Consider the following 122,133-nt stretch of genomic DNA (forward strand, 5'->3'; position numbering starts at 1 on the left):
AGTTTTTATGCTAACTTTGTTAAAGGTTGAGGCGTCTTGTGTGATTTGTGTTTTTGTCGCTTGGGCTTTTACTGAAATGCCTTAGTAAATACAGAGCTAATCCAGTGCTAATTGCTTTCTTTTAACCATCCCATGTATTCAGAGCATTTAGGATTTTGGTTTACTTTCTGATCTCATGTTGCTTTTGAGCAGAATGAGTAGTTGGATTACCTTGAAAATAATTTTCCATTTCTTTTTTGTTTTTCTTTTGAAGAAATTGAAATCACTTTTCTGAATCAGGTAAATCGCAGGCATAAATTGCAGGAATTGAAGCGCAGGCGAACAAATAGGAAGTGTAGGAAGGAGAAGAGGAGGAGGAGGAGTCACCATCATTTAGATGATGATTCTTCTGATGATTCTGCTGATCTGCGGCATAAAAGGAGGACTAAGAAGGTATATTCACACTCTGATTCCGACATCAGTGCTTCAGATGATTCGCGAGTGGTAGGGGCAAGAAGCGATTTGAGAAGAAGAGCAGAAAACATCGGTATTTTTATTTCTTTGTCTGTGCATGCTTTTTTATTTTGTATGTGTGAGTGGTGTGAGTGTGTGTGTGTGCATGGTGTGTGGGGGGGAGTGTGTGTGTGTGAGTGTGTGTGCGCGTGTGGGGTGTGTGTGGGTGGGTGTGTGTGTGTGTGGGTGTGTGTGTGTGTGTGTGTGTGCGTGTGGGGTGTGTGTGTGTGTGTGCGCGTGTGTGTGGTGTGTGTGTGTGGTGTGTGGGTGTGTGTGTGTGTGTGCGTGTGGGGTGTGTGTGTGTGTGTGCGTGTGGGGTGTGTGTGTGTGTGTGTGGGCATGTGTGGTGTGTGTGTGTGTGTGTGTGTGTATGTGTGTGTGTCACGGTAGAACATGTCTTACTTTCATTTTGAACATAGAAGAAATGAGGTGTTGCTTTTAGCTTCTGCGACAATGAATGCCGTCTGCGTCTTGTTACATTTGTCATTGTCCTTCAATTTTTAAGTCTTCATTTCTATCTTCACAACCCTTTTTCTCGTGGATGCCACCATAGTTTCGCAAAAATTTATGCTCATTAAGGGTATTGTCTGTCTTTGTGGTATATTTATGTCCTTTGTAACATTTTTATGAGCTTCCATAGATGTGTATTCTCATTTTTGTTTATCTGATATAAAAGAGTATTTATTGAAACGAAAAGCAATCACAGGACAGGAGAGAGTGCATTGTCCCTTTTCTTTTTTCCTTTCATTATATCTCGTTAGCAAGAGTGGTGTTAGATTGATTTACTTTACTAGATGGGTTATAGTGAGAGAAAATGAGTAGAGGATTGATAAAATCTGATAAATGCCTTGGGTGGTTATGATTTGCTAACCAATTCTTGTATTGGTTGCCAACGACCACTACAAAATGTTGTAGTTTTGAACCCTGGCTTTGGTGTGTTTAGCCTTTTTGATTTCCTTCCTGCTAATAGCGGTCTCAATAATTTTCACCCTTGAATCACATGGTAGTTTCTGTAGCATCACCTTGATTTTTGGGTACTCGCATGGAAGAGGGAGAATGGTCCATTTGCTCAGGAATAATTAATCAGTTATATATGTTGTAGCTGATGCTTGACTCATGCTTGTGCTTACATGAGGCTTACTGTTTATCAGGTAAAGAACTAATCATTCACCTGGCCAAGTTTCTGTTATTTTTCTGCATTCAGGTACTTGTGGGCAGTTTTATACATATTTGAGTGATAACAATTTCCTATTAATGTGGTTTTGGTATTGCACAAACCAAGATATTAGGTCTATAAGTTGTTGAATATGTGGTGTTGTTTGATAAATGCCACAGCTGTTCCTGTGGGTCTTCTTTAGAAAGTGAATGATTTTATTACTGGAAGGAGACACTAATTTTAAGTTTTTGGAAGAGAGGTAAGTTTCATGACGTAAATCAAATCCATTACAAGTTTTTATGCTAAATTTGTTAAAGGTTGAGGCGTCTTATGTGATTTATGTTTTTGTCGCTTGGGCTTTTGCTGAATGCCTTAGTAATACAAAGCTAATCCAGTGCTAATTGCTTTCTTTTAACCATCCCATGTATTCAGAGCATTTAGGATTTTGGTTTACTTTCTAATCTCATGTTGCTTTTGAGCAGAATGGGTTGTTGGATTACCTTGAAAATACTTTTCCATTTCTTTTTTATTTTTCTTTTGAAGAAATTGAAAGCACTTTTCTGAATCAGGTAAATCGCAGGCATAAATTGCAGGAATTGAAGCGCAGGCGAAGAAATAGGAAGTGTAGGAAGGAGAAGAGGAGGAGGAGGAGTCACCATCATTTAGATGATGATTCTTCTGATGATTCTGCTGATCTGCGGCATAAAAGGAGGAGCAAGAAGGCATATTCACACTCTGATTCCGACGTAAGTGTTTCAGATGATTCGCGAGTGGTAGGGGCAAGAAGCGATTTGAGAAGAAGAGCAGGAAACATCGGTATTTTTATTTCTTTGTCTATGCGTGCTTTTCTATTTTTTGTGTGTGTGTGGTGTGAGAGTGTGTGTGTGTGTGAGTGCGTGTGTGTGCATGGTGTGTGGGGGGGGGAGTGTGTGTGTGTGTGTGAGTGTGTGTGTGTGCGCGTGTGGGGTGTGTGTGTGTGCGTGTGGGGTGTGTGTGTGTGCGTGTAGGGTGTGTGTGTGTGCGTGTAGGGTGTGTGTGTGTGCATGTGGGGTGTGTGTGTGTGTGGTGTGTGGGTGTGTGTGTGTGTGTGTGCGCGTGGGGTGTGTGTGTGTGTGTGTGTGCGTGTGGGGTATGTGTGTGTGTGTGTGTGTGTGTGTCACGGTAGAACATGTTTTACTTGCATTTTGAACATAGAAGAAATGAGATGTTGCTTTTATTTTCTGCGACAATGAATGTCATTTGCGTCTTGCTACATTTGTCATTTTTCTTCAATTTTTAAGTCTTCATTTCTATCTTCACAACCCTTTTTCTCGTGGATGTCACCATAGTTTCGCAAAATTTTATGCTCATTAAGGGTATTGTCTGTCTTTGTGGTATATTTGTCCTTTGTAACATTTTTATGAGCTTGCATAGATGTGTATTCTCTTTTTTTTTACCTGATATAAAAGAGTATTTATTGAAACGAAAAGCAATCACAGGACAGGAGAGAGTGCATTGTCCCTCTTCTTTTTTCATTTCAATATATCTCGTTAGCAAGAGTGGTCTTGGATTGATTTACTTTACTAGATGGGTTATAGTGAGAGAAAATGAGTAGTGGATTGATAAAATCTGATAAATGCCTTGGGTGGTTATGATTTGCTAACCAATTCTTGTATTGGTTGCCAGCGACCACTACAAAATGTTGTAGTTTTGAACCCTGGCTTTGGTGTGTTTAGCCTTTTTGATTTCCTTCCTGCTAATAGTGGTCTCAATAATTTTCACCCTTAAATCAAATGGTAGGTTCTGTAGCATCACCTTGATTTTTGGGTACTCGAATGGAAGAGGGAGAATGGTCCATTTGCTCAGGAATAATTAACCAGTTATATATGTTGTAGCTGATGCTTGACTCATGCTTGTGCTTATATGAGTCTTACTGTTTATCAGGTAAAGAACTAATCATTCACCTAGCCAAGTTTCTGTTATTTTTCTGCCTTCAGGTACTTGTGGACAGTTTCATACATATTTGAGTGGTAACAATTTCCTAGTAATGTGGTTTTGTTATTGCCCAAACCAAGATATTAGGCCTATAAGTTGTTGAATATGTGGTGTTGCTTGATAAATGCCACAACTGTTCCTGTGGGTCTTCTTTAGAAAGGGAATGATTTTATTACTGGAAGGAGACACTAGTTTTAAGTTTTTGGAAGAGAGGTAAGTTTAATGAAGTAAATAAAATCCATTACAAGTTTTTATGCTAACTTTGTTAAAGGTTGAGGCGTTTTGTGTGATTTATGTTTTTGTCGCTTGGGCTTTTGCTGAAATGCCTTAGTAATACAAAGCTAATCCAGTGCTAATTGCTTTCTTTTAACCATCCCATGTATTCAGAGCATTTAGGATTTTGGTTTACTTTCTGATCTCATGTTGCTTTTGAGCAGTATGGGTAGTTGGATTACCTTGAAAATACTATTTCATTTCTTTTTTGTTTTTCTTTTGAAGGAATTGAAATCATTTTTCTGAATTAGGTAAATCGCAGGCATAAATTGCAGGAATTGAAGCGCAGGCGAAGAAATAGGAAGTGTAGGAAGGAGAAGAGGAGGAGGAGGAGTCACCATCATTTAGATGATGATTCTTCTGATGATTCTGCTGATCTGCGGCATAAAAGGAGTGGCAAGAAGGCATATTCACACTCTGATTCCGACGTCAGTGCTTCAGATGATTCACGAGTGGTAGGCGCAAGAAGCGATTTGAGAATAAGAGCAGGAAACATCGGTATTTTTATTTCTTTGTCTATGCGTGCTTTTCTATTTTTTGTGTGTGTGTGGTGTGAGTGTGTGTGTGTGCGTGTGTGTGCATGGTGTGTGGGGGGGAGTGTGTTTGTGTGAGTGTGTGTGCGTGTGGGGTGTGTGTCTGCGCGTGTGGGATGTGTGTGTGTGTGGGTGTGTGTGTGTGGTGTGTGGGTGTGTGTGCGTGTGTGTGTGTGTGTGTGTGCGTGTGGGGTGTGTGTGTGTGTGTGGGTGGGTGTGTGTGTGTGTGCGTGTGGGGTGTGTGTGTGTGTGTGTGTGTGTGTGTGTGCGTGTGGGGTGTGTGTGTGTGTGTGTATGTGTGTGTGTGGGTGGGTGTGTGTGTGTGTGCGTGTGGGGTGTGTGTGTGTGTGTGTGTGTCTGTGTGGGTGGGTGTGTGTGTGTGTGTGTGTGTGTGTGTGCATGTGGGGTGTGTGTGTGTGGTGTGTGGGTGTGTGTGCGTGTGTGTGTGTGTGTGTGTGCGTGTGGGGTGTGTGTGCGTGTGGGGTGTGTGTGTGTGTGTGTGTGTGTGTGTGTGTGTGGGTTGTGTGGGTGTGTGTGTGTGGTGTGAGTGTGTGTGTGTGCGTGGTGTGTGGGGGGGAGTGTGTGTGTGTGAGTGTGTGTGCGTGTGGGGTGTATGTGTGCGCATGTGGGATGTGTGTGTGTGTGTGTGTGTGCGTGTGGGGTGTATGTGTGCGCATGTGGGATGTGTGTGTGTGTGTGTGTGTGTGTGTGTGGGTGTGTTTATGTGGTGTGTGGGTGTGTGTGTGTGCGTGTGGGGTGTGTGTGTGTGGGGGTGTGTGTGTGTGGTGTGTGGGTGTGTGTGTGTGTGTGTGTGTGTGTGCGTGTGGGGTGTGTGTGTGTGTGTATGTGTGTGTGTGTGTGGACTGTGTGTGTGTGTGTGGGCATGTGGGGTGTGTGTGTGTGTGTCACGGTAGAACATGTTTTACTTCCATTTTGAACATAGAAGAAAATGAGGTGTTGCTTTTATCTTCTGCGACAATTAATGTCGTCTGCGTCTTGTTACATTTGTCATTTTTCTTCAATTTTTAAGTCTTCATTTCTATCTTCACAACTCTTTTTCTCATGGATGTTACCATAGTTTCGCAAAATTTTATGCTCATTAAGGGTATTGTCTGTCTTTGTGGTATATTTATGTCCTTTGTAACATTTTTATGAGCTTCCATAGATGTGTATTCTCATTTTTGTTTACCTGATATAAAAGAGTATTTATAGAAACGAAAAGCAATGACAGGACAGGAGAGAGTGCATTGTCCCTTTTCTTTTTTCCTTTCAATATATCTCGTTAGCAAGAGTGGTCTTGGATTGATTTACTTTACTATATGGGTTATAGTGAGAGAAAATGAGTAGAGAATTGATAAAATCTGATAGATGTCTTGGGTGGTTATGATTTGCTAACCAATTCTTGTATTGGTTGCCAGACTACAAAATATTGTAGTTTTGAACCCTGGCTTTGGTGTGTTTAGCCTTTTTTATTTTCTTCCAGCTAATAGCGGTCTCAATAATTTTCACCCTTGAATCACATGGTAGTTTCTGTAGCATCACCTTGATTTTTGGGTACTCGAATGGAAGAGGGAGAATGGTCCATTTGCTCAGGAATAATTAATCAGTTATATATGTTGTAGCTGATGCTTGACTCATGCTTGTGCTTACATGAGGCTTACTGTTTATCAGGTAAAGAACTAATCATTCACCTGGCCAAGTTTCTGTTATTTTTCTGCCTTCAGGTACTTATGGCCAGTTTCATACACATTTGAGTGGTAACAATTTCCTAATAATGTGGTTTTGGTATTGCAAAAACCAAGATATTAGGCCTATAAGTTGTTGAATATGTGGTGTTGCTTGATATATGCCACAGCTGTTCCTGTGGGTCTTCTTTAGAAAGTGAATGATTTTATTACTGGAAGGAGACACTAGATTTATGTTTATGGAAGAGAGGTAAGTTTCATGAAGTAAATAAAATCCATTACAAGTTTTTATGCTAACTTTGTTAAAGGTTGAGGCGTCTTGTGTGATTTATGTTTTTGTCGCTTGGGCGTTTGCTGAAATGCCTTAGTAATACAAAGCTAATCCAGTGCTAATTGCTTTTTTTTAACCATCCCATGTATTCAGAGCATTTAGGATTTTGGTTTAGTTTTTGATCTCATGTTGCTTTTGAGCAGTATGGGTAGTTGGATTACCTTGAAAATACTATTTCATTTCTTTTTTGTTTTTCTTTTGAAAGAATTGAAAGCACTTTTCTGAATCAAGTAAATCGCAGGCATAAATTGCAGGAATTGAAGCGCAGGCGAAGAAATAGAAAGTGTAGGAAGGAGAATAGGAGGAGGAGGAGTCACCATCATTTAGATGATGATTCTTCTGATGATTCTGCTGATCTGTGGCATAAAAGGAGGGGCAAGAAGGCATATTCACACTCTGATTCCGACGTCAGTGCTTCAGATGATTCGCGAGTGGTAGGCGCAAGAAGCGATTTGAGAACAAGAGCAGGAAACATCGGTATTTTTATTTCTTTGTCTGTGCGTGCTTTTTTATTTTGTGTGTGTGTGTGGTGTGAGTGTGTGTGTGTGTGTGCGTGTGTGTGCATGGTGTGTGGGGGGGAGTGTGTGTGTGTGAGTGTGTGTGCGTATGGGGTGTGTGTGTGCGCGTGTGGGGTGTGTGTGTGTGGGTGTGTGTGTGTGTGTGTGCGTGTGGGGTGTGTGTGTGTGTGTGTGTGTGTGTGGTGTGTGGGTGTGTGTGTGTGTGTGCGTGTGGGGTGTGTGTGTGTCTGTGTGTGTGTGTGCGTGTGGGGTGTGTGTGTGTGTGTGTGGGCATGTGTGGTGTGTGTGTGTGTGTGTGTGTGTGTCTCGGTAGAACATATCTTACTTTCATTTTGAACATAGAAGAAATGAGGTGTTGCTTTTAGCTTCTGCGACAATGAATGCTGTCTGCGTCTTGTTACATTTGTCATTGTCCTTCAATTTTTAAGTCTTCATTTCTATGTTCACAACCCTTTTTCTCGTGGATGCCACCATACTTTCACAAAAATTTATGCTCATTATGGGTATTGTCTGTCTTTGTGGTATATTTATGTCCTTTGTAACATTTTTATGAGCTTCCATAGATGTGTATTCTCATTTTTGTTTACCTGATATAAAAGATTATTTATTGAAACGAAAAGCAATCACAGGACATGAGAGAGTGCATTGTCCCTTTTCTTTTTTCCTTTCATTATATCTCGTTAGCAAGAGTGGTGTTAGATTGATTTACTTTACTAGATGGGTTATAGTGAGAGAAAATGAGTAGAGGATTGATAAAATCTGATAAATGCCTTGGGTGGTTATCATTTGCTAACCAATTCTTGTATTGGTTGCCAACGACCACTACAAAATGTTGTAGTTTTGAACCCTGGCTTTGGTGTGTTTAGTCTTTTTGATTTCCTTCCTGCTAATAGCGGTCTCAATAATTTTCACCCTTGAATCACATGGTAGTTTCTGTAGCATCACCTTGATTTTTGGGTACTCGCATGGAAGAGGGAGAATGGTCCATTTGCTCAGCAATAATTAATCAGTTATATATGTTGTAGCTGATGCTTGACTCATGCTTGTGCTTACATGAGGCTTACTGTTTATCAGGTAAAGAACTAATCATTCACCTAGCCAAGTTTCTGTTATTTTTCTGCCTTCAGGTACTTGTGGGCAGTTTCATACATATTTGAGTGGTAACAATTTCCTAGTAATGTGGTTTTGTTATTGCACAAACCAAGATATTAGGCCTATAAGTTGTTGAATATGTGGTGTTGCTTGATAAATGCCACAGCTGTTCCTGTGGGTCTTCTTTAGAAAGTGAATGATTTTATTACTGGAAGGAGACACTAGTTTTAAGTTTTTGGAAGAGAGGTAAGTTTCATGAAGTAAATCAAATCCATTACAAGTTTTTATGCTAAATTTGTTAAAGGTTGAGGCATCTTGTGTGATTTATGTTTTTGTCGCTTGGGCTTTTGCTGAAATGCCTTAGTAATACAAAGCTAATCCAGTGCTAATTGCTTTTCTTTTAACCATCCCATGTATTTAGAGCATTTAGGATTTTGGTTTACTTTCTGATCTCATGTTGCTTTTGAGCAGTATGGGTAGTTGGATTACCTTGAAAATACTATTTCATTTCTTTTTTGTTTTTCTTTTGAAGGAATTGAAAGCATTTTTCTGAATCAGGTAAATCGCAGGCATAAATTGCAGGAATTGAAGCGCATGCGAAGAAATAGGAAGTGTAGGAAGGAGAAGAGGAGGAGGAGGAGTCACCATCATTTAGATGATGATTCTTCTGATGATTCTGCTGATCTGCGGCATAAAAGGAGGAGCAAGAAGGCATATTCACACTCTGATTCCGACGTAAGTGTTTCAGATGATTCGCGAGTGGTAGGGGCAAGAAGCGATTTGAGAAGAAGAGCAGGAAACATCGGTATTTTTATTTCTTTGTCTATGCGTGCTTTTCTATTTTTTGTGTGTGTGTGGTGTGAGAGTGTGTGTGTGCATGGTGTGTGGGGGGGGAGTGTGTGTGTGCGTGTGGGGTGTGTGTGTGTGTGGGTGTGTGTCTGCGTGTGGGGGGTGTGTGTGTGCGTGTGGGGTGTGTGTGTGTGTGCGTGTGGGGTGTGTGTGTGCGTGTGTGGTGTGTGTGTGTGGGTGGGTGTGTGTGTGTGCGCGCGTGTAGTGTGTGTGTGTGTGTGTGTGTGTGTGTGTGTGTGCGTGTGGGGTGTGTGTGTGGGCATGTGGGGTGTGTGTGTGTGTGTGTGTGCGTGTGGGGTGTGTGTTTGGGGTGTGTGTGTGTGTGGGGGGGGGCATGTGGGGTGTGTGTATATGTGTGTCACGGTAGAACATGTTTTACTTGCATTTTGAACATAGAAGAAATTAGGTGTTGCTTTTATCTTCTGCGACAATGAATGTCGTTTGCGTCTTGTTACATTTGTCGTTTTTCTTCAATTTTTAAGTCTTCATTTCTATCTTCACAACCCTTTTTCTCGTGGATGTCACCATAGTTTCGCAAAATTTTATGCTCATTAAGGGTATTGTCTGTCTTTGTGGTATATTTATGTCCTTTGTAACATTTTTATGAGCTTGCATAGATGTGTATTCTCTTTTTTTTTACCTGATATAAAAGAGTATTTATTGAAACGAAAAGCAATCACAGGACAGGAGAGAGTGCATTGCCACTCTATGTGCAGTTTTATACATATTTGAGTGGTAACAGTTTCCTAGTAACGTGGTTTTGGTATTGCAGAAACTAGGATATTAGGCCTATAAGTTGTTGAATATGTGGTGTTGCTTGATAAATGGCACAGCTGTTCCTGTGGCTCTTCTTTAGAAAGAGAATGATTCATTTACTGGAAGGAGACACTACCTTTAACTTTTTGGAAGAGAGGTAAGTTTCATGAAGTAAATCAAAATTCGTTACAAGTTTTTATACTAACTTTGTTAAAGGTTGAGGCGTCTTGTGTGATTTATGTTTCTTGTCGCTTGGCCTTTTGCTGAAATGCCTTAGTAAATACAAAGCTAACCTAGTGCTAATTGCTTTTTGTTAACCATCCCATTTATTTATAGCATTTTGGATTTTGGTTTACTTTCTGATCTCATGTTGCTTTTGAGCAGTATGGGTAGTTGGATTACTTTGAATATACTTTTCTATTTCTTTATTGTTTTTCTTTTTAAGGAATTGAAGACACTTTTGTGAATCAGGTAAATTGCAGGAATTGAAGTGTAGGCGAAGAAAGAGGAAAATAAAATTTCTTTAATATTTTTTATTTGTTGAAAAAATTATTTTTCATTGTTTGTGGTTAAAATTTATTAAAATATTTTCAGAATAAATAATAATTAAATTTAGAAAATAATAAAATATTGCTATAATTTATCTCAAATACAAATAATTATAAATTACAAACTATTTTATTTTTTATATTAAATTATAATTTAAAATTTAAATTTTTATTGTATAAAAACAAAATTTAAAATAGTTTTAGTTATTCATCATAAAAATGACGCATTTCATTTTTGGGGAAAAAAAAAGAAATAAATGATAGAAGTCTTATTCTTATCCTTGCCTTCACAACATTTCATTTATTAATCTTCTTGTGAGGGGTAGGAAGTGAGGAAGAGATCAGGCGACATGGCTTACAACCTTGAATCCCTTGTCCAAATCCTAGAGCAGTTCCTCCACCCTGAACATCACCAGCCTCTTTGGGTTCTTGACTCTGACAAGAAACCACAAATGAAAACCCTCTTACAAAAGGTCTATTTCTTTAAAGATCTTTTCGAAAATTCTTCTTCAGCAGTAAGTGGTTATAGAAGACGAGGTTTGGAGAGTCGAATCAGGGATATAGCATATAAGGCAGAAGATGTTCTTGAATCTCACCTTGTGGATCAACTTCTTTCATGTGGGGAAGGTGAGAGCTTCATTTTCTCACCTCCAGATCTTGAGAAACTAATTGAGGACTTTGACTCTGCAAACAAAGATATGATGTCGAGCTTGGAAGAAAGTGAGATGCAGCTCAAGTATCGACTCACGGGGGGAGGATCTAAACTTGAGGTCATTCCAATTGTGGGCATGGGAGGTATTGGTAAGACTACTTTGGCCCGAAATCTTTATAAAGATCGACTTGTTAGTGTGCACTTTGATGTTCGAGCATGGGCTACAATATCACAAGACTATGATGTGGGAAAGATTCTACTAGGCCTCCTTCGCCTTGTTATTAGACGACCCACATATGAAATGCTTCAAATGGGAAATGAGGAATTAGGTGAACATCTGCGTACAACTTTGATGGGTCGGAGGTATCTGATTATTTTAGATGATATTTGGAATACCCATTCTTGGAATGATATAACAAAGTTCTTTCCGGATAATAACAATGGAAGTCGGATCATTATCACCACCAGGAATTCGAGCTTGGCTAATTTCATTGCCTTCCGGAGTCCACATCACAACATGTATCTTCTAAAAGATGATGAAAGCTGGAATCTTATTCATCAAAAGGTATTTGCACCTGGAGAGATTTGCTCTCCTGGATTGGAGTCAATCGGGAGAAAAATTGCACACAACTGTAGAGGCCTTCCTCTTGCAATTTCTTTGATTGGTGGACTTCTATCTCATGCAAAGAGAAGGCAAGTTTTCTGGGAGCAAGTTGCAGAGGATTTAAGTTCGATAGGAGCTGATGTGGGCGAAGAAATCCTCGATATATTATCTTTGAGTTACAATTATTTACCTTATCATCTTAAACCATGTCTCCTTTATATGGGTGCTTTCCCAGAAGATTCTGAGATCCATGCCTCTAGACTCATCAAATTGTGGGTGGCAGAGGGATTTTTGAAACCAATTTCAGGGAGAAGATTGGAGGAGGCTGCCGAGATTTACCTAAAGGCTCTCATTGACAGAAATCTTATTTTTGTCCGACAACAAAGTCCTCAAGGGAATGTCAAGAGCTGCGGCATACATGATCTCTTGAGGGACATGTGTGTGAAGATAGCTTATAAAGAGAACTTTCTATCCATGAAGCAATGGAATATCCTAGGAGCCGTAAGCTGGCGTCGTGTGTGTTTTCACAGCATCCAAGATTTTGATAAAACGTTGAATCAAATGCCGCTTGCACGTTCTTTTCTGTTCACCAGTGCTGGAAGGCGGGAGATATCATCTCCTAGGATTTCTGCAACCGAAGTGCTGAGGGTATTGAGAATAAAGCTCCTTGGGTTCCCGCGATTGCTGAGGGTATTGGACATATTGGAAGTAAAGTTCCGTCGGTTCCCAAAGGAAATACTACGACTGATCAACTTAAGATACCTTGCTCTATCCACTTCTAAACTGCCTTCTTCAATATCTCGACTCTGGAATTTGCAAATCTTAATTGTTGAAGTAATCGCATCATCATGTGTGCGACTTGAAGTGACGCCTGAAACATTAGGCATGGCACAATTAAGACACATCAAGTTGAAGGGATTTTATGTCTGGTATGATGATAAGTACAGGGAAGATTTTGTTGTCCAAGATCAGCTTCAAAGTCTGTCTACCATAGCAATCTCTCAACTTACTGATAGGATCCTTCGGACAATCCCAAACCTGGAGAAATTAGGAATCTTTTGTGATGAAAAAGTTGATCATGTGAGAGATCTGTCCCGTCTTCATAAACTCCACTCACTCAAATGTACATCCGTTTATGACGGTCGCACTCACTTTTCTAATCTCATTTTCCCGGATTCCCTCAAAAAATTGACTCTGCGTGATTGTGGAATTCGGGATCCGGACATGAATAGAATTGGTAAACTGCCCAATCTTGAAATTCTCAAACTACAAGGATGTCAATTCGTAAGCCGAAAGTGGGAGCCAGATGAAGGGGAGTTCCACCGACTACGGTTTTTGCTAATGGAAAACTTGAATCTGGTGAACTGGGTAGCCGATGAGTCCCATTTCCGAAGACTTCAGCACCTGTTTATTCAACATTGCTCAGATCTCGAGGCAATCCCTCTTGTCATCCGAGACATTCCAACTCTCCAAGTAATCGAGGTGCACAACTGCAGGCCCTCTGTAATGAATTCAGCAAGAATGATACAGGAAGAACAGCTTGAGAATGATGGCCTTTAGTTCATTTCCGCACCACTTGGTTACAGAAATATTAATCATGCATGTGATTGAAATATACCCGTTTATTATTGGATTTGTTTTTAGAGGTAATTTAAAATATTTTAGGTGTAAATTTAATATTGGGATTCAAAAAATCAAAATCACTTTTTATTGTCAAATCGCATCAATTTTATACATATTTTGAATGGACTCATTCGGTTCAATAAGTGGAGGGTAAATACAATTTTTTATCTAATAGGGACGTATTTGTAACTATGTCAAATTTGAGGGGTGTTGATGTAGTTTACCCTAATATAAATACAGTGATGATTACAATACATTTAATTAATTTGATACCTTATAATTATAGATATACATAGATGTGTCAATTAATAATTTAAAGTGTTATTTCAATAAAAGAATAGACAAATTGATTGTTCTTTAATGTGAACATGACCTAAATTAGGGTTTAAATTGGATGGATCAACTACTGATTATTAATCCACCTCTATAGTTTTGAATGGACCCATTCAGATCCAAAAAAATAGACTTATATCATACATATTATGTAAAGACTTTAAAGTCAATGATAATATATGCAAAATGCCAAAACTTGATTGGGTAGGTTGAGATTTGTACGATATGTGTTATTTAAAGACTTTTAAGTCAATCATAAAATAAACTAAAATAATATATATATGAACCTATGGATGTTACATTCCGTGATTTACCTCAAATTATAACAAAAAAACAATTACTTTTAATAAAAATATAAGATAATTTTGTTTTTATATAACTAACGAAACAACTTAAATATTAATTATTTATATTTGAGATAAATTCTAAAATCTTTTTATTAGTTTTTTAAATTAAATTATTATTTGGTCTAATAATGGTCTAATAAACTTTGGCTGCAAACTATAAGAAATCAAATTTATTTTTTTTAATGTATATTAGAGAAATTTTATTTTAGTATATAATAACATAACTTTAAAATTATTATTATTATTATTTTAGATATTTCTAGAATCTTTGTATTATTTTTTGAAATTGAATTGTTATTTGATCTAAAAATATTTAAATATTTTAGTATTGTAAAAAACAATAAAAATAAAGTTTTCTTTTCAAAAGAAAAGTATTAGATAAATATTATTTTTATATAAATTATAAGATAAATATTAAATTATAGTTATTTATTTTTTGAGATAAGTTCTAGCATCTTTTTATTATTTTTTAAAAAATTATTTTACTTTATATTAAAATAAAATTTCTTTAATATTTTTTATTTGTCAAAAAAATTATTTTTCATTGTTTGTGGTTAAAATTTATTAAAATATTTTCAGATAAAAAATATTTTAATTTATAAAATAATAAAATATTGCTATAATTTATCTCAAATACAAATAATTATAAATTACAAACTATTTTATTATTTATATTAAATTAAATTTAGGTAAAAATTGATTAAAATATTTTCAGATTATAATTTAAAATTTAAATTATTATTATATAAAAATAAAATTTAAAATAGTTTTTAGTTATTCATCATAAAAATGATGTATTTCATTTTTGGGAAAAAAAATAAATAAATAAATGATAGAAGTCTTTATATTTATCCTTGCCTTCACAACAGTTGATATATTAATCTTCTTGTGAGGAGTAGGAAGTGAGGAAGAGAAATCAGGCGACATGGCTTACAACCTTGAATCCCTTGTCCAAATCTTAGAGCAGTTCCTGCCCCCTGATCATCACCAGCCTCTTTGGGTTCTTGACTCTGACAAGAAACCACAAATGAAAACCCTCTTACAAAAGGTCTATTTCTTTAAAGATCTTTTCGAAAATTCTTCTTCAGCAGTAAGTGGTTATAGAAGAGGAGGTTTGGAGAGTCGAATCAGGGATATAGCATATAAGGCAGAAGATGTTGTTGAATCTCACCTCGTGGATCAACTTCTTTCATGTGGGGAAGGTGAGAGCTTCATTTTCTCACCTCCAGATCTTGAGAAACTAATTGAGGACTTTGACTCTGCAAACAAAGATATGATGTCGAGCTTGGAAGAAAGTGAGATGCAGCTCAAGTATCGACTCACGGGGGGGGAATCTAAACTTGAGGTCATTCCAATTGTGGGCATGGGAGGTATTGGTAAGACTACTTTGGCCCGAAATCTTTATAAAGATCGACTTGTTAGTGTGCACTTTGATGTTCGTGCATGGGCTACAATATCACAAGACTATGATGTGGGAAAGATTCTACAAGGCCTCCTTCGCCTTGCTAGTAGACGACCCACATATGGAATGCTTCAAATGGGAAATGAGGAATTAGGTGAAGATCTGTTTACATCTTTGTTTGGTCGGAGATATCTGATTATTTTAGATGATATTTGGAATACCCATTCTTGGGATGATATAAAAATGTTCTTTCCGGATAATAACAATGGAAGTCGGATCATTGTCACCACCAGGAATTCGAGCTTGGCTAAGTTCATTGCCTTCCGGAGTCCACATCACAACATGCATCTTCTAAAAGATGATGAAAGCTGGAATCTTATGCATCAAAAGGTATTTGCACCTGGAGAGATTTGCTCTCCTGAATTGGAGTCAATCGGGAGAAAAATTGCACACAACTGTAGAGGCCTTCCTCTTGCAATTTCTTTGATTGGTGGACTTCTATTTCATGCAAAAAGAACGCAAGATTTCTGGGAGCAAGTTGCAGAGGATTTAAGTTCAATAGGAGCTGATGTGGGTGAAGAAATCCTCGGTATATTATCTTTGATTTACAATTATTTACCTTATCATCTTAAACCATGTCTCCTTTATATGGGTGCTTTCCCTGAAGATTCGGAGATCCATGCCTCTAGATTGATCAAATTGTGGGTGGCAGCGGGATTTTTGAAACCAATTTCAGGGAAAAGATTGGAGGAGGCTGCCGAGATGTACCTAAAGGCTCTCGTTGACAGAAATCTTATTTTTATCCGACAAAAAAGTCCTCAAGGGAATGTCAAGAGCTGCGGCATACATGATCTCTTGAGGGACCTGTGTTTTAGGAAAGCTTATGAAGAGAACTTTCTATTCCTCAAGAAACGGTATATCTCAGGAGCCGTACGTTGGCGTCGTGTCTCTGCTCATAGCATTCAAGATATTGATCGACCCTTGGATCAAATGCAGCTAACCCGTTCTTTTCTATCCGTCGGTAATGAAAGTTGGGAGATATTATCCCCTTTGATTTCTGCATTTAGATTGTTGAGGGTACTGGATATATTGAGCATAAAACTTGATCAGTTTCCAAGGAAAATACTACAACTGGTCAACTTAAGGTACCTTGCTCTATCCACTTCTAAATTACCTTCCTCAATATCTAGACTGTGTAATTTGCAATTCTTAATTTTTCAAGCAATCTGGTTCTCGTCTAACCCGCATGTAGTGACGCCTGAAATATTAGACATGCCACAACTAAGACACATCAAGTTCAAGGGAATTTATGTCTGGTATGATGATAAGTATAGGGAACATTTTGTTGTCCAAGATCAGCTTCAAAGTCTATCTACCATACTAGCCTCTGGACTTAATGATAGGGTGCTTCAAACAATTCCAAACTTGGGGAAATTAGGAATCTTTTGCGATGAAGAACTTGATCGTGTAATAGATCTATCCCTTCTTCATAATCTCCACACACTCAATTGTACATCCTCCAAGTATCTCACAGACAACCTCTTGTCCAATCTCATTTTTCCGTATTCCCTTAAAGAGTTGACTCTGGATGGTTGTGGAATTTGTTTTGGGGATAGGACTAGAATCGGTTACCTGCCCAATCTTCAAATTCTCAAATTAAGAGATTGTAAATTCGAACTGGAATTGTGGGTGGTAAGTGAAGCGGAGTTCTGCCAACTAAAGTGTTTGATAATGGAAAAGTTGAATCTGGAATACTGGGCAGCCAATAATATCTGTTTCCCAAGACTTGAACACCTGGTTATTCGACATTGCTCGCACCTCGATCGAATCCCTCATGGCATCGGAGGCATTCCAACACTCAAACTAATTGAGGTGTATGAATGCAATCCTTCTCTGGTGGATTCAGCAAGAATGATACAGAAAGAACAGGAGAGCTATGGCAATGATGGCCTTGAAGTTCGTTTCCGCACCACTCGGTTACAGTAATATTAATCATGCATATGTTCCTCTCCATCTCTTCATTTTTTTTTTTTTGTGTTTTGTTTTGTGTTTTATAGAAGATAGAGAAAAATAAAGATTAATAAATATGTGTTATAGATTTAAAATATTTGAATTTATTTTTAGAAATAATTTAAAATATTTTAAAATAAGTAGTGTAGATTTGAAATTGGAATTATAAATCACTGTTTATTGTCAAATTATGTCTTTTATATATATATTTTGATTGGACCCATTTTTTTGAGGGTAAATGCAATTTAAAATCTAATAGGGATGTATTTATAATTATATCAAATTTTATGGGGTATTGATGTAATTTACCCTAATATAAATACAGTGATAATTACAATACATTTAATTAATTTGATATCTTATAATTGTAGATATACATAGATGTGTCGATTAATAATTTAAACTATAATTTCAATAAAAGAATAGACAAATTGAACTTCTTGATTATTCTATTTAATGTGAACGTGACCTAAATTAGGGTTTAAATTGGATATGTTGGATCGATCAACTAGTGATTTACTAATCCACCTCTATAGTTTAGAATGGATCCACTCAATTCCAAAAAAACAGACTTATATCATACATATTATTTAAAGACTTTTAAGTCAATGATAGTATATGCAAAATGCCAAAACTTGGGTAGGTTGAGACATGTATCATATGTATTATTTAAAGAATTTTAAGTCAATGATAAAATTAATTAAAATGATAATGTATATATAATAGATGTCGATTCATCAAAAATATTTTCCTACTATAAATTTGTGAAAGCAATGAGTAGGGTCGAATCCCCAAAAATTGGGTTCAAATAATTTCTTTTAAAAAGTAGAAGTGGAAAGAGGATTGATTAAAATTCTAGATCTAAAATTAAAGAGACAAAAATAATTTTTCAAAGAGGAGTAAATATGAGAGAAATATTCCAGTTAAAGACATGATCATGCTTAATTACACGGCCGATCATAGATGCAAGGATGACAATCATTCATGATAGATAAGTTGGTTATGATTATTGGTATGACCTAACAACCTTACATTTCCTTACCTTATCGATAGTCAAAGAACATCCTTTGACTAAATTCCTAATCAACAAACAAATTTGGGAACATTCTCAAAATAATTTTGAAACTATTTTTTATTTTAATTTTTTAATATTCAAATTTAAAAGAAGAAAGAAGGGTAAGAAAGGTGTATTGTTTTATAATATTCAAATTTAAAAATTAATTTTGTCATCATATATAGTTATTATTATTTGCAAGTGGTGTGTAATGATTGACAGGCTGTTGACCAAGTAAATATTGAGCTACATATTAATGTGTGTGGGTTTATATATATATATATATATATATAGTTCTTGAGCATACAAATTCTGACTGTTGCACACTAATTTTCTTCTTGTGAGGAGAGAAATCAGACTACATGGCTTACAACCTTGAATCCCTCGTGAAAATCCTAGAGCAGATCCTGCACCATGATCATTCCCAAAGTTGGATTCTTGATCCTAACAAGAGACCACAAATCGCATCCCTCTTACAAAAGGTCTGTTTCTTGAAAGACTTGGTCGAGAATTCTTCTTCAGCAGTCACTAGTTGTCGGAAACAAAGATTAGAGAGTCGAATTAGAGATGCTGCACAGGGTGCAGAAGATATTCTTGAATCCAAGCTCACGGAGCTATTTCTTTCAATTCGGGAAGGTGAGAGCTTCATTTTCTCGCCTCCGGATTTGGAGAAAGTAATTGAAGAAGTTGATACTATAAAGAAAGAGATGATGACAATGATGGACGGCAATCACAAGGCAGATACTTCATCAGCAGCTCTCTCATCATCAAGGCAGGATCCAAATCCAAACAACATCATTGTGGGAGTTGCTCAAGACTTGATTCAATTGAAGGATCGGCTCTTTGGGCAACCATCCAAAGCTCTCCAGGTCATCGCCATTGTTGGCATGGGAGGCATTGGTAAGACTGCTTTGGCGCGGAATCTTTATGATGATCCATCTGTTATTTCCCACTTTGATGCTTGTGCATGGGCTACAATTTCACAAGACTATAGCATGGAAAAACTACAAGAAATTCTTCTAGGCCTCCTCGATTGTTTGATTGGAAAACCAGAAGATGAAATGCTTGAAGAGACAAATGATGAATTAGCTTTGCGTTTGCATCAAGCATTGATAGGTCGAAGATATCTTATCATTTTAGATGATATGTGGGACGTTAAGCTGTGGGATGATATAAGAAGGTTCTTTCCGGATCAAAGCAATGGAAGCCGGATCATTGTCACCACTAGGGAATTGGGTGTGGCTGATTACACCGGCACAGAGAGCTTGCATCACCAAATGAATCTTCTTAAAGATGATGAAAGCTGGAATCTCCTTCGTCAAAAGGTGTTTGCATCAGAAGAAACTTGTCCCCCTGAATTGGAAAAGGTTGGGAAAAAAATTGCAAAAGACTGCAGAGGACTTCCTCTGGCAATCCATGTGATTGGTGGAATTCTATCTCAGGCAAAGACAAGCCAAGATTTCTGGGATCAAGTTTCAGATAATGTAAGCTCAACTGTAGCTGACAAGGGTGAACAATTCTCCAATATATTATCTTTGAGTTACAATTATTTGCCAGACCATCTTAGGCCATGTTTTCTCTACATGGGCGCTTTTCCAGAAGATTATGAGATTCGTACCTCCAGACTCATCAAATTATGGGCGGCAGAGGGATTTGTGAGACCAATTCCAAATAAAAGCTTGGAAGAGGCTGCGAAGATGCACCTAAAGGCTCTCGTTGACAGAAATCTTCTTTTTGTCCGCCGGCAAGAGACTAAAGAGAATGTGAAAAGCTACAGCATACATGATCTCTTGAGGGATCTATGTGTGAGGAAAGCTCATCAAGAGAAGTTTCTTGTCGTTCATGGATGGACACCTGGTAATCTCCCAATAAACACATCATATTTGTGTCGTGTGTGCACTCATGGGCCTTTTAGCAGTGACGATGCTTATATATCAACGGAACAAATTAGGCTTGCCCGTTCATGGCTCGATTTTGGTCCTGTAAATTGGAAGATACTGTCTGAATCGAGATTGCTGCGGGTATTGGATATATTATGGATAAGCCTCCTTGAATTCCCCGAAGAAATACTACAACTAATCAACTTAAGGTACCTTGCTTTTTCCTCTGCCAAAGGCTTACCTTCTTCAATATCCAGACTGTTGAATCTACAAACCTTAATTGCTCAAAGAAGTACAAACTCGCGTTGGCCACGTGATATCGCGCCTGGAATATTATACATGACACAACTAAGACACATCAAGTTCAAGCGAACTCATGTCCGGTTCTTAGACAAAGATAACTTGGCCAGCTTTGTTCTCCAAGACAAACTCCAAACGCTGTCTACCATAGCACTCTCTGAAATCAATCATTGGTTCCTTGACAAGATCCCAAACTTACAGAAACTGGGAGTTATTTGTGACGAAATACAAGATACTGAAAAAGATCTATCCCGTCTTCATAAACTCCACACACTCAAACTTAGCAGCACCAGATTTCAGTTCACCTTCAATGTAATTTTTCCGCCTTACCTCAAAAAGTTGACTCTGAAACGTTGTACAGTTCTGGATCATCATTTGAATGCAATTGGGAAGTTGCTCAATCTCGAAATTCTTAAACTACAAGAATGTAAGTTCAAAAGCTTAAGGTGGGAGCCAAATGAAGGGGAGTTTTGCCAGCTACAATTTTTGCGTATGGACCTTGTGGATCTGGTAAACTGGGTAGTCGATGACACCAATTTCCCAAGACTTGATCACCTGGTTATCCGAGGATGCCGTCATCTTGAGGAAATCCCTCTTGCTATAGGAGATATTCCAACACTCAAAGTAATCGAGGTGGACAATTCCAGCCCTTCTGTACTGGCTTCTGCAAGAGAAATACAGCAGGCACAACTCGACAGTGGCAATGATCTTGAAGTTCGTTTAGGCACTTCCATGGAGATATAATCATGTGTTCCATCTTGTGGTTTTCTTTTTTTAATTTCTAGAATAAAAATTATATTGAATTTAAGAAAAAAAAAAACCAAATCAAATTTGGTTAAATTAAATCAATTACAGAATATATATACCTTTTATGTGTTTTGGTTGATATGCCTTTTAATTGTTGTGCAAGCTACAGCATATGTACAAAGTTGCTTCTTGTGAGAGAGATAGCTGGTGAGGAAGAGAAATCAGGCCATATGGCTTACAACTTTGAATCCCTTGTCCAAATCCTAGAGCACATTATAAACCCTGATCATGACCAACCCCTCTGGGTTCTTGATCCTACAAGAAACCACAAATTAAAACCCTCTTACAAAAGGTCTATTTCTTTATACATCTTTTCAAAAAAAGAATTTACAGTAATTACAGGTACTTATAGAAGACGAGGTTTGTGATAGGGGTATTATCCCAGTTGGACCTTTGATCGGAAGTACCCTTTAGTTAAAGAAAAATATCAAAAATGTTCATAGAATCCACATACTTCTAACGAGTCGGGTCGTGTCCTAACCAACCCGAATCTAGGACCCGAAACCTAAGCCGTTGATCTTCCAACAAATACCTTACCTAAAATAAATGCCACGTGGCCCTGTCCTGTACGGACATTTAAACCTATAAACCTCAACCTTAGTAACAACTTGCGACCAAAGTGAGCATCCTAAAATTGATCAAATTTTGCAACAAATTGTCCATAGGTTTTCCACATAACTCTCTTTTTCTTTTATGTTAATTTCAATATACTTACACGATATTGCTATATGTGTTAGACTTATCTTTCTCTAACAATACATTTTGGCCGAAATAAAATATGAAAAATCAAATCCGACAACTTATGACGAAATATATTAAGACCTGAACCTAATAAGCAAGTGCAGAAAATAAGACCAAATATACGAAAAAAGGTAAAAAGATAGATGACTAAATATATAATTACTAAAGACCAAAACAAGATATATCATATCTCACCAAAAATACCATTTTCCTTTATCTTATTTATTTCATCCATCAAAGCAAACAAAGGCTGTAAATTCTGTCCGACGAAAGTTTGAGTTTTTCACAAAGATATCAAATGATAAAGGATTCTATTACTACTTTCTTTTTTTAACTAAAGCCGATTTTACCTTTGCCTTTTTGGAAAATCAAGCACACTCCTAAATTGACACGCAGGGTTGTGGGACATCAATTGTTGTAATAGGGCAATTCTTGCGATCGATCGGTCAGTAATCATTCTGCCCATCGTCTCCCTCATTTTTCGTTTACTTTAAATTTACTGTCACTATTCTCTGATCATTCTGTTCTCTTGGTTCTTGTTGAAGTGGGGAAAAAGATTAAGGAGAAAGAATTTAAGAAAATAATTTTCCAATACTTTGCGTAACATTTTTCAACTCCCAATCTGTTCTTAAGATGTTTTTGCACTTGAATTAGTTGTAAAGTATCAGCCGGGACGATTTTGATTAAAGTTTAGAGCCCATTGTTATCAATTTGAGGCATTTTTTTTTCTGGGACCCTCAGTTTGATCATATATTAACGGTATTGGATTCTTGTTTTTCTTTTTCTTTGGCCCTATTAAATTTTAAACTTCGGCCCAGTTTGAATTTGTATCATGGACAGAATTGTCTCAGAGGCATCTGATTCTCTCTGCTCTGGCTGATTTTAATGTTTAATAGGGAACTGTTTGTCGCAATGAATTTGTGATATTTGAAGAAAAAGATTTTCTGGCCTGTTGAATTTTTTCGATGGAGAGCAGTGAAGGAGGAGCTGATCAGGCTTCTGGCTGGATGCAAGTAAAAAAGGTTTTTCTCACAAACCCTTTTGTTAGAGAGGTCAAAGAATGTATTGTTTGTGTTTTCCTGGACTAGAATTTTAACTTCGGTTGGCTCTTTGTTGTATTTTTGTATATGATGATCAGAATCTTTTTGTGGGCTGATGCTTTTTAATTTATGTTTCTTTGTACAAGGAGTTGAATATTTAATCTTGAGTTTGTTTGACTGCTTTATCACACGGAGAGGCTGGAGTGGATGATGACTGACGACTATTGTAGAATACATCTGAACTGGAGTTTCATTTGACATGTTAGAAAAATTTAGTGGAATGAATTAATTTCTTTCATTATATGTTGATGAATTTCACATTTTGCAATTCAGCCCAGCTCATAGTTTTAAGAGTCTCCACTTGTGTATTTGTTTGATATAGTGAGTATCATGAAACCAACGCATGTAACGTTCCAATCATGGTGATTATTCTGTGGACGACTTCATCAAAGTTGTGTGGCTTGCATAATCACAGTTTGTCTCTAGTACCAAACTCTCTCCATTTTGATAGTACTTTTTGCCATTTCCCATGGCTTTGCCCCTTTTATTTCTTCTGATGAGCATATGCGGATTTCACACTCGATTTTTCTAGCTAATGAGACAAAATGTGAAGCTTTCTCTTATCTACAATTTTTTCAGTTTCACTTACTTTGCTAGAGTCATTTCATGATCTTCTTTCTCAGAAGCACAGAAGCAATTCAAAATTCTCGCTACATGGTTGGGTTGAAGGGCTCTCTGGGAAACAGAGTGCCAGCAACACAAAAAACCGACTTTCATTGAGTCAAAAACTGGAGAATAAAATAAATGAAACCCGATCTTTAAATTCAAGTAAAGATCGTGCTATTCATGATGTCAGTAATGCTGCAAACTCTCTTTCTATCTCTACTGAGGATGGGTCAGTTGGTCATTACCTTGATAAATGTGTTGTTAGTCAAAATAGTGGAGACCTAGATTCATCTCATTCAGCAGCAATAGATACCAGAGATCCTAGAGACAAATTGGTTGTCAATCAGGAAAATTTCAAAGATGATGTCCTTCCAAAAATCAAGTGGGGTGACTTGGATGAGGGTACACTCATACATTATGGTAAAGCTTCTGGAGGTGGATTGAAGTTTGGGGGAATTAAAAATCACAGGCAGGTTTTTGCTGAGGCTGGGAGTTGTGAAGATCTTTCATGTGATGTTCTACTTGATCCTAAGGAGAACAAATTTGTTGGAGCAGCAGTTGATGAAGATAAGGTTCTTGCAAAACCTCATTCTATTTCTCCGAGGACGATATCTATCGAAGAAACCACTAAAGACGTGAATGAAGTGTCTTCAGAAGATGTTAAAGAGCAAATTACTTGCGAAAAAAGAGCTAGTCACAGTGCTACTATTTCAGGTTCTGACGTTGAGCATGACCAACTCAAGCAGGAAAATGACAACGTCTACAACCCATCTGGGGAAAATATTGCATGCGTAGCCAATGAAGAGGTGCCAATTACTAAATCAGCTAATCATTTAATTGAATATCGTTCCGATGTTTCTGTAGTGCCTCTTTCTGATGCCACTTCAAGCATGAGGACAAGTATCCTGTGTTCTGATGCAGTACTACGAGAGAACAGCGAAGCTGGAACCAGTGGAGAATCGCTGTTGGTAGCTTCAACAGAAGAGTTAGGTGATCAAAAACCTAAAGCAAATTCTGATGATTTACTGGAAGGCCGAGACACAGATGCTCTTGATTCAGATGCCACAGGTGAAAGCAAAGAAAGATTTAGAGAACGCCTTTGGTGCTTTCTGTTTGAAAACCTTAATAGGGCTGTCGATGAACTTTATCTTCTCTGTGAACTTGAATGTGATCTTGAGCAAATGAAAGAGGCTAGTCTTGTACTTGAGGAAGCTGCATCAGACTTTAGGGAACTGAAGTCTAGAGTTGAAAAGTTTGAGAAATTGAAAAGGTCCACATCTCATGGAGCTGATGGGACTCCATTGATAATGCAGCCTGATCATCGCAGACCGCATGCCCTCTCATGGGAGGTCAGCAATCGTGCCCTTCAGATGCAAATACACTACCATTTTGGTTTCAGTATGTAGATATTTAGACATTCTTTCTCCTTGATGATCAATGCTTTTACTTTATACTGGTATTAGTAATAATTAAATAACCAAGGATTGTTAAATAAGTAATAAATTACTGTCAGGATTGTAAGTAAAATTTGTATCTTCTTTTCTCTTGCAATGGTAAGTCACTAAGTCTGTAGTACTGTCATTTGATCATTGGGCTGAGACGTTTTTATTTTTCTTACTTATTTATAGTGAAGTGTACACATAATGTATTAACTTCTGAAATTGAGTTTTCTGTTGGTTAAACATGAACTATGATCCTTAAAGAAGTGTTTAAAAGAGATGATCATGGGAAGAGATGGAGAGTTGTTTGTGCAGTTTCAAGGACTTGTCTGAAATAAATTTCATTCATTAGCTGATAGTGGACAGAAATTTGACATCTAGTTTTACATATTGTTTACTTAAGTTCTTACTGTTTTACTCTGAGGGCAGGTCCGTCGAATGACAACTTCACCACGCAGGGCAGAGATCTTGTCTTCATCTCTTGAAGCTTTTAGGAAAATACAACAAGAGAGAATTAGTGAACGTGCCAACATTGCTGAGAATCTGCAGTCTGACAGCCATAGTTCCCATTTTGGAACAAGGGATAGTTTGAACTTGGAGAAGTCTGCTCAGAGAAGTGATAGAGTGGGAGATTCTAAAGAATTAAAAGAGAAGGGAAGGAAGCAGACTGAAGTCTTAGATTTGTCTCAGGGCTCAACTAAAGAAAAGAGAAATGTTGACTTAGGTAAATCAGGTTCTATGGCATCTAGGTTGCCTCAGAAGGAGGGTTCTGATATCCGTGTCTATGGAAAGAGCAGCAGGGAACTGCATGGATCTGCTTCTGACACAGAGAAGCTGCTTCATAAGAAAAACAAAATCTTAGCAGAACACACTGTTGAGAGAAATCTCAAATCAGCTGATCTCTTGAGAAGACATAATCCTTTCCCTGAAAAAGAAAGAGAAAGGAAAATTGGAAACTCAGGGAAGTCCATGGATGCTTGGAAGGAGAAGAGGAACTGGGAGGACATACTTGCATCTCCACGTCGTGTATCTTCCCGTTTCTCTTATTCACCAGGCATGAGCAGGAAAAGTGCTGAGCGAGTACGTGTTTTACATGATAAACTTATGTCTCCTGAGAAGAAGAAGAAATCAGCTCTCGATCTTAAAAAGGAAGCAGAAGAAAAACATGCCCGCGCCACAAGAATTAGAACTCAACTTGAAAATGAGAGACTTCAAAAGCTTCAACGGACATCAGAGAAACTGAACCGTGTAAATGAATGGCAAACTGTTCGCAGCAATAAGTTGCGAGAGTCAATGTTTGCTCGTCATCAGCGTAGTGAATCTAGGCATGAAGCTTACATAGCTGAAGTTGTGAGAAGAGCTGGTGATGAGAGCAGTAAAGTTAATGAGGTACGGTTCATCACCTCATTGAATGAAGAGAACAAAAAGCATATATTGCGGAAAAAACTCCAGGATTCTGAACTAAGGAGAGCAGAGAAACTTCAAGTAATAAAGATTAAACAGAAAGAGGACATGGCTAGGGAAGAAGCTGTTTTGGAACGTAAAAGACTTATTGAAGCCGAGAAGTTGCAGCGCCTTGCAGAGACTCAACGAAGAAAGGAAGAAGCTCAAGTGAGAAGGGAAGAAGAACGCAAAGCATCAAGTGCTGCACGCGAAGCCAAAGCTATGGAACAGATGCGAAGGAAAGAGATTCGAGCCAAAGCTCGGCAGGAGGAAGCAGAACTCTTGGCTCAAAAATTAGCTGAAAGACTCAGCGAAAGCGAACAGAGGCGGAAATTTTATCTAGAACAAATACGGGAAAGAGCGTCAATGGATTTTAGGGATCAATCTTCACCTTTATTGCGACGCTTAGCGGTTCAAGGTAGATCAACTCCATACAGTAATGGAGATGACAATCTCACAAATGATGGTGGCTGCACGGCAGGCTCTGGTATTTTAACCAGTGAGGCATTGCAACACTCACTAAAGCGAAGGATCAAAAGAATCCGGCAAAAACTTATGTCACTGAAACATGAATTTCCTGAGCCTTCCGTAGGACTCGAAAATTCTAGTCTCGGGTATAGGACTGCTGTTGGAACTGCAAGGGGAAAAATTGCTAGGTGGATTCAGGATTTGCAAAAACTTCGCCAAGCAAGAAAAGATGGTGCTGCTAATTTTGGACTTATAACTGCTGAAATGATCAAAGTATTCCACCTTCATTCTAAGCTTTTGATAGACTATATGTTCATGTTACTTGATATCAGTAATTTGTGTTTCAGCTGTCTCTTTGGAGTTAATTAATCATTGCATTTGACTTAAGTTTTCTTTTCTTCTTTTCTTCTTTTTTTCTTCCATTTAGTTCTTGGAGGGAAGAGATGCTGAGTTGCTGGCCTCTCGTCAAGCTGGTCTGCTAGATTTTATTGCTTCCACCCTGCCAGCTTCTCACACATCAAAACCTGAAGCGTGCCAGGTTACCATATACCTTTTAAGGCTTCTGAGAGTAGTGCTAGCAACGCCAACAAACAAATGCTATTTCCTTGTACAGAATCTCTTGCCACCAATCATCCCCTTGTTAGCGGCATCACTTGAAAATTATATTAAGATGGCAGCTTCATTAAATATCCCTGGCCCTACCAGTGTTGTCTCAAGTAAAACCTCAACTGGAAATTTAGAGTTAATTTCTGAAATATTGGATGGTTTTCTCTGGACTGTGGCAGCAATTATTGGTCATTTGAGCTGTAATGAGTACCAACTTCAGATGCTGGATGGTTTGATAGAGCTTGTTATTGCATACCAAATTATTCACCGGCTACGAGATCTTTTTGCACTTTATGATCGACCACAGGTGGAAGGATCCCCATTTCCTTCATCTATTCTCCTAGGTATCAATTTATTGACCGTTCTGACTTCCAAATTCAGATTTTCATCCTCAATAGACTGGGATTTGTCTGCTGTTGATGTATTGCAAGGAACTAAACTTGGACAGAAAAAGCTTTCTGGGCCTGCAGATTTAAGATTCACTTCATGTGAATCTAGTGTAGGTGGCAGACCGATTTTGCCAACGAATGGCAGCTTATCGACAGATTTGCCAGATGTACCAGAGGGTAGGGCGCTAGATGAGACTTCGATTATTCAAGGAACAACTAGCCCAATGGTCATTCCTGATAACTGTAATGATGTTGAGTGTATTGCTTCAAAGATCCAGACTGTGGATGAGTCTTTAAAAGCTCCAACAGAAGATAAACACCAGTGTGCTTCTGTTCAGAAGGATAAAAATAACACTATAAGCAATAGCGCAGAACAAAGTGATGGGAATTGCTCCAACTTAAAGCAGCCGGCGACATTTCTTCTTTCAGCAATGTCTGAGACTGGTTTAGTCTGTCTTCCTTCCATGTTAACTGCTGTCCTCTTGCAGGCCAATAACCGGTTGTCTGCTGAACAGGTTATGTATACATCCACTTTTGCACGCATCTCATAGTTTGCTGGTTATTGTCTGCGCTGCACTAACTGTGTGCCTTTTTTTTTTTCATTCCTTGTTCTTTGTTGACTTGTTAGTAACTTTACTTGAAACAGTTCCTTGGGTGTCAGACATGGAACCTCACAATAATTTTCAGTCCAGTTTACTGCATGTTCCAGTTGTATGTTGCAGATCACAGTCCATTTTCTTGTTCTGGAGAACATTATTGTCTAAATTTTTGGATACTTCATCTCACTTTTCTTTATGAAGTTCATCACATAAATAGAAGATTTGGTTTAGTCTTTCACGTGCCCTCCGTTAACTGTATCCTTTTTCTTCTTTTTAAGTGAGCATGTGGATGCAGGTATTGAGGCCAGTAAATATTGCAATAGGGTAATTTAAAAAATGTAGTTTCTTGTTCATATTGTATCCACTTGGATGACTTACCTCAGTTAGGAGATACTTGGCATTCCCAGTTATCTTTTATCAATCATATAAATGTTCAGGATATTATTTGATTTCACTGTTTACAATCCATCCAACAATTTTCCAGTTTGAGTATTTTACGATTAATGTTATTAACTTGGTCCAGCAGCTCAAATGTTTTTAGATCCATAGCTCTCTATTTTTGTAGTAGTACGTGATGGATGAGCAAGATTTACTGGTGCCCTGGTGTCCTTTCTGCAATCTTACTTCTTACTTCATTCAATGAGTTGACTAGGATTTTGGTATTGATGTAAAGCTTTCTGTTCATTCTGTTTTAGATATAAGATTATGGTTTCACTCAAACACACTCAAGAAGAAGCATGTGAGTGTGTTTGTAAGCACTGGTGAATGTATGACATGTCATTTTTTGGTCTTTTTCAACCAAGAAAAGGAAGGCTTTTTAGTATGAGTTTATATTGTTAGCTCTATCTCATCTGGTATTGACTCTATTTCTTGTTGCATTTCTGACCCAGTTTTTCCAGAAAAATGAAAAAGTTTCTAAACCGGATATAAAATTGGGCATAGCCAAGTAAAAATCCAACTTATTATATTAAGAGACATCATATTTGAACTTCAATTTAGGTATCATAGGCAAGGTCAATAGTTTTGACTTTTGAGTTAGAACATCAAATTCTATCCTCAATTGTACGTATTGTATTTATTCAGAATTTCTCATGTGGGCTATTAAAATTTGTGACTGGGGCTGTGTTGAGAGCTTTTAAGAATTTTAATGTGTGTCCACCAGTAGGCACTAAATACTTTTTGTTGAACCATATATTTCAGTCCTCGTATGTCCTTCCATCTAATTTCGAGGAAGTGGCGACTGGAGTTTTGAAGGTGTTGAACAATCTGGCTCTAATAGACGTAATTTTCATCCAGAAAATGCTGGTAAATCCAACTCCTGCAGGGGGCTTTTAGTTAGTGACTACTGGCTTGCCTCTCCTTCACAAGTTGAGACATTTTCCCTTTATTTTCCTTGTTTCCTTTTTATCCAAAACCGATTTTTTTTTCCTCCTAAATTAATTGCAGGCCCGGCCAGACCTCAAAATGGAGTTCTTTCACTTGATGAGTTTCATCCTTTCTCATTGCACAAGCAATTGGGTAGTAGCCACTGATAAGGTAATATCACACTCGTCTTTGTCAATATCAAGTAGCATATAAAGTGGGCACGCTTGCCAGATGTGCACATGAACTGAATCTGTCTTAGCAATTCAGGAGCTGACAGTAATTTCTTTAATGACATGACAGGCTTATGCCACGCATAAAATGAATAATTAGAAAACCTACTAATTTACTTCTGATACCGTATATGGAGAAGATGACCTTTGATCTATCAATTTCTGTATCTCCTTACTGACGATAGTTTTCATTAGGTATATCATCTTGTCTGTCTTTAGTTTCTTATTTTCTTTCTTTCCTCTCTTGTTTTGGTCTAACAAGTCTATTCATGTGAACAAATCCTCAACTCCTATGGTTAGATAAAGTTTCTATGCCCTTATGCAATTGTTATTAGTTGGAACATTGGCATTGCAGCATCTCCAATGCTATTAAATGCCATATCCGCTGTGGGATTCGTTGTCACTAGAAGCATTTGTGTAATATTAAAATGGTGATGATCATGGTTCAAAGTATCAGGACTGGTCGCGGCTGATTCAAGAGCATCTGCTTGTATTCACCTGAGTATATATGTATCATTGATAATATTGGATGATATCATTAAAACCATGATAATCAGTTATATAAGCATATTATCAGTGATTAATATTCTATAACATCATATTATCATGAACTCTATATGCATTAATCAAACTACATTTTTTCCTCTTAGAGATCTTGTAATGTGATTTACTTGGTGTTATTGCATGTACAATGAATATTTTCTTATTTCTATTAATAAACTACCTTTTGTTACATACTCATTTTTTAGAATAATATTTTATTCGATTTTATTTCAAAATTCTTGACATACATTAATGGGTAATAATTTTTGTTATTTGTATTTTATTTTATAACTTGACAATTTCTTAAAAAAAATTAGCATTTGATGATGTATTTATTTCATATCACCTCACAATATCCGGATACACCATATTCTATGTGGAACAACACTTATGATATTAACGATGAGACCCATTACTTTGAACTGGGATAGTAATTGGATATGAATTTTCATTTTCCTCTTTCCTTTGGCATCCTATTGCTACCTTATTCGAAGTTTTTTCTTTTCCCTATGTCATACACCAAGATCATTCAGTTATCTGCTAATACAGTATTAATGGTAGTTTTATCATTTGCTTATTGTATTGTCCTAAGTTATAGGAAGAGATACGCATACGTCTGGGCGTTTGATATACCAAAAAAGCCCATACTTTTATGCACACTGCTACATTATCCGGCTGTCAGTAACCAGTTGAGACAAAGTTCTTTTCCAGATTAGGATTCTTGATCTTTCTAACTTTAGTGGAATTATATTTACTGGTCATTGCCTTTAGTTTAGACCAAATGACATACATAAATGTCCTTCCACGAAAGTTCCTCAAAAGCGGCCTCAGATGTTTTAATGATGTTACATATTCTGTCTCTTGCTTGATTTTCTTAACAGAACTTTTTGAATTTTCTTCATTTCTTAGATTGGTATGCTCCTGCTGGAATCTTTGTCACTTCTTGGTTATTTCGCGTTGTTCCACCCAGAGAATCAAGCCGTCCTTCGCTGGGGAAAGAGCCCTACTATCCTGCACAAGGTCAGTAGATTTTGGGCGCATCTCTTACAAATGCGGATTTTCATTTACAGAATCAGTCTAACTAGGGCCGGTGGAACAGGTCTGCGATTTGCCTTTTGTGTTCTTCAGTGATCCAGAATTGATGCCCGTTTTGGCGGGCACACTAGTTGCTGCCTCTTACGGGTGTGAACAGAACAAGGCTGTCATTCAGCAAGAACTAAGCATGGACATGCTTCTTCCGTCCCTTAGGTTGTGCAAAAGCAGTATGCCTGCAATTCACTCCAATTTGGTTCAGAATGTTCTTCCAGCTGAGGATTCTACTGAACAGAATCAGATGGGTCCTGAAAGAAAAGTTCAGGCCGATGTTTCTCAGAAATATAATCGGAACTATCCAAAAAACACTCGTGTCCTCCCACAGAGATGCGGGGTTCCAGCTAGTAACATCAGACCTACCAAGGCAAGAAACCAGAGAGACAACAAATTTATGAAGCTTAATGAAGAAATGCATTTGGGCCCTGCTCAATCTGCTTCTGAAACATCGACATTGATGCTGCACTGTAGGTTTCCTGTAAGCTTCATAGATAAAGCCGAACAGTTTTTCACAGCAGAGATTAACACCAGCAATGGTGAATTGGTCTGATTTGAACGCAGTCTTCTAGTACACAAAGAGTCACACAATTTTCTTTAGTTTAGAAAGAAAGGTTCTGTTTCCTTGATAGAAGAATGGAGAAATCCATCACTCAACATTTAGATGCATGAATTACGAACAAATACATCACTCTTTAAATCAAAATATCAAATACCAACTGAAATAAGCATACTGGCATTTGCATTAGTAGAACTTCAGGGCAAGATTTACTTGGTTCGATCTTTAAGGCTGCATTTTGATTAAAACATTGGACCAAGTTTGTCTTGCCATTGGTGATAAGTAGTCGTGTATAATATATTCTTGTGGCATCTCTGTAAACTATACTTGGATCCCATTGTACAGTATTCATGATTCATTCTAAAGAAATCGGGTAACTAGTTCTTTTTAGTGTTTGTGGAAGCAATGCTTGTGTTTTGTCAAGCCCACAAACAGAAGCATTTACGTGGTATTAGAGCAAATTATCATGTCAGAGAAATTGTGACGTACTGATTATCGGTGCACTGATATCAAATAGCATGAATATAAAGGTGGTGACGAAGAATTAAGAGGATCTCCGGGCTCTCCATTTCTAACTTCTGACGAGTTCCAATACAATTAACACTGCACAGGTTGTGCAGAATTAGAGTGGTTTATCCACATTTCCATAATATAGAGATCTATGAAGGCATTTCTTTTTCGTCTTTCCACTTTCATCAACTTTCAGCGCTTTATAGAGGTTGTGCAGAATAACTCGAGCTTCCACTATTTTTCACTCCCTCTTTCACCTTTCAAGGATTCTCGTGCTTTGTTTCTACTATACACGTAGATTCTGCAAAATTACTGGTGCTTCCCAGTTGGCATCTTTTTCTGCAGTGAACAGGTCCTGGGCCCTCACCACTACCAGAGCAGATATTTTCTGAAGAAGATTTCTTGAGCAGTTCTTGCTCTTCATTTTGCTCCTTAGTTGTATTAACATCAACACCAGAATATGCGCTTCCCGGGATCTCAATTAGTAGATCATCGTCCAGATCATTACTTGGGAACTTTGAGTCACAACCCTGAAAGCAAAGAACGAATAAAATATGACTAGAATAAGTAACACTGGTCTTTTATATCAGGTATAATGCTCACATTCACCTTAACCTAAAAAGTAAGTGACTGATGAATCTTGATGAGCGTAATATAGCATACTGAAAGAACATTACGAATTTTCACTTCAATTTTACTTCACATGAACCTCAATCTAATTCTGATTTTGATCATGAAATCAGAAAATCTAGAGAATACTTCCTAGAGTTTATCAAGAAGAGGGCAACATCCATTACATGATGAACTGACAAATCTTTTACCAAGCCCAATGGTACATTATAGTCCATTTCCGTTCAATAGAAAGTCCCTCTAAACATTGGAATTTGGCATCCCAGCAAATCAATGAACTAAAAAAAGTGTGTTACCCAAACCGATGCCAAATCAAATTTACATGTGTATGTGTATGCATATACGTTATTTGCAATGGGGAGTTCAAACTTCGAATGGCAAAAATGTTTCTTTACTATCTCATCCAGTTGATGATCAATCAATGACTAGGAGTTTTTTAATTTCTCCATAGGAGCACCTATTTGAGTAGGAATACTATAGCACCTGAACCAAATCGGTTTCTGCAGACTGCTTGACGACATTTATGAGGCTGGTCAGTGTGTCTTTGAGTTGCTTCTTAGCCTTGTTCCTAGCAATACGCCGTTCTGCATTTTGTGCAGTGGTAACATCAGCATGACAAGCAACACAGAGGGTCCTCATGTTCTCTAACTTGCATTCACCTGGAGAAATCAAACAGAGAATTCATCAGAACTTGCCATTCTTTTACTTGCACTAATCTTTCGAAATTAAGACAACCATAACCACCGGTAAACATGACTGATCTAAAATTCAGATCGCTCAGCAACAGCAGTAGATTACAAAACGCCACCTTGGGAGCATTTTTGAGCATGTGGGGGGTGGTGGGGGGAGGCACATGGCTCTTTAGAGCTATTTATAATAGAAATAAATGAGTAAAATCAACCTGTAAGACATCAGAGGATTAATGAGAGAGCAAATTCAAAAACAATAAATCTAAACAATACAATTGTGACATACCTCCCCCCTTATAAACAGGTATGATGTGATCAGCATGCCAAGCATTGCCTTCTGCAGGGTCATGAACAAGCTTCTCCAGTCTGCAAAATGGCAAACAAACAGATTGAATGGAAACCTATAGAAGAGTACTACTTTGAAAATGATGACTGCATTTATTAGCCTCAGTTCTCTGTCCCCAAGAACCATAATCTCAAGAAGGCAAAGAAATGGATTGTAAACTTATGGACGCACTAGCACCGCAAAGAGTTTCACGAGGACCCTTTACTAGTTCAATAGTGTACTATCTAGCCTCTTCACCCTATTTTCCATGTCAATTACACTGACACATTGGAACAATCAATCTCAAATTTCAATTAGAAGACATTATGTGTAGCCAAAAAACAAAGAAGTTTATGCCCAGGAAGAATACAAGCAGTACATGGAGTTAGAATCATTTCCTATAACAGGGACAATGCATGAAATAACCAGCAAACCTCCAACTCCAGCATTCTAACACCTGTGATAAACCCCAGGCCAAGAAACCATCATCCCTGTTACATTAAAGGCCTACTCCCACAAGAACATTATGGTACCAGTTTTATCAATGCATCAAAGCGATAATAGAAAATAAAAGAAGGCACTATAGGCGAGACAACCTCAAATATTCTTGTAACAAAATTGTGGAACCCCACAACACATTGATAAAATAACCAGAGAAAAACCTCCCAAAATGCATTTCAACTACGAATTCAACTTGAGTTGAGTCAGCTTGCGAGCTTCAGAGCGGCTCAAGTTGAACTTAAGCTCGAGCTCCTACTCTTTGATAAGTTGAACTTGATGCAACAGTCCACGATTCCAAGTGCAACACTGCTGCTGGAGAGTAACTTTTGTTACTTAACCAGAGCTAGGAGGTTTGAAAACATTTCCCCAAATTAAATTTCTAGAATGTATAGAGTGTAACAAGTATTTAAAAGCCAGGTAGAGAAGTTTCATATGAGCTGCCTTATAGATATCTTTTAGTATGTGACATGCTCCAAGGACTCCAGAAGCCCACTTACAGTTGGAGGATATTTGTGATTATCACCATTCATTTGGGTAGTGTTGCATTTGTAGGCACCAAGGTATATAGAAGCAAGTTTGAGTTAATAAACTCTTATTAAGGCATTCCCTTGCTTTCTTTACTCTAACGGTCTAACCTTTAATCACTTTCAACACTCACACACAAACACTTCAAGCAAGGCTGACTTAGCTAGCCGGGATGGATTGTTGAAGGAGCTGAAGCTGCCCAGTAACTATTTTAAGTTCAAATCCGTGGCAAGTGTCGAAGCAAGATCCTGCTCCTGTCAGAGGGTGAGAAACGTGTGTGAGTGCCTGAGGTAGGGCCATCCAAAAGGGGCCCACAGCGTATGAGAGTCTGCATGAATTGGGGAGATGGCAACGTGGGAAATATATGAGGCTTCCATCGTACATCGGGTCAGAGAAGAGTATAAAACCTTTTCTGATAAGTAAAACACAAAAAAGAGATTGCACGGATAAGGAGGTGGCAAGGTTATTGATTAAGATGTTGTAAAGTAGTGGGGGGCTACCATGGGGTATTGCAATGACAGCAAATCCTGCTTTATGGGATGATTGTGGAGGAAACTCGTCAAACTCTTGGGATCAGAGTTCCGCTTCATGACAAGCTTGTGAAGGAACCACCAGTATTGAATTTGTGAAGACGAGGCTGTGTTGAACCTTGTTGATGTATAATCATGGACAGAGGTACTAAAATGGTGTAGATTATTTACAATAGTCACATGACTATATAAAGTAGCAGGATGCTAAGAAGGAAACTGCACAAGTGGTTTATACGGAGGAAGAGTTTCATAAACACTTAATAAGACAAATTCTGCAAAAGAACTTTAAGATCTGACTAAAATAATTTAAATGTCATAGAAAGTAAGGTGAACGTACAGTTTATCTCGTTTCGCAATATTTGGAGCCACTTTCATAATATATGCTCGCCGCATCTCAACTGATAGAGGTCTCAAACGATTTACAAGTTGATGGCAGTCTAATTGGCAATTAGTGCAAAGGCCACGTTCAACTTGGAAAAGCCCCTGCAAGCCTCTCACAGTTAATTCTAGTATGTCTCTGGTAACAAAAACACATGACTTGAATCATATAGGTAACATGGAAGCAATAACAAGTAATCCAGGTCAAAACCTCACGAAGATATCTATTGCTAGTCCGTGAGCGATATTCTTCAAAGCAATCCAAACTACAGAAAAGATCCTCAAAGAATTGCGGCACCTTAGCGTTGTTTCCCCTGCAATCAAAATTAATGCATAACTCATTCCTTGCTTCGCTAGAAAAGGAGTTAGTTGTCTAGACCTACTTGCAAGGAGTCTGGCATAGCTTGCATAATGGGTCATCCATGTCAGACCATCCTTGAAGGTAAAGTTTCTCTTTCCGACCATGACCACCATAGAGAGTGACTTTCCTCCATGCAGCATTGGATGGTAATGGATGGCTTATTTCAGCTGTAGGTGTTTTACGCCTTCGACTTCCACCACCTCTCAGTAGTCCCTTAGAAAAGAAGCAGAATTGTCAGTCAATAAGCTTCTAGCAGCAATTTATGAACAAATGATTTAACTTAAGAAGACAGACAACAAAATGCAGCAGTAACGCTTATTAATACCCAAGACAAAATACACATACCCCATCATCATGGTTAAGACTTTCGTTCAAATAGCACAGTTCACAAGATAGTGGAAGTTGCAACGGTTTGTTGGTCAATTTCCTCTTCTCAATAGGCCTCAACTTCTTCCACTCATTGATGAATGCCATAAGAGCTTCCCTATATAGTGGATTATCTGCAATAGATTTAGTACACGTTTTATCAGTTCCCTCTGCAAGTGCACGACACTCAACATCCTCTTGCCGGAGATTCTCAAAAAGTGGTCTTGGTCTTGAATCTGTTCCAGGGGTGCAGGAATACAGGTGGATCCTTCCAGTATGTTGGCTCACCTGAGTACAACTAGAACTTCAGCAATAAAATCCATATTTCTAGAATACTAAAGCATATAAAAGTGAATGTGTTGGGTCATTTACATCTTGACGTTTACCATTCCTTATACGCAAGGAATATAGAAGAAATAAGTCTGGCTATTGCATCATTTATAATATTTTAAGTGACACCATTTTTAAAGATCTATATCGAAGGGGGCCATAGCTGGAGCTTATGAGTGAATTTATTGGCTCAGAAACACATGCACCACAAGATGATAATGAGCTAAGAAGCCAAAGAACCAAAAAAGAGTAACTTGAGCAACAGAAAAGTTGATACCAAGAAGAAGCTGAAATTTATTAAGAATACATCTCTAGAAGGTGAAACATTTGCAAATGAATGCAGAAGCTGGAACCATGGATCAATATAGCCTAGTATCATCATATAGATAAGTTCCTATCAAGTACCTCTTGCTAGCTAGACTAAAATTCTTTCAATAGTTAATGATTTCAAACAACTAAAATACAGAATAAAAATCACCTCAATCAGCACGTAGCACAATTAAGAAGTAGCATCTTTTAAGCCTGTATTCAAGAATGACAAGTCTAAAAGTCTAACTAACTTCTACCATGCGGATCTAGCAAGGAGGGGTAGCTGATATGTTTACATCATTAGCCAAGAAAATTTTGAGAAGATTAGTATTATCCATGAACAATGATGTAACAATTGTAAACCTAATAAAACAAAACTCAGTCTACCTCAAACCGGAGAGTGGACAGGATAGAGCTCTTAACTCCATATTCAACATTATTGGCGCTTCCATCTCCATTTACAGTTGTTTTACTTTCATTTCTTTGCCCACCCTTATTGGCTTCAACATGTGTCTCAGAAGACACCCTTAGAAGCCGCGAACCATGATTTATGCAAGAATTCTGGATTGTGATTACTTTCTTGCTCTTCTCACTTGCAGTCCTGGTGGTTTCTAGATAAGATACACCTTCAACCTGAGTAGCATTGAGCACCCAATACCCGCACATAGAATGTGTCCAAAAAAAAAAACAATAACTCTAAAGTTAGATCTTAAGCAAAAAAAAAAAATCAAGGTCAGAAAGTATTGAACAGAAAATCAAATAAGGTAGTTAAGATGACTACATGAGTTTTAAATTTAGCAAAGGAGAGAGCCTTATTACACAGTAGCCATGCATCACGCATGCTTATAATAATGCCACCCTTACAGAGCAGTCACATAATAAGTCAGATAAAAGCTTAACTTCTCATTTTCTACATCCTAGAAATTACTTTAAAATGATACCTTTATTTCCTGTATAGCATCATGCTTCCCATTTACAGTAGAAGAAACACGAAGTAAACTCCTATTCAGCTGCTGCCACTGTAACTCATCTGAAGTATCCTGATAGTTAGAAAGAGGAGAAAGAACAAAAAATGTAAATGGTGCACAAGGAAATTCTATAGAAAATGCTCAAGCAAGATAACTATCATCTATTTTATGTCAGAAACAGGCACCTTTGCGCAGAATATATATATATTCACTGGTCTCTTTTGCCCATGCCTATGAGCTCGATCTTCAGCCTTCAAATGTTTCAAGGATACAAGCATTAAATGTAAATACAAATATTATTAATCTATTAGCAGAAAAGTTCAAGCAACATTAAAATCTTGTCATACTGCAAAATTAAGACATGGTATGGCCATGCCCCCCCCCCCATATCTGAGACTATAATGGTGTGAAGGCACCAACAATAACTCTAAATAGATCAATTTTGAGATTATAAAAGAGAATAAGATATCGCTAATCTTTACGAATGAAAGGAAAATAAAGTTCGCAGTATGTAGAATTCTGAATAAAATTAAGACACTAATTTGTTAATAATCAACCATAAAAAAATCTGAATTTATCATAAACATATTGCAAGTCTGAGAGTTCAGTTTAAAAGTCAGAAAACAACTAACCTGAGTCTATCAGACTCTCTCAGACCTAAAATTTTGCACTAACAAATCCTTTGTGCTATATCACTGCATGCACCATCAGGGCTTTCATGAAAGTTCTTACAAAAAGACAATTCCTAGCTGACAACTTAATACATGCACATAGCTGCCTCAATCAAAACAAAGGTGAAAAAAGAAAATGAACAGCTACACTTGTGGTAAAAGCCTGCAACTACCTGAACAGACAGCAGGTGGAACTTTATCCACCAAAAAATTGAAAATCTTGCTGCTACAACTCCATGTTACAATATAAGCCGATGATTGATCTTAATCAAGATGTATATATTTGTTTCATCAGAATAAAACCTATTTCTAATAAACTGAGCAACCAAAAGAATGGATATTTCATAGCATCAAGGAGTTTGAAACCCCTCTTTTAAATATATTCCTTTCACATCCAAAAAAAGAGGAAAAAGAAAGAAGTGAAAAAGAAAACTATCCCAACTTAAAGAACCCCTCTCTAAGAAATTATAAAGGGGAAAAAATAAATTGAAGCATGATGAAATATTAACTTAATTAGGTTAGTACAATGATCATCAAACTTCAACATAGAGAAAACACAAAATACTAAACAAACGCACCTGTTGAATATCACCCGGTCTCATAGGTAACTCCAGGAACACAACATTGTCCGCTGATGTTAGATTAAGCCCAGCGCCTCCAGCACGAATGCCAATTAATGCAATTTTAACCTGAGAAAAGCAATAAGGTATGAATAAGTGAGGCAGGAAAAGAATTTTTATTCTTGTCTCCTGGACTCTAAAATAAAAACTAAAACAACCAGGTCAAGAATAGTAAGTATAATGGCATTAGGACTCAGAAGAAGCCAAAATAATAGAAGCGAAAATTCCTGAAGCATCCATTTTTATTATTAGGCAGCCACTTCAGAAAGCAAATGCCCAGAAGCCCAAATAAGGGTCCGGAACTGAATAATAAACACCATGAACGAGCAAAACATAAATAGACCAGGAATGATTAAGGAAGAACACAACCTTACCTCTTTTGATGATTGGAAAATTTGGATGGCTGATTGCCTATCAATACCCGTTATGGTACAGTCAATGCGGACAAACTGTATTCCTTTCTCACATAGAAATGCCTGTGTCATAGCATAACTATAGTCAGTACAAATAAGTGCCTACTAATAGCAGAAGATATATGTCAGCATATGTAGTGCAATGCCAGTGGAATTCAAGGAAAGTACAAGCATAGATATCTCTACCACAGGCCAATTATGTTAAGTGTTCCCATCACTATTGCATCTTTGAGAGGATGACATTTTTAACCACTTAAGGTGCAATAGTGCATAAGCTACGCATACAGCATGTCATCATGTTAATAGGATGAAGATGCTACAGTATTAAACAAAGAAATTTTCAGACAAAGTAGGCACAGAAATTGTTCATATGTTAGAACCACCAATAGCACAAACACAGTGATTATTTCCTTAGAAGGTGCCAAGTCATTTCATGAGAGAGAGCACAGCATACAAGTTTGACCCTTAGCCAATGTCATAATTTGTCAAAGCTGATAAAAGATCCATAAAACTAATTGCCTCTTCAGTTTGCAAGTAAAACATTGATATGTATCTTTACAACCATACTTAAAAATATATATATATTGTAGATGTACATATTTGACTATAAATGATTTCAAACATGAAACAGTACTAGGCATCTCATTATGAACTTCCTACAACTAAAACAGAGATTATCCCACACTTTAATCCAGTGCCTTTGTACTAAAATTTTGACCACTCACAGTTCCGAATCCTTACCTATGTCCAACAATTTCTCGTTATTGCAAGCAACATAAGTTGCTCAAATAGGCAGTCAGTTTGCTAATAGTTTCAACAATAAACAAACTGTTGCAATGGATGACACCATAAGGCTCTAGTTTCAAAAAAACTAGCCTTCATTTTCTTTTTCTAGATAAGTTGGTAGGAGAACAAGAAGAAAGTGAAAAATTTCCTTTTCATCTACCAGTGGACTGCATGTCAAGCAGGTCAGAGAAAAACTTAAAGCAAGACAAACAAGACAAAGCAAAAGAGGAGATTCATATATTGCTTCTCTCTTTGGCATAAATGTTATGAATTCCATGAAACAAATATTAGGAAGATTTTCCAACCACAAAAAGCATTCTCACCTGCACTCCATCAAGCACCTTATGATGATAAGCAAATACAATCATTTTGTGGGAACCAGAACTGTCTTCCCTGGTTTCCTCTCCATCCACCTCCGCCATGATGGGATGTATAGAGAGCCACTCAAAGAATCCAGGTAGCTTTGCTATACCAAGTGCTGATAGTTTCTTTGACAATTTCGTATTCATGTCACTTTCTGCATGATGCAAAAAAATATATTTATCATGAAAATATGTAAAAATGCTGCAACTCATACAAGTAAAAAACTCTCTAAACACACTTCAATGTTCTAAAAGCTTCAAACATGTATCTTTTCTGTTTCATTTCTATCTATTATATAACATGTGCATATGCATCAGTTTTATTGTGCATAAGGAAACTACAAAGCTTCAGCAAACCAGGCAATGGTATTATCTGATAAATTCCACCAGTTGCAAAGCTGCCCAAACTCAACCTCATCATGTTTCTATATCACTTTAAGTGATCAAGATCCGTAATGAAGATTCTAGAGAATCAGCATTCTTTTGAAAAAGATTATATACATAGATAAACTGCCTCAGGGAGTGACACTTTAAAAAATGAATAGCAATATCAGACTAAGGTACCAAAGACAGTCACAGAAGAATGATTTGCAGAGGAACATGATTTCACCATAATATCGCAGATGCTAATACTGCTAGGTTTCAAAATAAAAAGCTCGAAAAGAGGAAGTCTTACATGGTTCAGTGTAAATAATTGATTTTACCCGCAAAATGCCCAGTCACTAGTTATGTGGGCATTCCAAGTTGCAACACAATTGACCAAAAGTATGTTAATGATCAACAATAAGACAAAAAGTAATTAGGCAGCTGAGATGGAAAAAATCCAAAATAGCCTGTTCACAACCAATCAACCCTATAACAATAATAACAAAGGCTACCATCACAGGAATCTTCACATTTTTAATTAACCATTCTAACATTCAGAGAACAAAGATATTATTAAACAATTTAGGAACTGACACAGAAAAAACCCATTATCAGCTACCTAGATCAGTCAAAGCATCTTACACATTTACTTAACCCATAGTTCCATGACCGAGCACCAGAATACTGCTGGATGCTTCTCTATGAAGCTATCATTATCTTGGTCTGAAACTTTCTCAAAACATACCCAGAATTAACAAGCAATATAAAAACTCAAATAAGAATGATGAGTAAAGCTACAGCAACAGAAAACTCAAGCTAAATTGAGCAATAACTTTGCATTTCACAATTGTCAACCTTACAGTCAGTGAAGCGTCAAAAAAGAACCATCAAAGAATGACATTCAATTACAAAGAAGATCAGCATCATTCGAGAAGATTCTGTGACAGAATAAACAGCAAGAGGAATAATACTGCAGACGATGGGTTGTATATTGCAGGCTGGAGCTAATAAACAAAATATTGATGCATCACTAACAGGTATTTACTGCATTAACAGCAAGTTCTCAGTAAACATGGGGTATGAAATTAAAGGGAACCAAAAGTACCTTGGTCTTCCTCAGAAATGTGGACAGATGCATCTTCAGTATCACTGTCTTCAGAAGCATCAACATTTTGCAGCCCCAGAGTTACCATTGCAAAATTAATATCTGATCTCCTCAAAACTAACTTTATTATTTGCCGACGTTTGGGTGGTAATTGCAACAAAACATGCTCCTTTAGGCGTCTTACCTGTACCATAGTTGAAAAGAATCCAATATTAGCCAAAGAAATTCCAAATCAGAAAAGACAAGAGAAGAAAAATCAAAACTTCAACAAACAAATTATGTCTTAATATTAAAATATCCACAGCATAGAATAAGATGGACAAGTAAAAATCATCTATTTCAGCAACATGTACTCTGATTTTAAAAGATCTCAACCACTTAGGTCCTCGATCAAATGACACAGGAAGGCTTTTAGAGAGCACAGCAGTAACTGCTATAGTGGTACAGCTACAGGAGAAGTGTATATTTTGATACTACATTTCGAAAAACATTGAAAATGATGCCCAGTTTGTCAACGAAAATCATGAATCTGTTCCAACGACCAGCATTATTAGACTTCAGAAAAATCACACTTCTATTCGATAGTCAATTAAAGGCCACGATTTGGTTTGTAGAGGGCACTACAAGAATTGGCAATTGATATGGTGCATATACCTAAGAATATATAAGCAACTAACTGTCATAAGAGTCCAAGAGTTATTGTTCATGACATCAGATTTGGGACAACCATCACCACAAATCTAGAGTAATGTTCCCGTCAACCAGGTCTATTAACATAACAAAACTTGATGTTTTGAATACATCGAAAGAGAAGCACTCATAATATAAAGAGAAATACAAAGGCCTCACCATAATACTTTGCTTCAGTAAAATATTTAATTCCTCCAGACGTATCCCCCTCGAGAAATCCTACAAAGAAGATATGATAGTGAATTTTTTTAAAAAAACAACAAATCGTAGCTGATACAAAAAGGGAAATTTTGTTAATGAATATCAGTAAATGAGAAATGCAGGAAGCTGACAAATGTGGTTAGACCCAGGGAGCAGGGCGTAAAAGAAAAGAAACTTGTACAACAAAAATTAGTAAGATCACATTAATTAGATTTTTATACCATAGATTATAAGTGCCAGGCACAAGCCAGATGAAAACGTTCACACTTTTCAGCACTTTCAGAGAGACATAGTACTCAAAGAACGAACCCAAATTTACCTGAAAAACTTTTCCTTGACAACCCCTGACAAATTTGACAGAGCAGTAAGTTTTTGCAAATTCATACTTGGTCTGCCCAAGCAAACCCGGCCTGCATCAATTAAAACAAATTACCAATAAAACAGAAAGGTCAATAACAACTCAAAGCTATGAAAAATCCAAACTACTTACCATAACATGTTTACCTGATGAAAAATGTCATAAGGTCTATTGTCACCTAGCAAAATATGCAACCCAATATTAGCATTCTTTTAAATTTAAATATGAGCCACATAGAATTCATACAATGAAAAGAGATTAATATACATTTAATAGGCAAAATCTCACTTTTGGTTCCATTAGATAGGTCATTATCATTTTTGGTTCCGAGCTTTACGGGCTCAACTCTTTTGGTCCCAAAACCCTAAATTTTTAACAGTTTCGGACCTGTTCTGTTAACTTTTTACAAAAACGGCACCTAATTAGACATGTGCCGGTAGTCAACGGTCAGGGTGCAGAAAAAAATGCCCTTCAGCTGTTCATGCATCTTCTTGGTGGGAAAAAATGACGCCAACTCTCCTTCTAGCCTATTTATACATGTAAAAAACCCACGACATTATTCTCCCTATTGACAACAAAATATTACACAACACTTTCATCTTTTTTCATCACTATAGCCTATTTATATTTGTAAAAAACCCACAATATCTTTTTTCATCACAAAAAAAAAACACTTCACTCCCTTTTACTAAGTAAAGTGGTAGTAGTTTTTGGCAAATTTTCAAGATGTAATGTGGATTATGATCTTCAGTTCCACTTTCTGTTTGACTACTTCTTGTTCTTGTTCTATGTATTTTCAACAGGATTTTGGTTGTTTAAATCTACAGGACTTATTCTTACACATTTAAAGACAACATAAGCTACATTTACTTGCAAAAAAGGCATATCCATTAGTCATTTATACATAATTGACCATTACTAAAAGGTCATCTAGTAATATATAAAAACATAATATAGTACATAGTTCCGAATTGTTCAAACTACCAACATACATAACAACAGCACAAAAACCCGATCATTACAAAAACCAAAATTTGATTTCTTCAATGCAATTTTCGAATTTCTTCATCTTGCAAATTCAATCGGCATAACAAACCAGAAATTATTACAGTAGCTCTTGCGCATATTGGTGGATCAAACCACATCAAAAGTCCACATCACCTCTACCTCTCCTCGAAGAACAACTATAAAACCTTCTACTTGGATTGTCACTTGTCCACGAGGTTTTAAATGAGCAGCCTTGTGACAATAGCATTCAATATTTGAAGCATTTTTAGAAGTTTGTGACATCTTTTGGCTACAGTGATGAAAAAGATGAAAATGTTGTGTAATATTTTGTTGTGAATAGGGGGAAGAATGTTGTGGGTTCTTTTACATGTATAAATAGGCTAGAAGGAGAGTTGGCGCCATTTTTTCCCTCCAAGAAGCTACATAATTGGCTAAAAGGCATTTTTTTCGCACCCTGACCATTGATTAACGGCACATGTCTAATCATGTGCCGTTTCCGTTAAAAGTTAATGGAACATGACCAAAGCTGTTAAAAATTTAAGGTTTGGAGACCAAAAATGTTTAGCCCATAAAGCTCAGAACCAAAAATGATAATGGCCCTATCTAGTGGGACCAAAAATGAGATTTTGCCATATTTAATATAAGCTATTAAAAGGTAAGATGATTTCAGCACCTTGACAAAGAGGGAGTTCCTGACAGTAGAATCAGATGCTTGACCTTTGCAGCCACATCAAGTACAACTTTTAGCTGTAGAAAGTGAACTTTAACTGTGGTGAGTAACTATGGAAATGAAGTTTGCATGTTTATATAAATGTACAAAATCGTCTCTACATCTAAAAGGTTCTCAGGCATTAAGAAAGCAAAAACACAACAAAAATTAAATAGCTCAAGAAGTTGCATGAACCAAGAAGCAGTAAAGTCATATCACATCCATGTTGCAAAGAAAGTGAAGAGAAATAGTGAAATTTGTGCTCAGCGTAATAGCATAGAGTGCATGATCTTAACAGTGAAGAGTGAAGCAAAGAGAAAGCATTGATAAATTTCTCTCCCCCGAGTTTAAATTTGAAATAACCAAAGGGTATTTAATGAAGAAGCCTGCTCTAGGAAGCAACTATTTGAATAGAAAGGTCAGGACTATAGTCTTGCCTATGTTCTTGATTATTTTGCTTCAACCAAACAATTTAAATTTTCACCGTATGTCTTAATCAAGGCACCATTTAATCTACAAACTAAAAGCATATGTCAAGTTTTTATCGTCACATTATATTGACCAACTTACGTATGTATGTGTATCAGAGCATGCATGAATTCATTTATGCCCTGTTTTCAGATGAGTGATTAAATACATTAACTTGAAATTCTTTAGCTGGTTATAAACCCAACCAGGTTCAATGTGTCAATCTGGGATCAGTCAGAATATTATTGGCAAGTCTGGTACCTCATCTTTTTCTGAAGATTTTTTGTTACAGTGTAGATGATGTGATTCATCTATTATCAAGGTGACCCATTCTTGCTCCAACATGCTACTCTGCAAACGACGAAGCATAGTGTACGATACCACTACAACTTTTGGACGCTTATCGAGACGTACAGGATTGTCCTGATGACCAAAAACTGCAAAGACGAAAAGGAAGCAGCACACCTTAAACAAACAATGGGCATGCGGCAGACAGCAATATCATATAATGATGTTTCAAAGGCTACCAGTCGATGTACGCTGGCATGCACCATTTGGTTCAAATATAGAAAACTTTCAGCATTACAAGTATAATATTACATATAAATTCATCTGAAGTTGCACCTAAACCACACTTGAATATGGTATATAGTAGTGTACTATATATCTATATATCTATATATATAGATACATTAGGAATGCGAAGTCCCGAAGTGCCACCTATCTCATGTCCGGTTCCCGCAATTGAATCAAAAGAAGCAGGGGAAAAAAAGGAAATGCATAGATATGTCATTCTTGAATAATGAATCAAGAGAAATTCGGATAGAGATAAAAAATGAATCTGCATTGCATAAGTCGTAATGAAATTTGCTCATGCAAGAGACAGAAAGGTCATGTCATAAACAAAAAAAGAGTCCAAACAAAGAGAGAGAGAAATAGAACGAGTGTGATTGCACTTTCCACGATACCATGCCCAATTTAAAGGCAACAAAAGGACTTAAAATGTGAAGAAATCTCAGAAAGATACCTAGGTGAATATCAGAAGGCAAACAGAAAGGAAACCAGCGCTCCAATTCTTCTGCCCATGAATGTCGTAAAATAGCTGGGCAGACAACAAGTATGGAACCTTCCTTCGTGAAACAGCCTGCAATTGCAATAGCCTATTACAAAACCAAGAGTCTGAATTAGTAAAATAATAATCTTTTGGCTGAGAGAAGTTACAACAAATGCATACATAAACAGGAAGTCAATGTCAATTTAGTAACCAACTAACTGTCTAAAGGAAAAATAGAATAGGAGATACCCAGATACAAATATCAGGCAGCAATAGAGATAATTATCATTCTTGACATTGACTGCCTAGCGCCTTCACAGTCCATCATGCAAGTGATCAGACTTAGAACACTCATTTACATATATAATCACTAGTTATACATAATTAAAGAAGACATCAGAAAATGGAAATGACTTTTATCTGTCCAGGAGACTGCCACTTCAATAAATGCAACAAAAGGTTAATATCTAGAATTTAAAGAGAAGCAGAAACAAAGATGGAAAAGAAATTCATGTTTGCAGAGTGATGCATAGGCAGCTTACAGATTATACCACCAAATTAAAGAGGCAAGAACTTTTGTTTAGAGATGCAAAATCTTTAGTACTATGTTTAGACCTAACATTTGGTCAAAGATAGCACAAAATTAAACACTTTTATCCACTTGGTTTCAAAGGGAAGGTGCAATTATGATTCTACATCTACGAGACGCATTTACTAGATGAATTTCATTTTTCTCATTATACTCCCTAAGTTTAAGTTTTCAATTGAAGCTTATTGTCCAAAAGAAAAGGATGACATATTTGGTTTCCAACAATTTTTCTTTATCTTTTCAGCTTATTTCAGTATATCCTGGATCAGATTAGATGTGAGAGAATTCCAGAAACCAGGGCAAGCAGAAAATAAATACAAACAAAATTGGATCAGCAAACAACTTGTCTGAGGCCTTTTTTAAGCACACCCCATACTGCTGCTTTGTGCACACCCCATACTGCTGCTTTGTGCACACCCCATACTGCCTTTTAAACATCAACAGATTTCATTCTCCAACCAAAAATTACATAGAAATTGACAGACCTTGGGCAATACAATGTTCTTCATCTAATAATGTTACAAAATCATTTTTTTTGAAGGGCTATAGCATCTATTTTCACATCAAATAAAGTGGGCAGCAGCACCAAACAAACAATTTATAGTAAGGTGTTTCACCAAACTAAGAAAAACTTTGCAACCCTTATGAATTTTCTCAAAAATTCAGTGGATACAATTTTCACAGTAAAAGAGGCCAAAGATGCAGTTCCAAGAACTTTTGTTTAGGTGCACCACTCCAAATCATGCTTTTGACAACTCTAATTTTCTGTCATATTTTTCTTGTATGACTTCATCTTGATTATGATCAGAGCTCATTGAGAATCAAGAAAAAGAACTGCGCCAGAAGCAGGTCCTTTCAGAGGATATTCACATTCTATTAAATTTAGACTTCCATACTTACTTGGAGGGTCTTTCCAAGTCCCATTTCATCTGCAATGAGGCACCGACCACCCCTCCTCAGTCCAAAACGTACACCATCAAGTTGAAAAGGCAGCAGAGCATTTACCAAAGTTTTCGGGAGCTCAGAAATTAACTCATCTACTTTCTCATCAGGTAGGTGCTCAGGCCTGCAAGGTATCCATTTTCCAGCAACGAATGAATGTGAAAGCCTCTCAATGACATTAAAGGTTCCCCAAGGTATCTCTTCACATTCAATGTCTCTACAATTCTTTAAAGACCTCAGGACTGAGTGATAGTCATAGAGTCTGTAAACGCATGCCTTTCCACCACCAGTATTCTGGGTGTAGTGTGACAAAACAACCTGACCAGGATCCAAGAATTTAAAAGATATTGATAAACCAGCTAAAAGATGACACAAGGTGAATGTTGTTTCACACATTGAACACTACTACGATTTACAAACAAAGGGCCAAATATTGATTAACCAAACTACTTACCTAGAAATTATAGTATAACTGGGAAAAGAATTGTCTGTTTTTCCTTCCAATTGAAAATGAAAGAAATCCCACAATGACTTTCAAAGAAGAGGAGCTTTTATAACCCAAAAAGAAGCATAAGGAAAATGATATAACTATAAATCTAATCTGTCCGTCCTTAATTACGTATACTTAAAACAAAAGGAAGAATAAATGACAAACTATGCCTAGGCTAAATTGGCCCGGCATGGAACTAGGCAAAGAAAATACAAAGAATCCCTGCAAAATTTGTTATAATTCTTCACAGAATTAAAGAGCATCCAGTTCTGTTTCATATTCTGTCTGCATTTCAGTATCCCGTCCTGCAGTGCAGCAACTTTACCTTTATTTCCTGAAACCATTTTATTCTCACTCATATTATCGACCATGTTTGGACACCTAGAAATATTCTTATGTAGTTTTCTAAAGCCTCACCGTGGTTACACCAGTATGTATAACCCAGTCTCTTATTTTTCTACGTTCTACAAAATCTTGGAAAGAAGCTAGAAACAATTCCATAAGCTTGAATCAGTTCTTGAAGAAACCAGGAACCCCTATCATATACCATCTATTTCAACATTCCATTTTCCTGAAGTCCCAAAAAAAAGGCGCCCCCGCCTTCACCGCCCAGATAACCCAAGAGCTGTTACAAATACAGCAATCACTTACATTGGCCAGACAATCTCTGAGTTTATGGAAGCAAATATCTTCACCAGGATACACAAAACCATCAACTGCAGCAGGAGTAACGGAAAACGAATCGGGCGAGCATATTTCCAGCCGCGCACGGAACCTCTCGGGCTTTTGGTTCGGCCCAGCTGAATCGACAATAAAGGGCCTTTTGGGAACAGGGATTTTGGAGGCGGCCTGGGGAGAAAGTTTCCGGCATCTGAAGAGTTTCCATGACTGGTTTCTCTGATGAGCGGTTTCTTTGTGGACTGACAGGATTGCCTTGCGCTTGGCTAGGGCTGCCGCCCTGTTTGCTGCGGCCCTTCTTCTTTGCTCCTCCGTGATTTCTTCTTCTTCGTTTTCCATTTCTGCTGAAAACTTCACTGTGTTTTTGAAATATGGGGAAGAGCGCCGAGGCCGAGGGAAACAATAGTCAAGACTCAAGTCATCAAATACATCGTTGGATATGCACGTCAAAGTCACGTGAGTAGGAGTTCCCTTGCCCCAAATAACAATTTAGGAGAAATTAGGGATTGAATTTGCTCGAATCCCACCCACCATCAATTTCTTCTTTTTCTTTTCAATCATAATTACATATTTTTTAATATTAAATAAATTGATAAATATATCATTCATTTAGTAAACTCATATAAAATATTTTTTTATTATAATAAAATTTATATTAAATAAAATAAATAAATACTCACACATCGGATCGAGATTCGAATCCAAAATCTTGAATTTATTATGCCAAATAACTTCTTTTATAATTTAATTAAAAAAATTATATTTTAAAAATAGACAAAATACCTTCTTTTACTTGTCCTTTTATGTTAAAATAGAGTTAATTTTTTCTATGAAATGATCGTCGATTAGATTTTAGGTTATTTATAATTACTTATTTTTATATTATAAATAAAGTTTGAATAATATATTTATTTATTTCAAAAATTTATAGATATATATATAGGCCACTAACTTAGTTCACCTGTCTCTTAAACACCTAAGAACACACACATCTAAACCTTTCTGCACCCGCCGTCTGTCGCACAAACAGTTGAGAGATCGCCGGAGCGGCAGTGGTACCTGTGACTTTCTCGCTCTTGTTCCTCTCTCCTCTTCATAGGTATCCTTTGTGCTTTCAAGTTAACTTTTGAATGTTTTATTGGGTTAATCCTTGAAAGCAAAATAATGGGTTGTTCACGCATGTTGAATTATGGGTGGGTTCATCGCATGTCAGCTTTTCAGTCATGTGTTGTTATAGTTTTGTGAATATTGTGCGTCGTGACTTTGGTTTAACTAGTTAATTTGAATGGTGAAAATTTGATAGCTGATATATGGACGAGAAAAGGGGATTGTTCTTGCTAATAAATCGTGTGAAACTGAACAATATCGTGTTAGAGAGTTTTGCATGATTGGGTATTTGATTGTACATGTTTATATCTTAGAGAGTTTTGGATGAGATGGATATGTATTATGTTTATAGTTTGGACCTGCTGCTCTCCTAGAAACTTTGTGGAAAAGTTGACCTCTGCTGTTGAGTTATGCTTGAGGATGGTTGGAGTTATAAGCTATAACTATGGATGTTAAATGGTATGGTGTATTCTTTGTTTTTTGGAGTGGTTCTCATTTTAGGGCTGTCTTGTAGTGTTTGTACGAGTGAGTGAAGGAAATGGTTGGTGTGCGCATGTGTTAATTGGAGGTTTGTGAGCAACCACGCCAAGTGTTTTTTAATTGTTATAAGGCCAAATCTAATGTAGAACCCTCCTTACTTTTATCTTTGAGAATCATTAACTTCTGAGATTATTCTAATGGCGTTTTAGGATTATTCTTTTTGAGGTCTTAGGACTCCTCCTAAGAATTCACCACCTTCTTGGACCTTGGTGTAGACCAAAATTGCTCCCCAAACAACTCTGGTATGTTGATGATTAAGGTGCCAAATTTTGTGGAGGGTAGAGTTTTACACATTTAGGTGACTAGTTAGAACAAACTGGCTGTTAGTAAGACTATTTGAGAGAACTCTTTATTTAAATATGAAACCTCATTTTCAGGTGCAATTGTATAACATTATATTTCATGTGTAGCGCTGTAGTAAAAGTTTAACTATGAATGGGAACTAGGTATTTTTGACTTATGAAATGAGATCATTTGCTTTTTACCTAAGATGCTTTGACTGAATTTTGGGATCGTGTCTTAATGTGAGTTTATGTATGACCTATTATGAGTTTATATTGTTCTTCACTTGTCCATGAAGATGTAAAACTAAAGTTATTTATATAATGACCTATCCATTTGAGATATTGATATAAGGCAATCAATGCATTTGAACGTGTGCGTTCCTTGTGCGATGCGAGTTTTTGCAGTCCTATGTGATGGAAACGGGATTGGGATTTATAGTTGGTTTTTCGTATTCGAATCTGATTCGGATTGTGGGAGATGCTAATGAATTTTTGTCTTGATGTTGTACTGGATTTTCTGAACAAGTTAGCGTGCTCTAAATTTTGTGTCCTTTCGGCGCTACATGTGAGGAGGCCAGAGGTGACAATTTCCATGAATACGAAAATATAAATTAGGCCAGCCCATGTATATGATCGAAAGGCTAATCCTTAAAATCCAGAATTCTCACCAAATGCAATTGTCTCTCACAAAGTTGATCTTTTCACTGAAACAGTAAACAGGATTCAGAGTCAGCAGCTCAGAAAGAGTTAGAGAAATGGAAAATGGAGGCTATGAAGTACCTGAAAATGCCAATGAACGTGTGTGAACTTCAATTTTCAGAGTTTTTATGTTGTTGAGCACTTGAGCTCTAAAATGTCGTTCTCTTACTTAATATTTTCTGGTGATTTTCAGATTGCCCAGGACCTCAGTCTGAATCAGCTGGAAAATCTGATGCTTGTGAAGGATGTCCTAATCAGCAGATTTGTGCTACTGCTCCCAAAGGACCCGATCCAGGTCCATTTTCCCACTATTTTTTGGGTCATGCATATAATGATAGTCATAAAGTTGGGGCTTCAAGTTTATACCTTTTTGTATAGGCTGCAAATGCCTTTTAATGATTGCTTGCTATATGTATGAACATTCAGATGAATTCCTTTTGGTGGGATTTACTAGCAATTTCTTCAGGAAAAGGTTAAAGTTTGGTTCTTGAAATGTTGGCATTGATGATGAAAGCATTGTACTTGATGATCATTGCCTATCATCTGCACTAAGCAAATGAGTAGATGTTTCATACTTCTACTTACTAACTAAATATCTCGTGCATTAATGTTTTTCACCTCGACTAAAACAGTAAATAAAGAAAATTAAATTCAACGGAATCAAAGCTAACCATTTAATATTTATAGATCAGAGAAAAGAGAAGGGAGAAGGGTTAGGTAAGGCCATACTATACTTGAATGATTGATAAGTATCTGCCCTTTTGTTGTTCTTAAAGGATTCTAAAATGCATTAGGTTGGAAACAACTTATAGTATGTAAATCATCTGTAGAATTATTTATCTCTGATTTCTTGTTATTTTAGTTTGCTAAGAAATATCAAATCGTGGATTGGTCTTTGCCGTTGCATATGACTATTGTCAATTGGACTCTTTACATTTTTGTTTCTTTTTCCAGACTTGGCTGCTATTACTGAACGCATGGCAACAGTCAAACACAAAATATTAGTCTTGTCTGGCAAAGGTGGTGTTGGCAAGAGTACATTCTCGGCTCAACTATCTTTTGCCTTGGCAGCTATGGATTTCCAGGTGGGCCTCCTTGATATTGATATCTGTGGTCCAAGCATCCCGAAGATGCTAGGTCTTGAAGGACAAGAGATTCATCAGAGTAATCTTGGATGGTCTCCTGTTTATGTTGAGTCCAACCTCGGTGTCATGTCTATTGGATTCATGCTTCCCCACCCTGATGAAGCCGTCATATGGAGAGGACCTCGAAAGAATGGAATTATCAAACAATTTCTGAAAGATGTTTACTGGGGGGAGATTGATTTCCTTGTAGTCGATGCACCACCTGGGACCTCAGATGAGCATATTTCAATTGTCCAATTCCTCCAAGCAACTGGAATAGATGGTGCTATCATAGTTACCACCCCACAGCAGGTATCTCTTATCGATGTGAGGAAAGAAGTGAGTTTCTGTAAAAAGGTAGGATTGCAAGTCCTTGGAGTAGTCGAAAACATGAGTGGTTTTTGCCAACCCTTGTCAGGATTCAGATTCATGAGTGTCACAGAAACTGGTGAACAAAAAGACATGACGGACTGGGTTATTACATCCATGCAAGAGAAATGTCCAGAAATGCTAAATTTAATTGCTTTCAGCGAAGTGTTTGATAGTAGTGCTGGTGGTGGTGTTAAAATGTGCATGGATATGGGCGTCCCCTTTCTTGGAAAGGTTCCCCTGGACCCTCAGCTGTGTAAAGCTGCTGAGGAAGGAAGATCTTGCTTTGATGACAGTAAATGCCTGATAAGTGCTCCTGCCTTAAAGACCATCATAGAGAAACTGTTATCACAATTGGAAGTATCTAGAATCGAGGAAGGTGCATAGGTGTGGGCTATCTGAACCAGTTTCCTTTGTAAATCATCAATGTATTGATGTACCTTCTCTTTTTATAAAATTAAACAAAGAAGGGTTCTCTTGGAGGTGATATGTTTTCTTGAAATAAAATAAAATGAGAATTTTTTGCAGCACAATCATTGCTTTATGCACAGGAGGCAAATTAGTGTCCAGGAAAGAATTGATTATAGCACCAACCACAAGCACTTCATCAACAAGCTGGAATTCGTGTTGGGGGTTTGTCACCCATGTTGATTCTAACGTAAAGGCTGAAAGGAGGGAACTGCTATTCAATATGTGAGCAGTAACAGCAGGAGATGAAGCTCCAGGAGATATGAACATTGCCTTAGCCGGTATGATTATGTAAACTTTTATTGTAATCCTGTTTCTTGTATATAGCACTGCGCTTCTCTCGTTTTAGTTTCGAGCAGTATATAATTTGATTATCAGTCTGTTTTTGCATTTTTGTCTGGCTCAGTTTCTTTTTCAACAACAAAGATGATAGGACAGATCATAATGTCTTGGATTGAGTTCCAGATATGAAATTTCATGTCACTTATTTGGGTAGCATGTAAGTGGATTTATGAATATTTTTAAATGTATACGTGATAATATGATAGAATAACATATTATTATTATGTGTAATTTAATGTTCACAATTCTATTTAATTTATCATAGAGGGCCATGACATAGCATAACTGATCTTGATTTAGTGAAAAGTTGAGTTGTGACGCAGGCATGTGACCTATCATAGAGGGCCATGACATAGCATCTTATACATTTTCCTATATAGCAGATATTGTTTTATGCTGTGTATATGTTGTATATATACTACGATGACGTACTTGATAATGAAAATTTTATATTTTGTATTTGGATCGATGCACTCAACTGCACATATCACAGAGAATTTTAATTTTTTAGACTATATTCATGTGAAATTATAAATAAATTTCAAATCTATTTTATATAAAACCATTTACAGTTTTTATTTTAAATCATTTCATTAGCAGCCTTACCGATTTCCTCTAAATTAGGGTAACCAGCACTTTTCATCATATAATTTTAGGGTCTTTTCACTTTTAGTTTCATTGATTATAAAATTCTTACTTCTAATCCCGTAATTTTTAAAGGTAGCACTTTTAGTTCCACGACAATTCTTCATTAGGTATATTAATAAAAAATACCACGTGCTTAACAAGTGATTGTTCGAGTTTTTACACTATTGGCCCGTTGGTTAGGGAATTTTTACTTTTAGTCTCATAACTTTTAAAAATTAGTATCTTTTGTCCGATGCACTTAGCATCTACGTGGATCTTTTCCGTTAAATATCTAAAAGAAATGTATCATGGGACTAAAAATACTATTTTTTTAAAAAAAAAAAATTATAAGACAAAAAATAAAAATTTCATAATTAATAAAATAAAATAAAAAATCTAAATTATGAAACGAAAAATACTATTTCCCAGTTTCCCCTCCTAATTATATACTCTGGCGAATGTGGACTACTGAATTTGTTGTCGGGCGTCGCCTGGACCTTTAACAAAGGACACATGATGGCAACATATGAGTGAACATTCAATGTAACAAAGGGTACATGCATTCTCATGGCTCATATTGCACTACCTTAATTATTTCATTCTTGTATATAAATATTTTGTGGCCTTCCTAAATTTGATAGGAAGTTAGTTTAATTAGGGTTATAAATGCTCGGGCCAAAAGATGGAGCTGCAGCCAAATTCCTACCATAGAACTGTCCCTCAGAACATAAAATATGAAGTTATCGGGCTCAATTGTTCGGACATGCCTAAAACATTATTCGGCCTAGGTTACGTATATTGTCAGGAAATACTTTTGTCAAAAAAAAAAAATAAAGACTTGCTTTAGTCATAATTAAGATACATAATTATAGAGGGAAAAGGGTACATTATTCATATTTTTTCAATTTTTCATATATTTTAAAATTTTAATTTAAACCTCAAATGACTGAAATCTAGTGATCATGAGGATTGTACAACATCTCATTCGAATTACGTTGTCCAAATTTTACCTACAACATGAAATGGAACAATTATTGGAGAAATATATATATATATATATAGATGTGAACGTGACATTCAATTAATGTTTGGAATTTCATTTCAATGCAATAAGGACAATGCGATAGTAAGTATGAGTTGAAATTGTTGGATTGGACATGAGATTTTTCTAGAAAATTTAAATATTGGGTCCACTTGGAATTATAGCTATTAGAAATTACTATGCAGTTGCCTTGTGTTTGTGGTACACACACAATTCATTATGCACAAACAATTTATATATAGTTTTCTGAACCAATGAGAGCTCATAAATATTTCTTAATATATAGTTTGTTTTTGTAAAATGGAGTATAGATCGAGCCATATCTTTTCCATTCCCGTCACACTCCAACAGATCAAACAATAATAATAATAGAGAAATTCGTACCTATGTTATATATGAAATTTATACTTTAAAATAATAGAAGCGTTTGTTTTTACTTTTATTTTTCGTTGGTTTCAATTTTTTAATTTTAACAAAAAAGAAAAAAGTAGAACTATTTGTTTCTAAATCTTCCATATATGTATATGTGTGTATTGAAAAGAAATAAAACCTAGAAATGGGAATATATGAATGGTCCTCTGAAGAACACTCATCAATATTCCTCCTACCTTTCAATTTCCTTTAGAGCCAATCATTTCCCACTTGCTTTGTTTGAGGACCCAATGACAATACCATTCTTGTGGGGTTTTTTGACTCAATTACTTTAATATCTATGGTTGATCTATCACTTCTTTCGGTTTTTTTATATATATAAAAAAATAAATTTAATTGTCATGTAATTATTTGTACTTTGAGAAGAATATACGTATACATGAATTGTTGTTCGAGTATAAAAAGGAGGGGGTATGTCTTGTATCAATAAATATTAGTCTATACTATAGTATACCCTTAATTAGATTATCTGATCATAAATTTAAAATTAAATTGTGAGATTTTTCAGTAGAAAATTTCAAATATAAAATAATATTAGACGATTATTGCACATTTTGAAAACATGATCCTAATTAATTAACAATAAGAACTTGACGATGAAAAATATTCTAGAATTTGTTACTTGTGAGTTGCTATAACTTATCTTTTTTTTAAAATACGAGTTGTTATAACTTATTTGTAAATGAGACTACGATGGTTGCTATATGTGAATTGGTATGTCACTACAAGAGAGCTTCAGGGATGGAAATCAGAGGCGGAAAAATAACTGTCAATTAGTTTTATCTTTTATACACGTATTGAGATGGAAAATACTTTTGTCTTAAAATTATATAATAATAGGAAAAATTATTTTTTTTGTCCTTTCATTTTACCGCCTATTAGTTTTAGTCCTATATGTATGCTTTTTGTTTATTTAGTCCTGTAAGTTATAAAAATAATGACAAATAGTCTGAATTAGGATTTTCTACATGATTTTTTAGTGAGATTTTGAAAATAAGCTGGAAATTGCCACGTGGCAGGCAATTTTTTGAATTTCCGGTAATTTAGATACGTGTGCAGGCATATGTAGTAACATTTAGCTAACAATGCTAACTGGACATTATTTAAATACTAAAATTCCAAAAAAATTATATAAAATATAATTTTTTTATAATTTAAATTAAAATTATAATATTAAAAAAATTAAATTATTTTAAAAATTATATTATTTACTATAAATAATATTAACTATACTTATAAATTAATATTTAATTTAATTAATATTAACTATACTTATAAATTTAATTAATATATATTTTTTTAATTTGCGAACCGCGATTAGAGCGTTGCTGCCATTGCTGCGCAGGAGCACGATCGCGCCCTTTCACCTCTAAGCGATCATCATCGCCACCATAACAGAGGGCGACTCATCGCCCTCTCATGAATGTCAGGGGATTGGGGAGGAAGGACGGAGGGGATGGGGATGAGAGCGCGAGCAGGGGCAGGATGGGAAAAATGGGGGAGAAGTTAATTTTTTTTAAATAATAATATATTTTTATATATTAGAATTATATATAATATAATTTAAGATTTGTTAATTTTTATCCCCTTTAAAACAGATCCAACATATCTTCCAACACATATCCCCTTTAAAATATATCCAACGTATCTTCCAACACATATCCAAAGTCACATAGCAGCCATGACATCTTTTAGGCCGAAAATTAAAATTTCGATTATCGGAAGATTAACTTTTATCATTTTTGTAACTCATACGATTAAATAAACAAAAGGCGTACTTATATGACTAAAACTAATAGGGAGTAAAATTAAAGGACGAAAAAAATAATTTCCCTTACAATAAAATTACAATTATGGTATCTTTCATAAACAACGAAACGTCTAATCTTTTACGTAACATCTTTTCCGTAATAATAAATATATTTTTCAGTATAAGAAACTCAATGTAACTAATAACATAATTATCAGCAAAAACTTGGATGTCTACTTAAGTAGAATCAAAATATTTAAACAATTTGCGAGTCATCGGAAGTATATATATATGTAGCTATTATATGATCAAAAAATGTAAAAATTACATAGATACAATAACACAGCGACAGTAGCAATGATTAACATGAGCTATTATTGGTATCCTCCCAAGTTGACAAAGAAACCCAAATCCATTATAATTCGTTGAAATGCATCAACAAATTGCACTATCTACATTATGATGATAGGGACACGCAATTTGAAAACCATAAATCATAATTTAAACTCATAAACTGAGTTTTCAAAACAAAGTCTTATATAGAAATTATATGATTTTGTTATTATAGTTAAATTAAAAAATTATGGTGAATACTACACAATAGCTATTAATATATTATTTTAATTTGCAACTGAAGTAAAAATATTACAATTAGATGAATTATGGGAAATGTCGTTAACGTATATAATGAATAATTTATTTATTTGGTAGTATATGAACTCATTATAGTGGACCCACCAACGTGTATATTAGCATCAAAATCTACATCCCAAATGATAAAAATGAAAAGTAAAAATCCAAAGTAAATTAAAGAGTAATTAGGTAACTGGAAATAAAGAGGGGGGAGAGAGAAAGGGAGGGGTAGGTACTGCATGTCCCAAAACTTATCCTTAGCCTGTGTTTAGCTTTCCTTGCCACCACATGTCTTGTTTCCAAATCTTTATCATCTTGAGGCCGACATATCCAAAGGGGACCATTCTACAAAGAAAAATACATATATATATATATATGTATAACAGATAAATTTTGCAGTTGATTAGCTCCTATGCATTTGGAGAGAGAGAGAGTGTGTGTGTATGTGTGTAAATGAATGATGAGTGAGTGCATAGTGCCCAACTGGAATCTGAGGCACCAAAGACAAGAAGAGCAAGTAGAAGGAGAAGAGAGGAACAGATCCCCTCACGTGCAATTTCACCAAAATCTCTCTTATGTTGTCCCCATGTAATGCTTTTATATGCTCTCTTATCCTAATTCCCAAGATTCTTCTCTGCTTCTTTTCTCTCTCTCTCCCTCTCTCTCTCTCTCTCTATCTCTCTTCATCATATATATATATATATATATATATGCAGCATGATATATATATAGGGGGAAAACAGAGAAAACTTTCTTTCATGTAGGTAATCTATAGTACTGTTTCTTGACAAGACTCCATATATATGATAATGATGATGATGATATGATGATGAGTTCCATTTCCAGGTCCAATTTCCCCCTTTTGTACTTATTTTTTCATTATTTCCAACTACCACATTTTGTGAACCATCCATCTCAATTTAAGTTAAGCTTACATCTACCCATTTTAGTGCTTTGAGAATTTCTTAAAATACTCCCGATTCATGGCTATTTTGGTGTATGAAACTTCTCTTTATGTCTTACCTAGTTCTTGTCTTCATTAGTTTTGTACATTTTCATCTTGGAATTACAAGTTGTCCTCTATATGTATGTGTGTGTATATATATATAGTTATTGGAACTCAAACTTAGTACGAGAACGAGATGGGAAGGGCGGAAAATAACAATTAACATGTAATGAGGCTATTTTTTGTTCTTGTTGAAAATTTCATTGTTATGTGGACCTTATTGTTTCCAGGTCTAAGTATGAAGTGACGGAGCTGACATGGGAAAATGGGCAGCTAGCGTTGCATGGACTTGGGGGAATTCTTCCTCCTCCTCCTCCTCCTCAAACGTCCAAGCAAACATGGGATCATAAACCCGGAGTTGGAGACACTCTTGAATCCATAGTCCATCAAGCTACTCATCAGCTCCCCCCAAATGGTAGAGATCATCACGGAAAATATCCCACCTCGACGTTGGCCGTGAACTCCACCTCCCACATGCACACGGAACACAATCAGGACGGAAAATGGAGTGAAAACTCCACTCACATGCACTTGCAGCATGAGAATCCAGATCAGGGAGGTGGGAAATGGAGGGAAAGCCTTTCCCACATGCAGGTGGAAGGGAATGGGGAGATGAAACCGAGCCCCACCACACTCTCCGGCGGAAAATGGAGGGAGAACTCCAACTCGGCCCAGCAGATGGAAGTAAAAGCAAATCCAGCTGCCGCGTCTTCCGGTGGGAAATGGAGGGAAATGGATGATGAGCAGGGAAAAGGGGTGGTGAAATTGAGCTCCAAATGGGGGGAAACGCATTCGAAAAGGGTGAGATCAGCGGCGGAGCAGGGGTGCGGGAGGAAAAGCTTTCAGGCGGAGGAGAGCGGCTGCGCGAGCGCGAGCGCAGCCTTCTGCAGAGACACAGACACCACCATGATGACATGGGCTTCCTTTGAATCCCCTCGAAGTTTGAAGAGCGCCAGGAATGCCGACGATGATTCCGCCTGTCATGACTGCTCGGTAAATATCTATTATTTCAATTTGTTTTCTTTGTTAATTTATTTGATTTTTAATTTTAATCATTGTTCTTTTTATTTACAAAAAGAAATTAATATTTGATTTTAGTTATAAAACGTGTTTATATATACATATATATATATATATGCATGCTTCATGAGTTTGTCTTTTAACTTCTAATGTCTAACTTAAATTTCGTACATAAAGATCTTTCGGAAAAAATAAACCTTGATACTTTCAAGATTACAAACAGCATTTTTAGAACTGAATTGAACATAGATTGATTTAATCGATACTGACTTAAAATTTAATAATATTTTTACTAAAAATCATAAAAAAAATTGTTTTTATAATTAATATATATCAATATTTTAATTGAGTTAATATCAGTTGTCCTGTCCACCCGGGAGGAAATCAGGTTCCAATTCAAATACAGGTTGCCGGTTGTAATAAAAGCATTTGAAATCAAGAAGATATAGACATGGATAGGATATGATGACATACGTATAGTTCCACTCCTCCAATTCCAAACCATAGTGCATGTCTGAATTAGTGCAGACATGTAATCAATTCTCACCGACATTGGGAACTTGATATAAATGTGCTAACGTATTATAATATTGGAAACTGATGCATGCATCACATTGCTCTCTATCAAATTCATTTTTTTTATTCTCAATTTTATTACATTTTTTGTTTGTTTTTCATTACAATTTTTTTTTTCTTAAATGCGATAAATGACATAATTAAAAGTAAAATGCAAGAGGATTTGTAATTAAAAACAGCTGTATCATGAATTGTGAAGATGCAGTCCCTAAATAGCATGTTTAGGACTACCATAAAAAAGATAGTAATTTTCATTATTTTTCTGAATTAAGGGGATCAGATACTTTATTTAAAAAAAAATAAAGAAAAAGTGGAATAAAATTACTGGAGGCATTATTAATTAGCATTATAAAATTATGATATCTTGGCAGGATGGACAACGCATGACAAATGGGCAGAGCTTCCGCTCCCAATCGTCCACACGACGCAGTCGGGCTGCAGCTATACATAACCAATCAGAACGGGTACGACGAATGTTTAACTGCAATAAGTTTGTAATAAGTCGATTAAAAAAAAATATAAATTTTGGGGCAGCTTTTTTAGTTGAATTAAATACATATAATGTGATGATTGGAATTGCTTAACAAATTGTATGCATGGCATCCTTGTAGAGACGTAGGGACAGGATCAATGAGAAGATGAAGACTCTTCAGAAGTTGGTCCCTAACGCGAGTAAGGTGAGTATTTAAGAAAACGTATTTTATTTCACATTTTCTTGCACTACTTAGTCTATCAAAGTTTGTAATAACACTTTATGACTTAAAACTTCAAGTCATGAAGTGGTATTCTATTGTCAAATATATTAAAGGGTTTTATCCTCTTATGAAAATATTAATTAATAGGGATAAAAACTCTCCAAAATAAAAATAAAAGACAATCCGATTCCCTCAAGTTTTAGAAAGAAGTTCACTGTCTCTTGCATCGAGCAGTTGCATTGCCCTTTTCTTAAAAGTTTATACGGGGGTCGGGATGCGTTTTTATTCTTTGTTTTCATAGGGTATATGTGGCGCTTAATCCCAGATCTTGAATATTAAATAATTTTTTTTTAAAGTTTAAACTTTTAGTTAAGGTGGTCATTCCGTACTCCTAATTTCTACTGATTTACATGTAGACTGACAAAGCGTCGATGTTGGATGAGGTGATTGAGTACCTAAAGCAACTGCAAGCACAAGTTCAGATGATGAGCAGTGCAAGAAACATGCCCCAAATGATTGTGCCTTTGGGAATGCAGCAACAACTTCAAATGGCTCTATTGGCGCGCATGGGAATAGGAATGGGAATGGGCATGGGAATGGGGATGTCCGGAATGGGGATGGGAATGCTTGATGTCAACAATTTGGCCCAGAACCTGCCCCGTTCCGTTCCTCCCTTCATCCATGCGGCCGCCGCCAGCCCTCTTGGCGGCACCACCACGGCATCCTTCGTGTCGCCGCCCTTTGCCATGCCTCCGATGGTTCCTTCTCCTCCTCCAGCGACGGCTCCGTTGAAAGCCAATGTTGATGCTGCCCACGTCAATGCATCCGTGCCTAATTTTAACGATGCCTACAACACATTTCTCACACAAGTACGTCACTGATTTTGAATCTTGGACTTGAAGTCTTATGCCTTTATGATTAAGTATAAAAAGGGAATCTATACATAATAAAATTTGGAATAAAAATTTAATTTGATATTTTAGGTGACTGATGAATTAATACACAAGTTATAATCGAAATAAAAAATATTTAGATTTTCTATGTTAAAATTTATATCGTCTCTTGAATTATTTCTAATATATATAGTATGTGAACGGACATTTTTTTTCTTAAATATTCAAATAATAGTTTTATATATGATATATAAATATATATATATATACGTATATGTGTATGAAGCGAAAACAAATATACATGCATTAATTTATTGAAGGGGTGCTTCTGCGAGATTATTTTAAGCAGTTTATCAATTTTATATTGAAAATAAGTTGAAAATATGACAAGTATATTACACTTGTTGTATGATTGATTTGTTCGAATGATGTTTTTGTTGTTTGTGTTTTTTGATTATTAAAATGCAGCAATCCATGAACATGGATTTGTTCAACAAAATGGCAGCTGCCCTCTACAGATCACAACAGCCCAACCAACCACTCACCTCCTCACACTCACACCCAAACGATGCTGCAGCAGATTGACAACAACAGCAATAATATATGCTTAATTTTAGCCAATATTGCAAGTTGTATCGAAATATTGACCTTTATATATATATATGGGTGGGGTGAGAATTCAACGGGTAGGGTCGTCTGTATTCGGGTTGTTGTTATATGTGGGTGGAGTTCAAACTAAATTTATTTATGTATGTAGATTATTTGTTGTTTAGGAAAAAATAAAATATTGGACTTTGTAATAGGTGAATAGGGATTTGTAAAACAGATTGTATTTGCGTGGTTGAATGTTTGGTAGCATTTTTGCATTAAAAGCAACGAGTTGATTATTCTTATTAACTAGTTGAGTTTTGATTTACGTCAAAATCACCAAATTGAGTTGTGATATGGGGTTCAACAACATCACAAAAATCGAAATATCTTCTCAAAAAATTTAAATTATCGGAGGACTGACCTGCAAAATCATAAATTTTGATGCTTAAGTTAATAATGTGTTTGACAAAATAAAATGAGAAACACTTGAATAAACATGAGATTGTGGCGAAATAAATTATGCGATCGGAGATGGAGTGCTTGAATATGAAAAATGGAGCTGAAATCTAAGTAGAGAGTGCACAAAAACAACAAGGGTTCCTATAGCCTTGCTTTCGAGAAGTGGAATGAGCTAAACTTACTTTCTTGATTCCCATTAGACCACTATTTATAAACAAGCTTTGGAGAGATTTCAGGATTCGTTGGGATTAGTTTAGATATACTTGCAATCTTTAGGATATTTACTTTGCAGGGATAATATCATCCAGCATTTAGAGCTATCTTCTAAAAGATATGCTAGCTCAAAGTGATCTTGCTAAGTCAATCGCTAAAATAAAAAAAGTAGTTACCTACTGCTTCAAACAACTAGATTCAGCTGGCTATAACATCCCTACTGACCCCTTTATGGCGATGTGGCTTATGATGATATGACGATCTTGCTAGTTGGTACTAGGTCTACTGGAACACCTTATTTGTGGATACTGCCCAATCAGTAGGGTGGTTAGACTAGCTAGCGGGCATGATATCCTTAATGCTTGTAAATTGTGCTTAACCCAACAAGGTTTGGGCTTAATATGGATAAGGGCTCGACTCTTAAGCTTGGATTTGGCCAAACTAATCATTAAACTTGAAAAAATATTTGCAGTAGATATCAAGTACCATACATAGTACCATCAAAATAAGATGACAAAAAAGGCTCTAAAAAGTCAAGAAAATCACAAAATAATACAGGGATTCACATACTTTTATTGGGGTAGAGTTGTCCTGAATGACGTTATAAGTTCAATAATACAAGCCGTATTGATGTGATGCATCCAAACATATAAGCGACATCAATACCCTTATATTCCAAAATGATTTCATTTATTTGAATACCAAAAGATAGTAATTACATTCAGACTTAGTACCTACGTATTGTAACCTGCAGATGCAAAACTATAAAAATAGATCTGAAATCGTATCAACCAATCAAGACGACTTAGGAGAGTATATTATTGTTTTAGTTCAAATCATATTCAGATATCTTCATCATATAAAAGGTTATATTATGGCATTATAATGCCAATTAATTAAAACCATCATGGAAATTTAAATTAATCTATATATATATATATATAGTAAAAGAAAATAAAATGAGTGCAAATATTGAATTGAGCATTGAAGAATGATGGCATGAAATGAAGAAAGTAGTTGATAAGAGCAGAAAGAGTTGGTCACTGTCATGAAGGTGCAGTAGGATAAGGTTTTGTTTTCATTAAATTTTGGAATGTGAAAAGAACCAAAGGTCTGTGTTGTATGTGGTCCTAAATTCCAACCAGCCAAGTTTATGATCACATCTCTACTTCATATACTTTGATGAATGGGCCACTCACCAAGAATATACACCTTTAAAGGACTTACTCTAAATTCTTTGCCCCATTGCCCTCTTCTATCTCTTAAAGTACTCTAACTCAATTTATTTAAAAAATCTTATAAATTTATATATTAAAAGTTTAAGATAAAATAAGATATAAAATATTAATAATAATAGTTTCGTTCATCACGATAAAAGTATCTGTCATAAGCTTTTTTTGAAAGCAAGGAGTTCCTAATTTATTTTTAAAATTTTAACAAATTTTGTAACTAATTGAATAATTGTTGTCACTCATTACTTGTCAAATATGACACACTGAACAGATTCCCCTGCTTGAATCTCGTTCAACTCATAAAGACGTGCAATCATTAAAATCAGATATCAAATTAGGGATCGACAAAATAGATGGGAGTTTTGTTCTTTTTTATCAATTCTTATCAAAATGACCCAATATCTTTTTTAAATAGAAAGCTTGTGGGCCATTTGTAGATCTGAAGTTCTGCTCTATCCGTGTTTTTGGAGTTGTCTTATTTTATTCAAATACTTTAACAATATATTTTGAAATATGATTTGATATTTGATAATTTTTTTAACATATTGTGAGCCTGAGTTTTATTGTGTTTGAAAATCAAAACATAAAAAAATTATCACAAATAAAAATATGTATTTTATAGATAAAAATGGGTAGAAATTCTATCTAATCTTCTTATTATTCTCTTCAAAAATATATTTGATTAATTCAAATGTAAAATTTTCTTGTAGATCTCCCTTTGGCTTTGTTTGAATTTTCTATAACGTTAACTCGAGGGCATTTGCCAGTAATCCCGAATTAAAATGATATAGTCTTGACTTCGGATTGAAGAATTTTAAAGTAGATTTGCCACTTGAATCTTCTTGAGAATATATCTGAAGATTTATAATGTTAATCAAGAGCTTAGCCCTTGTAATCTCAAATTAAATGCTATAATTTGTGCCGCACCTTTGACGAATGACTCGACCTTTGCCTTGAATGTCTTTGAATATTCCTGAGCTTTTGAAAAACTGTGTCGAGAGAATTATTTAGCCTGCTTTGCTTGCTTGAGTCTTTGTGCACTATCTCTGTGTGTTATAGGTGTCAAAGAGGTAGAATTGTAATACATTTGAACATATTTTGTATTATCTCTTTACAATTTAATTTAAAAAGATAAATATATCAAATATTTGAAATGATATGATTGATCAACTTGGCGTTGTTCTTTTAATATTTGCATTTTTTAAAGAGATAAATATCACAAATATTTCTTTTGACTTGAGTTTTCGTTCTCTATCTCTGTGTGTTTGAATGAGCTCTAGTGACGCCTTTATATAAATGCCAAAGAGGTAGAGTTGTAATACACTTGAACATATTTTGTATTATCTCTTTATAATTTAATTTAAAGAGATAAATAATATGATTGACCAACTTGATATTATTTTTTTAATGTTTGCATTTTTTTAAAAAGATAAATATCACAAATATTTGTCTTGACTTGATTGGAGCGTACATGGAGTTGCTCTACGTGGCGCTGTTTAATTGGCTAGAATCTTTGATTTTGAAGCATAATTTGTTTGATCGAAATACTTCATCTGGACACTTGTCGACCATTGATTTGATGGCAAATTCATGAATACAAATCACATAATTCCACAAACACTTTAAATTCACATAATTTTCACAAGTACAATTACTTAGAATTTGAGGTTATATATACGAAAGAGGTGAAGGGACCAACTTCACACCTCTAACTTACCTAAACCCAAATAGAACAATGTTGAAGACAATCAATGTAAAGTGGTCCTAATATTTTCTGTTCACATTTCCATGTCTTAATAAATGTGTTCTCTTCAATCCTTTCCACCCCACCAATATATATATATATATATATACACAATATAATATTATATGATTTTTTTTATTTTTTTTATTTAAAAATTTAGATGATTTCGACTCTAAATTATCAATACGGACCAATGCATGCCATCGACATCATAGACAATTTATAGAATTACTTACAAATTATCTACTTACTAGCGGTCGAGAATCGAACATATATACAATCATCTAAAATGGTCGGTCATTATACAATGAATATTAAAATTTTGAGGATTAGCACAATAATAATTGAATATAATTTTGTATAAAATAATGTATAATCCAATTTACACATTTAAAAATATGTAGAAGAATATTGAGGGAATGTCATTTTCATTGGCAGAAATTGTATTATAGGTAGTAGTGTGAAGGCAATACCATCATAAATGACTTGACCCACAATGGGAAATGAAAGTGATGGGTGTGACAATCTAATTGTGCACTAGTAATGATCAGTCAACACTTGGACCAATCAATCTTCTTTACTAGATCTCATCTACTTTTTGTTTATCCTTTTGAGTTGTACGTTCCATTCTTTTGAAAGCAAGACTTTGTTTGGTTTTTGTTTTTACAAAACTTCATTTTTAATTTCTATACTATTCTAAGTTTTGGCATCATGTAAATTCTGAACATGTTTTATTAGATAAATGAATGTATGAAATATTTTAGACAAATTTAATCAAACGCGTTTTTAAATTAAAATTTTATTTATAAGCATGATCTAATTCATATTTGATCGGCATATCATTATAATTAAAAGAGATATATACACATATACAACTGGGAGTGTCAAGTAACATACATATACCTTAACATTTATTGTCTTTTGGTGTTGCCCACTACAACTGGGCAATAGTGTTGACCCATCACGCATTTGTATTAAGAACTTCCAACATGCTAACAGAAATTTTCAGCATTTTGTTGTCAGTTAATACATCAAACCAATGAGCTTTTGCTAGTTATACAAGTTCCCATTTATCAAAAAATAGAATTTTTATAAACAGACATCGGCCATGATCCTTGGCTTATCAGATGAAAAAATCAATCATTTTCCAGAAGATACAAAATTCGGAAATGGAAGTGTCTCGTCTAGAAGCTGTGGTTTGCGTCAAGATAGACTTTATAATGAGAGATGATAAACGCCTTCTAATTGGCTTGTATTTATGTGTGCACAAACAAATATAAAATGATCTTAGGGCCAAAGTGGCACAGAGAAGAGGTACTCTGCAATTGCACTCTAGCAATGGACAATTGTGCGCATAAAGATGCTGATACTTCAATCTATGCGGAAGAATGAGGTGCCAATCTGAGCGACCAAATGAATATCATCGAGATCTGAGTGAAGCATGACCGGTGTCTCCCAAATGTTTATGCAGTTTATTCCTGTTAAAAGGATGGAAAGGATTTCAGAGGGGGACTAACGAAAACGACAGACAGAAGGAGAGCTAAATTTAGCAAATTGCAGAAGAAAATACCTGGAGTCGAATTGTTCTCCACACTTCTCACATACATTAGTATCAGAACCATTTGTTGCCACCTGAAAAACATTGGTTGGCACCAAAACTTGTCAAGACTGGAATAAGGTATTGCATAAACACCAATATGTTATTTACTTAAGAGTAAAACTAAATTAAACAGTTTGGTTGAGGGCAGCAGTCTATCTAGTAAGAAACTTGATGATATAGTCCGTCGAGTTTAAACCATCCCTGGGTAAGAGACCTTAGCCTGGTTGCTGGCCCAGCTCTCCAAATGGGTTAGGTAATTATTTACACTCTCACCCGTAACTTTATACATTATAATCATAGAAAATTGTGACGACGAGGTACATGCAGTAAAAAGTATCCTGTGCAGTTGCGCAGACCCACCCGTCATGTCTTGGTATATGTAAACAAGCAAAACAACCCAGAAATGGTTTTAAAGATTTCAGTAAATCAATTTAAGACACAGTACCTTTTGTTTCCTTCCTTTGGATGCAGCCTTCAACCTGGAAGCATTTTCCTTCTTTGCTGTATTTTTCTTGTTTACGGCTTGCTGCGGACGCTTATGACTCCTTTCTGTTGCATCATCTACTCTCCTCCTAGCCTCAGGTTCTGGTAAAGGATGGGAACTTGATTCCTCGGCATCATCATCTCGTTCATCCTGCTCACCAGCCTCACCATTTCTCTCTGGCACATCCGCTTTCATTGTTTCTCCTTCTTCTTCTTGTCTTCTACCTCTCTGCCTCCTGCTTCCCCTGTTCCTTCGTGAACCTTTTGTGTTATTATATTCCATGAACTCCAATTCATCACCATCCATCTCCACTTGAGTTTTATTTGATGAAGCCTTGGGCTGATTCTTGCTCGTCCCCTTACTCCGAGACAACATAGCTTCAATCATACTGGCCTCATCATCATCTGATCCCAGCTCTGCAGCTATTCCCTTCCATCTACTATGATTATCAGTACCAGAAAACTCGTCCACTTCACTAGATGCAGTCTTTCCATCATCACTATCATCTCCTTCAATTACAACAGCATCTTCAAATTGCTCCGGTAAATCATTTACCCTGTTAGTTGCTGACAAATCACCAACAACATCTCCTTCAACCTCCTTTTCTTCCTCTGCTTCCCTTTCACTCCCTTCTGTTGCTTCATATTCTTCATCTTCCTCTCTAAATGCTTCCCTCAGCTCTGCCACCTTCTCTTTGTGCTTCTTAGACTGCTCATGGTTCTTCCATTGCTTATCACTCTTGAACTTCTTGCTACAGACCACACAATAGAACTCCTGTTTCTTTTCCTCCAGCATATTCTCAGCCTCATCTTCCTCCACCTCCTCCACCTTTGCCCACTCCTGCTCCTCATAATTCCTTGCCTTTTCTGCTTTCTGTCTCTCCAACTCTTTCTTTCTCCGTTTCTCTTCCTCTTTCTTCCTCTCCATCTCCTCATTCCGCTTTACCTGCATATCAATTACTCTCTTATCCCTCTTCTTCACAAACTCTGCCAGCCCTCTCACAGTCTCATTATACTCTCTTCTTGCCTTTTTCCTCAACTTCTTGTTCTCCTCCTCCATTACCCTCCGTGACTTCCTGTTTGGACCTGCCATAGCATCATACTGATCCGCCCAAAAGAAGTCCATTACTGTGATAAATCCCAACCAGTAGTTATAAAATGCTGTAACCTGCATAAAAATAAATTAAAACATTGTAAGTCTAACAGAACAACTTATGATTAAAACTTAAGTCAAACACAGGCATGATACTATCAAACATTTGAAAGAGTCAAAGAGATGCAAAATTCTGCTATTAGTAAGAGCTCCAATAATCACCCGGAAGTTCCGATATTCATTTTCTTCTCTTAAAAGGATTGGTAAGGAAAATAGCAAAATAACAATATCTAAGAAAGTAAAAGACAGGTAATTTCACAGAGGAGAAGCTGCCATCACAACTAAAGAATGTATAAAAACACTTCAACCTGCAGTTTCTACTAAGAATTTTTGCTAATGTTTTATCTAAGACTAGGGGCCTCATCCTAGCAAAGGAAGCAATAGCAATACAGCCAATATTGTACTATCCCAATGAGCTCTAACACATCAGAAAATCTGTAGTAATTGAATTTGTTCTAATAGTTTGTTTAAACATTACCTAGCATAGAATGATGGATTAATTAGTAAGCTTTTTTTAAAAAAATCATTTTACCTTCCTTCTCCATTTTCATTGTATCAAACAAGGGGAATATGAGAATTACTTTCCTTGAAGTCATACCCGAAAACTTTAAGGAAAAAGTACTATACGAATCCTAAGCAAAGTAGGTGCTCATTCCCTTAGACTTCTCTTTCACCTCATGAACCAAATGAGGCCTAATTCTTATTTTGCTTGGCCCCAAGTAGATCCGTCCGTGTTTCACAAGCTAGGTTGTTAATATGTGTAGACAGCTTACATCCTAGATGAAACTACAGAAATCTTAGATGTTGTTATCAAAAGACACAACCCCGAAACACATTAGTGCATTAGGAGAAAACTAAAAGTGATATGCACAACTATATAAGCATAAATACATGCAAAGCTGTGACACTTCGAACTTTCAAATTATTTAATAATCCAAGATACGAGTATAGTTTAGGTAGTTCCAACTTAAATTGCATAAATGAACACTCATAACAAGCATATTTTGGTGGTACCAATTAAAATTCTCCACATTCAGACCAGAGTCAATAAATTGCAAACCCAAATGAAAACAGTGACGGCGAAAATCTTGCCTGAGCATAAGGGCTCTCCAAATTGCCCATTACCGGAGCTTCCCTCGGCAAGGGCAACCCTAATTTCTTCGTAAAATTCACCTCATTCGCGTAAATCTTCTCGAATAGGTCTCCATAAACCTTGTAAAAACCCCTCCCCGAGTCCGAGTAGCCGGAATAAACCGAATTTGAGAAAAAAGGAAACAAATCGGGCACGAAACTGGACGAACCGGTAGCAGTGGAACTGGAGAAGAGGATTTGGTTCCGGTGCGAGTCGTACCAGGCCCGCTCCCGCTGGTCGGACAGGACCTCATAGGCGTTCACGAGCTCCTGAAAAGCGGCTGTAGCTTCGGCTTCGGGGACTCCGCTTTGGACGAGCTTATCCGGGTGACGCTGGAGCGCCAGCCGCTTGTAAGCCGACCGGATTTCATCGGCGGTGCAGTCGCGGTTCAGGCCGAGGACCTCGTACAGGCATCTCTTCTCCGAGGATGCCATTTGCTGAGGATGATTGCTGTTTGATCAGTTGCTAGGGGTTTGGTTTGATTCTTGTGTATTTATATATGTTAGGGTTCAGGTGCTGAAGGGAAAATAGCAGTCAAGATGGAACCAAGTAAAAATGGGATTTCGATTTGAAAATTTGGGGAAAATTGACAATTTGCCCCCTCTAAGTATGGGGTTTAGAATTTTCACCCTGAATTTTAGAAAATTTACACTTAAAAAACAATATTTTTTAAATATACAATTTTGAGTCTTATTTTACCTTTCAATTGAAATTAAAAAAAATTATTTGATATAGAATGCATAGTGTTTTGTCTCTCTAAGTTGGTTTATCCACTTCTGCAATAGAAATTTTTGTTTTTTTTGTGACTGTCGATTGCTTTTTTGAAAATGCAAATTAAATTTAAAAAGAAAGAAAACACGATTTTACAGGCTTTCTTGGAGCCCCTCTGCCAACTTAGCATCAGTGGTGCTACGAGTTGGCCTCAGCGATATATTGGTGATAAGTATATAATGCAACTTAAGTAGTAAAGTCTTAAATTATGAATATATAAACAGGTAAAGACTACATGTGTCGAGCTTTCAAGTAGGTTATAACCCCTATAAAAGGCAGAGTAATCCTAATTGAAAATGAAGCGAAATACTGATTGTATCATAAAAGACCCTTATGCCACATCCCAATCGCCATTTCTTTATTTACTAATTCAAGTAATTTTACTTTCAAAATCTCCATTGGTGTCCCTAAAAAAGCGTACAGGCCAAATAGCCAAAAAATGAGAAATAAATCACGCAAACCTATTGAGAAGTTGCGAGTCCAAAACCCTGGCAAAGGTGGAGACTCGATCATAATGAAGCCCAAACTAGGGAACATCCTCAGATAGTTCCAAATGGCCACCATGTAGGATTCTTCAATCAACATTACTAAGGGCCCACTAAGATTGGATAAGCATCAGTCGCGGAAGCCAAGATACATGGTGGTGTATGGGTTAAGCATTTAAAAAAATTTCATTCACTATATGTTAACATTTAGCAAGATAAGTTGCCTAACTAAAATATTACATCAAAACCGTGTTTACTTTGGTATATGGGATAACTGGGCCACACAAATGCATTTGGAATTGTCTTGTTGATTCGTGGAATTAGGCCAAATTAGTAAGTCATTTACTAATTTTAAAATTTCTTTGATTATAAGACTGTTGTCATCTTATATGTGTATGTTTATTTGGGTCGGACAAAATTGATGATTATTTATAAAAATTACTATATTGGCCCAATAAAAAACCAAAGTTTATATCTTGTCCATCTTTCAATTTTTTTGGGTTTTGTACCATTCCATCTTCATTTTAATGGATGAATTCATATTTCTCTCCCAACAAAACCTTACCGTGTGTTCATTACTTGAGGATGGAAGATCAACAGGTCTAATGGTAAAAAAATGGGTTGATTCCTATTCAAATGTACTTGACAAAAAAATAGGTAATTTTGGTAAAAGAAAAAGGGGTAGTAATTGAATTTCATGATATAAGTTAAGGGCGAGTATGAGAGCAAAAAACAACCACAAATGGGGTGCCTCTTTTCGGTTTGTAATCAGCCATTTCTCTTGGTGATTTCAGTCAGCTAATTATGTGGGTCAATATAGGCCAGCTAATTTAATACTGGGCTGACTAAATTGTTAGTAAACACATAATTAACTTGGATTGTAAGAGATATCACCCATTATCAACTGAAATAAATTTAATTTTGAAATTTTTATTAAAATTTAATTAGAATGACTAGAGTGAACATGATTAAGTATTAGGAGTTGCAAAATTATGAACTAAATATTATAAAAGAAAATTATTGAAAATTTGAACTTTAGAGACCATTAAGTATGTTACCTTAATATAAAAGTTTAAAGTACCCAAAAAATATAATTACACTGAAATAAAACAACCAGAAACGTGTTTCATATTTCCAAAGGAATGAATTGAAAATTGCTTCTTCTCAAACCCGAAAGCGTTAAAAGCAACCAATTCCCACACTCCCAGCCTTTGACGACGTCGTATGGTCCAAACGATACTGCACTAAGCATCTCCCTTGCTGAAGAGCCACCATTTCCGACTTGGAGAGCTCAAACCTGCACTTGAATAGAAAACCCTAAAAGCTCACATTTCTCCGATCGAATAGAAGAATACATGGCGATGACTGCATTGAGACGCGAGGGTAGGCGGATATCCGGCCTTCTCATGTCTCCTCATCCCGTCAACCTCCTGCGCTCTTCTCTCGCTTCTTCCGAGTACGATACGATCTCTCCTTTTCGGTTTTTATTTGTAAATTTGAAAGTGATTTGTCTACAGTTTTTTAATTCTTTGAATTCTATTCAGATTTCGTTTTTGCTCATGTGGAAATGTGCTATTTATTGCTGTTGATCGAAATCGAAACATTTTTGAGGTTTTTTTTTGGGGGGCGTGGGTGGGATGGGGGGAATTATTTACTGAAAATTTGTTTTATATCGTTGTTTTTTTTAATTATGGTTTCAATCATTACATGGGAAAGAATGCAGCTTGTGCAGCGCAACGTACCACATTTTGTTGTTAGACGCTGTTGTGACTTCATCACATTCCTCTTGTTTTGCTTGGTTTTTGTTTTATTAGAGTTGTATTATGAAGTTGGTGTATGTATCAGTGGAATTTTGAGCTACCTTGCATCTATTTATTGGTGCAAAGCATCTAGTATGGAAAAGGATCTGTCCAGTGAGTAATTTGATACATGAACGAAAAATATATATATATATATATATATAAATAAATATATATGATGACTTCTCCCGGATTTGTTTCAGGGATTACAAAGGGCAGTTAATGACTTTATGTAGTTTAAATTAGGCAGATTGAATGGAGCTTCTTTGCCTGTAAGTATTTATTAGACTACTTGGATCATTAGGCTTATATAAGCTAATGTATAAGTTGGTAATGATTCTTTCGAGATGTTTATACCTCTACTGCTTCTGTAGATATGCATTCTTCGTCAAGATTTAAGTGGGTGGTGGAACTTATATCTATTGTTAAGATGAGAAAATGTTTTACGTCTCTCACATTTTAGTAATGCACTTGCCTGAGGTGCAGTGTCGCATTAAAAACAATTTAAGGTGAGGCTGCTGGTTGGTGGAATGCTTGGTTTAAACTTTGGCTCGAAGTACCCAATTTCCTGATCATGAATATTGAAAATCAGTCTATTATAGACTGCAATTATTAGTGAAATCATGCAATAATGAATAGAAACATGCAATTTCATCAATTGTGTGGAAAATATAAGAAGTCCTGCGAGTGATATACTGTTTGCTAGTTTGTTCTGAAAGAATATTGGGTAAGTAAGTGACACATCTGTGTATATGAATATGGCACAAGGTTGTGCCTATAAGTGGTAGATTGCACACTGACTAAATAACTGACTTCTCTATGTTTTTCTGTATATATTATTATTAACTAGTATTACAACCATGCATAAACCCTGGACATTGTATTAGTATGAAAAGCATTAGGACTATGAATATTTGAAAATAAGATTAGTTATAGGCAAATGATTTTGGTCAAAGATGACAATGGAGAAATATTCGTTTTAGGTTTTTGATAAAATAACAAAGTTAGGGAGCAATAAGTCTATGGTATTGACAGAAGGTCAAACCTGGCTTATGCGAAGATTATAGTTGAAAGGAAACTTATTGCGGAATATAACATGGAAAACATATTATTCAAGGTTTACATGAGTATATTTGTTCCCATGTGTTGGATGCATCCTCGCTATTATTTATGTATACATTCCATCTTATTCCTTTCGCTGCTGTTGGCAACTCTGATCTTTTTATTACCATGTATTATCACTCTACTTTTTCTTTGTCTCTGAATAAATTAGCACATGCCAGCAGGGAGCAGGTATTAGTGGGAGCTCGTTCTATCTCAACTCAAGTTGGTAAGATAAGCTCTTAACTCGAGGATAATTTTCATGAGTTATTTGCTATAATTTCAACCTTGCATGTTGAACTTGTCTTTGTTGGAAAATGAAATGTTCATTGATGATGCTGCAATGTGTAGTTCGCAACCGTATGAAGAGTGTAAGGAATATTCAGAAAATTACAAAGGCTATGAAGATGGTTGCAGCTTCAAAGCTCCGGGCTATTCAGACCAGAGCTGAAAATTCACGTGGCCTATGGCAGCCATTTACAGCTCTTCTTGGTGACATCCCAAGTGAGTTCATAGATAACACTCGTTTGTGTCTCATTTTCTCTGTTGTGTGTGTTTATATATACTTCTAATTCACCTTATGCCTTTTCTTTCACATCATTTTTGCTTGATTTATGGGTATCGTATTTCTGTCCATTATGATTCAAGAATTGTGCTGTCTACTAAAACCATGCACTGTCCTCATTATGATTTTCCTGTTGAAGCGCTGTCACTAAATATACGGGGTTGCTTCTGAGCATGGCTATGTGATGGGGAATAAAGTTGAATCGTTTTTACTCAAGGGCCTTCAGGTGTATTAGCTGCATATTTCTGTACATTTCTTCTGTGATTTTTTTTGCCAAATTTTTGTAGCAAAGATATCTAGGAGAGGACAAAATGAGAACATTCTGAGTGATGTCTTGTTCTTTTATTCTTTTTCTTGTGTGGTTAAATTAATTTAGCCGAAGCTGGTAGTCCATGCATCACCTTTTGAAGGAATTGAGATCCATCTCAAGGACATCACTTCAAGTGTATACCTCATGTAATAATTACTTTTACCCCATTACATTGGGGTACGATTTTCTTTGGTCCAGCCTGAAGTAATTCCTTACTTAGTGTTAGATTTGACTGCAATTACTTCCACCAGAAGTTGCGTATTACATATGTCTTTGGGATCTATTACTGCTGATCTTTACACTTCAGTTTGGTATTATGCTCCATTCTGCATGTGCTCAAGCTTAAACAACTGTCAAGAAAGTAGTTTAAGCATGAATGACAAAGGAAGCTTCTATACTGTTACCTGGATGCTATGCTTGAAAGTCACGATATGTCTTCTTGTCACAAATCACTAACCTTTGTATATGAAGAATGCATGCATGGTTATACTTAATGCCAAATTCTCAGATCAAGTGCTATTACTGCATCACGTCAAACTAAGACTAATTCACCTAGCTGCTAGCATTCTTATGCAGAATGCTTATCCTCACTGTTTTATTTATATTGTTCCAGTCTTCTCAAGTGAAATGGCTATTGTTATGTCCATTCTGCATTCTCATTTCTGAACTCTTTCTGTAGCCATTAAACTAGATGGCTTTGTTTTCAACTTATCTATCTTCACTTAAGTCGCTGATTTTTCTTGTACTCAACTAATCCATCTGTTTTACCGCACAAGGTGTGGATGTCAAGAAGAATGTTATTGTCACAATCTCCTCAGATAAAGGACTCTGTGGTGGAATTAACTCTACTGCTGTCAAGATAAGCAGGGGCATCCATAAATTAAATTCTGGTACATTGTGTGTTTGCCAAAGTTCTGAGTTCGCTCTCCTTCTCCCGTTCTTCTTACTTTCCCTTTCCTCATCAGTTTGCATAAGGGTCATTAACCACAAATTGTGTGGTTCCAGGTCCCGAAAAGGAATGTAAATATGTCATTTTGGGAGAGAAGGCCAAGGCCCAACTTGTGCGAGACTCAAAGAAAGACATTGAGCTATCGATGACTGAGTTGCAGAAGAATCCTCTGAACTATACTCAGGTTGTCTTTGTTCCAAGCCCAGTTTCTTTTAAAATGCTCGCTCTATTAGTTAGATGATAAATATTTGTTTTGTGTGCTAAATTCTGTTTGACTCCCACTTTCTGAGTACAGTTTCCGTCTTGTTCTTTCTTGTTGAGACTTTCAAATCGGTAAAAAGATAAACCAACCTGAGGTTTTCTCTAGGTCTCTTGACTTATTGGCCATTCAGTTTTTACTTGCATGAGTTTAGAACCTATGTTTAGGTAGGCTCAGAATAGCTTTTTGTGAAACAGTAGCTAATCAGCTCCAACGGAGCGTGCATTGCAACCTTTAGCCATTTACCATAATGGTCTGGATTAAGGTGGAAATACTACTTTTTCAATGATATACTATTGTATGATCTGCTCAATTCACCTCATTGATTATTTCAAGACACCAAAATTTGAGGATCTCCATCAAATGATGCAATAAGTGTTCCATGGCATGTACAACATGACGAGCTATAACTCATTGCAACCTCTAGTTTTATACAGGAACAAACATAAGATTGATGACCAATTATAAGTGTTAAAGCATATCTTGTCTGAAAAATGGCTTAAACTCTTATGTTGGTTTATGTTGCCTACTTGGATTTAAGAGTCTATTTTTACCATGCCACACAAGCTGATTATGGCTGGTCAGCTTCATTTGTGGGATATACTGGTAACATTTTGTATTTAGTCTGTAAATTTTGTTCGCACTCTTAGCCAATTTTCTGGATTAGGTCAGTTTTTCCTACTGCTGAACTGAGATATTTTTATTATTGCTACCCAGCATGTAGATTGCTTATGCCAGGGTTGAGTTTTACTGCTTAGCATAGCAGAATTTCCAGAAAAAGGAAATACTCCTGAATTTAAAAACTATAGCATATATCTTTGCAGTTTTTTGCTTCTGAAAATATATTCTATATCTGATTCACAAATTCTGGTCCACTTCAGGTTGCTGTGCTTGCTGATGACATCTTAAAGAATGTAGAGTATGATGCATTAAGGATTGTTTTCAACAAGTTCCAGTCGGTGGTCTCGTTTGTGCCAACAACCTCAACCGTCTTGTCTCCTGAGGTCATTTGATTGCATCAGCTGAATTCATTACTTGAATGCTTTTGTGAATAATATAACTGATGCATGTGAATCCAATGTGATGTCGGTATAGGTTGTGGAGAGAGAAGCTGAAGCTGGGGGAAAGCTTGGCGAATTGGATTCTTATGAAATTGAAGGAGGTGAAACTAAGTCAGAAGTGCTTCAAAATCTCGCAGAATTTCAATTCTCTTGTGTATGTTTTACCTTTCTGACTTACTACTCAGTATCGTTGTTTTATATTGGATTGAAAAACCCAGCTTATGATTAATCTATACTTACCTTTTGTTTGTTGTGATGACTTGTAATGTTTTCTTCAGGTTATGTTCAACGCAGTCCTAGAAAATGCTTGCAGTGAGCAGGGAGCTAGAATGTCTGCAATGGATAGCTCCAGTAGAAATGCAGGAGATATGCTTGATCGCCTTACTCTTACTTATAACAGGTTTGATTCGGCTCTCATCACAATTGTAGTGTTTACATGTCATACATCTAGACACTCCTTAACCAGCGTATCCATGCATCCAAACAATGTTTCTGAAGTGTGTTGGGCTGGTGGGTAGGCTAGAGGGATGACTAATCTTTGCAATAAACAGATATAGAAGCAGTGACTTCATTTCATCTGTTATTTTGTTATAACATCGTTAAATCTTCTCAAAGCACCAATCTGATGTGTCTTCATGTTCACTACAGAACTCGTCAAGCATCTATCACTACCGAATTGATAGAGATTATTTCTGGAGCATCAGCCTTGGAGGGCTAGTTAAACAAGGCTTCCGTCTCCTTGTCTTCCCTTGTCAGATGGTGACGAAATAAAAGTATTTGTGAAGGACACTTTTTCCCTTTTTGACAATGCACTATCGAGCTTACAGTTTAATATACTTCAATAATCCCCTGGCTACTTCACACAGAGGATGCAGGCATTTGCTTTCAATTTCTATTAAATCCTGCTCATTATCTCATTTTTATGATCTTTAATCATGATTTCACTTGGACAGGGTACCAAGAAAGTATTTTCACTTAGATTTCACCTCGCCCATCTTTTGCTTCTCCTACATGCTAGCATTTCGCTCTTCCCCTCTTTTTCTTGTGTATATTTCTCCGACGTATCTCTGTTGCGTTGAGATATCATCAAATCTAAGAATTAGGTTCTTTCTTCTTGTAATCTCTCCGAGATCAGACACTTTTACCTTGTTACATAAGAGGGCAAATATTTTGCAGAAATCGTTTTTGTCAGCATAGCCGTGCAGAGGTCCTCTCTGTTGCGAGAAGTATGACAAATGCTTGGTAGAGTTAGGCACGTTTTAGTTTGCTTACTATGCACTAGTTCAATCTCTAAAGAGAAAGTGGGTACTTGGCATGTAGGAATGGATTTGGGTGGGAACTGAATGTGTTTAGGAATGGAACAAGACGGAAGAGAAATGATTTTATTGCACCCATTTATGTTATTTGTGAGCTCTATTGGAAGATAAATATTTGTTAAAGGTAAATGCACATAAATATGTAGATGACTACATATCATGCTTAAGTATTCAACTAGTCATGTTATATACTTTCTAGTTCTAAATATTTCGTATTTTTGTATTTTATATGGATAAGAAAACGTTTATTACATGTTTTATTTATATCTTATGCCTATCAAAATTCTATCAGTTTTCGTAACATGGAAAATGTTTTGCACTTAGTTATAAATTATATATAAATATTTATAATATTATAGTATTTTATGATAAAATATTGTACTTTTATATGTATGAATATATGTGAGGTGGATACATTAGTAACCATAGATATAATAACGCCACAAATAAAACAAAATACTATCTGGACTAAACAATACTGCATAATTCTTAACATTTTCACAAGTTCTACAATTATCTTTTATGTTTTTTTTTTTTTAATTTTAATAAGATACTGCATAGCTCGCATACCTTATTAGTACTAATTTGAAAGTCATGTCATGTGTGACAAAGTTCTTATTATTTTTGGTGGGATGTGTGACAATATTGAAAAAACTTGTAAACTGTTAAATACAAGTCTCTCTGAAAGAGAGAACCAACCACATTTTTATATTCATAGATACATTTCCTATAGCACTTGAAAACAACACCAAATAGATATGTAAAAAATTACTTTTGCCCACTAATATAAAATAGGGTAATTCATATTGATACCCTATGAAATTAAATTAAAGTACACAAACACCTCTTGTCTTTTGTAAAATTATAGTTACATCATTTGTAATTATAATTATATTCTATATTCAAAGAAAAAAGTTTATACAAACATTTTTTATAGATATTACACTAACAACTTCAGGGACTGCAGTTATAATTTTACAAAAAATAAAAATATTTGTAAAATTTAATTAATTTCAAAAGATGTCGATATAATGTACTATGTATAATTTAAAATTTATCTCAATTAACCATTATTGTAATATTATAAAAGAAGCATTGTTTAAAATTGTACATACATTGAATTTGGTGGAGAAAATGATAGCTTAGTTTGAACAAGCTTTGATTTTCCTATATCAGATTATCACCATCTTTACCCATCTTCAAAACCAACAAAACAGATATTACATTTGATACTGATTGTTCCTTACCATTAACTCAACATTTGGATTTTATGGCTATTTCATCTGCCAACCCCAACCCCCCCCCCCCCCCATGTGAAATTTGATTTATTTTGATTTACATATGTATACAAGATTTGATATATATATATATATATCATACATTGTTTTAAATACATTAAATTAAAAATATAGAAGATGTAACACAATCTTTGCCAAGTGGTTTTTTCTTTTATGCAAAAAGAACTTGTTGAATTTATTAATTAAATAAGTCATAAACAAAATAATTGGATAATTTTGTTTATGATAATTAATGTTCCCCTGATTTAATTTCAAGTATAAATTAAAATAACACCCCATGATATTAAGTATATTATACAAATATTCTTTATATTTTGTAAAATTACACGTATATTTTGTCTAAGTTTTTGTTAATGAGTATTTAAAGTATGTTTATAAATTATAATTATAATTATAAGATTAAGAAATATATTTATAATTTTATAAAAAATATTGGATGTTTGTGTAATTAAATTTAAAATTATCGGCATAAGTTATCTGAATTTAAAATAATTAATTAGTTTAAAAATAAAATGTTTCTTTTCTTTTCCTCATTTCGTCTTTCCTCACTCTCTCCGGATCCTTTTTCTTGCTCAAGACATTCGCCCGCACTCTGTCAGCACAATTCACCTCCGCCCGACTGTCGACGCTGTCCTCCGCCTAGCCCCGCCGCTACCCGTATCCGTTCGTGTATGCTTTGTGGAAAATTGGTGTAGGCTGTAGCTACAAAGGCAAATCAGAAGAGCATTTAAACCAAGAGAGAAGTTTGATTTCCAATTCTCAAATTTTCAGGTCCTGCAGGTGTGTTACCCAATTGTATCAATTATTCTTTCTGTGCTTTTAGTTTGCCTTTTCATTTATCAGCATTGTTGATTTACTGGGTCCGCTAGAACTTGAAACGATACATGAATGTCTAGGTTGGGTTAATGTTTTGCGTTCGTAAAGATCTTTAGTGGATTTGTTGATGATTCAGAATATCCTGTCCGAAGTATTCTCTCTTGCTCGAAATATTTGTGTGAATGGTGTGTCTCTGTTCGTTTTACTGTTTATTCTTTACTATGTTTTGCAATATGACATAAAAATACTCCTCATTTGGTTCTTGATGCATGCTCCTTTGCATTTCCACATTTTACCTGCTGTGAAACGTTCAAGGGCATAAAGTTTGAAGTTGTATCTGGTAATCGGAAATAGATTGATCTATCAGGACGTGTCTTAGTACTTGAAGATACTGATTGTGGTTTAGTGGCACCAAATTACATGTTTCTCTGCGCTCGTATGATGCGTAGTAATGTTTGCATTCGACTAAAACTAGATTAAGTTTAAACAATGTTGTCTGAACCTAAAATTTGGTGCTTTTACTTTTTCGGAGTTATTTTATAATGAGTTTGTTAGCAATTGATTTTTTTTCTTTTCCATTTTGAGTTGTTAGCAATTGATTGCATGCTTAGAACCGTAAATTGTGAAAAAATTGCCAAAAAGATTTACTTGATGTTTTTCAATTCCAGTTCTTAAGTTATTGATGTGATTCAAAAAAATGTTGCACGACAAATTTCTTAAAGTTTCATTTTTCAAGATTTTGGAATAATATTTGCTAAAGTTAGGTCAACCAAAAGGATTAACATAATCGCAAAGAACTATCTCTTTTTGGCATGCAAAAACCAGCCATGCATATTCTCTTTTGAATAATTTTTCTATGACAGAAAATGGATCAACTTTAGATGAATTGATTTACCATTAAAATGACTATCATTTTTCTGAAAATAAGAGAACAACGAGTATAAGTTTTTATGTTAAATATTCTTTCAAGACTATTTGCCATGAAATATTCCTGTAAGTGTCTGAGAGAAAGTAATTTTGTACTTGAAGACTCGTGATATCAAGAGATCATATCTCCCTCAAGTTGAATGCTCATGCTATCTAGTTTCTGTAATGGTGGTTTCTTTTGCAAAGATTCTCAGCCCAGAAATATCCACTCCAACTTCAGAACGGACCTAACATTTTGCAGCTTGAAATTATTCAAACAATTAAACAAATTTAGTTTTCTGGAATTTAAATTTCTAAATTTTCAATCCAAATGCAACCTCAAAAGAAGTTAAGTGCTTACCTTGTGAAGAAGATTTCTTCTTGGTTTGACCAAAAGTATAGACATTGAACCATAGCCTGTTGACATTGGGTGTTGCAGTCTTATTGAGAGAAAAAGGTTTATGAAGGAAACTATTTGACCTATTTCCTATAAAAATTGAACAATATAACCTATTAATAAAGGGGACACTGATTGGTTTCTTTTTATGCAGCACCAAGTTGAATATTGAGGAGTCAATCAAATTTTGTAAGTTTCAAAGTTGAAGCATCAAGACTTAACAGCTAAGAGATTCTGGCTTCAAATATATACTAAGAACATTGGTTGATAAGACTACTTCTGTAGCAATTTCACATTTGATCTAGAGTATATTTTCATATGAATTCATTTATTGTACTTAATCAGTTTTTAAAATATTGATGTATCCAATAATATAATTGATTGTTCTCCTAATTCAGTATTGAATGCCTTTGTAGCTTTTATTATCAGGCAAGAGTTCCTGACAGCCTAAGATCATGGAGATACCCGGTTCAGAGTAGTCTGCAAAGGACTTTGCCATATGATCAAATTTTTAAAACATAAAATACTATAAAACAAGCATGTTATTTTTTGTATGGAGATAAATATATATACTCTGAATTCGGTAGAGGATTAACAGCTTACTTTGAAAAGCTTTTCCTATATCCTATCAGCATCTGAACTACCTTTAAATGCAACAAAAGGATATGAAATTTGATATTGATCATTCCTTACAATTCTGTCGGAGCATTTGTTTGATCAATTTGACAGTAAAGCAAGAGTTGGATTCAGAAGAAGGGTTAAACTCTTTTAATAGTATGATATGCCTTGCACTGAAATGCATTTCCATGTTTTGTCTTTCTACTTTCATGCATATGCACTCATTCCCATTGTGTTATGGGCAGATACTTTTGATGGAAGGATTGATGAGTGCGCGGATCAATTTGAAGCCAATTCACTCTTTTAGTAGTAGGCAACAAAACTCAATTCTTGTTCCTGCATTGCCTCCAAAAGTGGCAAAGAGGGTATTGATTAGTCCAACTTGGATAATGAGAAATCCAAAATCCTTAAATTCAATTGCTGCTTCTTTTCAACCATTGGAGGGCTCAGCAGCAACCCATTTTGACAACACATTACCATCCAAAGGTGCAGCTTAAGTGTCCTAATACATTCTTTTGAGCTGTATACTCATCATATATCTATGATCAGTTGGAAAAATGGCACCAGACAGGGTTTCAATTTAATAATGTTGAAGAATTTGATTACCCTGCCTAAAACCTTTTGCAATGGCTGTAGTGCCTGGCGTGGCATGAATTTGGTCTAAGTTCTATGATCTTGAATATGTAGTAATTGCTGCTGATTGTAGCTGCTTCTTTTTATTTTGTAAGAGGTCCTTGATGTGTGGAGAACTGCCGATGCTGTATGCTTTGATGTGGATAGTACAGTGTGCGTGGATGAGGGGATTGATGAGCTGGCAGAGTTTTGTGGAGCTGGAAAGGCTGTCGCAGAATGGACTGCCAGGTTCTCATTACTTTTCTACTGGTGGAAAGTCGTTCTTGACTTATGACCGCAACTATGCCATTTGTATTTTATTTTACTTTGTTGGCTCTGCCAGGGCGATGAGTGGTTCTGTTCCTTTTGAGCAAGCCTTGGCTGCCAGATTATCTCTTTTTAACCCGTCACTGTCCCAAGTGAAGGAGTTCCTTGAGAAGAGACCTCCAAGGTACAAAACTTTGTCTTTTGATTTGTATGTCTTTCATATTTATTTTCACGGACACTTTAAAAATGTTGCATCAGCCATCAGTTTTAAATTGACTGCTTTTTTACACACATTTTAAGGTAGTAATATTAATGTATGATATATGGTGTCTTACTTGTTAAGTCTCGATTAGACATGCTAGACATGATGTATCATAAGAAAAATTTATTGAAAATTCCTTCACTGTAAAATTTTATACTGTAGAAAATATTAGAGAAATGGAATACCGTGAACATTTAAATCTTTTTGGAAATATTATTCTTGACAGAGCAAGTTGTGAGTCCTGTGACTATGTTGCTTCAGCCGTCACTCCATTTCCAATTCCATGCTTATTGTGTGCATCCTTCCTCAGCATAATACGATAACTTCTGCTAGAAGTTGTAATGTAAAACAGATTGTCAGAGCAAGACAAGGGTGTTTCTGAATCAGACTGTAAAACAGCATATTTTGGATGTGAGTGAGATTTACAGTATTAGAGGTTTAGAAGATTACGTAATTGTACAGATATTGTCATATAGTTACTGAAAATTTGTCATATCATACTGATCTTTTTCTCAATAAGACAAAATTTCATATACATAAGTAAAACTTTTACCAATTAAATCTGCACTTTTTACCAATGATGCTGTGGTTGTTCCCTTCCCTAGAAAGGGAATGCTGCCCAGGGATATGGTCCTCATATACATAAAATCATCTTGAGCTCTTAAAAGTGGATATATAGAAACAGCGGCTACTGAGAGGAATAGAACTAGAATAATAAGGGCACAAAGTGCTTCTTCAGGTATAGCTGGATATGTATGGAATTAATGATGTTACTGCATAAAACATGATTTACCCTTATTGGCACTGGAATTCTTCTCATGCTTGAAAAAACAAGAAAAAACACTTCAAAAGAAAGTGACAGAAAATATATTTTGTAAATAACCTGCATTAGTGAGTAAAAAAGCTCATGCACTTTTCATGAGCAGGCTCGTGTACAAAAATACTGATAAAGTTGTTAATCTTGGTCAGGGCCTTTTTCATAGAGTTGTTAAGGTTTATATGTCATAAAAGCTAGGTGAATTTGAGAAAGCGATGCAGTTTCTGGATATGGCTTCACGAGTACATTATAAACACGATGGTATTTCTATACAACAATGTACAAGCAAAACATTTGACTTCTAAACCATGGAACTAAAAGTGGAAGTATAGAAACCAATTTACTATATTTGAACAGATGGATATGTCTAATAATATAGAATTTTCAAATAGTTGTGAGATTCTGATGCCTTATCACTTATCAAAACTCCCACTATAGGATTATAGTCTTTGATTAAAGTAGGCATATGTATTTAACACATGTTGAGAATGCTTGAAGAAGTTTGTGATTTACTTGTGAATGAGGATAGGAAGATTTGGGATTTATTTTTTGCTATACCAAATGACTTAAAGAGCAGAATTATATCACTAATAGGTAACCAAATTTAATTCATTGTTTAAGTATGAAAACATATATGCATATCATGGTTTTGGGATGGCTAGTAATGAAGAGTCTCATGACACGGCCTGCAATTATGAATTAATTGCCAGCAGCAATTAATTTGTTTGAATTGTAGCCTTTCCTCTTAGTTTAAATTCCTAGTTTGACTTGACACAAAGTTTATCATTATTGTGTTCTCTTCTACACATGACCCCTTGATGTTTGACATTAACTGAAAGTCTGAAAGTGGGTTTTATTTATTTTGTGGAAAGCAATATGAGTTGGACATGTGTGTTAACTATGGTAGGTTATAGTATTCTGCTAAGTGTCGCCTGCAAAGGAGTTTTATGTTCACATTTTACAGTTAACTGGTGTCAAGGGAGGTTGTTATGTAGCCATGCGTTAATAATTTCAAATGTGATGTTGTTATTGTTATTATTATTGTTGTTGTTGTTATTTTAAATTTTATTCTGTCTTTGTTAGTGCATGATTGGCTTAATTACTTCTGTTATTTAGACTTTCTCCTGGCATTGATGCGTTGGTGAAGAAGCTGAAAGACAAAAACAAGACTGTATTTCTGGTCTCTGGAGGTTTTCGTCAAATGATAAATGTGAGCTGCTTATTTTAAGTTTGTCGTAATATACATTGATTATTTGTGTGTTTTACATTCATGAATCCTCCTGCAATTCTGGGAGGTTGAAATTCACTAGCTTGAGTGTGATGTCAGCGTTATGTGAATAGAACAATTATGCATGCTGAACTTCTTCAGTGGACTGTCCTTGTATTTTATCTGTGACAGGAATGCGAGAAATTAATGCATTTAATATTTTAGGTCACTTGCCTTGATTGTCTTGCCACAGTACGATTCTGTTGTTACCTGTTACTTGTATAATGAAGTGTGATATCATGCTTCAGCCTTTATATGGGAAATAAAAGTGGATACAACAAAAAGAATGCATGTCGGCCACTCTCCTAAGAAGCCATTAATTTGATGTGAGGAACGCTAGGTTGATTTTTTCCATGTATTGCAATTGATCTGAGCAAAAAGGAATACTGTATCTATCTATATGGTTAGCTCCAGAAATTGCTGTGCTTTATAAATTTAAGTTGCCTTCATGCATATTGAGGTTGTTGACAAATATACAGAAGAAAATATCTTCCACGAGATCTCTAAAGATAAATGACGGAACCCATCAAGAAAATAAATGTGAAAATAAATTGATGATGGAAGATGTAGATATGCCTATGATGAAGAGCCATATGTCTTGGTTTTTGCAGTTTTGCTTCTTGATCGGCACAATAATACCTGCCTTAATGTTGTGCTATTAAGAGAATAGAGATCAATTTAAATGCTATAAAGGGAAACTTCACAGCTCATATTGTTTATTATATCAGTTCTTCCTTTATTGTTTATAACCATTTCCCATGTTGCGGGCTGGCCATTCTTCAATTGATTGTAATAGATGTACTTTCCTGTATGGATATAGAATTTAGTGTAGGAATAGGAAAAAAATAATTATGAAATTCCACAATGCTTTCTTTTGGACAATAAATGCAATTTTGTAAAATTTCTGAATGTGATTGTTGAGTATTATGCATAAAAAAAATATGGTAAATTACAACTACCTTCTTTAAGATTTGGCATAATTACGAATACCCCTTCATTGTTTGAAAAAGTACAAATACCCTTCTAATGTTTGAGGAACTTATGTAATCCTTAGTTGGAGGTATGAAATTGTCAACTTTGCCTTTACTGTATTTAAAAACAAAAAAAAAAAAATTAAAAGTTTGTAAAAAAATTGGACAGGGTGGATGGAAAAATTTTAAAAAATTTTAAAAAAAATTATCCACTTAATTCATAAAAAATTAGATTTTTTTTTTTAAAAAATAAAATTATAATTTTTAACCCACAAGGGCATTTTGGTCTGTTCACCACAAAAAATGGATGGAAACCTAATGAATTATGCTAATTGTTAGGTGGTTGTTAAAATTAGGAAGGTATTGATAATTTTTCAAATAACAACGGGGTATTCGTAATTATGCCAAACTTTAGGGAATGTTGTAATTTACCCTTTCTTACAAATTACTATGTATCCAAATGACTAAATGTCTACAAACATTTCCTTCATACTTTTCTTTAAAACCAAATGGATTTTAATTTTCACTTGAGTGCCTTCATCAGTAAGCTCTCAAAGTCGAGAGACAAATTACTAGTTTATAGATACCCATGGTTCATATTGTTGTGCAGTATGTTCTGTTTGATCTACTCATAAACTGCAAATACATGAACATGTAGGGGCAGAAATATAATGCGTCTGCAGATTATTATTTCAGCTCCTAATGTGAATATTTTTGAAGCCCATCGCATCAATCCTTGGGATACCACTTGAGAACATATACGCCAATCAACTTCTCTTTGGAAGCTCTGGCGAGTTCTTGGGGTTCGATACTAAAGAGCCCACTTCAAGAAGTGGAGGGAAAGCCACTGCCGTTGAACAGATTAGGAAGGTCAGGTGCTGGTTGATTTATACTGGTTTCATAACATCTCTCCTGAAGCATAGTAAAAAGTCCCTCCCCATCTATTTCCAGGTTAAAGGATACAATTCTTTAGTCATGATTGGAGATGGTGCAACTGATCTTGAGGTGAGAAATATTACTTTCCTCCTGCAAACATAGAGGATATTTGGAGGTGCTTATTATCTCTTTTTAAATATCTAATAAGTTATTTGATAGACTATCAGATATTATAAAATGTTTGGTAAAATTTTTAGAGAAAAAACTTATTTGATCCAAAAATATGAAGTTAAGAGCTTATAATAAGAAAAGTAGGAGTTTCCAACTTAGTTTTAAAATCTTAACAAACTTTTTCAATTTTGCTTGTATTAATTGCAAAATTATTATTAGAAACATTTTGCAAGCTCTATTATCATATTTCATCCAATTGGTTTAAAGCTTATTTTTACAATAACATCCATCATTTTATGAGTTCTAAGAACATATTACAAGATTTATGAATTTATAAGATCCTTTACATAAGTTTTACATAAGTTAGTTGAACGAACAGCCCCTCTTTTTTTTTCTTGCCAATAATTGAAGTCATTTCCATGTTGTATAATGAATTTCTATGTTGACAAGCACTTTTCCCAGTACATTTCATGCTTCATTTTCCTCTGACTTCTGCTAGCAGCCTGAAAAAAGGAATGAAAGACAAACCTGATGTGATTGCATTACAATACAGAAACAGTTGCCATTGTTCTCTATTTCATCTTTCTTGGCGTGGATATTCTAACATGATTCTCTTAAGTCACCATATCAGTTCCTTTTTCTATGTCAACGTCGTCTTAACCCATATTTGCATAATTGTGTATCCAGTCAATTCGTCTGTATTTTATCATGGTTTCCTTCTGTTGCAACCACAGGCCCGTAAGCCGGGAGGTGCTGACTTGTTTATATGCTATGGAGGAGTCCAACTTCGAGCAAGCGTTGCAGCTAAAGCTGATTGGCTTGTGTACAATTTCAAAGACTTGATCAACTCATTGGACTAGACCACGGTCACGCTTTTATACACTTAAGTTTTCCCTCATTCTATGGCCGTTAAGGCGAAATGTTGCTTAGTTCAATTAATAAGGGTTCCATTCTTGTTATCCTTGCATCCCTATCTACTTTCTCTTGTTATGGTGAAAAACATATGAAGATTTTCTGTTGAGAGCCTCAAAACTTACCTTGTGCTCGTATAGAAGAATTTCCTACAAACCGAAAGGATCATTAGATAATGAGATCACGCGATTCAAGTCGAATTATCTTATCTTTTGTAATGTGATGAATTCTTTAAGCACTTGGCTGTCACGTCTGACCGATTTTTATTCATCATTAGACATTTCTTGAACGTAGTCTATTTTCTTTTACTCTTTTTTATATGTGGGTGATGCTAATTATTTAAAAATTTCGCTAGTGGTATTATGTATGAATTCTTTGAGTAGGGTATAAATTTGACTTCTTGTCTCTTGCAGCGCTTTTGGGTCCAAGAAATAGGTACCCTGACACAGCTATATAAATAGAGGCCAAAAGAGAAGACCTTAATGTAGATTTTATATTGAGCATAAAACAGTAATGATTTATAAACTGAATTTTCCAATATCATCATCATCTACATTACAAGTGAATAATAATCTATTATTCATATCTAAAAGCTGCAAGATAGTTAAAGGTTGGTTACATGACTATGTTGCTGCATTTAAGATATATGGGCTACAACATTATTAATTGCAACCTCATAATATTCTATTTCATCTTTTGTTTCTTGGAAATTTTTGGAAAAAATAGTTAATATTGTAATCACACCTCTAGAAAGAATTTTATTCATCACTATTCCACCCAATTTGGATCTTATGTTATACATGTTATGTCAGTAAAACTTACATTACTGGTAATGGGTTAAACGGTCCCCAAATGACGAATTTTCACTTGAAAACCAAGAATATGATGCAATAGGGATCCGTGCATTTTTTACTCGAGTTAAATATTAGTTTGCAAGAAAAATTCAAATTGTTATAGCTGCCCTTGACAATTGAAAAGGAAAAAAAAAAGGTGATTTAGGTCCCAATAGGCAATATTCAAAGAATATTGAACATATATTGTCCGAGTCTAAGGTTGGAATGGAACGTGCGAAGGAGTCATGATGGGTTGATTGATTCATCATCGTTTACTCGAATTAGATTACCATCTCAAAGTTGAATTTGGTTTTATTAATTAAGGCAGCTGAAAAGCATGAGTGCAAAACAATACTAAAAGCATGTCTTAATTTGTGATAATGAGTACAATCGGAGCTATTGTGTTATCTAACATTGTTTAATCATCCGTCTAATGAAAATAGGAAAAAAAAAAGAATATTTAATTTTCTTTTGTTACAAAAATGAGAGAATATGAGTTGCATCCCACAGCCCATCAGAAAATATTGCGGTTGTGTATGTGAAATCGTCGATATTGTCATAGTCAATATACTATCGTAAAAACTCAAAACATAACTATGTGAGAATCAACACAAATATTAATTTGATCTATGATCAGAATTATAGCCATATTCAACCATAACTCCTAAACCTGGCCAATCAACTATTGCAAGAGAATCACTATTTGGGGTGCATAAATTGCAGTGATATATACTATAAAGATTTAGAAAAATTGGATCCTACTATTTGGTTTATTTATCTATTGTGGGTTTTTTCTTTTTCTGAACACACATTTATTTATAGTGGTTGGCTAAAAAGATATTCAACTAGAGAGGTGGGTTCCTCAGAAAAAAATAAAAAAAATAAAATAAATAAAGAGAACAAATAGACAGGCTGAAAAAGCTTCTTTGTGGTGATGCATTTGTTTTTTTGTTTTTGTTTTTGAAAAGAAATAGACTTTTTGTGGGGTTGGGGCTTTTAATATCATTTGTTTTGCATTAAATATTTATGATTAATTCATCAATCAATTTTTATGACTTCCACTTTGTGTTATGTCTCAACATACCTTTCAATACTGGCTTTCATGATTTCCTTTTCTTAGCATTTAATGGACTAATAATTTTTAAAAAAAAGGAAAAAATCCAACATATATTGATTTATTTCTTCCTTTGGAATTGGATTATATTATCTAAAATTCATAATTTCTACCTGTCCCATATTGAGTTATACGTTCCGAAATTACAAGAATTTTGAATATCAGTGCAGAAAAAACCCTAGATGAAAATAAACGATGATCAAAGTTATAATTTGAAATAGATGAATACTTTTATACTATTTAATTTATAATTAGAATGATTTCTACATTTTCTTAGCATTTAATGGACTGATAATTAAAAATAATAATAAGAAAAATCCAGCATATTTGGATTTATTATTTTTTCATTTGGGATTAATGTTATCTGAAAAAACAAAGTAATTTCCACCGGTCGCATACTAAGTTATATGTTTTGAAATTATATGAATAAAAGAGTAATAAAGCACGAAAAATTTTATTGATGTATGACTATCGAAATTATAATTTATATTAGATCAATATTTTTTATAACTATTTTTTTATAATTAGATGGTCATTTTAATTTGTACTTGATACGTCGAAATTTTAATTAAAATTATAGAATAAATAATTTAAATTTGATGTTATTAATTAATTTAGGTGATTCAGAATATACACAAAATATTCTGACAAAAAGATCAGCTCTTTTTTTCATTTTTCTCCCTTCAAAGTGCAGAAAAAGGAGATTTAATTTTTGGAGCAAACAAATATTTTGATTTCGTAATTTAAACTTTGGATCATCCGAACGAAAAGTATTAAGAGATGAAAAATATTAGGAAGAAAAAAAAAAAAAGCCAAGAAATATCTGAAAAAGAACCAAAATGCGTTCTACTATTTCCGTCGTCGTCTTGTAAATCTTGGGGCCCGAATTCACACACACACACACACACACACACACACACACACACACACGATATGCTTTGCCAACCAATACAAAAGTTACTTCTCATGTAATCCGAAGCTCAGTTTGGGCCAACCCTCTTCGTTTTTACTCCTTTTCAGTTCTTGGTGTGGTTTGGTAGGAAAATGGGTCCCGTTTTTTCTTGATGGTTGTTGCAGTTCACATGGGTATTTCAACTGGGGTTCTATTCAAAATCTTGGAAGAAAGAGAAAGAAACTGGAGGGTTTTGAAATGGGTTGTTTCTGTTGATGGGTTTTGTGGTTTTGGATTTTTAGAAAACGGATTTGCGTTGGATTGTCCTGGTTCTTTATGGAGATTGCATTCTTGGCGTTGATGCTCTGGTAAAGTTTTCATTTTGGTCTTTTCCGTGTTAGCTTGAGGAGTGAGGGTGTCTGAACTTCGGTCTTGTTGATTGTCTGAGTTCAATCATACTTTTCTTGTTTGGTCTTTTTGGTTTGTTGTCATGAATGGTTTTAAGAATCTTTTGCCATGGGACGACCAATTTATCAGAATCTGAGGTTTGTTTAGTTCTTGATTTGAATGCTGAGGTGTTGGTGTTGGTTTTGGATTGTCTGTTTTGGAATTTGTTGTGAAGAATTTTTAAGGTATATCTGGCTGCATTTTGTTTATATTACTGCATTTTCCCAACCTTTTATGACTGGAACAATACCGGAGATTGATTTTGGTGGTTCTGTAACCTGTCTTTCTGTGGACCTTCCATGCCAATGAATTTCGATGGTTAAGGATTGACAACCGGCGAAGAACTTTTTGTGCTGAACTGGTTTAGAAGTTTTCTTTGTTCAAAGGACTCCGAAAATGGATGTTTGGATTGTTGCAGCGGCTGCTGGTGCTGGATATGTAGCTCAGCGTCTGAAGAATCTTAAGAGTAAGCATAATTGGTCAGATTTGTCTTATGAGAACCATAATAATGTTAGACCTGGGTCCTCGAGTATTAGACAGAAGGTACCAGATAAGAGCTGTCCAATCCGCAGAGTGTTGTTGGGAAAATGTTTTGAGGAAGAAATGTCTAGAGAAGGAGAAAAGTCTTGCAGAGATGCTTTTACTGCAGATATTGCTTCAACTAGTGGATATAAAGATGAAAATCTGGTAATGCTGGATAACTTTGCGACTTATGGTACACATTCTGATTCAAATTCTTTAGCTGGGTTTGGGAACAGTGAAGATATTCGAGGGGATTTGGAAGGTAGAGTACCTTCCAGCATTGGTGAAGTTATTACTAATGATTCATTGCCTGAACCTTCTTCAAGAGAGATGGGTTTTTCTTATGGTTTTAGGAAACAGAGAAGTAGCATTAGAAGTAGAAGGATTAATAGTCAATTCATACAACCCCGAACTTCTCTTGAAAGTTGTCTTATGGCTCAGTTATACAAAGAATATGCTGAAATTGAAGAATACATTTATTGTCCCAGTCCACTTCAGAAACCGACTTTGAGACCATTTATTGTGACTGATGGAAGCAGAATTATCAGCAGAACTCCTCAAGATTACATCAGTGAACCGAGTGGAACAGGGAAATGTAAGTTGCAGAAGGATACCTATGCACAGGAGAGGACGACTGTACTTGGTGTTCCAAGACTCCCCAATGTTGCATCTGTGAAGTTACAAAAGAACGCTAAAGCTAGAAAAGGAAAGGAGCCTATTCTAAGAAGAACTGACTCTAGTAAACTGGCCAATGGAAACCACAACAATGCGCCAGGTAGTATAATCTTACATTATTCAGTTTCCATTAGGCATATGCGCATCTGTAGCCTTCAAAATTTTCATCTTTTCCATTGAGATAAAGCTGTTCAATCTGCATTTGCAGTTGTGTTCTGAAATATATGGTTAATGAGAAGTGATGACATATGGATTGGAAAAATATAGTTCAGAGCACTACCAGGTTTCATGGATGAACCTGGTACTCAACTTCTAGTAACAGACAGATATTACTTCCACAACTGAAAATAAGAACTATAATCTATAACAGATGTAGTAAGATAGAGGATATGTTACTGTATGAGTTATTGGACAGCATCATACTAAAATCATTTTGTATGTGTTTATTTTGAAGAAGCAAGACAAGTGAGGAACACACATGGTCCCTCAGTTTGGTTAAAACAAATGCTGTAGTCTTTATCATATGGGAGCTTCCTACGCCTGCTATCTTGTTTACAAGATAACTTGTACTTACCTGAAATACTCCACAATCATTGTTTCTTTTCCCAGGCTGCTTGGCTAAGCTGATGTAATCGTCCCCACCCCACATCTGTTGTGGAGTGAAATTGTAAAACTATGCATCGGGTGCTATCTACTTTTCAATATGGGTTTTGCTAGTTCCAATCAGTAGTTCCTTGCAAGGATAGTAGAGTTAAGGAATAGTTTGAAATAGTCCCATCCTACGCTAGTTCCAAAAGGAAATAGTGAACAGTTTGTAAGACCTTGGTTCCCTCCTAATAAACACTTGTCACTAAATCAAAAGTTATAGCTGGTTGTAAAAGCACAACTCTTTTTCCTTGTAAACATGGCAATAAAAAGCTCGATTTTGAGTGGCAGGTGGGCATAAGTGGCTGCATCCCAATAAGTGCCTTGCTTCCTGTGGTTCTTAACTAGTTACACTTTCACAAGTTGAAGGATCAAATTGACAAAATATTCCACCTCCCTCTTATTATGATTGGCTTAAGCATTTTGCGACTGTTAGCTAGTCGCCAATAATGTTGATACCACCAGGATTATGCCTGGGTCTCATATTTAAAGAAAGATGGAAATGTACCTTTAGTGTAATGGGAAAAAAAGATCATATTTTTTTCTTGAAAAATATTGCTTCAGAATGCAGCTTAATAGGGTGGTATTCTTTACTGTGGTGATTAAAAGTGTGCAACCACTTTAAGTCTTTCAAAATTTTGTTTTCTTTGAAATAGTCTAGTTTGGCCTGGGTTTTCAATCAGAAATAATATTCCACTCGTTAATTCGATAACTGTACAACCACTTTAAGTATTTGTAATGTCATTGTGGTTTGAAATATTTATTTTGTGTTAGGGTGCTTTGTCATGAATAATATTGTGCCTACCGTGTTGCTAAGTTTTTTTTTGGGATGTTTATGCTAAACGTCTCTCCTTGGTCAGGATCATCTGATGGGGCTCTTCTTTTCTACTTCGGATTAACAATGGGCATTATATCTTCTTTCTTGGCAAATAAACGGGAAATGGAACAGTTGAATAAGTTGTTGAAGCAGTCTGAGAATCTGGTTCAAGATCTCCAAGATGAGCTTGAGATGAAAGATTCTTTAACTGTAAAGGAGCTTGCTGTAGAGGATTATGAATCACAGGACATGCATAATGATCGTTGCTCTGATGATGCTGTACATGCTTTGTCTCTTGTTCAGAAATTGAATGATGCTTCAAGGTATTCTAATGAGGACCATTGTGATCAGAAGGCTGATGAGGAATCTTTAAGTAAAATTGAAGCAGAGCTTGAAGCTGAGTTGGAGAGATTGGCATCAAACATGAACTCGTCCAGATTGGAAAGAAAAATATCCAGCACAGCTGAGGTAAACATATTATGCTCATGCTTTCTTGTTCTCAATTTGGAAGGATGTGCTTGTTAAGTTAATGTGAGATTTCTCATGATGATTTGACTTCCTCCCTACTGCTTATCAATCTTGATGATTTTTCCTCCACCTTATTGTTTTGAGCATTCACTTGACAATTGGAGGCAAATGTTGATTTCATGCATCTCATCTTTTAAGTTGAAATAGTAAATAACATATTATCATCGTGAATATCGGACGTCATATATTGTTGTCTTCTCTTTGTTTTACTGTCTGTTGTGAGGGAGCAGTGCAGGTGAAAAGCAAAAGGCTTAGCATTAGTTCCACACTCCATTTTTTTCATTCACTCTAGAGTTGATAAAAACTGTGACTGGTTACTCAGTTACACAAGTAAATAAGACCAAAATATGAATCCTCGAGGGTTCATGTTAGCCCAGTGAATATCAATTACTGTGGAGAAATTTGTGTTGCATATGTAATTCATATAGTATCCTAAACAAATCCACTTATAGTTATAATGTTTGCCTTTATCTGGGCTTGGAGGATCCTGTCTCTATATTAACACTTCCTGTGTTCTCTAAGGATCTGTCTTTCTGCTGCTTTAGCATAAATATGATACTTGGACTAAAAGAAGAAAAGCATGTAAATATATATGTAATCTTTTCGCTGTTATTCGTCTTGTTGAGATATTGAATAGACTGTTCATACGACCACCTTTAATGGACTATATTGCAGCTTGATCCAAATTTTGTGTCGGATGTTGTCAAGGGGGAATTAAGAGCCGACTTGTTTGGTGCCAAGACCGGTGACCAACCTTATGCTGATCGGGATGGAAGCGGTAACTCCACACCCCACTCAGCCCACTACTCCATCTCCCCCAGAGAGCTGAGTTTGCGCTTGCATGAAGTCATCCAATCAAGACTTGAACAACGAATAAAGGAACTTGAAACAGCACTCCAGAACAGCCAGAGAAAGGTCAAGTACATGGAATCCGAGCATGTGCGTCCATCAAGGGAGATCTCAGACAACAAAACAGGAACTTCCTCCACCCGTGATAGCCCGGTTGCTAAAAACTGGCCACAATCTATGGACCAGCCCGTCGTTATCAATTTATCAGGTGATGCTCTGGCTGCATACAATGAGGCATACGAAGAGTTCACAAAGATCTCTGACTCAGACGAGGAAGACTTGCAGTTTGGGTTTGAGAACAGTGTTCGGGTTCAAGATGGGGACATGAAACAGTATTTGTTCTCCAATGGGAGTCGAGAAATGGTGTTTGATCGAAGAACTGAGGAAGAGCTTCACACCATGTCAAATGATATTGTGTGCAGCAGCCAGGATGAGAGTGAAGATGATGAAATGGAGAAGCTGTTGATACAGCAAATTATAGAGAAAGCAAGGAAAGGCTCTCCTGCAGTTTTGAAAGCTCAAAGAGCATTATTATCAACCGATGAACATTGACATTAAAGAAAAGCAAATAAAGGAAATAGAAGGGTAAAAATTGCAGAGCACAATAGTTGTATGCTGAGTTTGCATCTTTTTTGCTCTGTTAATAATTTTTTGCAGTCTGATGTTTCATGATTTATCAATGAAGATTTCATACTTGTTTTCAACCTTTGCAATAGAGCTCATCGCAGACAAGTTACTAAAGATCTTGAAATCCGAAATCCTACTCCTTCAATTATGTCAAGTTACAATTATGATTGTGCAGAACTTCAATCGATAGCTTCTGAAAGTGACATTGATTCAAAAACACTAAACATGAAAAGAACCAAATACAACATTCGAGCTATAAATTTTAAGACACTAACATAAACCACGCACAAGAAGAAATAGCTCAAGAGACTCTCGAAGTGAAAAGACAACTAAATCAAGTCCTACAAATAAAATAAAGTTCAATGCAGCTTCCATGACCTCTCTACCAAAGGAATTGGTCTCAGTCCGGTAATAAGTTGACCCTCCGTCAACCCCTTCTATCAGCATAGTTGTCAGGGGTGTCATCATCGTCTCTGAAGTTTCCCTCCAATGGACCAACTTGACTTAAATCTTCATCAGCACCTCCAATATGAATGCTTTCTTCATCGGCAAGCTTGTCCCCAACCCCACTGCTGCCAGCTCCCTCACCACTGCTGAAAAAGTTGTCACTGCCCCCAACACCACCAGCAACGCCGAAATTTTGACCATCACCACCGTAGCTCAAGTTCTCACCACCATAACTATTACTGCTTGTATAATTGTCAATGCCAGTTTGGCTCTCTCCACCAGCAGGATAGGCATTGGTCCCAGCGCCACTTCCATAACTGTTGGCCCCAGAATCAAAATTTGAACCACCGCCATAACCACTGCCACCATAACCAGCACCGCCACCACCATAATTTCCACCATAACCATCATTGTTATTATAACCACCACCAGCACCATAGCCCCCACCAAAACCACCGGCATTGTAACCGCCACCTGCCCCACCAAAGTTGCCACCTCTGAACCCTCCACCACCATAACCACGGGTTCTGTCATTTGCATAATTCACTCTTATTCTACGACCATGAAGTTCCTAGGGGAATGCCAAAATGGAATATCATTAGTTAAAGTTCAAAAGAAAACTACAATAACACTACTATAGAAAAAAAGACTTTGGACTTTGTCAAATGCAACATGAAACTAGAGCAAAGAGCTACAAGCAGGGTAATCACACCTGCTGATCCAAAGCCTGGATGGCAGCAGATGCCTCCTCAGCAGAAGAATATGTAACAAAACCAAATCCTCTGGACCTACCAGTTTCACGGTCAACAATTACCCTTGCTGCAATCAGTACAATGATTTCCAGCATCAACAAAAAGAAGTCTATTTGCTTCCAAACCCAACATATGTTGCAAAAAAGAAAACATCAAGCATTCAAGAGAATAAAGTCCATCCTGCAATACAATTAATCATTTCATAAAGCATCAAGATGTCGCATGCTATGTCCAACAAAAAGATGTAGTTGGTGATGCAGACTAACAGCCTGGTCCATTGTCCAAAGTTATTATATCTTTGGTAACATAGGTCTCAGCAAAATATAGCTAATAAGAAAATCAAAGCCATCATTTGGGCCCTTATGCATGCAACAAAAGCTATCACAAAGAAACAAGAGCTCGCACATGCAACTACACAAAGAATTCAAGGAAACTCCATCTCACACAAGTTCCAGCATTCATCAACAAATGCCATAGGTAACTCAGCAGTCAGTCCAATTAATACATGTTCTAGTTAAAATCTTTTTCTTATCAAAATCTATCTTCAGCATGATACTGGTCAGTTTTCATATCTCATCCACTCATAGATAAAGATACCGAGCAATCATGTATATGCAGAACTAGGACACAAGGATACACATAATGCGACTGCCACACAATGACACAATTTATCACAAACTACTGAAAATTCACAATTGATGGGGTGATGATCATGTGACCTTCAGCAACTTCTCCGTACTTATCAAAAGCCTCCCTCAGACTTGTGTCGTCTGTGCTGTATGATAGTCCTGCAATATCTAATGTTAATATATGATACAAAATTTCATGCAATAAATATTAGGATAAGACTTGGTCAATCAAAGGTCCCAAAAGAAATGGTATTGCACCTCCAACAAAGACCTTTGAAGTAGACATGCATCTTATTGCTTGTAAGATGGAAGGTCTGGAAGACGAGATTTCCTGATTGAGGTTATTAGTCACAGTTCTCCGTAATACACTTCCAGCTCTTCTAAAGAAAGCCATTGCTCTGACCTGCCATAGTGACCAAGCCTTTCTAAAATGTACTGAAATCATAGGCAATTGAACAAAAAGAACAGCTAATGTCTAGACATATCTCCTCAGCTGGCATCCTTGGAATAAAAAAAACAAAAAATATTTACATCTTAAATCAAATTATACATGATATCTGTTATACTTTATAAGAAATGCAATCAGGCAACAGTTCCAAGTAAACTTCATATCAGAACTAATCTCTTTCCCCCCATCCGCAAAAGCAAGAAACCATACAAAATCCATCCTCACAGATATTATGAGGATATCATTTAATCAGATTCAGCACCTTCGAACTGCAAACAAGCAGAGTCAATCAATACACAACAACCAGAAAACAGAAGCCCACAGGAAAAGAAAAAAAAAACCTGTTCCCTTAATCATTTTCCTCGGCAAGCTGATGCTGGCCTATGCCAATTCCAAAAACACAGAGTTGCATAAAGAAAAACTAAGAGAACCGCCAAAAAAAAAAAAAAAAAAAAAAAAAAAAACACAAACCCCCAAATGAAACCCCGAAACCAAATAAGCGAACGATTTCATGCATATACCAAGGCTAAAAACATGCCTGCGCCAATTAGAGTCCGGAAAAGTGAAAAGAATAAAAAATAAATACTGGTACCTTTGGATGGGTTGTCTTTGTTGTTGGGTCGTCGAGACAAAGTGTAAAACCCTAGAGAGAAAAAATGCGGAGGGTTTACTGAAAGAGAGAAATTGGGGGAAGGGGTGGGGGATTATACAGAAAGGGCAGAAATTGGCATCAGCCGTTGGTTTTGAGATGAAGAGATTTGAACCGTGGGATTACGGCTTTTATGGTAGAAGATATTTTGTAATGTACAAATACTCTCTCTCTCTCTCACATACACTAATTTAGCTCTCCTATTCCTTCCAATCTTATTATCTGCTCTATGCCTTTCATAATCATCACATTTTCATTTACTTCATAAAATATATATTATAAATTTATATTCTTTAAAATGTTAAAACTTTTAAGATATTTATTATAGCATTATTTTTAAATTATTAAAATATTAATTTTATATGTTATATGTAAACATAAATAAAATATCACATATTCTTTTTATACTTTATATAAAAATATTAAAAAAATTTATTCGAATTTAAAATACTGAAAAATCCAAAGTTTATTCCGTAACCCAATTAAATGAAATAAATTCAGATTTTATGCTAAAAGATGGAATTCTATTGAGTAAGTTAGTTAAGTTGGAAGACAATGAATAGCTGAGCGGGCCCTATAATTGGGCCGGCCCATTCTATTATCTTTTTATACGACATTTCTTCTTCTAGGGTTTCACAAGTCTTGTCGCACAGAGCTTTTCCAGCCGTAAGCCATGGTAATCTCACTCTCTTTGATTTGTTCTTCGATGCTAATAGATTACCTCTTTCTTCTTGAAATTACTTCTTTGAGTTTATGGGAATTAGTATTGTACCGTCTTTTCTCTTTTTTGAGCTTGAATTTTGGGGTTTGCTTTCGGTAGTTGATCTGAGGTTGCTAGTGATACTAATTTCTCTGAATTGATTATGTTCATGTGAATGGATATTGCTACCTCTCTTTAATTGCAAGAAATTGGGATAACATCATTTTCACACCAATGCGGCATGTCTTTACCCAGTTTTTGTGGAGTTTATGCTTATGATTCTGCAAATCTCTATCTTTTTGTTTTTCTTGTTTTTGTTGGTATTTTTGAGTTTTTTCTTTAATGATTTGATTTGATGTTTGCAGGTGAACGTTCCTAAGACAAAGAAGACTTACTGCAAATCAAAGGAGTGCAAAAAGCACACCTTGCATAAGGTTACACAGTACAAGAAGGGAAAAGATAGCTTAGCTGCTCAGGGAAAGCGCCGTTATGATCGGAAGCAGTCAGGTTATGGTGGTCAGACCAAGCCCGTCTTCCACAAGAAGGTGAACTTTGTTCCATAATTAATTTCACTGCACTTCTTTAGTTTCCCATAAGGTGAAAATCATATTTCCAACATTAAAACAACATCACCTATTGGATAATGAGCAAGGTTGATGGAAAAAATTGCGGGTGCATTGTGCAGAGATGCTAATCGAAATGATTTCTTATAAATAACTGGGGTGGTTGTTATTCTTGATTAGGCAAAAACGACTAAGAAAATTGTGTTGAGGCTGCAATGCCAAGGCTGCAAACATGTCTCCCAGCACCCAATCAAGGTTGGTGTTCTGTTTTGCATTTTTCCCTCAAATCATATTCCTTCTCTGTGCTTACATTTGCTTCATATGTCAATATCTTTGCAGAGGTGCAAGCATTTTGAGATTGGTGGAGATAAGAAGGGGAAAGGAACATCACTTTTCTAAGTGCCCTGATACAGTAATTGGAACTCTTTGGTTTTGCCCCATTGTGTTGGAATTTACTACGCCAGTGTTGTTTAGTAATCGAGCTATGTTTATGATGAAATATCAGGCATCATGTGACTCAGTTTTCTGTTCTGATATTGGATTTAGTTTTTCAATCATTTATTCCTAGTTAGCTCCCATCAATTGATTAGTTTGTTCACTCGCGGTACTTTGCCAATTAGTCACCCGTCTCTATGTGGAATTTGTTGCAATGCTAATTGCTTTCGTGCACTTCAATTATGCCCGGTGCTCAACTTTCGGATTGTTTTTTGTTGATAAGGGTTGTATTTTTTCGAGCATAACTGCTTTCTAGTTGATATAGATGTCGCGGACGGGCTGACCCTGATGATGTGTTGTTTAGGAAGGATTGAGGTTAGACTCTGGCATATGGTGAAGCTCTGAAGCAGTTATCCATTTAAATGTCGTAAAAGAATGTGTTGATATGTGGGCGATGGGAGTGAATTCTGTACGAGATAATGTTTGTTGGTTCAGCTGTTCTCTGCACAGATCACTCGCCATCAACCCTGCGCCCCTTGACGGCTTATGCTCAAGTCGCCTAAATGAGACAATTTTGGTTACTAACTTGAACATATTGTGATTTTGGTCAATTCGGTTCCCTCGTTCTTAGTATTCATTAAATTCAATTTTAACAGTTGGACTAAAATCTGTTATAATTTGTGAAGATTATCGATCGAAATGGTACCTGAAAAAATTTAACGACTGAAAAATTTACCAATGTAATGACCGAAAATTTATAAAGGAACCAGGGGAGCCTTCATATAGGAGGTCTCGAAATTATGTCATAGAGATTAGTAGATTGTTTTTTTATTCATAATTAATTGAATTTGTTAATAATAATTAAAAGGTTGAGTGTAAATTTATACTTATTTTTTATTATAGGTTAAATAATTTTTTTGGACCAAATTATTTTTGTAAATTATTGTATCTTATACATGTGTGGAGGTATATTTTCATTCTTATAAGGTATTTTGATCTCAAAATATTTATCAGACCGGTAATAAATAAGCAATAATAAATTTTCATTTGAGTTTTTGACTAATATCAATAGATTATGTGTATTATAATTGATTAACGAAGAAATCTATTAATTAGATAAAAAAATATGAAAAACAAAAATATAATTTCTGAATTTCCCAATAGCAGGGGAAGATCTAAGATAAATCGTAAAAAGAGACGATGAATAATCTCTTAAAGACATCATACTTATAAAAGAAAAACGTGAAAAGCATAATAAAATTGATGATGAATTGACATATCCAGAAAGTTGGATAGAATCCTGCAACTCTGAAGACAGAAAACAGGCAATAATTAGTTATGTGGTAGGTGTAATAATTATCGAGACTTTTGACGTTTCAAATATCCAAATCGGCAGAGAGAATATTTTTGTATCTTGAAACTTGAACTAATTTGTTTCAAATTCTCTCTACTGATCAACAGTGAAATCGTATGTTTATATACATGTACATATATATATATAGCACTTTCTAACCATATTATAATTATATTTTTCGTAAATATCACACTTAAAATAAATTCTATTTATACACATAATTCAATCTTTATGGAGTATACACACGCATATGTAATCTCATTATCAGCATTATTAAATTTATCATCTTATCAGTAAGATTACACGTGTGTCTATCAAATGCCATAAAATAAATTTTTTTATAATTAATTCACATGTCATATTCATTTTTAATTTATATTTATACAACCTCAAAATACGATTTTTATTTTTATCTACGGGTGAAGAAAGAACTGGATACTAGCCCCATCTGATTGAAATGCAAGATTTGAACCTAGCCTTAACAGACAAAGATCTATACTTGGAAAATGTAAGCAGAAGAATGAGTCTGCAACTTAAACAATCAACATCGCCTATACATGTAGCTTGAGTATAATTTCAAACAAGACAAAATTAGCAACATATGTAGAATATAATCAATTTAATCCCAGCACAATCAACTTTATTACATAACACACCCAACATGTCATAAGACAAAATGAATTAAACTCCTCTTTTTCTAGTTTGTTTATCAGAAGGTGATATAATGTATTCCTCCATACCGTCTGATATGATTTAATAGACACAATCTTGTATATATTTAAATTTAGTATGAATTGGGTGCTCGAATTTTAAGATATCATAATTATTGATTAAACTTTTTGATCTAATTATATATATATAATAAAATAATAATTAAAATTATTCAACCATCATCATCATCATCATCATTATAATTATAATATCATTATTTTTAGATTAATTCATAAGAATTACTAAATTTTGACATAAATTTATAAATAATAAAATAAATTGCATAATACATATAATGTATCTCGAAATGGATAGGTTAACGCATCTTTGTTGCTCTTGCTCTTGTATGAGCATTGCCGAGTCCACAGCGGATGATCTAAACCCACACAACTCGATCATTTGTATCTCCAATTTGGGCAGGCAGGGATGGTCACTGTCGATGATTAGATAGACTTGAACTTGTCCCATTTGGTGGTGGTGTCATGGATGTTTAAAAGGCTCAACTTTCTCAACATTTCCAGCAAGTCTGGTGAGGAGGCCCCCCATCACCACAATTGCAAGGCTTTTCAGCAATCTTCCCTCCTATTTTCTCCATTGCATAAGCCCAATCTTCTTGTCCAAATACGGTTAAATACTCAAATTTCTATTGATTGACATATCTCTAGAAAGTTGCAAAAAGTAGCAGCAATTAATTCATTTTCTGGAGGAAGAGAAAATAGGCAATAATTACCACCTATTCTCTTGTTATAATTCATTAGTCTGTAATAATTCTTGTTTTGCTGTATAGAAATGTAATCATTAAGGACTTTTGACCTCTCAAATGTAAATATATCTTCATGTCTTCCCTTCAGACAAAAAACCATTAACACTGGTAATGGGTTGTTCTGTATACCCTTCAAATACTACCGAAACTTGCTTCCCTGCTTGCTTTCTTGGGTGAAATTAGTAAAATGGCAGAAAAACTTGCAGCATCAAGGCATTTCTTCAAGGTCATGATACCTGGTTTCCAGCAAAAACTGGTGGGTTAATTTTTTATGTATGTCTGATTCTGAACATGATGATGGTATTGTTGAAAAACATATATCTAAACAAATTAACTAGTCTTGCTCTTACAGAATTTGCCACCGGGTTTTTGCAAGAAGCTAAAGAAAGAGAAATCAAGAGAGGCAATAGTGACAAGTGGGAAAGGAACATGGAAGATGAAGGTGTGCAGAAACGTGGGAGGTGGGATGATGAGCTTGGAAGATGGATGGGGTGCGTTTGTGTGTGCGCATGGGCTGAGTGTTGGAGACTTTGTTGTGTTTGAACACACTGGTCAGCTGCATTTCAATGCTTTGGTGTTTGATCCCAGTGCCTGCGAGAAAGAGTTTCTTGTTGAGTTCAAGAAAGAGCATCGTCATCAAGACACTGCTAACACCAGGAGTATGTAACTCATACATTATTGTTTTAGTACAATCTTAATTTGTCCCATATTTGCAGGGAAATCAGGTCATGTTTCATACCACAGCAAAAAACCACATTTCATCCTCACAATGAAACCTTATCATGCTCATAAACAAGGCAGAGTGGTGAGTTTAAACTTCACCAGTCATCTTTCTCATCTATATGCCTTCATAAACTGTAATTGTTTCCCTTTTCGAACATCTCAGACGATCCCAGTAAAATTTATGAGATCAAATAATCTGGAGAAGATCTCAAGTGTAACTTTAAGAAGCCCTGATCACGAGAGAAGAGCATGGAGTGTAAGAGTGTTGGTTGAAGAAACTCCTAATCTCCGGGGCAGAATGGACAGAGGCTGGCATGACTTCTACGTAGCCAATAAGCTCAAGGATGGAGACGTTTGCGTTTTTGAACTCAATCGTCGTCTTTCTCGACGTCCCACATCTGTTTCATTGGACGTTAAGATCTTAACGACTCTCGTTTAAGACATGCGTGGATCCGCTCACCTCCTAATTCTATCTTGTTCTTGCATGAATATTCGTAGGAGTCGAGTTCTCACTTTTTGTCACTGACTAGGGTGTCCTGTCTTATGGTAGTTGTTTGTCAATGCTGTATTCTTATTTTGCCTTATAAGTCCTGTCTGTTTTGAATCATTTTCTTGGTGTTGCTCAGATTCGTATGCCTTAATTTCAGATTGCTTTTGACGGCAAGTTTGAAAGCAAATCTAGTTTTGTGAAATTTGAATTAACGTGTAATACATTTATCATGTGATTGATGTATATAGTCACATTTGATGGTAAAATTATCATCTTCACCTACCATCAATAACTTTACAATTTTATAATTTTTGAATACATTAATGCTATATCACTACGTAATCGAAATATTTTTCCAAAAGAATTAATAATGCCATTTTTAATAATTTTTAAATAAATCTTAAAAGATAATAATGAAATGTTGTTTCCTTCTTAAATAATTTAAATTGAATAAAGGTTGACTAATGAAATCAATCAATATTTTGTTTAAGAAAAAATCTAGTATCATTTTATTTTATTTTTATAAAATAGAGAACCACGCTAAAATAATTAATAATCCCATTTTGAATATTATGATGGTGGTGAGCATAGTGTCCAACCAAGTGATGCCACGTGGGCATAAATTGGTCCACTCAAATTGATAAGGTGGGAAGCAGGTGTGTGTGGTGGGAAATTGTTAGTGTTGAGTGTTGATCATCAGCCATCCATCCATCCATCCATCAGTTGGTGCAGGGCTATGGCATTGGCAGCTGCAGCAAATGTCTACTCTCCTCCTCTAATGGCTGCCCAGAAGCCCAATGCTCCTCCTTCTACCACAACTACCACTACTCTCTCCTCTAAAAAGGTATATTTATCTCTCCATTTATTTTTATTTTGATTCATTCTCAAGTTGACACAAATTAGGACAACTCAATTATTTGATTTTCTTATCTAGTAGGATTTTATTACTAATTCTTCATTTATTTTAAAAAATACTACTTAAGTTGGAGTATGTGTGCCTTTTTTTGTTAGTTTGAGGATGGTAAATGATTTGAATCGTGTCGAACATGTCATTGTTCAAATTTGTTTGAATTATTATCGAACTTCATAAGTTACATTTGAATTTGATTTGCTTTTTAATTGAGTTTAAATAAATTTTAATTAGATCAAATACGAGTCGAACTCAAGTAATTTGATATTTCTAAGTATATTTTATTAAATAAAAAAAAAGTTTGGTCAAATTTGGTTTGTTACGTTTAATAAATCGAGTTCAAATGCATTCCCATCAATCAATATTAATTAAGTATTGAATAGTTTGATTTATTTTTGTCTCCTAATTAAAGTATAGGCAAAAGTTCACCCTGTCTTGGAGATTCTTCAATATCACTACATGTATGTTTCTAATATTGCAATGTACTGCTCTTTCTGTATCCTTTTTCAACTTCAATTTGAATTTTCTATAGCAAATTCATATATATTGCATCTTATATTACAGTTTACGATCTATATACATTACGTGTATAAAATCTTTCATTAACTACAGAAATACACGCACAGCATTTATAGGTTAAGTGCAAAACAAGATGCAATATGAACTTATTACAAGTTTCAATCAATAAAAATCCTCTAAAAACCTCCCAAACTCTTTGCTCGAATGTAGAATACAACTGTTTTCCCTCTCGGCGAACCAGGCCCTCGTGTAGGATACTCAGCGTCCGCGCAGCCGGTGAAGCTGTTGACACGGGTGGAGCAGCTGCGCCTCCTCAGCAAGGCCGAGAAGGCTGGCCTCTTATCGGCAGCTGAGAAGTTTGGGCTATCGTTGTCGACAATAGAGAGGCTCGGCCTGCTATCCAAGGCAGAAGAATTGGGGGTGCTTTCAGCGGCTACTGATCCGGGCACGCCTTCAGCTCTTCTCAGTCTGAGCTTGTTTCTGCTGGTGTTGGGGCCTGCCAGTGTTTACTTGGTGCCGGAAGACTACCCTTGGGAAATAGGTCTGCAGGTTGTGGTTGTTCTACTTTCTGTAGTTGGTGGCTCTGCTGCTTTTGCTGCATCAAATCTTGTATCCACCTTGCAGAAATCAAATTAATCAGAGTTTGTGAGGAATAAATATGGGGCTTGTGAACATCATATATCCTTTTTGTTAGCATTCATTTGAATCAATAGACTAGTATAGGAAAAGTAAATCAATGATTTAAATATTGTTTGGGTCAGTTTATAAGTTTTTAAAATATCTTACAGGATGTTTTAAAATTTATGAAATGTTTCAAAGTAGACTTTATCAGCGCTTTTGGGAAATAACAAAAAATTCTAATTTATTTTAAAAATATAACAAGTTAATTCAACTTTTTCAAATTAATTACAAGTTTGTCTTTAGTAACATATTATAACTTTTAAAATCTTATTTCATCCAAATGCTTCAAGACACTTGTTGAAATAAAATTTAACACCTTACACATGTGGAATGAACTTAAAAGATCTTATATATAAGCATGGCCAAAAGAGTAGAAAGGAGCAATATTCATCTTATTTTTCAGTCTGCAATACAAAAACCAAATAAAATCTTGAACTTCAAAGGATCCCTAAATAATGGTAATATCACAGAGTGAACATCACAAAACTGAAGATTGCTCCCACAAGAGCATAATTAAGTCTCCTAGAATGCTGTTGTAGGTGAAATGCAAGTTAATCTTGTGTTGCAGCACCTTGGTTCAGCTCTGCAAATCTCATGCCAACACGCATCGAATGCTTCAGGAACTTCTCAGCACATCTCCGAACGCACGTCTCCTCTTGTTTGTCTAGAGTTTTGCGCCGAAAAGTGTCCACACAATCAGTGAAGCATCTTTCCACCAGGGAATTATACATCCTTAAACTGCAGATGAAAAATCACATATTTTCAACATTGGACTAGAAATATATGATATGTTGTTTGTTCCACCAGTTAGAGCTATAGTTTGCTACAGCAAAAGAAATAAATTCTAATGAAACTAAACGAAGTCGGAGTTAACCCATATTAATTTAATTACCTGTGTCTCTTCGAATCTCATTAACAAATGATCAAGTTCCATATCTTCAGCGCAAAGAAAGATAAAAACGGAACAAACGGAAAAAGTTACAAGTTAATCAATGAAAAATTTCATATGAATATCCTGACCAATCAAGATTTCCAGCAGAGGATAGACCATGATTGTGTAAATAATTAAATGCATCCATTTACTGGGCAGTCTCATGATATCAAGTTCTACACATTAACAAATGCCACCAGCAACCAAAAGAGCCAAAATGTCATATCCACGTAAAGAGAGACTGAGCTCCTAAAAGCTCTCCATAAAAGCGAAAAAAGAGGAAAGACTTCTATTTATTAACCACATGAGGATGTACGTAGGACAATTAGTATGTGTGGCTTTCATATTGTGTACGAGTGATTGGTACATTTTATTTTACGTCAGCAGCAATTAGTCTCCCCTGCATTAGCAAATATCCTGAAAGGAATAGAGATACTGTAACTAATCATATCAACATCTGGCTGAATCATCTCGCGACACATTTTTTCCAGATTCTTTTCAATCCCTAATGAATTCTTTGATCCAACTCTTACTACATAAATTAGTCTCAAATCTAATTAGTTTCAATTGTTTCCTATGGATTTATGGCAACACACTCAACTTCTTGGCAGATATCGACATGTGTCAAGCCAGAAACTAGCTTCTCCACTTCAAATAATATTAGACATGACCTGAATGGTCCTTACCAAGTTGAAATCCATAAAGAAGCACTTTAAGTCATTGAATATTTAACATTTCAAAATTGCTTATATACAACAAACATGAAGTAGAGACTTTTTGTACCAGGTCTTGTTTTTCTAGCCCAAGCAGACCCGATCATAATGCAGGGGGACCAATAAAATATTATTGAGTTTGGCGGAAGTTTGGCGGAAGTCGGAACAAGAAGAAATTACACACAGAAATGAGTTTTTGGTAGTAAGTTGTAATTTTAGCTTCTCTGTGCTTTTGTATGCCAAAAGTTCAAATTACTCTTAAGGTGAAAAATATTTTCATTCATATCCCATTTCTAAACAAGAATTTAGAATACAAGGGTATAAAACAACCCTGAGTCATTTACCTAGAATCCACTAGAGCAAAAAGCACATCCAGTCTCAGTTTTGGTTTCTCTAAATTTTCGCTTCATTCAAGAGAACTAGAAGGGGAATTACTATTATATAAATAAATCAAAAGTGCCCAAGCCCAGCTACAAGCTAAAAGTAATATTGTTTTCTAGTTTTTCCAAACAATGCCATCACTTGCCCCAACTTCTAGTGCATGAAGTTATGGTGCACTTGGGAAGCATCTAGAGAAAACTATCACATTCAATGTAAGCAAAAACAGTGTTTTATGCAAATGCCTTGGCTTTTACTGCTAAACCATTCCATCTCAGTCACTTGTCATCTCCTTATAAACTATTTGCTGGTCTGTTATTTCTTTTTTATTTTTCAAATAGAAAGATGCAACAATCAAAATGTCGATTGTGCATATCAATGGTCAAATTGACTTTTATGATCTAATTTGCATACTACTTGGTAGCCTACAAATTATCTTAGTTATTGTTGTTACTTTTCCTTTTGAATTTCTTAAATTCTTAAAAGAGACCGTTTGCTACTAATATATAGTTTTTCAATTTCTTAAATGCCTATAGATATAGTTGGTTTTTATGATACTTACAGCACAAACCATTCATCTCTCATTCTCTATCAGTCTACATTTCTAAAAACTAACTCATCCAACAGTTGACTTGATCCTTTGGAAGGTAAAACAGTCAAATTGTTAACTGTTTATTGGAACAACTGATGGGTGGGAGACAAAACAAAAGCCAAAAGATTAGCAGCCAGCAATCGGGCTGGAGTCAAAACCTACTGCAGCAGCTTCAGGGTTTGCGCTCCAACTCGAAACCTAAACGCAACATGTTCTTCAAGTCTGTAACTGGGTTGGTCCTGATTTCGTGCTGGGATTCACTAGACCGATTTGTGTTCCTAATTTTGAGCCTAATAAACATCAAGGAACAAACATCACGCCAACCCACTCACAAGCCAATAAAAACCTGTCTTTGCAGGGCTGGACCAACTCATGTTACACCTTGTTGACCTATTCGCTTAATTCCCCTCTACTTAGTTAGCTTATGGAAGACAATATTTTTTTGCTTTCCCTTCTCTATCTCTCTTTAATTTGCTATAGGGAAGTAGGGAAATAAATACCTAACATGAAGGCGAATTTTATAAGGAGGTGAAATGGGACTACTGGACCGAAGGGCTCCGGAGCACACCACCAAACATAGGCCAAAGTTAACAAACTTTTCAAGCATAATTGGATGCCATAATGGACAGTTATCTTGAAATAGTCTTTGAGCATGCAATGACTTCATGCGCAAAAAGTGGGGGAACTAGTGACTATTGGTAATTTTATTTTTATATAAGACATTAGGCATCACCAGAATGTGACACATGAACTACAATAGCCAATTAAGATCACTGAAGGCTAATGTCTCCTAGTATGACTACAATTGAACTGAAGATCCAAGGGGCCATATGCTGATGAGGTCTAAAATCTCATGTACATAGAGATCTCAATTTCAGTAACATAATTGAAAAAATCATTTTTTCCCATAATAGGCAAAGTGCAAATTTAAGTATCAGAGTATCTACCCGAGGATGAAACCCAAGCTTATTTTGCTGGTTTGAGCTTACAACAATTCTCCCTTTGGATCTACTTTGACAGAGTAAATCCTTTCATTTTAGTCTTTACATTTCCATATATCATTACTTAAGTGGTTCGAAATTACCACCATATGCCTTAAGTTAGATGGCTACAAAAACTGAAATACATCATGTTTTCCAAGAAAGAAGAGGGGGAAAAAAATCAGTTTTGCTCCTTCCTAAGCCAAATAAAATCAGCTATTTATCATGGAATTCGTGTCATCCCCTATTTGTTCTTTCTTTCTCCTTTTCTGGTTGGAAAAGTCCAAAGCGAATGCGCTTCATTATATCAGCAAAGATCCTAAACCGCTTACTAAGATGCTTCAATATTTTCCTTTAGCAAAAAGCTTCAATTCCAAATAACCAGAGAAGTAATGAGCTAGGGCATGGATATGCATCCATATACATAAATATATACCTGTCGCGGATTTGGAGCTGGTCGATCATGGCGGACATCCGTTGCTTATCCGCCTCTGGAAGAGCGTCCAAATCCCCAAGCATGCTCTTGTCCATTTCGAAGGTTTTTTTCTGAAGGTACCACCAGTCCAAGCACGAGGTACAACTAGTTCAATGTCGCGACTCTAAAACCCTAGTTATCAGGAGAAGACGGATGGATGGAAGTGCGCAGCGTAGAGTTAATACCATAGGGGACAATGGACGGAGAAGATCGACAGCATCAGACGGCGCAGGATGCATTCAGGAGTTATAAACTAAAATATTTTACCTAAATATTTAAGATCAATATAATTTTAATTTTGGTGCTCAAATATTTCACTGGTTCGATTTTAATACCCAATATTCGTAATATCACTTGAAACTTCATTATTTTTCAGTTTTTTTTTTATTATTATTTCAAGATGTGCAGTAAAGGATTCGTAATGTAGAACTACCTACTGCTATTAGTATTTGTACGCTTTACCGCTTATAGCGGATTTCTTGGCCTGTCAAGAAAACCACTTAGATTAAGCAAGTTGTATTGTACTATTTTACTTCTTTTTATTTAATGAAAATTATCTTTACCGAAAAATAAAAAAACTTTTATTTTCTCCTATATAATTCCTTAAATTTAGCTTATAAATCAAACTTTCTTGATACTAGAGGAGCTGAAGAGCAAAGCTGAAGTAGAGCATACCATGATAGGACAAAGCAAATAAATTGGATCATAGCCAGACGAGATCAAATCGGTCAAATTATTGGATCACTGATCTAGTCGGTTTGATTGGATTGAAAGAACTATTTAACCCGAATCTTATTACATATATATAATATAGCAATATATATATATATATATATCAATTAATTAAGCAATATGAGAAAAATAAAAGCAAATTTAAAATAAATTACATCCAATTCAACATAGTAAGTGCATACGCTCAACATAAATTTTGACTAAATAGACAAAAAGAAATTAAATAAAAATATTCAAATTAATGTACTACAATTTTATAAAATTATAGTAAACTCAATCCCAGTCATCATCGTTTGGGAAGAAGTTGAATTTTATTTTAGTTGAGGATTTGAGGTTGATAGGGTTTGAGACTTGAGATAGATGAGAAAATTGCAGTAGTGATATGTGGGCAAACCCTATTATTCCCTTCCCCCTTACTTTTGGCTGATTTTCAACTTTTTTTTTAAGAAGAAAAAGGTTTAGGTCAACTGATTTTGACCGATCTACACCGGGTCAATTGGAATCGATTTTATACGTCTTGGGTCAGATGCATGGCCAGTTTTTGATCAGATTGGTCGATCCGGCCGATCCGATCCAGGTGTGAAATCACTGCTCAAAATCATGTTTTGCCTTAGGAAAAATTGTATTTTTTATCCCATATTTTAGTGCTAATATACTTTTCATTCTATTAGTTACAGAATTTTTATTGATAATTTCATAAATTACAAAAAAAATCTCATTTTTAGTCATACTGTTAGATTCTATTTTAAAAGAAAAACACGTGCATAGCCCATGCATTTTCTATCAAAATACTAATCGAATATGATGAAATGACTAAAAGTAAGATTTTCATGTAACTGTTGGAACCATTAATGAGAATTCATAACTAATGGGATGAAAAATTATGTACTGATTGTAAATATGGGATGAGAAATGCTATTTCCTCTTGTAACCTCGTTCAAAATACACAGTAAATTACAAAGGGCTCTCTTGAGATTTGATATTATTAAGAGCACACTAGAATGTTTGAAATATATAAATACCCCCCCCCCCCCTGAAATGACTAGGCATCTAACAAATACTTCATTGTGATAATTCATTTTAATTAGGGTATGACTCTGAATTTATTTGAGAAATTACAATTTTAGTCCCAAAATATAGGGTGATTTTCAATATTAATCCACACATCCTGAAATAGCCAATAATAATCCCACGCTTGAGGATAACATTGTAAAGTTAGTCCCATCATAAAAAAATTGATAGAAAGTTGGATGTTAGTTTACCGAGTGAATATGTTATGGCAACATGCTCAAATGATTTTTGGGATTAATATTGCAAACCACTATATATTTCGAGATCAATATTGTAAACCATCCTATATTATTTGACGGCCTATAAACTGACGGCAACATGAAATGCACGGGGCCTTTTAATTCCGTCAATTTTTGACGGTACGACTAACTTTGCGATATTTTTCTAAAGTGTGGGATTAATGTTGACTATTTTAAAAAATATGAAACTAATACTACAAAACCACCCTGTATTTTGGGACGAAAATTGCAATTTTCTTGAATATATTGGAGTGCATTGAGTATATGTTATGTGTTTATCTTTCCTTCTGCCATGGTTTTGCATTATTGGTACGGAGCATACATATGCAGGGAAGGCAATTATGATGGAACTGCAACTGCATGCAGAGCTTTGGAAGGGATATGAGAAATGAAAGTGAGAGATGAAAGAAGGCAACATCTTGGATTCTTCTTAATTCCCCCCAACCAACCCCCCCAACCCCTGCAAGAGAAATTGACAAGGTCCCCATCTCCTTCACACACGTCCACATCATCACCTTCATGCATGCATGCCATATATATACATACATTGTGAACAAAAGGGTATTACATGCATCATGTTCATGCATGATTGGTGAGGAGCAATTCACAATCACATTGATGGAGATAGCTAGCTTGCTAGCTAGGTGCATATATATATAATTAAATAAATTGAGTTGAGTTAAATAATTTAGATGTTTTTAAGATGGGATTTATTCTTTTTTTTTTAATTACTCTTTAAAAGTTTTTTCAAATTATTTTTATTAATTAAGTGGATAATTTTTTTAAAAATTTTCATCCATTTCGTTCGTTTTTATACATTTTCTTTTTTTTTAAAAAAAAAAGATACAGTGAAACAATTCCATATATATTATTCTAGAAATTTTGAAACTATTCCATGCATTCATCCAATGATTATATAAATATCAAATGTACTGATAATTTTCCAATTAATGAGCAAGTATTCGTAATTATGTCAAATTTCAATAAAGCTCGTTGTAATTTTTAGCCAAAAATTTGAAATTGATCGGAAAACAAGTAGATTAGGAAATAAAAACTGATAGCTAATTCCATATATATTATTCTAGAAATTTTGAATATGAAGTCGTTGATTAGGCCTCAGTCTTGCAATCTTCCTTTAATATGGCTTCATATTTCTCCAGTGGGGATGATCATGTGACATGAATTGCTTGTGGACTCAAAATAGTATGCCTTCCTCTCGTGTTGTAGAGAAAAAAATCCATATATCGTTTATATAGATTGGACACCTCATAAGTTTGGCGATACTCAATTCATAGCCTACTTCAACTCCCACACATCAGGAAGGACAAATTTGTTGTGTGGTCGTGCGTCTACAAACCAACACCCCAAAATTGCACTATCTCCTACATCAATAGCTACATATACACATTAGTAAGATGTTTCGGGTTGGACAGGCTTGGATTAGTAATCAATGTCTTCAACATGTACTCAAACTACGGTGTTCAAAATGATTGTCATACGGTCATGCGACACAAATCTGTCGGCACGCAGACCCAATCGAGTAATCCGAGGCTCCACTGTGAAATTCGAGCACATCTTGTCAAATTGTTTCCATATGCCTCAGTATCTGAAGGATGACATATGGAGCTCGACCATCATTGATGAACCATATAACCTCTACAAACGTGAAGCCGATGCCCATATACCTCAATAAAGCATGTGCGGACATTTTTCCGCCTATTGGTCACAAGCATTTGTCATCAATATGCAAGACTTTAACTCAATATCATCCTTTCAATACAACATTCAACCATTTTTCTTTCATAACACCATGTTAGCTATGCCCCAAACATTCGTCATAATTTAAAATTGCGCCCAATATTTTGATCTTACTTATCGAAAGATTTACACTTATAATATTATAATTATTCAAAAAATACTTATATATCAATAATGAGTTAGTAACTTGTGAATATGACATGTAGAACTGATATGTGGAGCAACTATCAAAATCTGACATTGTGGATCCACCAGAACTTTAATCCATGCACAAGAATGCTTCAACTAGCAGTTAAAAAGGGCCCATGTATATACATACATATATTATACTGTGTCGGGTGCAGAAAGAGCAGTATTATTGATGATCTGCTACCGTCTGATCAGCTCCATCAGTCCCTAATTACCTATTTATTATCAACTGTGCTATTTCTGCATTCTATCCCCACCTCTTTCCTTCCCTGTCCTCATGTCCATCAGTATACAAAGAGTCAGAAAAATGTATGTATGTATGTATGATTCATGGAAATAATTAAATATTATAATTTAAAATATATAGGTCCCATTTTGTTTGGACATTTATCCTTAATTTAGTCGTATTCAGAGCAGACAACCCTTCTCCAATAACCTAGGAATTATGTCTTATTTTCTCTATATGATCGAGTTGAGAAGTAACAGTGAGGTTTTGGATTCTTTAGACATGTTACAGATATGGTGTAAGCAAATTAAGCATCAGCTTTTTGACTGATGGGGTTTGCATGCATCTATCTACAGTGATTATTTCGAGCAAGTCTGAAAAAGCAGCTTGCAACCCTTTAATTTGGCAAAATTATATTTTTAGTACCATAAAATAAAAAGTTTAATACTTTTAATCTTCTACTTTATGCAAATTTCAAAATATTCTCGAATTTGAGGAAAGTCTAAATATTTAGTCCTATATTTTATAAAAATTTTAAAATAATCTAAAAATTGAAGAAAAAACTCGATATGTTTAGTCCTCTACTTTATGAGATCTATGGGACTAATGATTTTTATTTTTTTAATTTTGAAATTATTTTTTAAAATTCATAAAACAGAGGAACAAAAATATTGAAGTTTATGTCCTATAAGATTAAAAGTGTATCTTTTTCTCTTTAATTTATTAATCTTCTAATGATTGGAACACATTAGGTGTTGATAATAAATTCTCTAATTGAAAAAATTGACACATTAAAGATAAAATCTAACATATAGCCACCCTCTATAATTTTCAACAAATTTTATCCTTTAGTAATATTTTCAAATTGCAATGTTTATTTGACAAATTAAATTCTAGCAATACTATAACATAGCCACCCTCTATGAGTTGCTCCCCCCCCCCCCCCTCTTTCAAACATATTCCATTCATATAAATATCTTAGTGTCATCCGTAAGAAAAATTGTAAGTCCGGTGTTGTAATTAAGATCGGGTGACGATTTTAGTTCTGTTCAAATTCAATTTCATGATTAAATCTTATAGTTTAAAATAAAAATTGACAAATTATGGATAAAATACACCGTAATGGTAAATCTAATCAGAATTTGGGACTTGCATGAGGCGCACATGTCAAAAACAGACCAATTTGCAATTTTCAGCAGATTTTATTTTTAATGCATGTGCCAATTTTTTTTAATTCCAATGAGACTAAATTTTTCGTACCCCGTGAATCACAGGTCGAAAATTATGATTTTGTTTTGTTGGAGACTTTACAAAAATAAATAGTGGGTTCGAATTCTACGAATACATATACATAATTTATATTTAATAATATTTAAATATTTATATAATGAATGATACAATAAAAATTATGATAGAGTCCATTTATGTTGGGACATAAATGGGCTCTCAATGGTTTGTTGTTGTCCAAAAAATTTTATGCTACAAGTCACTGTATTTGTGAAAATTACAATTTTTCCCCACATCTATATATAATATGATGGACAAAATGAATAATGACAAAGCTAACTACCCCAAAGTCTTATTTATTCAGGTTAATATGGTTTTATTACAGTAGGAGGACTTTGAATTCACCCAATCAAAGTAGTCTACCTAATTGGACCACCACTTGAAATTCAACAATACATGTAAATGCTATTTTTAGTTTGGCAAAATTATATTTTTTGTCCTGTAATTTTAGGTCGGTAGTACTTTTAATCTTGTAATTTACTCCATTTATATATATATATATATATATATATGACGAATTTAGTTCTGAACATCTCACATTTGGTCTCTTTTTTTTTTTTGACAAATTTATTTCTATGTTGGCAATTTTGGTCCCCTTCACACTATGATAAATCTTATTTTTAATCCTGTAACTATGAGTAGTTAGGATCAAAATTGTCAATAGAAGACTAAATTTGTTAAAAAAAACACCAAATGTGAGATGTTCAGGATTAAATTCGTAAAAAGAAAAGGACAAAATTTGTAAATTGAGTAAGTTATAAGATCAAAAGTGTTAATGATTTAAATTTATAGGACCAAAAGTGTAATTTTACCGTTTAGTTATCTGCTTATTGAAGAATTTATAATTATTATTAATTAATGTCTTGCAACAAAAATTCTTTAATAATCCATTAAAGAAATTACTTCTTAATTTAGTTCCTTTGTTATCTGTTTATGCTAAAGAAAATGTATGTAATTTTTTTGTAGTTGAAAATACTCGTTTCAGTCAAGTGATCATGAGTTCGAGTGCTACAAATACAGGTGTATGTCTATTTTTATAATAATTTATTATTTTTTATCTCGTTTAAATATATTTATTAATTTAAATTATTAATATCGACATGAATTTAATCTTTTTCAGTTTAGTTGAGTCGATTTATATATTCCATACAATATGCAGTTTGTATATATAAACTAAAAAAGTGAAGAGTAGTACTACTAATTTGAATTATTTAAGTCTTGAATTAATATATATAGCTGTCATTGAGATTGATTAACATAATTAATCTTTATAAAATATGTGAATACAGTACTTTCTAATAAATTAAAATGCCCCCGGACAAGATAATAATAAAGCTACTAATTAATTATATAAGTTAGAGAAATTAATGACTAGCTTAATTAGGCTTTATTGATCGTATTAATTCCATCTTAATCAACTACCCATCCTAATTTTCATTTCTTTGTTTATCACTTTTCTCTTAATAAATTTTTTAATTGATATATATAAATAATTAAAATACTCATAATTCACTAATTTTCTGCAATTTCAAGACTCAAAACACGAACCTGGATGAATTCCCACACTTTTAATTCCTCTTTATACAACTCAAATGTGATTTGTATTTTAACCCACGAATGAGGAGAAAATCGCGTACCGGCTCGACATGATTGAATGTGGTGTTTGGACCTAGCACTTGATAGGCAGACATATCAAGATATACTCTTGAAAATGTTAGCAAGAATGAGTCTGTATCTCAACAAGTAAATAATCGGCACTATCGATATATTTACATTAAATGTAGTCCAGACAAAATAAAATGAGCAATATGTTGTAATATAATCAATTTAATTCCAATGTAAGTAACTTTATTACATAACATAGTCAACTCATAATAAAACAATCAATTAAGATCATCATTCCATAGTCTGTTTACCATAAGGTGATATAGTGTTCTTCTTTACCAATTCAATTTCACCATTTATTATATAATGTTTAAGTGAATCCTTTTAACACGAACCCCACATATTTTTATAACTACCATTCTTGATAAAATCCCTGAATTGAGTTATTACGAAAATCTCATATATTTTTTTTAATAAATATAAATTTTCAAATAATTTTTTTAATACTGATTGAATCTTTGGTCAGCGAAATCCCAATTTAAGAAGCCCTAATATCATGCACATCAGCAACTTGTGGCATTTAGAGAAATTGGGTGATGGGAGTCCTAAAATTGCACAAATTAGTGACTTACAAGTATTTAAATACCAACCCTATAACTACAATTCTATGTTATCCCTTAACATACAGGGAAATAAATTTAATATAGCCTTTTTCTACAAGTAAAAATAACTTTTTAAGCATATATATAGACCTTCCTAAAACTTAAAAGCATAATTACAGATAAAAGGAACTTTTTGATGATAAATTAGTAGTAAAAAATTTAATATACACATTAATTAATTAGTTGCTCATTTATTCATTAATTTGTTTGAGTCTTACATGACTAGC

At 35.4% G+C, this 122,133-nt stretch overlaps 15 protein-coding genes across 31 annotated transcripts; 11 read left to right on the forward strand and 4 right to left on the reverse strand.

The window, feature by feature from the left end:
* Window positions 1–10,491: 10,491 nt before the first annotated feature.
* Window positions 10,492–13,181, forward strand: LOC105168856 (putative late blight resistance protein homolog R1B-16). The gene has a single exon (XM_011089032.3). The coding sequence runs from the start codon at window positions 10,558–10,560 to the stop codon at window positions 13,021–13,023; it is 2,466 nt and encodes an 821-aa protein (XP_011087334.1). The 5' UTR covers window positions 10,492–10,557; the 3' UTR covers window positions 13,024–13,181.
* A 1,445-nt stretch (window positions 13,182–14,626) lies between these two features.
* Window positions 14,627–21,298, forward strand: LOC105169391 (uncharacterized). Its single transcript, XM_088883573.1, has 3 exons — window positions 14,627–17,150; window positions 18,344–18,354; window positions 18,578–21,298. The coding sequence occupies exons 1-3, from the start codon at window positions 14,692–14,694 to the stop codon at window positions 21,154–21,156; spliced, it is 5,049 nt and encodes a 1,682-aa protein (XP_088739699.1). The 5' UTR covers window positions 14,627–14,691; the 3' UTR covers window positions 21,157–21,298.
* An 886-nt stretch (window positions 21,299–22,184) lies between these two features.
* LOC105168860 (uncharacterized) lies at window positions 22,185–32,783 on the forward strand. Of its 3 annotated transcripts, none has more exons than XM_011089039.3 (9): window positions 22,185–22,405; window positions 22,857–22,982; window positions 23,684–25,015; window positions 25,535–27,289; window positions 27,444–28,526; window positions 29,811–29,915; window positions 30,057–30,146; window positions 31,658–31,768; window positions 31,848–32,783. In XM_011089039.3, exons 2-9 carry the CDS (start codon window positions 22,926–22,928, stop codon window positions 32,385–32,387), a joined length of 5,073 nt encoding a protein of 1,690 aa, XP_011087341.1. In that variant the 5' UTR covers window positions 22,185–22,405; window positions 22,857–22,925; the 3' UTR covers window positions 32,388–32,783. The 3 variants fall into 3 exon arrangements, 2 of the variants coding, with proteins under 2 accessions (XP_011087341.1, XP_011087342.1); XM_011089040.3 differs by lacking the exon at window positions 22,185–22,405 and adding an exon at window positions 22,414–22,719; XR_016066734.1 differs by lacking the exons at window positions 22,185–22,405; window positions 31,848–32,783 and having other exon boundaries at window positions 22,414–22,982; window positions 29,811–29,977; window positions 31,658–31,708.
* Window positions 32,784–32,937: 154 nt separating this feature from the next.
* On the reverse strand, window positions 32,938–50,818 carry LOC105168859 (SNF2 domain-containing protein / helicase domain-containing protein / HNH endonuclease domain-containing protein). 7 transcript variants are annotated; one of them, XM_011089034.3, is made up of 22 exons: window positions 50,299–50,811; window positions 49,116–49,475; window positions 47,600–47,732; window positions 46,834–47,009; window positions 46,069–46,142; window positions 44,520–44,555; window positions 44,349–44,439; window positions 43,988–44,047; window positions 43,139–43,322; window positions 41,629–41,822; window positions 40,481–40,582; window positions 40,065–40,175; window positions 39,001–39,066; window positions 38,789–38,887; window positions 38,235–38,480; window positions 37,188–37,496; window positions 36,865–37,055; window positions 36,693–36,795; window positions 36,441–36,586; window positions 34,509–34,588; window positions 34,017–34,192; window positions 32,938–33,433 (listed from the first exon to the last, which is right to left on the reverse strand). In XM_011089034.3, exons 1-22 carry the CDS (start codon window positions 50,662–50,664, stop codon window positions 33,164–33,166), a joined length of 3,573 nt encoding a protein of 1,190 aa, XP_011087336.1. In that variant the 5' UTR covers window positions 50,665–50,811; the 3' UTR covers window positions 32,938–33,163. The 7 variants fall into 7 exon arrangements, 3 of the variants coding, with proteins under 3 accessions (XP_011087336.1, XP_088739610.1, XP_088739609.1); XR_016066735.1 differs by lacking the exon at window positions 32,938–33,433 and adding an exon at window positions 34,278–34,434 and having other exon boundaries at window positions 34,061–34,192; window positions 50,299–50,816; XR_016066736.1 differs by lacking the exons at window positions 32,938–33,433; window positions 34,017–34,192 and adding an exon at window positions 35,684–35,827 and having other exon boundaries at window positions 34,507–34,588; window positions 50,299–50,816.
* A 458-nt stretch (window positions 50,819–51,276) lies between these two features.
* On the forward strand, window positions 51,277–55,306 carry LOC105168861 (cytosolic Fe-S cluster assembly factor NBP35). 2 transcript variants are annotated; one of them, XM_011089042.3, is made up of 4 exons: window positions 51,277–51,424; window positions 52,970–53,054; window positions 53,149–53,250; window positions 53,910–55,306. In XM_011089042.3, the coding sequence occupies exons 2-4, from the start codon at window positions 53,012–53,014 to the stop codon at window positions 54,833–54,835; spliced, it is 1,071 nt and encodes a 356-aa protein (XP_011087344.1). In that variant the 5' UTR covers window positions 51,277–51,424; window positions 52,970–53,011; the 3' UTR covers window positions 54,836–55,306. The 2 variants fall into 2 exon arrangements, with proteins under 2 accessions (XP_011087344.1, XP_088739615.1); XM_088883489.1 differs by lacking the exon at window positions 52,970–53,054 and having other exon boundaries at window positions 51,278–51,424.
* Window positions 55,307–60,150: 4,844 nt separating this feature from the next.
* On the forward strand, window positions 60,151–64,804 carry LOC105168862 (uncharacterized). 4 transcript variants are annotated; one of them, XM_088883485.1, is made up of 6 exons: window positions 60,151–60,330; window positions 60,979–61,741; window positions 62,716–62,808; window positions 62,956–63,021; window positions 63,456–63,908; window positions 64,401–64,804. In XM_088883485.1, the coding sequence occupies exons 1-6, from the start codon at window positions 60,200–60,202 to the stop codon at window positions 64,515–64,517; spliced, it is 1,623 nt and encodes a 540-aa protein (XP_088739611.1). In that variant the 5' UTR covers window positions 60,151–60,199; the 3' UTR covers window positions 64,518–64,804. The 4 variants fall into 4 exon arrangements, with proteins under 4 accessions (XP_088739611.1, XP_088739614.1, XP_088739612.1 ...); XM_088883488.1 differs by having other exon boundaries at window positions 60,211–60,335; XM_088883486.1 differs by lacking the exon at window positions 60,151–60,330 and adding an exon at window positions 60,405–60,502.
* Window positions 64,805–69,240: 4,436 nt separating this feature from the next.
* On the reverse strand, window positions 69,241–73,064 carry LOC105168863 (DNAJ heat shock N-terminal domain-containing protein). Its single transcript, XM_011089044.3, has 4 exons — window positions 72,500–73,064; window positions 70,217–71,422; window positions 69,742–69,803; window positions 69,241–69,649 (listed from the first exon to the last, which is right to left on the reverse strand). The coding sequence occupies exons 1-4, from the start codon at window positions 72,971–72,973 to the stop codon at window positions 69,592–69,594; spliced, it is 1,800 nt and encodes a 599-aa protein (XP_011087346.1). The 5' UTR covers window positions 72,974–73,064; the 3' UTR covers window positions 69,241–69,591.
* A 1,934-nt stretch (window positions 73,065–74,998) lies between these two features.
* On the forward strand, window positions 74,999–80,756 carry LOC105168864 (ATP synthase subunit gamma, mitochondrial). 2 transcript variants are annotated; one of them, XM_011089045.3, is made up of 9 exons: window positions 74,999–75,251; window positions 76,878–76,924; window positions 77,047–77,199; window positions 78,347–78,460; window positions 78,576–78,703; window positions 79,660–79,782; window positions 79,874–79,993; window positions 80,118–80,239; window positions 80,488–80,756. In XM_011089045.3, exons 1-9 carry the CDS (start codon window positions 75,151–75,153, stop codon window positions 80,555–80,557), a joined length of 978 nt encoding a protein of 325 aa, XP_011087347.1. In that variant the 5' UTR covers window positions 74,999–75,150; the 3' UTR covers window positions 80,558–80,756. The 2 variants fall into 2 exon arrangements, with proteins under 2 accessions (XP_011087347.1, XP_011087348.1); XM_011089046.3 differs by having other exon boundaries at window positions 76,881–76,924.
* Window positions 80,757–82,982: 2,226 nt separating this feature from the next.
* Window positions 82,983–91,634, forward strand: PSP (3-phosphoserine phosphatase). 2 transcript variants are annotated; one of them, XM_011089048.2, is made up of 9 exons: window positions 82,983–83,233; window positions 84,727–84,761; window positions 85,436–85,676; window positions 85,919–86,051; window positions 86,146–86,253; window positions 88,265–88,358; window positions 90,107–90,256; window positions 90,338–90,391; window positions 91,168–91,634. In XM_011089048.2, the coding sequence occupies exons 3-9, from the start codon at window positions 85,445–85,447 to the stop codon at window positions 91,291–91,293; spliced, it is 897 nt and encodes a 298-aa protein (XP_011087350.1). In that variant the 5' UTR covers window positions 82,983–83,233; window positions 84,727–84,761; window positions 85,436–85,444; the 3' UTR covers window positions 91,294–91,634. The 2 variants fall into 2 exon arrangements, with proteins under 2 accessions (XP_011087350.1, XP_011087349.1); XM_011089047.2 differs by lacking the exon at window positions 84,727–84,761.
* A 2,503-nt stretch (window positions 91,635–94,137) lies between these two features.
* Window positions 94,138–99,371, forward strand: LOC105168867 (uncharacterized). Of its 2 annotated transcripts, none has more exons than XM_088883276.1 (3): window positions 94,138–95,928; window positions 97,334–97,758; window positions 98,527–99,371. In XM_088883276.1, the coding sequence occupies exons 1-3, from the start codon at window positions 95,028–95,030 to the stop codon at window positions 99,217–99,219; spliced, it is 2,019 nt and encodes a 672-aa protein (XP_088739402.1). In that variant the 5' UTR covers window positions 94,138–95,027; the 3' UTR covers window positions 99,220–99,371. The 2 variants fall into 2 exon arrangements, with proteins under 2 accessions (XP_088739402.1, XP_011087351.1); XM_011089049.3 differs by having other exon boundaries at window positions 94,143–95,928; window positions 98,494–99,371.
* A 41-nt stretch (window positions 99,372–99,412) lies between these two features.
* LOC105168868 (uncharacterized) lies at window positions 99,413–102,327 on the reverse strand. Its single transcript, XM_011089052.3, has 5 exons — window positions 102,163–102,327; window positions 101,381–101,525; window positions 101,213–101,281; window positions 100,454–100,560; window positions 99,413–100,312 (listed from the first exon to the last, which is right to left on the reverse strand). Exons 2-5 carry the CDS (start codon window positions 101,514–101,516, stop codon window positions 99,722–99,724), a joined length of 903 nt encoding a protein of 300 aa, XP_011087354.1. The 5' UTR covers window positions 101,517–101,525; window positions 102,163–102,327; the 3' UTR covers window positions 99,413–99,721.
* A 416-nt stretch (window positions 102,328–102,743) lies between these two features.
* LOC105168869 (large ribosomal subunit protein eL42) lies at window positions 102,744–104,039 on the forward strand. 2 transcript variants are annotated; one of them, XM_011089054.3, is made up of 4 exons: window positions 102,745–102,895; window positions 103,285–103,464; window positions 103,663–103,737; window positions 103,822–104,039. In XM_011089054.3, exons 1-4 carry the CDS (start codon window positions 102,893–102,895, stop codon window positions 103,879–103,881), a joined length of 318 nt encoding a protein of 105 aa, XP_011087356.1. In that variant the 5' UTR covers window positions 102,745–102,892; the 3' UTR covers window positions 103,882–104,039. The 2 variants fall into 2 exon arrangements, with proteins under 2 accessions (XP_088739403.1, XP_011087356.1); XM_088883277.1 differs by having other exon boundaries at window positions 102,744–102,895; window positions 103,663–104,039.
* Window positions 104,040–106,507: 2,468 nt separating this feature from the next.
* Window positions 106,508–108,075, forward strand: LOC105169393 (B3 domain-containing protein REM8-like). Its single transcript, XM_011089787.3, has 4 exons — window positions 106,508–107,001; window positions 107,098–107,404; window positions 107,462–107,550; window positions 107,632–108,075. The coding sequence occupies exons 1-4, from the start codon at window positions 106,933–106,935 to the stop codon at window positions 107,905–107,907; spliced, it is 741 nt and encodes a 246-aa protein (XP_011088089.1). The 5' UTR covers window positions 106,508–106,932; the 3' UTR covers window positions 107,908–108,075.
* A 560-nt stretch (window positions 108,076–108,635) lies between these two features.
* On the forward strand, window positions 108,636–110,066 carry LOC105168870 (wiskott-aldrich syndrome family protein, putative (DUF1118)). Its single transcript, XM_011089055.3, has 2 exons — window positions 108,636–108,802; window positions 109,598–110,066. The coding sequence occupies exons 1-2, from the start codon at window positions 108,695–108,697 to the stop codon at window positions 110,021–110,023; spliced, it is 534 nt and encodes a 177-aa protein (XP_011087357.1). The 5' UTR covers window positions 108,636–108,694; the 3' UTR covers window positions 110,024–110,066.
* A 333-nt stretch (window positions 110,067–110,399) lies between these two features.
* TIM9 (Tim10/DDP family zinc finger protein) lies at window positions 110,400–114,340 on the reverse strand. The gene is made up of 2 exons (XM_011089056.2): window positions 114,099–114,340; window positions 110,400–110,806 (listed from the first exon to the last, which is right to left on the reverse strand). Exons 1-2 carry the CDS (start codon window positions 114,191–114,193, stop codon window positions 110,620–110,622), a joined length of 282 nt encoding a protein of 93 aa, XP_011087358.2. The 5' UTR covers window positions 114,194–114,340; the 3' UTR covers window positions 110,400–110,619.
* Window positions 114,341–122,133: the final 7,793 nt, after the last annotated feature.

Source organism: Sesamum indicum, linkage group LG8 (genome assembly GCF_026168435.1).
Source record: "Sesamum indicum cultivar Baizhima isolate 11 linkage group LG8, ASM2616843v1, whole genome shotgun sequence".
NCBI lineage: Eukaryota > Viridiplantae > Streptophyta > Magnoliopsida > Lamiales > Pedaliaceae > Sesamum > Sesamum indicum.

Coding starts and splice junctions, on each gene's coding strand:
- LOC105168856 (XM_011089032.3), top strand. CDS start 10,558: ATGGCTTACAACCTTGAATCCCTTGTCCAAATCCTAGAGCAGTTCCTC.
- LOC105169391 (XM_088883573.1), top strand. CDS start 14,692: ATGGCTTACAACCTTGAATCCCTTGTCCAAATCTTAGAGCAGTTCCTG.
- LOC105168860 (XM_011089039.3), top strand. CDS start 22,926: ATGGAGAGCAGTGAAGGAGGAGCTGATCAGGCTTCTGGCTGGATGCAA. Junction 27,290..27,443: donor TAACTGCTGAAATGATCAAA/GTATTCCACCTT, acceptor TCTTCCATTTAG/TTCTTGGAGGGAAGAGATGC. Junction 30,147..31,657: donor GGGTAGTAGCCACTGATAAG/GTAATATCACAC, acceptor TTCATTTCTTAG/ATTGGTATGCTCCTGCTGGA.
- LOC105168859 (XM_011089034.3), bottom strand. CDS start 50,664: ATGGAAAACGAAGAAGAAGAAATCACGGAGGAGCAAAGAAGAAGGGCC. Junction 46,143..46,833: donor AATCTTCAGAAAAAGATGAG/GTACCAGACTTG, acceptor CACTTTCTACAG/CTAAAAGTTGTACTTGATGT. Junction 36,796..36,864: donor CTATGCCAGACTCCTTGCAA/GTAGGTCTAGAC, acceptor TTTTGATTGCAG/GGGAAACAACGCTAAGGTGC.
- LOC105168861 (XM_011089042.3), top strand. CDS start 53,012: ATGGAAAATGGAGGCTATGAAGTACCTGAAAATGCCAATGAAC. Junction 53,055..53,148: donor ACCTGAAAATGCCAATGAAC/GTGTGTGAACTT, acceptor GGTGATTTTCAG/ATTGCCCAGGACCTCAGTCT. Junction 53,251..53,909: donor TCCCAAAGGACCCGATCCAG/GTCCATTTTCCC, acceptor TTCTTTTTCCAG/ACTTGGCTGCTATTACTGAA.
- LOC105168862 (XM_088883485.1), top strand. CDS start 60,200: ATGATGAGTGAGTGCATAGTGCCCAACTGGAATCTGAGGCACCAAAGA. Junction 60,331..60,978: donor CTCTCTTATGTTGTCCCCAT/GTAATGCTTTTA, acceptor TATTGTTTCCAG/GTCTAAGTATGAAGTGACGG. Junction 61,742..62,715: donor CCGCCTGTCATGACTGCTCG/GTAAATATCTAT, acceptor ATATCTTGGCAG/GATGGACAACGCATGACAAA.
- LOC105168863 (XM_011089044.3), bottom strand. CDS start 72,973: ATGGCATCCTCGGAGAAGAGATGCCTGTACGAGGTCCTCGGCCTGAAC. Junction 71,423..72,499: donor TGGAGAGCCCTTATGCTCAG/GCAAGATTTTCG, acceptor ATTTTTATGCAG/GTTACAGCATTTTATAACTA. Junction 69,804..70,216: donor CCAAAGGAAGGAAACAAAAG/GTACTGTGTCTT, acceptor AATGTTTTTCAG/GTGGCAACAAATGGTTCTGA.
- LOC105168864 (XM_011089045.3), top strand. CDS start 75,151: ATGGCGATGACTGCATTGAGACGCGAGGGTAGGCGGATATCCGGCCTT. Junction 75,252..76,877: donor TCTTCTCTCGCTTCTTCCGA/GTACGATACGAT, acceptor AGCACATGCCAG/CAGGGAGCAGGTATTAGTGG. Junction 79,994..80,117: donor CAGAATTTCAATTCTCTTGT/GTATGTTTTACC, acceptor TGTTTTCTTCAG/GTTATGTTCAACGCAGTCCT.
- PSP (XM_011089048.2), top strand. CDS start 85,445: ATGGAAGGATTGATGAGTGCGCGGATCAATTTGAAGCCAATTCACTCT. Junction 85,677..85,918: donor CAACACATTACCATCCAAAG/GTGCAGCTTAAG, acceptor TTATTTTGTAAG/AGGTCCTTGATGTGTGGAGA. Junction 86,052..86,145: donor GTCGCAGAATGGACTGCCAG/GTTCTCATTACT, acceptor TGGCTCTGCCAG/GGCGATGAGTGGTTCTGTTC.
- LOC105168867 (XM_011089049.3), top strand. CDS start 95,028: ATGGATGTTTGGATTGTTGCAGCGGCTGCTGGTGCTGGATATGTAGCT. Junction 95,929..97,333: donor AAACCACAACAATGCGCCAG/GTAGTATAATCT, acceptor CTCCTTGGTCAG/GATCATCTGATGGGGCTCTT. Junction 97,759..98,493: donor AAATATCCAGCACAGCTGAG/GTAAACATATTA, acceptor ACTATATTGCAG/CTTGATCCAAATTTTGTGTC.
- LOC105168868 (XM_011089052.3), bottom strand. CDS start 101,516: ATGGCTTTCTTTAGAAGAGCTGGAAGTGTATTACGGAGAACTGTGACT. Junction 101,282..101,380: donor TTCAAAGGTCTTTGTTGGAG/GTGCAATACCAT, acceptor TAGATATTGCAG/GACTATCATACAGCACAGAC. Junction 100,313..100,453: donor TCCAGGCTTTGGATCAGCAG/GTGTGATTACCC, acceptor GCATTCCCCTAG/GAACTTCATGGTCGTAGAAT.
- LOC105168869 (XM_088883277.1), top strand. Junction 103,465..103,662: donor AGCCCGTCTTCCACAAGAAG/GTGAACTTTGTT, acceptor ATTCTTGATTAG/GCAAAAACGACTAAGAAAAT.
- LOC105169393 (XM_011089787.3), top strand. CDS start 106,933: ATGGCAGAAAAACTTGCAGCATCAAGGCATTTCTTCAAGGTCATGATA. Junction 107,405..107,461: donor AGACACTGCTAACACCAGGA/GTATGTAACTCA, acceptor CCATATTTGCAG/GGAAATCAGGTCATGTTTCA. Junction 107,551..107,631: donor CTCATAAACAAGGCAGAGTG/GTGAGTTTAAAC, acceptor CGAACATCTCAG/ACGATCCCAGTAAAATTTAT.
- LOC105168870 (XM_011089055.3), top strand. CDS start 108,695: ATGGCATTGGCAGCTGCAGCAAATGTCTACTCTCCTCCTCTAATGGCT. Junction 108,803..109,597: donor CTACTCTCTCCTCTAAAAAG/GTATATTTATCT, acceptor GCTCGAATGTAG/AATACAACTGTTTTCCCTCT.
- TIM9 (XM_011089056.2), bottom strand. CDS start 114,193: ATGGACAAGAGCATGCTTGGGGATTTGGACGCTCTTCCAGAGGCGGAT. Junction 110,807..114,098: donor CAGCTCCAAATCCGCGACAG/GTATATATTTAT, acceptor TTTCATCTGCAG/TTTAAGGATGTATAATTCCC.